At 41.7% G+C, this 101,849-nt stretch overlaps 5 protein-coding genes across 16 annotated transcripts in view; 1 reads left to right on the top strand and 4 right to left on the bottom strand.

The window, feature by feature from the left end:
• Positions 1-1,049: 1,049 nt before the first annotated feature.
• Positions 1,050-6,745, bottom strand: PSMA4 (proteasome 20S subunit alpha 4). 4 transcript variants are annotated; one of them, XM_082769210.1, is made up of 9 exons: positions 6,659-6,745; positions 6,079-6,123; positions 5,940-5,982; positions 4,990-5,152; positions 3,563-3,640; positions 3,255-3,343; positions 2,258-2,388; positions 1,940-2,063; positions 1,050-1,461 (listed from the first exon to the last, which is right to left on the bottom strand). In XM_082769210.1, the coding sequence occupies exons 2-9, from the start codon at positions 6,079-6,081 to the stop codon at positions 1,307-1,309; spliced, it is 786 nt and encodes a 261-aa protein (XP_082625336.1). In that variant the 5' UTR covers positions 6,082-6,123; positions 6,659-6,745; the 3' UTR covers positions 1,050-1,306. The 4 variants fall into 4 exon arrangements, with proteins under 4 accessions (XP_082625336.1, XP_082625335.1, XP_082625334.1 ...); XM_082769209.1 differs by having other exon boundaries at positions 6,626-6,671; XM_082769208.1 differs by lacking the exon at positions 6,659-6,745 and adding an exon at positions 6,380-6,522.
• On the bottom strand, positions 6,660-16,224 carry HYKK (hydroxylysine kinase; the record flags this gene model as incomplete). 4 transcript variants are annotated; one of them, XM_082769203.1, is made up of 6 exons in its annotated part: positions 16,159-16,224; positions 15,945-16,018; positions 11,271-11,623; positions 10,472-10,626; positions 7,787-7,970; positions 6,660-7,123 (listed from the first exon to the last, which is right to left on the bottom strand). In XM_082769203.1, the coding sequence occupies exons 3-6, from the start codon at positions 11,614-11,616 to the stop codon at positions 6,660-6,662; spliced, it is 1,149 nt and encodes a 382-aa protein (XP_082625329.1). In that variant the 5' UTR covers positions 11,617-11,623; positions 15,945-16,018; positions 16,159-16,224. The 4 variants fall into 4 exon arrangements, with proteins under 4 accessions (XP_082625329.1, XP_082625331.1, XP_082625332.1 ...); XM_082769205.1 differs by lacking the exons at positions 15,945-16,018; positions 16,159-16,224 and adding an exon at positions 11,939-12,486; XM_082769206.1 differs by lacking the exons at positions 15,945-16,018; positions 16,159-16,224 and adding an exon at positions 11,981-12,484.
• Positions 16,225-17,865: 1,641 nt separating this feature from the next.
• Positions 17,866-40,378, bottom strand: IREB2 (iron responsive element binding protein 2). 2 transcript variants are annotated; one of them, XM_082769193.1, is made up of 22 exons: positions 40,255-40,377; positions 39,184-39,273; positions 35,823-35,988; positions 34,534-34,671; positions 32,507-32,728; positions 30,860-30,929; positions 29,492-29,675; positions 28,868-29,007; positions 27,975-28,146; positions 26,659-26,759; positions 25,976-26,092; positions 24,674-24,833; positions 23,701-23,836; positions 22,914-22,998; positions 22,181-22,337; positions 21,772-21,896; positions 21,404-21,508; positions 20,989-21,131; positions 19,724-19,871; positions 19,514-19,636; positions 18,645-18,830; positions 17,866-18,002 (listed from the first exon to the last, which is right to left on the bottom strand). In XM_082769193.1, the coding sequence occupies exons 1-22, from the start codon at positions 40,271-40,273 to the stop codon at positions 17,892-17,894; spliced, it is 2,898 nt and encodes a 965-aa protein (XP_082625319.1). In that variant the 5' UTR covers positions 40,274-40,377; the 3' UTR covers positions 17,866-17,891. The 2 variants fall into 2 exon arrangements, with proteins under 2 accessions (XP_082625319.1, XP_082625320.1); XM_082769194.1 differs by lacking the exon at positions 17,866-18,002 and adding an exon at positions 18,363-18,571 and having other exon boundaries at positions 40,255-40,378.
• Positions 40,379-61,401: 21,023 nt separating this feature from the next.
• On the bottom strand, positions 61,402-73,655 carry CRABP1 (cellular retinoic acid binding protein 1). The gene is made up of 4 exons (XM_082769233.1): positions 73,310-73,655; positions 72,998-73,176; positions 70,101-70,214; positions 61,402-61,737 (listed from the first exon to the last, which is right to left on the bottom strand). The coding sequence occupies exons 1-4, from the start codon at positions 73,377-73,379 to the stop codon at positions 61,687-61,689; spliced, it is 414 nt and encodes a 137-aa protein (XP_082625359.1). The 5' UTR covers positions 73,380-73,655; the 3' UTR covers positions 61,402-61,686.
• Positions 73,656-94,390: 20,735 nt separating this feature from the next.
• The window catches only part of SKIC8 (SKI8 subunit of superkiller complex), a 10,287-nt gene continuing 2,828 nt past the window's right edge, over positions 94,391-101,849 (top strand). Inside the window, exons 1-9 of one of the 5 annotated variants that reach the window (XM_082769128.1) lie at positions 94,391-96,185; positions 96,428-96,471; positions 96,579-96,606; positions 97,306-97,411; positions 98,279-98,451; positions 99,549-99,697; positions 99,897-99,990; positions 100,792-100,885; positions 101,563-101,655. In XM_082769128.1, coding sequence (XP_082625254.1) covers positions 96,460-96,471; positions 96,579-96,606; positions 97,306-97,411; positions 98,279-98,451; positions 99,549-99,697; positions 99,897-99,990; positions 100,792-100,885; positions 101,563-101,655 — 749 coding nt within the window. In that variant the 5' untranslated portion in view covers positions 94,391-96,185; positions 96,428-96,459. Of the gene's footprint in view, positions 96,186-96,370; positions 96,472-96,578; positions 96,607-97,305; positions 97,412-98,278; positions 98,452-99,548; positions 99,698-99,896; positions 99,991-100,791; positions 100,886-101,562; positions 101,656-101,849 lie in introns of all 5 variants that reach the window. The other 4 variants (XM_082769132.1, XM_082769129.1, XM_082769131.1 and 1 more) reach the window with 4 other exon arrangements.

The raw sequence follows: 101,849 nt of genomic DNA, 5'->3' as shown, positions 1-101,849 counted from the left end.
TTTTATCAGTGAAAACATCTGGGATAGGTTAAAAATAAGGTATGGATTCACTCACTTGCTTTAAATGGTCATATTAAATCCTATCAACATCGGATATAACGCGCGCATGCACACACACACAATCAATCCGGGTCAGTCACAGAGGCTGAATCAACTAGCACAGCTTGAAAAACAGCAGGTAAGGCCTCTCGATTAAGAATGGGTTAATTGAGTGGGCTTTTCATCTTGCTTTTTACAATTTAAAGGGGTGTAAAACAATTTTAACTAACTTGTTTACATTTTCTCTATAAATTCCCAATCATTTTCAGAACTAGCAGAAATTTTTGTCCCTATTCTGAATGCAAAATAATAATCTCAACAAAAATTATTCTGGTTTTTAATTCATGTACATATATTATGATTTCTCAAGTGGTTAACTGGTTAGTTTTCTAGGCTGTTGTCTGACATAAGGGAACTGAATTCTTTGGGGAAGTATCAGCAACACTAAGCTAAATATAAAACATGTATACTTCTTTTCAGGATAAAATGTAAAATAGTCAACGTGGCCTAAAAATTGCACACTATTATTTAACTATTTGTATTTGGACAAGTTAGCTTATCATTTTCCCATGGCCTTTATAAAGTGTCTTTCTAGTTTGTGTGACTCTAACTAGTGTTACATGATTAATTCCGTAGAAAACACATGCACTCATGAAAGGTTATGCTAAACTGAACACATTTGCTACAGGGCATGTTTAAAATACAACTGCTTGCAAGACCATCAGTTTGACACAGCCTGTTATAGAACAAAATAGGCCAAAATTAAAACTTGGCATGCCAGCACACTTTATTTCAGTATTTGTGAAGTGATCACGAATGATTTTCCAAACTTAGGAGCCCCTTTCACTACTTTAAAAGACCCCCCCACACGCACACACACAAAAGTCTAACAATTCTAACACCATATTTGTTCTTTACCAACTAGCATATACCTTTAATGGTTTAAAGCGATTAACTCCCTCAAGATTGTGCATAACCAGGCATTACTGAGAAATAAAGACACTCATCACTATTCTTCTTAAATTTTATTCCATAATAAAAAATAGAAGATGAAAGAAAGAGTGTTCGAGAATTAAAGCAATTATTGGTCAATATAAGGAGCGGAAAATCAATTATCTGAATGATGATTAAGGACCTGGTTCAGCAAAAGTAATTCTGGTTTCATACAAATTCATGGCGTATTTGTAGGCTGCTACAAAACAGAAATCCAGATTATCTTTTACTGAAGCAGGTCCTGTATTATCTACAGAATATTTGATTTCATATTCTATTTATCCTTCTCTTTTTGTTCTTTTTCCTTCTTTTCACGTTCAGCTTTTGCTTCCTCCTCCTCATGTTGTTTTATCAACTGCTCCACCTCCTTCTGCTTCAGAACCCTTATTACTGTCTTTCCGTTCTCTCTGGTCAGTGTTGCAATTTCAACTGAAACATATGGAACAGACAGCGGCATTACATTTTGTCCTTTTGAAAGAGCAATCATTAGACGGGTTAAGATTTGTTACAACTGGCAGCGAAGCAGAAGGTTCTTGTCCTGCCTCCACCTAATCAACAAAGCCTGGATGGTGAGCCAGGTGGCAGCAGTCTTCTTCTGCAGCAGCACACCCAATACCTCTCCAGTGATTTTTCCACCAGACACGTAGCCACTTCTGCTAATGCACCCATGTGGCCTAGCTACAGTCCCTGAATTGTGGTCTAGGAGCTAACCACAGTGGATCATCCTTAACCAAGTCATAGGTATGCCTCTCAGCAAGGTTAACAAGGATTGCTGCTATATTGTTGAAGATTTTTTACGTGAGCACTAAAAATCCAGTAAGCCACATGTGGAATATAGACATTTACAATTTTTTATTTATTTATTTTTTAAGGAAAGAGCATTATCCCAAATTGGAGAACTGCTTACCTTTCTCTGCAGAGAGTTTGCTAACATCCATGGTCTTGTTTAGAACCTTAATGGCTAACGCAAGCGCAGTCTTTAAGGTCATTTCCCCTTCTTTGTAGTCTTGTTTTAGCATTGACACAGCTGCCTATAAATTCCACAGAAATTAAAATGGTATCATCGGACAATGAACCAAAAAAGGTTTTGATATTATCGGCAAAAAACAAGTAATTGTGTTTGTACAGTTATCCATTTCTGCTCTGTACTCATGACCAACAATTCAATTTAATTAGTACAATGCAACTTATGTACTTTTGGGGAGAGGAAAAGCACAGAACTTACAGCACTATTATTCCCAATGCATGTGGCTTTCCATCCTCCGTAATTTCCACTAGGATCACTTTGATACAGCTGAAATCCATAGTGCTTATCCCAGCCAATGTACAGCAGTGAAACACCAAAAGGACGTTTTCCTGTTGGAAAGAAGGCCATTAGTAACCTAAATTTAGTAACAAGACTGGTCACAATTATTTTCTTTGATTTCCTTTGTCAAACCCTTTCCTATGAACTGGGATTTAACAGACTGTTCCGCACTTCTGCTACTTGAGATAAGCACTACAGCATTATTTCTTTCTAAGTGAAGGGGGGAGGGAATAGCAGAGGTTTATTTCATTTAACCCCAATAAGCAGCTCATCTCCATCTCCACGAATTGGAATTTATCATCTCTGAACTTTAAATCAGAATTCAGCATTTAAAGTACGTAGTTAAAGCATTTAACTTATAAGAGTCAAAAGGCAAATATATTAAAGGTCATTCTTCCACATTACATATACATAAAACACCATTATAGTCAGTTCACATTCTAAGGAACACTCCTTACAGTGCCATTTTCTAACATGTTCCTCAATCCACCAAAATACTTTTTTCTTTCATTATTAATGTTTTACAATATTAATACCCTGCTATATGTAGCAGAAAAAAACATATTTGCTATTCATTACAATGGAGAGACCAAAACTTTTAAAAGGCTACACAGCAAACAATTTTCTGTTGGTCTTTTGGAAGGCATTCACTAAACTCAAGAGCGCTCAAAGCGCTGGGCCTGAACCTCAGCCATCAGTTTCTCTGTGACTAAAAAGTAGCATCTTCAATAGCAAATCAAGTTTGTTACTAATTATGACTGCCTGTTCCCCTCCTAAATTTGGCTACAGTTCTTCTCGCTTTAACTTGTTACAGCAGAATTCAGTAGAACTGTCCAGAGACTCAGACGCTTCAAATTACATAACAGAATCTTTCTTTAGACATTTAAAAGCACTATGGTTCCTCACACTTCCTTACCTCCAAACTGGGTGTAGGCCTGCTTGATATCACACAGCGCGGTTACCAGCTGCTCACAAGGAATGGGCTCCTGATACTGTAACAAATACCTAGTATCAAAGACAAAAGAGTTCTCAAAAATTTTGTTAACACTATCCTGGTACATTTAACATTTAGCAAGCTCCTGCCTTAAAGCCTCTCCAATCTAGCTGTTTTAGTTCAATCAATCTTAATTCTACTGAGCGCGTGTTCATTTTGCTTTAATACATAGACAGAACTGAATCTGGCACCGCAGGCAAGTAAAATCACGTAACTATCAGCAAACCTACCTCTGGGCAATCAGTCGCAGTTCATTTGTCAGAACGTTGGCATCGGAAGTTATTCCTGCAACACTGCAAGCCATATCCCTGCAAGAGAAGCACACGAATGAACTGGATTCCTATCAGTCTCCAAGAAATACTCCTGTCTTCACGCAGTAGCTCAAGCAGATTACCTGCTGTTGGGCTTCTCTGATCAAAACTACACAGCTGCCACGTGCAACAGATTGCTGAGCTCCTGCATTTAGAGTACATGTATGTTGAAAGTATAACAGTTTTGGCAGGAGGAGAAAAGTTTTGGCAGGACAGCAGAAAGCAAGCAGCTCAGCTACTCATACGGTTCTGAGGACTATGCCAGAGACGATTAACCACGTTGACAAGATCCTGAGGATCTTCACAAGAGCCACTAGCTACATGCAAGTACCTATTCTGGGCACCACCTGACACAGACAGCAAACCAGAATACTAAAGGAGCCGTACAGCTTCTGTGACAGCCTTCAGTGGGATTCACCAATCACACATTGCATTCATATAAATGTGAATTAGAGATATTGATGATTTCAAAAGTCACTATTAACTGCTTTAGCTGAAAATTAATCTTCATTTCCAGCAACATATAGTTTGCGTCCTTGACTGTTTCTTAATTAACACCTCTTATCTCATTCTTAATTGTCTTAATTTTTTTTTTGCCAAATCTGATACTGCTGTAGAATTTTCACTACCAGACAATAATCCACATTCTTCTGAAAAGTTCTTAATTTTGCTAAGAAGATGGAAGAGCCAGCCTAGGCAACCAATCCACTACACTTACTATACTGCCACCTCCTCAAAAATCCAATACCTCCTACAATTCCAGCTGCTTCCAAAATAAATCAGAATGGGAAATCAACAGATGAAAACCTGTTTGTGTTTCATATGCACGATACAACAAGGCTGAAGCTCCATGACAGGTTTAACTTTTATAGAGCTAGAAGGTCACAATAGTGACATACATCATCTCTGCTACAGCTGCGGCAGAGAAAGCTAAGGCGCATTTTACCTGATTTGTCTTACTCTCTTTGATTAATACAAGGTGAAAAAAAAGATGTAAAAGAGGATGTTGAGCTGACGCAGCACAGTGATTTGTGGATTACCTATTACCCATCCACCCCTTGCTATTTTGTAACCTGAGAACTCTCAGTTTAAGAGATGTAACAACATTATGGTGTATGGAAAGTAACAAGAAACAGGCTATTCCTCCTAGAAAATTCTCTTTAGAGATAAAAACACAGTGCTCCTTTAAAACAATCAATGAATGCAGTAACGATGAAGTAGTCATACGCAACTGTAGCACTGAACAAAACAAAGACAAACATTTCAAATAAATCCAAGCTCAATGCTAAAATGTCTGAAGAGTTAGCGGTAACATCAGTGAACATCTGGTCATCATTTCAACTTACTCATTAAGTTTGTATATTTTCTCTGAAAAAAAAACTTCATCGAGGAGCTTGTGAATGTTGCGTCTCTCTGCAGCTAGCAGAACGCCGTCGTTTGCTAGAATCCCCAAGCAAGTACCCGCATGTCCGATTGCTTCCATCGCATACTCGACCTGATACAATCGGCCTAGGAAACAATTTAAATTATAACAGCCATAAAATAGCACTGAATGAGACCAAATATGCAAAAAGATGATTTAAATATGCAAGAATATGAGAGGTGCTTGGTGTGCAAATTAGGATTATTTCTTCAGTCTATCACCAGTCACTAGCAGATTAATTTTTTTTGAAATATAGGAAGGAGTCAGAAGAGAGAAAAAACACAAATCTGAAAAGGCAATTTTGGGCAGAGTCAGTGTGGAAAAAAATAATTTACTAAGCAGAAAAAAATAGAGAACTCTCTGAAACAGCAGAACAAGACAAAATGAGTTTTAACTGAAAAAAAAATAAATACTAGATTTTGTATCAATCACTTCTACAAAACATGGAAAAAATGATTTGCAAGTGCTTGCTTCAGCACGTAAAAGAATAATATGGAGATGCGATCACATCAGCAGGATGCTATGCATGTTCTAGGGGCTAGGGGGCAAAGCAGTAACAAAACCCATCCACACTCAAACAAAAGATGAACGGTAAAGATTTATTTGAATTATTTAAAAAAGATGCATCAGTGGTATTTGGTGGAAACGTATGCACATTACTGCTTGAATCAGAACAGGAAAGAATTTAAAGCCTCCACTTTTGACCTTTGGAGTCCATACAGAACCGGGCACTACTCCGGGCGGGTAACTGTGATTCCTGCATCTCGTGTGGGCAGAAACGCGGGGAAGCGGCGCTTATCTGCGTGACACCTGGTTCCGAGCAGCGGGTTAAAACAATTACGGCTCATTGGAAAAAGCGCGGTTAACGAGTACCTTCTGGAGAGAATATGGTAGTTCTGGAGTCGTATCTTCGAGACTGCAAGAAGCAACAAACAGCCCGTCACAGCCCGGCACCGCCCGCCCCACCAGGCCGCGCCGTGGGGACGCGCCGCCGCGCGGGGCCGCCACTCACCATGGTGCCGGCGCGGAGCTGCGGGCGGGCGGGCGGCGAGCGGGCCTGCAAGGAAAACGGCGAGGAGCGGGAGCGTTACCGGGGCAGCGGCACCGGGCCCAACCCCGATCCCAATCCCAATCCCGATCCCAACCCCGATCCCGATCCCTTTCCCTTTCCCGGCCCTCCCCACCCCTCCCGCCCGCAGTGCGGAGTCATCGCCGCCGCCCCCCCCGCCGGAGGACGAAGGCCCCGCGCGCTCCCCCCGCGGCTCAGGGCCGCCCCCCGGGGCCGCCCCCGTCACGGCGCCCCCCGCACTCACTGCGGGCCCACTGCGGGCCGGCCGGGCCCGGGGGGGGGGAGTCGGGGCCCTGCCGGCGGGGAAGGCCCGGGCGCGACGGCCGCTCCCGCACCTTCACCGCAGCGTCGGAAATGGCCGCCGCGCATGCGCGCTGCCACCGCCCGCCCGAGGGCGGGGCCCGCCCTGAGGGGCCGTAACGGCCGCCCCCGCACCGCCTCACGGAGCCCGCCCTCAGCCCGCGGCCCCCTCAGCTCAGCGGCCGCGCACCTGCGGCACGGCGGGGCCGGGGGCGGCCCCCACCTCAGTCGGCGTCCCCCCGGGGCCCGTAGGCGCGGGCGGTGTCAAACCAGAGCTGCTCGACGGCGGCCTGCCCCGCCTCGGCCATCCGCGCCAGGTGCCGCCAGCCGGTGCGCGCCGTGACCAGCAGGTAGTCGCGGTTCTGCGGGTAGGCCAGCGCCGTGTGGGCCGCGATGACGAGGGACTGCGCGAAGCGGCCGCACACCAGGAGGAAGAGGGCGCCCCGCTCCGCCGCCGTCAGCGGCACCACGCGCTCAAAGCCGGCCAGGACGTGGCCCCCGACCCGCAGCGGGTCCGCGCTCTCGATCATGGCGTACATCATGGCTATCGCCACCTCAAACACGTAGTAGCCGTAGCTCATGTCGCTGAAGTCCAGGATGCCGGACACCCTGTACTGAGGAGGCCCCTGGGAGGGAGAGGTGCAGTCCACCAGAATATTGTGGTCATTGAGATCTCCGTGATTGATACCTGAACACAGAAGAAACAAATAATACTAAATAATTATTAATCGGCACGTTTTTTTTCCAGTTTCTCAAAGCAACAGCTGTGAAAAGATGCACAGAGGCTGCAATTAACACTCCGCTACAAAACCAGACGAGTGTCCCCTGCACTGTGTGCTGGCATCAACAGCCTTGCTGCTCCCTAGGAAATACAAAGGGCCTAGAAACTCCACTAACTGGTGGCCAGACAGCAAGGGAGAGGTACAAGGTCTGATTCTGCTCTGGTAACACCTGTTTTATGCTAGAATAGCAGAGTTTTCAAACTATCAAATTGTCAAGTTACCACAATATCATTGTGAGTTGAATTTAGAAAAATATTAAATATTTACTTAGACCTTTATGAAAGGAGGTAGTGTACTCCATATATTCTTAAGCTAATGAAACAGCATGAAAGTCATGACCTTAACTGAAACAACCTCAGCAGATAGGTGAAGAACTGAACCTGACTTTACCAGTACTGCACAGCACGCTCCCCTGGCAAGTTCTGCACTGCAGAATTCAGCACAGTATTTCCACGTGTGCTATGGATAAAGGAGGCTTCTTTTGCCTTTTTTTTTCCTTCTCCATGAACCCTCAGTAAGAAACCTCAGTGTCTCAGTTCAACATAATTTGCTGAGAATAAAATACTCACAGGCTCGAAAACTGCTTAGTTTGGGTATGACTTTCTCTTTAAATTGCTCAATAACTTGTTCCACAACTTCACGATACTGGTTCTGGCCCAGGGCATAAATGTACCGATCTAGAAGAGGGACGTTTGCCAGGTTCCAAATGAACTGGCCTCGGTGCAGACTTTTTACTGATGGATGATGGAATTTCTTTAGAAAAAGCACAAGAGAAAATAGGCCATAATTAAAAACCTGTTCCTGTGATTAAACACCTTGATTCAAAGCCCCTTTTAACAGGTTCCAAGCAAGACTTGCTGAAAAGCACCACACCACTGACCATTTATATCAACCAGCAAAAGAATAATCTGACGGATTATTTCAGACAAGCATCTTAATATCTACACAAAACATTTTTTCTCCCTATTCTTTAGGTACATAAGTTATCTTAAGTCCTTTGTCGCTGAACTCATTTAAAATTGATGCTTTCTGCAATGTTTCTGCAAGTGATACTGACTTTCTAGCAGTTCTGAGGCCTTGCCAAGGCTGGAGCCGCACACGGGCAGAGTTTGGATTGTGCAGCTGAGCTGGCACTGCAAAAAGCTGCCAAAGGATTAGAGACACAAACTGTGCCAGCGTGTCAGAACAGTTACACAGATGCACTCTGTGCACTTAAAGGTGGCAGCTTTTGGGGTTGAGCCTTAGAACCCACTGGCACATGATAAATCCTGAAGACAGGACTTTACAGAGCTGCTGACAGGTTTATTCTTATGAAAATGTCTACAGGATCTGCAGTACACAAAGACCCCAACAAATTGACCCACGTGCAGTAGGCTATGCGCATCTCACTTGACTTGTTTGGAAAGGAAGTTCAGCCAAATTGGCTGTATATGACTTTGCCTTCATGCATCCAGGTACCCTAAATATTTTAAACAAACAGGATCTCTCTCTCTCTCTCTCACTAGAAGTAAAAAAAGGTGGTTTGGAAAGTGACCTTTTGGGAGGAAAAGCTTCTCTCTCACTGCACACCACTCTTATCCTTGAACCCTTTAACGCTCATTAAGGTACCTGCGAACCAGATTCTGCCACTGCACAGGGCACATATAAACACTTCCCATTACAGCTGCTGCCTTCCTCTTAAAAAAGAAATTAATGTTTTGAATTAAGGCTATTACTTACAGATAGCTAAATGATAGTTAAAACTAGAGCTATATGAAAATTTAAGGAGCAATACCAAGCCTAAAACATAAATCACTGCAGAGGGTCCCTAACCCTGTATAAAGCACCTCACTGGTGCTATCTGGTGCCATCTGGTGAGCAACCACTGCAATTTCCCCAGCACAAGTCATACTCCAGCCAACTATGAGATACCAGATGCATGAAAGGTAATAAAAAGGCAGAGATCTCAATCTCATGAGGCCTCATCACTGTGAAGCCATCAACAGCCACTTTTTTTCCACTTAGGAAATGAAAGACGCATCCAGGCAAAAGAAGACACCAACAAGAGAAGGTGGAATTATTATTTTATGCGCAAAACAAAGCATGGGACATTCCTTTGCTATCCAACTGACCAAGCAATTAACTGGACAGAAAAGGCTGTATGTCCTGATCTGCCATGAGAAAATACAGTACCTTAGGTATTACTTTTGGTGTCAATGATACCTGGGAGTTTTGACAGTAACAACTGCAATTTGCTTTCTTTTAAATGACAAAACTTGGTAAATAATAACCCTTATGTTAAGGGCATGAGGAGCATTTCCCTTCAAAATTTGCACTCACATCTACTGCTTCCTACTGGGCAGGAGAAGTCACAGGCATTTTTTGAGACCAGCTGGTCTTTATAAATTATTTTAATCACATTATAAGAGCACGAGCAGAATTTTAAAAGCCAACAGTAAATTATCCTTCCCAATGGAAAAATGCTGCTGTAACTTAGGAATGCGGTTGGTAAAGCTAGCAATTCACATCGCATAATTGTCTGAAGCTGGTAGCCAGAACATGAGAAGGAAAGGTTAATGAAAGGCAATAAATAATTCAAGAGTTCTTTGATGTATCAAACAATCACTGGATGATTTATCAGCTTTATTATTCTGCATAGTTACAGAGTAAAGAAAGAACTTACTATGCATTCAGGTTATTTGACTGGAAGCAGAGAAACTGACAGAAGTGTCCCAAATCTCTCTTCACTAGCACAAGTGGCATTATAGAAAAGGAACCAACTGCTACCACTGCAATAACTGGTCATGGTTCTAATGACCAGGAGAGCAAGTCAAAATGAATTCAAATTAAAAGCTCACCCAGTTGTGAGCACCATTTTTTACAAAAATGCTTCAAAACAAGCTGTACGTGCTTTAGTTCAGGCAGTCTAGGATTCGGTCTTGTTATTTGCCAGACTTGAAATAGCTGACAGGTGAGCTTTGCAAAACAAAACAAAACAAAACAAAAAACTTACATCCCTGTTCAAGGTACAAAAATGCATTGCAAAAGGATCCCTGAGACTCTGTCATAAGCACGGGCTGGTTGTGTTACCTGGGGAAATGCTATAGTAACAGCCAGCTTCCCCAGTTACAGCATGGGGGCCGGCACCTGGAAGTTGAATTCAAGTCTGCATTCACCAACTTCACTTTTACAGTCAGGAAAGTTGACAGCAAACACAAGAAGAAACAGAGGAAAAATCTATTGAAGTTTGTCAAGCCTGAGCAACAAAAACTCACCTCTGTGAGAGCTTTATCCAAACTGGCAGCTAGTTTACCAATCTCATAGAAAATCTGAGGATTTGTAGCAAGTTTTGCAGCAACTTTTGCTACTGGTGTACCCGGCAGGTAAGTCAGCAGCCTGACCATGTACTTTTTGTTGTCAGGCTCGCTACCTAACAAGCAAGCAGAAATACAGTCACTTCAATACATGCTATTGAGCATTAGTTAACACAAGAGGCAAAATGGTTTCTCCCAGTGCAGGAGTCAGGTGTAGCTGAAAAAACAGATTTCATTCAAAGATCTTGTGCCATACCTCAAGCCCACACCTACTGACACTTGCAGCGCTGTTCTTACTCTGATCAAGGTTCTCTGGTGTCTCTCTCTATAGGTTTTTCTATATTATCACTCTGAATTAAACAGGCAGCTCAACCCTGATGTTCTCACCATGATATTCCTGCACCCCAAAGTAAATATTTCATCAGGGAAGTTCTTGTTCAAAAGATAAAGGCGAGATGGATCAGGACCTACAGGCTTGAGAAAGTACCAGACCGCTACTGCAAGCACAGGAACCGCTAGAGGTGGAAGCTGAGCATGGAGTGCCTGGTGAAAACCACCGGCTCTCATGCAACTTGCTCCGGCTCGCTCACGTACGAGCAAGTAATCATCCAAGATTACTCCACATTCGCATCAGTGCAACAGAGCAGAATGCGGGCTGTCACTGATCCAAACCCTCTGCTGTATTGCAACAAGTGCGTCACAAAGCTACCACTGAGTTAAGGGTGATAACAGGGCAGTAAAGGTCCTTGTAATTGCTCACCTCTTGGCTCCAGAGACATGATGTTACCGTCTTTTGTGAGGTAAGGTGTAGCTGAAGGAAAGCCTTCAGCACTGAGAAATATCATGGCCTGTGTCTGTGCTTCAATGAGGTCAGGCTCCTGGCTGTCTTCCGAATTGGTGATTTTAAGGACATATTCATCTGCACCTTCAGCCTCACCTTTGCTTCTTAAGACACGCACATGGAAATTCTGATCATCATAGCTGGGGAGAGGCCTGATCCAGGACACCTTTAATCCAAACACCCTGTCAACCAATTCTGTTGCTTCCTTTTCATCAAATGCTGGTTTGCTCAACGTCTGTGGTTGGCGCTCGCTTTCAGAAGACATCGTGTCTCTAGGAAAAAAAAAAGAGATGCTGGAAGACACAATCTGCATTCTGACATCGGAAGCAGCGGTTACTGTGACAAACTGCGTTCAGATAAGGGAGACGAGTGTGTTAAACAAGGAAAAAAACTAACGCGCTAAGCAAGTCCGCGTTTTTTATATCACAGCTCCTTGCCAACTGCTTTATCTGTTGCCCCCCAGAAGTAAGCCTCCCAAGTGAGCTGCACCCAATCTGTTCTCAGCAAGCAGACAGCACAGAATTGTTAACGATCAGCGCTTTTATCGGCTGCTTTCCAGTCGCAGCCTAACCCGGCGCATCGCTAACCAGGCACGAGTTCCCAAGGCACAGAGTTACTGATTTCCTAACCAGAGAGTTCTCGATTCGCAGCCGCGAAAGGTAAGCAAGACTTTTGCGGATACTTGGCGGCAGAGCAGGCCTGCTCGCTCAGCCCGGCCACCACCAGCTCCAGCGCTCGGGGGCGCGGAGCGCACGGCGGAGTCTCGCCCGCTCCAGCCGCAGCTCTCGGCGCCCGCCCGGCTGCTGGAAGCGCCGAGCCGCAGACTCCGCTCCGCGAAGCGAGCAGACGCCGGGGGGCTCAGCCCGGGGCCCTCTGGCCTGCCCCCGCTCCCCTCCCCGCGGGGCCGCCCGCAGCAGCGCCCCCGCCCCGGGGCAGCGCGGCCCCGCCGAGCACGGAGGCGCCGCCGCCGCCGCGCCTGCGCTGGAGCCGCCGGGCCGGGGCCGCGCCTCAAGGGCTGCGGGTCGGGGGAGGCCCCGCGGGGCCTTGGGGCGGAGGGGCTGCCTCAGGCCGCCCCTCTGCTGAACCCTCAGCCAGGACACAGCTCCCAGGCACGAGGCCGTACGCCGCCCGGCTCCTGGGGTTGCTCTCGAGCAGCGCGGAAAGCTGCAGCTTCCTGTCAGAACCCGCAAACATTGTCCAAACATGTCCCTTCTAGCCCCAGAAACAGGTCCACGTTCGTGTTTAAATCATTTTAGAAGTACACAAGATTTGGAAAAGTCGTGGCTTGACCTATAATCATTTACCTAAAACAAACTTGATGCATCAGCCGACTCTGACCTTTGGACTGCACCAGAACTCAGGCTGGCAACACTTGAGCGGTCTCAGAGAATTTTAAGGCTCTGTTCCTGCTGACAAAGCTCACTTCCCCCACACATACACACCTTCAGTACAGAATCCTCCTCTGAATCCCTCCTGACAAAAACAAAGTTCAACAATCACAGCATTGGGAATCTGAAGTAAAGGCCAATATCCTAATGTTTTTAAGTAGATCAGTTTAAAGAGCTTGTCTCAGTAGTTCAGTGTTATGAATAAGGTTAAATACATTTGAGAATATTTTAATGCACTTAGGAATTCAGATGATAGAAACTTCTTCCAAGTAACAAAGACAAGGTCCTTTCTTTTTTCCTCCCACCCCATTTTAGAGCAGATGTTTCTACTGTTAAACATGAAGATACAACTCAATCCAAATTTAGTAATATTTATAAAAGGCAAGTAAACAGCACTGGGTGCAAGTGGAGTCTATGCTCTACCATCACACACACAAACATCAAACTTTCTAAATATATATAGAACATTGCTTTTACATATACATAAGAAACCTGAGTACACCTATACATATGTGCAATCAGAAAAGGTATCAATTGAAACAACCATTTTTGATTAACAAACAATCCTTTAAGTCTATTACTATTAATGTCCATGAGTGGGGGAGCATAGTCGAGTTGGTAACCCTGGATGAAGTGCTCCCATATATTCCATGACATCATTATTTTTTCTCAGATCATCTAACAGTCTCCATTTGCCATTCCTTTTCTTGATTACAGACACCAGAACAGTATGTCTTGCTTTAAGTTGTTAAGCAATCAGCCTTCGGGCTTTATGTATTCCATTCTTCCCGGATCGAAGGGAAACAGACCCATCTCCTTTTCAGGCCCAATAGGGCCTGGGTCAAAAGGCACATCCAGGTCAGCAGTGGGCGGAACAGCAAAGGCCTGCGATGGTTGTAGCGGCGGGGGGGCGATGGTGTAGCAGAAGTATCGGTGGACGAGCCCGCAGCTCCCTCACCGTCTGGCAAACCACACGTGTCTGACTGTGGTCCCACAGGGCTCTTTAAGGCCTCAGAGACTGCTTGCCAGGTGCCAAGCAATCCCACTGCAACCTTGTCGTTTTTAGTTGCAGAGTCCCACACCCTGACCTCAATTTGGTCCCGTATTTCAGAATCATAAACTGTCTGATTGTTAATAAAGAGAATAAGCTGTAAGGTTAGCAGGACAGTCTTTGTTCCTATGATTCCCCATAATGCACAGCTGCTTTCCAGCAAGGGGCCTCCCCTTTCCTCCCAGCCCCATGAAATCACAAATGAGCTTTTTAAGATTAGAGGTGCTCTAGAAGACTGAAGGCTCTCTCTCAATTTCTGAGACAGAAGGGCAACAGAGGTAACAGGAAAGCATTCTTGCTATGCTTGTGACTAAGGTATGTAATCAGAAGGTCCTCGCTCTCTCTGTAAACAATAACTACAGTGCCTTTTACAGTTAGCCCTGCCTTAGTCTCCAGACAGCAGGGCCAACATTTAAGACTGTTATGCATGCTTCTTGCCTGCCTGGTATTCTGGTGGAAAGCATGCTGCATTCATAAGGCAACCCCCAGGGCTAAAGCTGTACTTCAGCCCTCCTACCATTATCTGTAAGAAAAAAAAAATTAAAAAAAAATTACCATCTGCATTGGATACCAGTTTAATTGCCTCTTCTGAATGCAAGTCTTTGAGGACAGGCTCATGTCAGATAGCCCCAAGTCAACTTTGGAAAAACTTGTCACATACGTGAGGTCTACATGCCATAAATGTAACCTTAGTCAGCAGTCTGCTTTAATACATGGGTTGATCTACATTCTAAATTGAAGTAGATGTTTACCTTAAGAAAAATAAGCAGATTATTCATTAGTCATTTGATTTAATAACCAGAGGGATATCTGGAGCTCAGCTGACAGAGGAAGCCTTCTTCTAAACTGATTAAGCATGCTTTGGAAAACCACGAGACACTCCTGAAGAGAAAACTACACTGATGCATAATGATACCCTTTTCCTTATTCACCCTGCACTTTCAGACTTAGTGTCATTTAAACTTTATTCCACATGATCTATTAAAAATAGATGGTAACTACAAGAACTGTGATACAATTTTCTTTATTAAAAATAATTTACAGCATCAGTAACATTTTATGCACAATTGTCATCAACTGAACTTCTTGTAAGATACAGCTATACAATACTTACTGAACTTAAAACTTATGACTGTTTTGTTGGCTTTAAACAGCAGACAGATTTGCAGTTGCTTAAATATTATCAATATACATAATTTCATGTCCTTAAACTTCAGTGTAAAGTGTATAAACATCAACACTATCCCAAAGTTTTGTCATTTGGAGGGGGGGGAAGGGCACAGAGTAAATGTTTAGAAAAACTGTAATAGATTCTTCTCCAAATCAAACTGGAGACAGAATTCTAGGTTAAATACATCTAACACAGTCACTTCCTCAAAAAGGAGCACTTCCTCCTATGTTTTAAGATGCTATGAAGTCTGATTGAACAATGCTTTTTTGTGTGATCACAGCAATCCTCAGACTGTATTGTATACTGCCACTGCCAGAAGGCAAACTTCACTGTTGCTCACAGGCTCCTAGCACTATGTTCAAAGTCAAATGTCCCTCCTTCACTGCTGAGCTAGTGACCTGGACTTTGTAATGTTCACTGCTGCACATGGGGAGAAGGGACAGGCACGTTGCCATGGATAATCACACAAGGGTTCTTCACTGGCAGTTCACTACCACGCAAGAAGCAGGAGATGGCTACGCAAGCAGCACTGTTCCTCTCAGCACCTGCTACACTTCATACGTACAGATCCTAAGGGTAGGAATCAGTCTGCACAAGAGACTGAGATGCTATCAGCATAAGCCTCAAGGTTAACAGCATCTCTGCTTTGAGCTGTTGTTCATTGATGTTAAGGCATAGGAGTGCAGCAGATTTCAAGTAGTTGCTATGATAAATGAAGCCATCAAGTCTCTTAAAAGAGATGACTACTTTTATTGGTGACAATAACTCATGGATAAGTCACAGCCCTTGAAATTGCACATAACTTCACAATATTGGTTTACCTTAAAATGGCTTGGATCACTATCTCCGTCTGAAGCAATGAGTGTTACTGCACTAGAGAGGGTGGGAGCTGCATCCCACTCAAGCATAAGCAGTTACAGAAAAATTTTTTCAAGAGTTTGGTAGCTGTATTTTCATTTATCATCTGCATGAGGCATCATTACCTGGCAGCTCTAAAGTCTTATTTGCTCCTCAATAATGAACATGCATTTTCTTCAATTAAGAATATATCCTTGAGCTGAAAAAGAAGTATTAGACGCTGTTATACAAGAAATAAGATCTTAACTCTTGATAAAATTAGCCAAAAGCATACCGCAGAACACTCATTCAGCATTCAGTTGAATACAGTATTCAAAAATGCATTGATTTAGTACCCACCAATGGTATGAGTCACTGGAATGTTGGTTGTTTTTTTCATTTCAACTAAAAGAAAAACAGCCAAATTAGTGAAGCATATAGAATTTCAAACCTTAAGGAATTTTGGCTAGTAAAATAAGAAGATGTATCAGAATTATGCCAAAGAAATGGAACATAGCATTTGAACTGTCCAGAAATTATACTGTATTGATATAATTGTCAGGTTTTTTACTTTATATTTTTAGGCATGTCACACCTACACCATTCAAATCCTTAAATAGCATCTTATTCTGCAAGTCAGCTGGCTTAGCGTCTGGTTATAAATTTAAATAAAGCACATGTAGTAAAGCTAATGTACTCCTCTTACAAGTTTTGACATTTAAGACAATGTTTATCAAGAGCAAAAACCTAAAAGCAAAATCTCGACAAGTTATAGGCAAGTTATTGCAGCTTTGCCCTTCAAAAGAAGTTCTCTCTGCATAATAATAAGTGGTACTATGAAGCTGTTCAAGATATAGGAGCACAGAAATAGCTATCTTGAAGCTATCTGTAAAGACTCACTTGCACCGATTAGAAAAATCAATGATTATTGCAGTGATAAAAACAAACACGCTTATGCAGAAACTGTGCATCTTTCGTTAACATTATTAAACACAGTGGATTATTTTTTTAATCACCAATACACTGATAATTACATTTATTGGAGTTGCAGTGGCTAAGAGCCAATTTGTTCGGTATCCAGAGATCTTCAGCTGGGGAATATGATACTTGTTCAGAAGAGCTGCAAACTAACAGCATATTAGAAAGCAGTAAAAGGTTGTATGGCTATCTCAGCTAGTTAACATTTGACAAGTAGAATTTATTAGACATATGCTGTGTTTATAGCAGAGGAATTTAAACAGTCATAATAAACTTTTTTAAAGGTTAAAATTCTAAAGGGAAGTACTTTGGGTAATGATATCAAACATTACAGTAAAAACCTGATGGCATAAAGGACAAACTGCACACCTTAAGGTAGACATGACAAATTGCAGCTTACCAAAAGGCCAGGGTGCTATATTTGATCAGCATGAACAAAATACGTCGTGGGCATTTTCTTAAATGCAGAGATGTTGCCCATGCAAACTTCATATTTCCAGCACACAGTACTTCATGGTGTGAGCAGTTTAAAATCCGTAAGGGATATAATGCCATAAGGTAAATCATGATCTATCATACAGGACACCGTGCGCCTTGTGGACTGCCTTTTGCTCAGCCCATAATTTAAAGAGCAGATAATTCAAAACTGAAGATCTGTTCTAAGATTTCGATGCCAAAAAACGTCTGGCCTTTACCATTTCATACCATCTGCTACCCTTAAACCAACAAACAGCAGTACACAGATTTACAGGTGCAAAAACTAAGTGGAAACAACTGCAGAAAAACTTACATAATAATCTTCAGCACAATCAGTTTCGGATTTCGTGTAGTTTATTTACAAAATGGTCTCATAAAACATCCCCTCCATACTTACAGCTCTCTGCCACAACACACATGTTGATTTTAGCAATGTTTAATAGCACCATTAGAATATTATTTAAAATCAGGAAGGATCTTGTTGCAGTTACAATGATTCACAATCTTTTACATCCATGGACGAAGTAACTTTGAGCACACTAGGACTGTTTGCAGTTCCACAGTACAGATTCCTGGGTTCACACAAGGCATTTTCAGGATTACCAGTTAATGCAAGGTACCCATAGAGTCAGTAGTTACTATAAGAATCTTCGAGCCACAAAGTTTAGACTTCCACCATATTTGTATAAAGTTATCTCCACGTCGTTTTCAAACAAGGCAATCACGCTGAACACTTTTCCAGTGCTTGTCTTCAAAATAAAAACAAAGAGACCACAATCAAGAGTTTTCCTTTCACCTCCCCTTGCTTATTCTTAGTATTCTAACCCCAAGGTTTGTCTAACACAAGCAAATTCAATTTGATTATCTGTCACTGCAGAACAGAGACTTCTGGGAATAGAACAAAGCTTACTCTAGCAGATTCCATCCAGTTGGGGACATGCTATATATTGTTACTACACTACCCATAACAACAAAGAGCCACTTCCTTAAAATGACAGATTATATTTACCATAAAGATCCTTTACACAGGATGGAAAGCTGAATCCTCCTCAAATAGTTTCACTCTTGTCTTTCAAAGAACCTGAATGAGCTAAGACTCAATTCTACCCTAACAAAGTGCCCATAAAGGGGGAAAGCAATGCTAAAAAAATTAAAAATCAAGGATTTCAGGCTACATAAGGAGTGCATAGAAGGAAGGCTTGTTACCTAATATGTTTATATGTACTTCGGTAAACTTCAATAACTAGGTCAAACTTTAGGCCAGAGTATCAGTTTACTTTCAAAGATCAAATACTCTTTCCTGCTCCAATCATCAGGACTGAAAGCACAGAAAGTAATTAATCATGAGCACGTTCAGTAAGAAATTAATTGAAAAAATACTGCAGAAATACCTTAATATCCAAAGTCATTCCAGGCAACAGCTCTGGAGGGAACAATATAGAAAACTGCTCTCTGCCAGTGAGACCCAAAGTATTTGGATTTTCCCCAGGAAGAAACTGAAGTGGAGCTATGCCTATTCCAATCAATTGGCTTTTATGGACCTTCTCGTAGCTTTCAGCCAGGACAGCTTTAACACCCTGCAAAAACACACAAAATTTAGTATTTCAGTACAGTAGTGAGTTAAAGTTAAATACAAAAGCAAGCTTCAAAATAATTTATGTAAAAAATCTTGCAATACAAGGTGAAGAAGAGTGCTTTGTACGAGTCCTGTATGTAGGTAACATCTTTTAGCTTTATAGCTAGCCAAAAGCAAATAAGCTGGAGCAGGCCTATACAGTATGAAACAGTTTTAGAATAAAGTGACGATGCTGTAGTTATCAGGGAGAAAGTCCCACATGCAATGTAGTTGCTTCTATTACTCCAGACTTGTGCAAGAATGACTAACTCCGAATATATTACGAATATTACAAGGAATTAGTCTATAATAGCTAGATGGTAAAATCCCTATAGAAACCAAACAGAGTCCAACACTAGATAAATATTCTACCTCAATGTCTGGAGTCTAGGATGCTAAGTTACATGTTTGTAAGCTACATGTTTATGAAATTCAGATTTACTCCTCTGACCAGTCACTCTTCCACAAAGGATCTTCTACAAAAGTTCTAGCAAAGAAATTACTTACATTTTTACAAACAAAATGTGGCATTATATTTGAGGTTGGAGACAGTTTCTAAACAAATTTATACCCAAAGCTATTTTTTCTTTTAAGGTACCAAAAAAACACCAAAAAACACAGCTGTCAAAAAACAACCAGCAGTACCAGTAGAAAAGGTCCTTTTGCCGCCCAGTCTCTTGAGCTACCTAGTCCATACTTCTTTCCTGCTAAAATAATTACAGGAATGCCTTCTTTCTGGTACAACTCTGCTGCTTCAAACACATCTAGCTGTGGAATAACAAAATGAAATAATTTGAGTGAGTTCTAAATTCGTATCACATTTTTTAAAGTATCTATAAAAACAAATATTTTTACCGTTTGTCCAGATGGAAAATGAATTGTTTTAGGAGCTGGTTTTCCTATGAACTTATTCAGAAGCTTGATATTTGCAAAGGTACCTCTTGTCATCACAGCATCATTACCTCTTCGAGCTCCATAAGAGTTGAATTCACGAGGTGTGAGTCTACAATAAAAACATTTAAAAGGGAATCAGTCATTTCAAAGATTACCTTATTTAGAACGATATTAAGATTTTAAGTATCACAACATCTCAAAAACATTAAGTTATCAGCACAAGAGGTAAAGACCTATTTATCTGACAAATGCAATTGTTTTAATTTTATTATAATTATGATACTATTATAATAATATAATGAACATGCAAATCATTGTTACATGAAAGCTGAAATTTTAAATGCATTTTCTGTAACTTCATTATCAAGTGTTACAAACATTATGGTATTTAAAACAGGAGTTATCTTACAAAAAGCATGGTTACTTATCCTCTCACCTCTAACAGCATGTTTAGCAATAAATATTGCACCAGAATGACAGCTTTACTCTTAAATCAAACCACCATCTTAGGAGCAAACATCCATTCTCTTTTAATACTACTCATTCAGACTGAATACAAGTTAAAAACAGAGTCCACACCACAGGGTACTATTTTGTCATGCTCCACTGATACTAATAATATATCTTCGCAATATAGTACAAAACAATTTCCAAAATACTCAGTGGAGTTGCGACACTGAATAGATATCATTACATGGACTCTTCAGAATTTCAGAAGAGATGAAAGGCACCCAGTACTACCACTGCAAGATGCTGTTTGATGCAGAAATAAGCTAAAGCACCAAATTTACATTTCTAAGACAAGGCTTCACTTTCTCAAATGATACATGCTTCTCGAACTTCTGATCTGTTCTGCACATCTATCCGACTCTTCCTGAGGCTGATAACAGGAGTAGTCTCTAACCTCACATTCACATAAGATCACACTTTGTAAATTAAGAAGTAATTTTTGCTTTGACCTGTATTTGGCAGCAGGTGTTACCTCAACAGTTATAACAAGGAGCTCTTGCAGTAGGTCTCAGTTGTTTGATATAACGCTAGACAGGACCACGAGATAAGTGATTACTTATAAATCCCAGCAGCAATTACTATTTTGCTTAACCATGTACAATCTCCGCTTGATGCAGATAGGTATTTATATTGACAAGCAACAATGATGATCAGTTATTTGACTTGTAAAGCAATCCTCTGATATAATCAGAGCTGTTTAATATGAAAAAACATACCCTTTGTTGGTCAGATACTTCGCAGCAGCACTACTCCTTGCAATGCTTCCAGCAGGGGATATGTGATCTGTAGTTACAGAATCTCCCAAATACAACAAGACATGGGCATTTTCAATTGCTTGTGGTGAAACTGGTTCTTTGGCCTAAAAGAGAAGGGGGAAATGTGATGAGGGGGAACTGAACAAGATGGATAACTCCCATTTTAATTCTAAGAGCCTTTTAGAAATAACAGGCATCTGCAACATATGAAGAGAAAGCACAGGCTCCCCTCATTCCAAACATACAAACAATATTTAGAAGACAAGTATTAGCGATGATCAAATTTGATACTTACACATCAAAGCTTTACTGGAACAGCTATTCCCTTACTTAAATCTAATGCATATAGTCTGGTGGGTAGATCCAATGTACTTACAAGTTTATCGAAAAAGGAAGGACATCTGATATAAGTAGATTTCAAATCCCAGGGAAATAAAGCTGACTCAGGCGCTTCCAGTGAATTCCATCGTTTGTTTCCCTTCTATATAAAAGTAACCAAAATGAACAGGAATTTGTCTACAGTCTTTTTGCATTCTGAAAGCAAAGACCTTTCGGTGATTTATTTTTTTTTTTAAGTTATGTGAAATAATATCAATAAGGTAACTTGTAGTATATAGGTAACCATATCAGTCAAATCCTCCTTTAGCATAATAGAAATAACTGACAATCCAATCACATTCAACTGGAATATAAAACTATAATGAAATGCCCTCTAAGTTATTTAGAACAAAAGACCATTCTTACCTCCATTTTTTCTTTCAGTTCCTTAAACATGGATGATATCACACACTCTTCCTCCACTGTGTGTAGCTCTTTTCGGGTGGGCCAAATATCTCGTAGGTAGATACTTTTGCCATTAAAGCCAGTGCCTGGGGACGGTTTTAAACAGAAAAGCAATTTTGAAGCAAAATACTTAGATTATTAATACACATTATATTCATATATGTACATACACTCAGCTCTTCAGAGACGAAGAATTTAAAAATCTTAGGAATTTAAGAAACAGTTAAGTGGATGTTTTGTTTTAGCTGCTAGCAACATCAAATGTAACTGTGCATTCTCTTCAAATATCCTGTTGTATTATGCTGAAATGCACAGGAGGAAACTTCTTCTAGATATGCATTAGAAATATGAGACATATGGAAATACTTACCCAAAGGCTCAGTCTCGAAGTCTATTCTAACAGTGCCTGCAATAGCATAAGCAACTACTAGCGGTGGAGAAGCAAGGTAGTTGGCACGGACACAGTCGCAGAGCCGTCCTTCAAAGTTCTTTGTTCCAGACAGCACTCCACAGGCAATTATATCACCCTGAAAGTCAGATCCAGATGTAACTTTTTCAGGACTTCATAGTACTACAACAGCTTGTGTTATTTTTTTTGATGACTAAGATGTGCTTTTAGCATTCCACTTCAAAAAAATATCCTAATTCTTCAACACAAAGGCACTTTGTTCTCCAGTGCTACCCCTTCTCTTCCTCCTACCATCAAAAGGATTCTTCTCAACTCTCATGTGTCCTCCAGTCATTTCAGTGAACTCCTGTCTAATTTGTTACCTCTTCCTTCTATTTCACAGGAGAAAAGTGCTGCAGCTATTTGGACACCGCTGGTTCAAATCAATCCAGGACATAACTCCTAAAACTCCTTTCACATTACATTCTTCCTAAGGTTAGCTCCTATGTATTTATCTTACAGTTTGTATCTGTATGCTATGAAGACCACGTTACATTTATTTTACACACCAATCAATGGTCTCCCTCTGAAATGCAGAGGCTTGAGAATATTACTAAGTCCAAACCAAGAACAAAGTTTTCTTTACAGATTCCTGTATTTCTTAGTCATTCAACACTGTAACAAGTTCTGTATTCAACAAGCCTTGGACCTCTACCTGTTTTATTGCATTCCTGATGGCTTCTGGAAGGGGAGCAGTGTTTCCAACACAGGTTGAACACCCATAACCGACAACCTCAAACCTACAATAAAAAAAAAAAAATCAAGAAGTACATTAAATCATTAAGAGCAGTTTGTTAGCAAAAAGCATTTTTTTTATTAGTCGTCCGTAAGAGGATTTTTCTTCCCCTTTATTAATTAGGCATTTTAGGAATTTAATGGCAGACATTGCATCTCATTGACGCAAGAAAATTTTTGTAACCAATCAAGGTTAATCAAATAAAATACCTCAAAAGGTTTCAGTTCCTTAAATACTGGCAAAGCAAAGGCAGTTATGTTCCTCTTAGCACACAGCTGGGCACTATTAGAGAAATATGAACCTAATCTAACTATTATTTCTACCAAGTAACCAAAAGCATGCTAAACACCCCACGAAAGTATGAAAAGGCCAATTCAGGCTGAATATTAACAGACTGCCCTGAAGAATATACATCCAGCTTCCACTTTCAAAATACACGAACTAGTACATCCCGAGAAAGATACTCACACATATGTAGATTGTTACTGAAAGTCAGAGCTCAGCTACAGTAAAACTTTACACAATTCTAAGGTGGGAATAAAATTGAGTGAAACAACCCTAAATAAACACATAGCTAAAATGACAGACTAGCAAGCTTAAGACTTAGCCATCCCAAAGTGACTAGCAAGCATGGTTATCAACCTGTACAAGAACCCATGTGAACTATTTCTCTGAAATTACAAATGGAACAGGAATCAAAACATACCCAAGCTTACTGAGGTATGGTAATACTCCACTTGAACTGAGGTAATGCGTAACCATTCCACTGCCTGGTGATAAACTTGTTCTTATGTAGGGCTTTACCACTAGGCCAGCTTCAACAGCTTTTTTGGCCAGAAGTCCTACAAGACAAAAAAAAAAAAAAAAAACAAAAAAAACCAGACAGTTTATGTTTTGCATACCCCTTAAAATAACATTTACACAATGCTAGCTTATTTAAACCAAGCATAAAAAAGGCCATGGGGACCTCTCATTTATTAAAGTAACTACTTGTCTGAATAAAGTTACTTTATTTGTAACAATATCATTCAGGTTTTAGCTCTCATTCCTGCTCTGTAGATGTCCATTTTCTCTTCTATAACAAAAATATTTCTCATGTTCTAGATGGCCATCAGTACAGCACTCTTCTACTGATAAAGGTCACACAGCTTCAAAGTGAAACTTGCCTTAGCCACAAGGGATCTTAAAGGAAACAAAGCAAGGTCTGAGAAGATGTAACCGTTCCAGGAAAATTACATGCATCTTATAAAGACATAACACATAGTACCTAACTGTTAAGGCACAGAGCAATTGTTCAGCAAACTGGATTTACCTTCCAGACTCTGCTGCTAAGCATGCAGTTCAAGCTATTACTATCTATGACAAAGCCCACCTTCTGCACCAACTTGTGTCAAAATGGGCATCTGCCTGAAGGTAGCACTAAACCTGGTTACCTGTTGAAATGCTACCAAATAGAAATATTTTTGAATTACTATTATTACAACTACTTTATGACAAATTTTGAGATCATACTACTGAAGAAAATCTCGCATTATCTAACCTCTTGAACGTAGAATTTTAAGGCTAGAAGTGTACCATTTGAAACCTTCAAGTCATTACAGAAAACCTACGAAAATGAAGGTAAAGGCTATGTAAACATGGGCACAACATTAAGATCAGGTTGCTACCAGACAACATACCTGCAGCAAGCATGACAGATGGATTGCAATTATTGGTACAGCTGATTACTGCAGCAATGACAATGCAGCCGTGAGATAGCTTGTATTCATTTCCTTCATACTGAACAGGTACAATGTCATTCTGTTTCTCAACTGCAATCTGAAACCCTTTAACACCAGTCTAGATAACAAAAATATGTTAGCAAATATTATATATTAATTATGACATTACAGCCTGACCAAGTGAACACCCATTTCAGACTAATAATCAGCTGTCCCATTAGGAACCCTTACGCAGATTTTGGATCAGTTCACACACCTCACTTGCCATACATATAACAGTCTTATCCTTTCTTTGTAGATACATTAACTTTTCAACAATTGTGAACAAATGCCAGTCAAAGGATGGTTGATGCCACATATTTCTTGCTACACACAAAAGAACAGTTCCTTAAGTTTCTTAGGGAGTATATTAAGAATATATCTCATTTGATATAATGCTTGTTTCTGAATTAGATGCCTACTTAAGACTAATTTGAAAAGGATAACTAAATGCAAACTAGCTTCTCCTGCTCTGCAGCACCGTCATCCATAATCTGTTCTGATTTCTCTCCCCACCACAACTGATGATTCCATTTTATATACCTCATTACAAGCCAGAAATGCTAAAGCCAAAGAATTTTGATGGAACTTTTAAGTGGAAATGTTTCTGATCAAATTTCGTTGCTAGCCCTTAACTTGAATGAGCAATATTAAAAGTGACCATGCATTTCTGTATTATCTACATTCTTAGATGCTTATGCTTACTGCAAACCAAAAATACCAATTTAAGAGTGAAATAACTTCCTCTGACGTCAAATTACGCTGCAAGCAAAAAGTTCCATGCTAAGTTAAGGTGGATGAAACAGAATTTTAAAACCTAGACCACTAGGTAGCTTCAAATCTTCTAAGTCCTTCTGCATCTCCTTTAACACAAGATGGACTTCTTCCTCTTGTAATTCTGTTTAGGAAATTAAGTAAAATGCAGCTCTTTAAAAAAAACAGAAATTAAAACATTTCCCCGGCTTACACTATTCATTACTAAAGTTTCCCTCTGTATGGTATAAATCATGAAAATAAGGATTTTTGAATATTATGTTCGTGATGAACATGCCTACAATTTACCAGCTTCTACCCTGGGGATGTTTGTCAAGCAAGAAAATAATATCTTTAGATTATCTGTTCACATAGTAATAACTAGGGCTCAGTAGGTGTGCAAGTAGTAAACAACATTTACTTGTGTGGATTATAGTACCTTTCGAAGAGTACATCTGTCGTACAAACCTTTTCATTTAAGCAGGCTTGGAAGTCACTTTTCATGTTATTAACAGCCACTCTATCTTGGGATCTCTTGGGGCCACTGACATACGGAATTATAGAACTTAAACTAATTTGCACTATCTGAAAAAGAAAGAAAAGAAGCATGCATTAATCAATCCCAGCTCCACATTATTTAATACACTCCTTTGAGACACCCAGGACATGTTTTGTTTAAAATACCAGTGTTCTGAGACATTAAAACTCTAGCCTTCCATTTTCAAGATGGTTCACTGTACAAGGCTATCAATCACAAAATCATAGAAATCACAAAATCATAGCCCAGGTTAGAAGGAACCTCTGAGATCATCTGGTCCAACCTTTTGGGGGTAAAAACATGTTGTCTAGCCAAACCTTAAAAGGTTCTTCTTCAAACTGCTTTAAACATTATCCCCTAACTTTCTACCATCCCTGACTTGCACAGTTACTTGGGTGTGACAGGAATTAAAATACATACCTCTTCATTGGAATGAACATCATTTCCCCATTCTCCTACCCCCACCCAAATTTTGCAAACATGCCCTGTTTAGAATTGTGAGTTAAATGCAACTTCATTAAACCAATACAAGTTACAGCAGGAGATACATAAATCAGCCGCTGTTACTTGTTAGAGAAACAAACGAATAGACAACAAGTCATTTCAAGCGTACCTGGGAATACTCAGGTTCTCTGGAAGAACTCTCATCATTTCTAAATAACTTCACAGCTTTAAGATATGCTTCCATGACTTCAAGCTTGGCCTTGTCAAAACCTTAGTAAATACAAACATGAGAAAGTCAAATAAATAAAAACAAAACACAGCTCTCAGAAATTGAGACTGTTTCAATCTAAAATTATCCCTGAACATCCAAAGTAGTCCTTTTTCCAAGGCACGCCACTTCTGTATCACACCAGCTAGGAGCTATCAAGAATGACATACGAATTAAAACACATTTTGTTTGTTCTTTGTTTTCAAATTAATTTAACTTTCCCTCTTAGATCAAGGAACAAAATAAGCTGTCTTGACACTAGCAATTGTAGCTCTACACTTACAGATTTTTCCCTTAAGTTCATTAATTTCTTCCCCTACTGAGACTTTAGACAGATCACGTGTTTAGTCAATAATATTCCATATTACTGACGATGACTAGAAAATCTGTTTTGTTTGATCTATGCTGACCAGACAAAGCATATTTGGTATTAAAGATGTTCTAACTAGTACTTAAAAACAACAGACTTCAGTTTCAGAGAGGCTTACTAATGTCAATAAGCTTTTGCTGCTTGTTACCCTGTGGCTTTCTGCATTTGCTCTAGGTTGATAAGGAATGGGCATCCTTCTACCTTAGCTTCAAATGTCACTGAAATAATGCTTTTCAGAGGAAAAAAATCACTGTGAAAGTCAGAAACATGTTGTGGGTTTTTTGCTGTTTCACTTCTTAAGAAGTATTTTAGATGTTGATTTCGTAAGGATTCTACAGGTGGTGAGGGGATTAATTCCATATACAGATGTCCCTTCCAACCCAAGCCATTTTATGTTCCATATATTCTTGAAAATATAAATGAGAATTTTCTTATACTTTAAAGTTTACACATGCTTTCAAAAACAAGGATTCTGGAAGTCAAAAGCATAGTTCAGCAAAAAGAACACAATGTTAATAAATTAGGTATCAGATAAATGAACCAGACTGGATGCATACCTCAAGGACAAGTCAGTTTTCCGTGCCCCAGTGTTCTATGTGCAAAAGTTACAGCCTCACTTAAATATGGGGAATACATGGAGACAAAATAAGCCATAAGATTCTACAGGATAGAAATTTTATCCTAGTATATCCCACAACACGGATCGTAATTGTATGGCAGGATTTTGTATGTTAAATCCAAGACAAAGAGTGGTCTTCTGCAGGGTTCTAAGTATGGAGCTTCCTGCAAGTGCATTAACACATCTGAAACTATTACTATGAACCAGTACCTGAAATTTCGTCTTTACCTGTATGCTTTAAGTGCTTCAATGTCACATTATCAACAGGGAAAAAGCTCAGAATAGCACCATATTCAGGACACATATTTGCTATTGTGGTTCGGTCTGCTACAGACAGCTGGGAAACACCACTCCCAAAGAACTCAACAAATTTTCCGGCAACATCAGCTTGCCTAAGATGCTGTTTAAAAGAACACACAACAACATTTGTTATCTCAAGAGATAATGTAAGCAATACTTCTTGCAACAGTATGCAATTAGCAAGTCATGATTGCCTGAAATAAAACAAAGTCCCACATATGCAAAAAAAAAAAAACAAACAAACAACCTCCAAACCCCATTAAGATACTAAGTTCTCTAGACTGGAACTTGACATGATTACACACACCTCCATTTGCAGCAGATTTCTTCATATTTCTTAGTCAAGAACATACAGATGCTTCTCAAAGCACTATGCCAGAATATATTTTCAAAGCAATCAAAGTTCTTAAATGCTTTGACACTAGCTTTTCATTTACTAAATCTGGATAGTCTGCGCCACCCTGGCAAAACCCTGGCTTCAGAAAATACATTCTTCAGTCATACCAGATTATAACTATAGATTGGCCTTGTGTCTAGTAGGATTTTAGAAGAAAAAATGTATCCAGAAGAAGTTTGAGCTAGGGAAGAAGCCTACATGCTGTAAATAGAAGAAAAAAGGGAATTAAGGCTTCTCTGTGTTCCTCTGCACAGACTTTTTTTTTTTTAAGGACTTAGAAATAAGCCACTACAGAGAAAAAACACTGGAATGTTTAAAGGTATACCACAAATACTCCTCCCAGCATTTTATTTTCTTCTCAACCTCTCCCATGGTGGAACTCACAACACATTTTACTTGCTTTGAGAAGGCATTGAACTCTTACCTTTGTAATGCTTAGAACAATATCTATGGATGTAGCAAGTGGGCTGGCTGTGCCTGTCAGTTCGCACCCAACCACCTCTGGCAGAGTTAGAGTAACTGGCATCCCCAGCATCACTGCTTCTGTTTCAATCCCCCCAACACCTGTAAGGTGAATATTATGTTGATTTTCATCAGTTTAAGTAACAGACTAAATATTTTTAAGTTCTAAAAATCTAATAAAGCTCTTCCTGTTAAGCCTAAAGGCTACAGCAAGAAATGCAGATATTTTCCAATAAATATTTGTACATGGAAGACATTGAGCAAGACTACTGCTGAAGTTCCTGGACTTCACAACCTAATACAAAACCCTCTGCATCTAAATTTATTTCCCATGAGGAAGGAAACCTTTCTCTAGATTTTTTTTACTGCATGTCCAAGAAGCACTTCAGTATCAACAGTTTTTTTTTGCTATTTTCTTTTTAAATTACATCAAGTTATTGATGAGATTAGCTGAGATTACTATTAAACAAGAAACATTTTGAAGAACAATTCAAGACAATTTGTCATGCTTGAGACAGAAATATTCAGTAGGAAACCGTTTAGTATGACTTTCAAAGTGCTATCAAGTTACTCTTCGCATACTTACCCCAGCCCAAGATACCCAAGCCATTTACCATGGTCGTATGAGAATCTGTGCCAACCACACTATCTGGATACAGGAAATCTTTAACTTCAAAAACAACTCTTGACAGATATTCCAAGTTAACTTGGTGCGCCATTCCAGTCTCCGGTGGAATTATGGAAATATTCTTGAAAACCTTTGAACTCCACTGTGATTTTTACAAAATGAGAAAGATTTTTTTTTTCCAAAGGCTTATTAAATTCTCACTAGAACTAAACAACTAAAATGACAAAGCTAACAGATAAACAGCAAGTACTGTTATATTACATAAATGGCTCAGTTGTCAATGAGTTACATGAGCCCCCTGAATTCTACATATCCTTAACGATTAGCAATTGAATCGATTAATTCAATTCCTATTAAAGGCTGCATCAATAATTCATACTTGCCTTCCCAAAACAGGGCTTTGGGCAAAAGTCTTGACTTCCAGTTGATGCAACTAATTTTCAAGCACAACTAAGACTAATATTTGGACAACAGAACCTGACCATTAATATTTAGCAGATTGCAGTTCAGGATTTACATCTGTGTATAATACTGAACAGGCAATTTAGAGAAGTGTCTTGCTACACTTAAACTCAGCATGCTAGATATAAAAGAAACTGCCACAGAGACTTGTAACAAAATTCAGCTTGGCAGTTTCCCCTTTTCAATAACATTCAAGCTAATTTGCAGCTTTTCTGAAAAATATCCTAGTTTCCTTATATGAAAAGATTTTTGGATCACTGCATTGAATTCATAAACAACATTAGTGGATGAGGATCAAATACCAATCCTGCAGATCCGTGACTAAAAAGATGCTGATGCCACAGAAGACTTGTATTAAACACAATGCCTACTAGCACGGCTGCCTAGCTGGAGAGTAGCAATGCCTCAATACCAGCTTCTGTTCAACACTTTAACTGCAATAAGATTTTCAACAGGATAAAGCAAACTTTTATTCAAAAGCTCATTGAGATCTACAGCACAGAGCTCATTAAAACACATTAAAAGATTAATGCTTCATAAATATCTACTTTGTCCATTACCTTCACATTTGCGAGACCAATCAAATAGTGAACTTTTTCAAATCAGAATTAGAAATATTTTCTCCCCTTTAAGTGACACCTATGTTTAGAACCTCTGCAGTCTAACAATTTTAAATTTCAAGCCATAAACCTATTATTAGCTAATTTTCTGTTCACATATTAAATTCAGATTTAATTAGCATCTGATATTTCCAAATTACTACATTTCTTTTATCATCTAAACCTGACCACCAGCAGAGAACAGAGCAAGATCTCAAAACAACCAAAACACACACCACGCAAACCTTGAAGTTCACAGACATACCTTAAAAAATTGAAGTCTCTCTCTATTTCTGCCAAATTCCATCTCTTGATTCTTCAATACTGTCTCAGGCCTAGGAAGACAGTAAGTTTACAAGCACTACCATAATTTCAAAGTACAAAAGAACAAGTTATTTCTGCTTGTTTGACAAAAGACTCGTTTAAGCCTGCAGCAAAATTTGAAGTGGTTTATTAAAACAAAGGTAATTCCTTCCTTACAGCAAAGTGTCTGTAAACAGTCAAAAATAACTGATTTAATCTGTGCCGAGAACAGATATAGTTTTAGGTGTAGTTTGCCTCAAGCATTTAATCTCAAAAAATAAGATCTATTCCCAGCACATACTACAGTATTAGGAATCTTTTTCCTCTAATTAATGTTCTGCTGAGTTGCACACATCAAATTTCAACTATTGTAAAGAATCAAGGTGTTCACTAGTTCATGTGGAAAACACCCTCCATGTTCAGTACTAGCCCTTTAGCAACTGGGTAGAACGTTAAGACATTGTAACTATCCTCCATATATTTTTCCTCTATGGCACTACTTTTTGTTCATGATTACTCATTAGTACAGTCTCTTAACATGAACTATCTTTTGTAAGTTATATTAAGATACTGCTATCCATTATGGAATAACCCACAACTTAAGAGCAATAACCTCTGCTTTGAGAAGGTGGACAAAGAAGGAATACACTTGTTTTACAGCAGGAAGGAAAAAAAAATTCTCAGTTCTCCAGAGGCTGATTTTACATCATGACGCTTCCTCCTTTCTTCTTTGCAGCGTCAGAAGGTCAGCAGGTATATTGTTTTGCAAAGCCCTTAGGGACAGTCATCATTCAACCTTCAGCTTAACAAATGCTACTGCTGGTTTCCTGCCAGAGACATCAATATTGCTGAAAACATCACTAATTCTGTGTTACTGCACCTGCACTGAGCAGGAACATTTGCATATCTATAAAATAACAAAGACAATCAGCTTTTAAATTCTACACCTGTCAGGCACAAGGTGACAGACATCTGAATAGTCTATCAGAGAAAAGAGGTGGCAGCTGAAAGAAGGATGATTACATGTAATTGTCATAGATGGAACAGTACACAATGATCTGTTAATATTGAAAATCTGGAAAAGACAAACAGATGAGGTTCCTCTGTGCCATTACACAAAGGCAGGATGTATGCTGACTTTCAACTCAGTGACAGAAAGACTGCGAGACTACAGAGAGAGAAGTAATGTGTAGGCTGAGAGCCAAAAACTCCTGCAAAGCTCCCATAGGGAAATGAAAATTTACTTTGAGCCATGAAACAATGTTTCATTGACATTTACTTTCTAACTTACACAGGATTGCTCCTGTGCTTTATTGTCCTTGTACGGAAAGGAGGTAAGTCTCAAAATGTCATTTAAAATGACAGTCATGAGTCACACAAATGGCCATCTGCACTGTTTACTGAAATCCTTCTAAAAAATTTAGTCTAAATTAGTCTAATTAGTCTAACTGAAACCTGCTACATCAGACCTTCTAGATGCTGGAACCAGTCTACAGAATGTGTGACTAGAAGTACAGAAGTATGTTTAGAAAGACGTGTCTCTCTAAACTGTCCCTGGCAGTACCTAACACAGAAAGATGCAAGTAATTAAAATAGTAAGTTTTCATACTCAGGCACCGGCTGAAGGTGAAAAGGACAGAGGATTGGCGTGTTTTCAATCTGCGCAGGGAACTGTCCTGAGCTGCGACTTGAATCTCCAGCACTACATGGCCCCTTGCAGCCAGTCTGACCCCTGCAAGGTAACTTCCGAGGCTGTACTTTAAGTGGAGAAAGCTTTGCCGTCGGCTTCTGTGACTCACCACCTCCAGGATTTGGAGTATTCTGTATTGCACTGTAATATAAAATAGAAGAGTCATTTAAACACGAGGTTTGTTTTGTTCCTAACCACTTAAGCTCACTTAGTTATTACCCCACTATACTAGTTAAGTGAACTGCAATGAATTTCCTGAAAGATTAACACCAGACAAGTAACTCCATCAATTCGTTCATCAAAGATCATGTTTAAAAAAAGAACATGTTGCAAAGGCTAAACTTAGGGCATTACACTTGGAATGGGTGGGCAGCGCCTCATGCAAGCAGTGGACTGGCACGTTTCTTATTCTACAGTAGTACTATACATGTTTCATACAATCCATTAAGGAAGATGACAAAGCTTTTTCAAGTAAATAAATGTAACTTACTATTTAATTAAGCTTTTTGATACAAATTCTCAAAAGCTCAGATACATTTTATGCTCTAATCAACTCTGTCAGAAGACAAAAGTCGTGCTTTTTTTTAAAATGAAGTCCATATGGCACACTACCCACTATTTATTGGATACTCAGTTTCCCCATGAGAGTCAAGAAACCAGCTGTGAAAGATGGATGACTTCTTACATATTATTATTTACGAAACCATTGATTTGTAAAGCCACTGCTTTCTGCAGCTTTAACACAGAAAGATAGGTAGTTATCTAACTGCAGAATACTGCATGGCCTTAGAGGATACCTTGTCTAAATCCCAACTTAGTCCATGAGCCTCTGATCAGCAGGAGATACAAGCTGTAAAAAGCAGCACAAACCAACCTGCAGGGAAGGGTTTCTTATCTTAGGCCAGCAGCTGCTGAGTTCCTGCAAGCTTTCCAGAAGTGAAACTACAGAAACCTGATTTATCATTACAAAGCAGCACACTGAGACCTCTTGTCAGTACTTGGTCTTGCTGATAATTTCAGGCTAGCCCAAATGTAATTGAGTTCACTTTCTCTTCAGACACAAGGAGGCAGACCACAGGACTGACACTGCATATGCAACATGCTTTCCACTCTCCTAAGACATTAACCAAATTAACCATACCCAGTTTGTGAATTCTAATAATTCAGGGGAAAAGGCCTGGAGCAAAGAACAAACAATTCACGGTTCTGCACACCTTTGGGAAGGCTCCATGATGAAGGGGGATTAGGGCTGGAGGGTACTAGAAGGGAACTTCAGCACACACTGAATCAGGTTTTCCTTTTCTGCAGCATTATGTTTCTACCACAAGGCAACCCCAGGCTGTTTTCATCACATCAGTGTGTGTGTCAGAAGAAAACCAGGCTGACGGTTTTCTAGTCCTAATACTTTTCCAGACTCCAAGTACACTCTTTCCCTAAATCTATACAACCGTTTTTCATCTGTAGCAAAATCAAGACCTACATGAAGTCACAGTCATAACTTACGAGCTGAAATTACAGTCCTTCAATATATCCGACTGCAAAGCCGTTCCTCCAGAGCTGCGACAAGGGACTTACAATTATGTTAACCTACCAAAAGGTTTTACCAGTAAGAACAGTGCAAAGCAAAAATGACAAACACTCTACCTCATTTTTGAGGCATTATCTTCTGGAAAACATGACAGACCTAGCTTACTTCAGCAATCTCCTGCCCAGAATTTATATTCTGTCAGCTCCATCTATAACCCCTCAGAACCATTCTCTTTCTTCTTCTAAAGTATTATTTTTGCTACTTTTATCTGGTCCTCTTTCAGCTACCATCAAGTCTACTTTCAGGGATCCAGACACAACAAGTGATTTAATGGGATGGGACAATACAAAGACCAGAGTAAACCCACAACTCAGCATCAGATAGAAGCGTGTATTTCCTCAAAAAAATACGGTGTTACCATTTGCTGAAATCAATCTGCAGAGAATGGTCAACAGTGAGATCAGTTGGGCAGGCAGGATTGACTTTCACAGGATCTCCTCCAGCATTTCTCACTGCTTCCCTCATGGCAGCAAAATCCACCATTGCTGGAATTCCACTTAGAGAAGAAAAAACAAAGTAGTACAGTAACATCAGACATTAATGCTCTAAAATATAGAAACTTCTTTCTAAGTCTATATCTACCTATTTGAGTTCTGTTTCAGACAATATAACCCTGTTTTTCTATTCTCTAAGTTTTAAAGAAGTCCAAATATTTTTATAATTTAATGGAGTTGGTACTAATTCACAACAAACAGCATGCTTTAAGTTAACATACCAGAAAGTATAAGAACACCTTAAAGAAAATAATTATATTTGCTCTTTTGTCCTGCTAAGCTTCTGAAATGTGATGTACATAATTTTCAGATGCTTATTACTTTATAAAATCTTGTATTGCAAACAATGCTCACGCTATACATTTTAATATGTTAGCATGTATTAATGTTCTTACAAAACCTGTCATTTCTGAAGCTCGGCATTTTATTGAAGCTGATACCCTGGTTACTACATAGGTAAGAGTAGCTGAAGTACAGAACTGAAGGGAGAACACAGTACTAGATCAGTCTTCTTAATTTTGCTTGCTAAACAAAATTAATAAAATTATTATTTTTTATTTATTTATTTTTTTTATTTCCTCACTTCTTCATAAACACTTAGATAATGATTCACCAAGACATCCTGCACTTAATATTTGCAAGTTGCTGAAGGACTGTCCTTTCAGCTTGGCCATACTCAAATCACATAAAGTTAATATATTAAGAGACTTATTAAATATCTATTTTTCATGCTTTGAACTGGGTTACATATTCTTGTGGAGCAAGCAATAGTTATCTCCAGTTGTCTCAAGCACAAACTATGTATTTCAATGAACTGCCAGCCATCTGGCTACAGTCAAAATGCTGTCACTTCCATCTGTGTTTTGGCACTTATCCTGTAAAGTGTTCCTTGTAGGCCAACAGCTTCGTCCTCACCAACCTGTGCTAAAACCAGGGTAGCATACGAACGACTCCTATTCTTCCATCACATGCAATTACGTTATATCTGCTGAACAGCAGCAGCAGCGTATGAGCTATTTAGAAAGAGCTATTTCAGTATCAAAAGGCTAACTGCTACTTCTATTTTCAAGCTGAAGTACACCTACAACTCAGTGAGCTTACACAGATATTTCACAGTATTTCATGCACACATGTAAGCACACACTCCACTTACGTAAAATCTTGAAGAACAACTCTGGCAGGACAGAAGGGCACTTCAACATTATTCTGTTTTGTCTTCCAGTCTAAAATGTTCATAGCATCTGTTTCTTTCACTAAGAAGCCATCACAATTACGGATACTGGATTCAAACAACACTCGTATAGAATAAGGCAGAACATCTAGGGTAGGCAAAGTGACTTAGTTAGTGCAACAGCCTTAAGCTTCTGTGTTTTGCTAAGTTACAGTTTCACATTTCTAAAGAGGTCCAGTTTGCTAGGGATTAGAAGAATGAGAGCTATGGGAACCCAATTGTCCAGTTGCTTTTGGGTTTGATCTTCGTTGTAAGATGTGGAAAGGCGAACTGCAGAGTGTGTACGTTGCAGAAGAGGAATTACCATACAGAATTTGAACAGAAGATACCAATGTCTTGACTGCACTGTGTTAAGTCACTGACACTTAAGAGGTATGCTATGCCAGCAGGAGATGCATGCAAGGCATCTAGAGCTGGGATTACCAAACAGAATGGGTGACAGGCAACAGCAATGAGAATATGCCAAAAATATTTCCAACCTGTAAATTTCATCATTACTTGAGACATCAAGCCAAAAGCAACTAATGTCACATCATTTTCTTTGTCTTTGATAAACAGTGATATAAAGAACAGAAACCATCCTCACACGTGCCATAAAAATATTTCATAAAACATTACAGCTAACATTTCACTATTCAGTTACTTTGTTTATGATCTGGATTAAGGTATTGAAAGAAACAGCTTTCTAGCATGGTGAAGTCCAGGGAACTGGAAATGGAAATGAAAAAAGCAGAAGTAGAAAAAAAGCATGTGTCACTATTCCCCACAAACAACAAAAAAGATGAATTCACATTTTCCTCCAGATACCATATTTCTCAGTATAATTCAAGGAAACAAATGACTTGGTAACAGTGAGAAATATTAAATAGTTGGAAGAAGAGGGTTAAACAGTTAAGTTCAAGTTTTAGTCAAGAGAGTTAAGATTTGGTGGTCTCAACCTAACTTGCGGACAAACTTCTGGACTATCAGTACAGGATTTGCTGACTGTTCTCATCATGCATCTACTGTTGTCTAATTAGACAAGTCAATCAAAATAATATAGAAGTGTCACCAAACCTACTCTGAAGCAGCTGTAATGCCACCACTTCACTTAAAAGCCAAATAACCAGAACCAAACTCTTTTGCTTTTGCCTGGATTGCAAACAATAAACAAGGCGCCCTTGCAGCAGTAAGAGCTAACTGCATGTTGGGCCAGGTAGCAGCCATGGAGGGATTACTTCTCCCCACCAGACAGCAGTAAGGTCCTATCTGCAAAGCCGTGTGCAGCTTTGGGCCTCTGCTTTGTTGAGATCTGCCACATCCCCAAGCATAGCCAGAGAAGAGCCTCCTAGGGCTGTTATGGAGCTGCAGCTCCTGTCACACAGGAGCAGGTAAGAGACCTGGTTTGCTCACTCTGAGAGGAGAAAGCAAAGCAAACCAACTGTTGTCTTCTACAGCCTAACAGGAACTGCAGAGGAGGAGAAGTCTCTGAGATGTGCCCACTGAAAGCACAAAAAAGTCAGAAGGTGCAGGAATGGATACTGTGATAGGATACAGTGAAGATGATGTGACAGGGAGGGTGGCAAAGCACAGGGTCAAGAGAGGCAGTGGAATCTCCATCCTCACACATTGGTGGAGCTCAAGTGAGAAAGGCTCTCCCAGTTAGCACTAGTGCCAGCAGGGATATGGGCCTAGATCTCCAATGTCCCTCCTGTCCTACATCATCCTGAGGTCTTCATAGCAACCATTTTACCCGTAACTCATTCATGTTTTCAACACTAGAAAAATCGGATTTTTCTTACAAATTGACAAATAATTCAATTAACATTTACATTAGAAATCTGATTAACTTATTGTCAGATTATAGTCAGAAGCCCCAAGGCAGAGAACAAACAAGCAATAGCCAAAATGAATGTTCTAGCAATAAATGCAATGAACAATTCCAGATAATGGATTCCTTATTAGTTGTTGTCCCACACTGCACTTAAATGCTTTCAATATGCAATTAATGTGAAGCCTCCACCTCCTGCACATCAGCCTCCATTGGAAGAGAAAGGCCTTCTTATCCTATTCTGTTTACATTACTTCTCTACATTTCTCCAACTACTTTCAGTACTGCTCCAAGCTTTACTCACTCATCCAGACAGAAAGCAGTATCTTCTGTTTAAATTCTCACTCCAGCCACAAGGACGCTCAGAAAAACTAGAGCAGAACTGACTGGCTTTGTTGCTACCACACTACTGCTGCTTCTCAGACAAAGCCATGAACAGAAGCATTCTACCTCCTTCTCACGTGCTTATCTGAAAGATTAACTGCAGCATTACATTAGTCGGAATTTGCAAGAGCACAAAGCTGTTGCACAAAATTTGCAGCAGCCATTGTTGCCCTGGAAAAAGCTCCCATCTATTCCCTTTTAAGGACAGGCAAGTAATTACTGCTGTCAAATACAGGTTTAAAATGAAATATCCACTGGTAATTTTTTAGTTAAGGAACACAGATTTAAAAAAAAAAAAGTAAAAGTGAAAAAAAATCCCAAATAACTCTAATAATATATTATTTGTTTAAGTATTTTATGAGTTTAACATGAAAGCTTAAGAAAATAACGAAAGTAAGCTTTGATTATCTGCAAGATTAAAACCTATTCCAGCTGACAGTGATCTATAGCTCTCCCCATCTGCAGTTCTAACCGTCCCCCCATCACACACACAAATGCTTTCTATTTTTTAGGAGGCAACCAGACAGACGCCCAATAAAAACCTTTTTTGGCACATATCACTTAGTGACACATAGCATACTAATGACATGCTGAGACTAAGCATTTGTTTGTACACCACCAGAACTCATCCTTCGGCAGCAACTGCAGTAAAAGCTACATTCCAGTAAACACAGTTATCCACTATCTGAAGATACTGTTAAGCTGAAATTAGCACACCAACAAACAGGACAAAGGTGTAATTAAAAAAAAAGGTTTTTGGAAGCACTACACTCCAGTTCTCAAGTTACTTCAGTACTTTTTAACAAAAGATAAATTATTTGGATCTGTAGTATTAGAGTAAGACTCTGGTGATACCTGCTGCACTTTCTCCCTCGATGAAAAAAAGCTGCATGAAATATTATCCCCCCTGCCCTAAGCTATTAATCAGCTTCACAAGGCAGTAATAGAGTATAAAATTATAAGCATTCAACTATACCTATTAAGAGCCCACATATTCACGATTGCATCTCCTAACGTTTTACAGCAGTAAGTGGTGCATGTTTATTACTGGTACTGTTCTAATTGCCAACTGTTAAAAGTCATCATTACCATACTTGGAGCCTCCAAGCTTCGAGACATTGTAGAACCTCTTTTGTGGATAGTTTGTTAATGCTTCAATTACGGGCTGGTAAGGGCTTCCTGAAAAAAAAAAAAAAAAAAAAAAAAGTTGCAGATACGAAAGAATGGAAGGTGTGATAACTGACAGAAGGCCAGATTTTTATTTCTAGTTTTTCCAAAACAATTGTTCCTCTTGGACTGTAAGTAAATCATGAATGGAAAAGCTTCCGAGTGGATTAAGACATCTAATGATGGAGATGTGACTAACAGGAATTTTAATATTACTAGGTACGTACAGGTCATGCAAGTCATCAGCATAGTCAGAAGCCTACATGCACGTCTGACCTTTATTGTCTCAGTTTACCATCTACAGGACAGAACAAACGCACCTTACCAGCCTAGATAAGAGCCAGATACACTACAAAGCATAAATCATTAAGCGCTTGGCTAATGACAGGCGAGCAAGAGCCCGAAATAAACCTCCTGGCAGACGTTAAGTGAGGAGAAAAACGCCTCCTGGAGAAGGCCGGGGGCTCACAGAGGGGCTGGGGCTCGTTCAACCGGCAGTGAGCCGAAGGGCCCGCAGCGCTGCCGCTCCTCCGAGCCCCTTGGGCTGCGAACAGCGAGAGCGGGAGGAGCCGCAACGCGGGGCAGGGGAGAGAGGCTGCGGCCGGGCCGGGGCCGGGCTGCTCCGGGGGGCACCGGCACCCAGCACCCAGCGCCGGCCCCGCCGCCGCCGCCCCTTTGTCTCGGCAGAGGCCGGGCACCAAACGGGCCCCGCCGCCAGGCCCCGGCCCCGCGAGCAGCACCGCGGGGCCCAAGATGGTGGCGGCGGGCAACGGGAGGTGGGGGGGAGAAGGGGGGGGGTGCGGGGCCCGGCGCTGCCGCCCCCGGCCCGCCGCAGGCCTGAGGCAGCGCTGCCGCAGCCCGGCCTGACACAGGGAGCCAGGGGGAGGCCCGGCCGAGGAGCCGAGCAGCCGCGCAGCCCCGCGCTCGGGCCCGTGCCGCCGGTGCGGAGGGCGGAGGCGAGGCCGGCCCCGGCCGTGTGGGCGCCGCACTGACCTGTCCTGGCAGGGTCCATCGCCGGCGACCATATTAGCGCGGCGGGGGGAGCGCGGCGCCGGGGGGGGAGCGGGCCCGGGCGGGGCCGCGCAGCTCTCGCGAGACTACGCCGCGCCCCGCCCCGCCCCGCCGCGCCCCGCCCCGCCCGGCCGCCTGCCGCTCGCGAGAGTCGCCGCCGCGCAGCAGGGAAACGGGCGCGGGGTCTCGCGAGACGTCGCGAAGAGGGCGGAAGTGGGCAAGCGAAGGGAAAGGGGAGGGCGGGCAGCGAGCTCTCGCGGGACCCGTGGGGCCGGTGACGGAGGCGGAGGGGCGGGGCGGGGCGGGGCGGGGCGGGGCTGCCCGGCGGGGGGCGGGGCTCGGCCTCACCTCACCCTCGGTCTGCCTGGCGGCCGGCGGTAACGGTTAACGGCCGAGGGCTAACGGTTAACGGCTAACGGCCGCAGGGAGAAAGGGAGAAAGGCAGCAGCAATGTGAATATCCCCAAAATATTTTTGGAACTGTGCATTTGACCAGTACTCGTGAAATCAAGCCAAAACGACTGATCACAGAATCACAGAATTTCTAGGTTGGAAGAGACCTCAAGATCATCGAGTCCAACCTCTGACCTAACGCTAACAGTCCCCACTAAACCATATCCCTAAGCTCTACATCTAAACGTCTTTTAAAGACCTCCAGGGATGAAATTGATGTACAGTGCCAGCTCTGGCAAGTCATTTTCAGACAGCCGCTGTCTCGTTGTTTTCATCCCCGTTCTTTAATGAACAGGGATGTGACAAACCCTCCTGGCGGGTGCCATCCCATCGACCCACCTCACAAAGCGCAGGCGCTCCCGCAGCCCGCCTGGGAAGGCAGGCGCAAGGTGCAGCCGCGCCGCCCGCTGATGTTAGCCTTGCTGTGGAGGTTTTCTTCCTGCCATACCCCGTGATTTCTTCTTTCCTTGCGTTCAGATTGCAATCTTCCTCCATAGCTGGGGGCTGGAATATTTTTGTCTTGACCTTCAGCGCAACGGTGCTGGTGCCTGAGGTGGCAGCACAGTGAGCCCCATGGCCCAGTGCTGGTTTCTCCCGGCCGCAAGGCCCGGGCAGTGCTGGGGGCACGAAGCCCCCCGCAGGCTGTCACCGGGTTCAGGCCCCCAGGAAGGCTGCCGAGGAGAGTCTGTGACTTGGCCGCTGTCTGACTGCAAACTACCTTTTGTCTGCATCCCTTTTTACCTCAGCTGACACTGACATCCTGAGCTGTAACAGAATGGCTTGAGGCACTGATTGCAAAAGTTTTATTCAAAGTCATCTGAGCAACCGTGATTCTGGCATCCTTTTGTCTGTCCCGGGTCGCAGTGCTGTCAGCATTATCGCTGAGGGAGGGGGCAGGCTCTGATCAGCAGGAGGGAAGACGGCGGAGGATCTGGCTGAGATGTCTGCCCAGGGGAGCTCCGCCAATTCTGCTACATAAAGCGAGTTCATGATGCCAAAAGCTGTCTGGTTCTTCAGACAGATTGTTTATGTGCGGCATCTTGTTTACAGCTTTTGCCCTTGTAGGATCAGTGCAGTCATTTTTCATTAAAAGCTCAAACAGGGAGGGCTGCAGCCTTGTTCCTTGGCACACGGCAGCTGGCCACCCTCTGCTCCCCGGCGCAGGCGGCTGTGACACGTGCTGGCCACGCACTGGCTCGTGGGAATGGGGACGTGGGCAGGAGCCTCGGGGGGCAGTGCTGGGAGGGACACGAGGGGCAGATGAAGCGTTGGCAGACAAATGATGGCAGCTTTGTCTCTTGACAAATTCAGATAAGATGCATCTCCAGGGATGCTCTGCGCCATCGCTGACCCACTTGTTTTCCTTTCTGAGGGAAACCTCTAGTCTCACAGGGCTGAGTCTACAGGGTGCCAGTGGCAAAATGACTTCTGGTTTTCTTCCACTGTTGACTGAAGTCTGACTTTGCTCTGTTTCTTGTTCATGTGCTAAATCCTTTATTATCAAATGCTTAGTTTTTAAGTTCCGTTCTCAGATGAAAGGAATATCAAATCCATTAAATCAGATGGATTTTTGGACAGCAAATCCCATATATATTTTGATTTAACACAATGTTTGGCCACTTGGTCATGGTCTTAATTTGTACTAAATTTTTTTCTTTCTCTGCTTAGTAGCAGTTGGGTTACCCCACTGTTCTGCATTCTGTGTGATTCTTTGAGAATTAGGGTGTCCTTTAAGGTGTTATGTGACCGTCTAAAAAGAAAGGTGTTTTTGCAGTTTCCAAAATGTTTTCTCCATTTCCCAGCTGGAGTCTAACATCCCAAATAAGTCAAATTCAAGGAAGGACTTGCCCAGAAGAAAAATGGGGATAGATACTGCTGGTTTAGAGTTAATTGGAGCTGACAGAAGCAGGCTAAATGTAAATGTCTTAGTGAAGAAGAGAATCCAAATAGAAGGAAGCACTTTGTGCTACTTTTGCAAAAGGCAGCCAGTGCACACAGAGAATGTCAGCGCTCTCCTTCATTGTATTTCAACCTTCAAATGGATAAAGTAGTTTTGTTGCAGGAAAAGCTGAGCTAAACAATGCTTTCAGTTCTGTGTCCCAGAGTAGTATAAGAAAGAAGAGAGATCATGCTAAGAAAGAGAAAACCCAGTGTAATGCAAGACACTTTTCTGGTTGTGCCTTTCTCCCCTTTCTATAAAGCTAGATGAAAGGCAATAGTAGGAGCAGCCATGCAGCAGCCACACCATTCCCATACGTTCCACTCGAGAAGCAGATCAGTCCAGCAGTTTGAAGTAGAGGCCTCTGAATCAAATCTCTTTTAATCCTGGCTACATACAGGCTTCATGTGACTGCAGTATTTAGTGCTTGAATGCAGTGAACCTTACACAGTTCTCCCGTCTAAAGCAGTAAGGGATATTTAGGGGAAGAGCATAATGTTTAATTTCCATATCTAGCTGTAGTAGATTGAAAACCAGAACAACTGACGTTTATTTTCCATATGCAAGAATGTAGGAGTTTAAAAATGAAAACCTGAGAAACTTGTGTAGGAAATTGAGGTCAGACCAATCAATCAGGAATCTAAAATGCACAAGTAAATCTACAGAGATGGGTAGAACATAGAGTAATCTATGCACAGACTGTGTTGAAGTTGTAGCTTGGGGCAGCTAATTAATAGGATCATAAAGCTCTTTTGACATTAGCATATTTTTAGTAAAAAAAAAATAAAGAAAAGGTTTATACAATTTTTATTGGACAGCCTGTAAGAAAAAAAAATAATTATAATTATAATTATAATTATAATTATAATTATATATATACACGGCATGGGAACATGCCATATATATATATATAAAATTCCAGCAAAGTTGCAGGAATTAGGTTAGCTGTAAACGAACAAAGAATGTAGCTTCCTGACATGTAGGCAGGTTGAATGTTTCAGCAAGAACCCGACCGAATATTTTGTTTTGATACCACATGATTTGAGATACATCTTAGCTTTTGTAATTTGTTTGTATTGCAGTATCTTCAGTGCTGCCATGTAGTTTTCAAGAGTATGAATTTAAGCTTTACTTTCAATTGCATTTTGTTTAATAATCCCTACACAAAATCCCCAGTATTAAAACGAGTAAATAAATAAATTCCAGAGGAAAAAGCATTTACTGCTAACACTAACTGTGTGGCAACGAATCTGTGTTGCATGAGCCAGCTTCACAAAGGACACTGAAAATCGAGTTCCTCACCCATGTTTAGGCTCCACTGAGAAATAACACTCCTTTGATTTCTCATCCCCTGGGATATTAATTATCTCAGACTGGTGTTTATTACTTGATTCACTGATAGCAATTCCATTTGCCTCAGTAAATTCTCCTCTGAAATCATGGCACTCAGGAAGTCAAAAAGTTTGTTTTAATCTCTTGCAGGAGCTGCCATTTACACAGATGTACACAATGCTAAAACCCCTCTAAAAGTCCCTCCCAAACATTCAGCAGACTCTCAGTAAATCAGATGATAATGCTGTCTTATAAATATCTGCAGATAGCACATGAATTGTTCTCAAGTTCAGGCTGAGTATAAGAGTGGTTTAAGTATTCTGGAAGCTGCTTTTCAAAACTTAATTCTGGGGCTCAGTATATTTCATGGTCTAAATGGTGTCTGGGAAAATAGCCTTGCTGTGAAGAGCTTATTAGCACCAAAGGGGAAATTCAGCAAGGTAAACATGCTTACTTCCAAATAAATCATGTAATAAAAGAATAAGATGATGAACTTTTATTATTCCATCAGCAGACGTCTATTTTCAGGTTACAGTACTGTTGGTCCTGCTGTATTGTTGGGAGTTTGAAAATCTCTTTTTCTAGTTGCTCATTAGAGTCTAAACATGCAAAGTCTTTTCCCAGAGATGTCAGGAAGAAGAAGGGGTATTCTGTGCTGCTGGCAGATTAACTGGATTCTGAGTTGTGAGCACAAGGTCTTCATTTCAGGAAGTACAAGCAACTGGGGAACCTCAAGCTACACTGTCCAGTGCTTGTGGCAGTCTGTGAAATATCAGGCTTAACAGCCATAGAGATGACATCTGTTTTGGTTCAGGCTGTGGTTATTACTGACATGCTTGTTTTAAATGGATGGCATCTGTTGCCTTCTCCTAAATGCTGCTGGAAACTGTGGGGGGAGGCACAGTTCGGCTTTCTTACCTCAGGAGCTTCACAAGCCTGGACATTGCTGGCAGAGCTTTCACCCCAAAACCTTGGGGCACAAGTATTTCCCCCCCCCCCCAGGAAGGTAGGGCTCACCTGCCATCTGCTCCCTTGTATGCTGGAGAGCCAAATAGCTTGCTCTCCTCACTCACTGCAGGAGGGCTCTTAGTTTCACAAGTACCACCATGTGCATTCTCACAGCTGGAGGGAAAAAAGTGGGCACTGCTGCCGGGCACATCTGGGCCACAGAGAGCCACAGCTCCATGCCTTCAGAGAGGGACACCAGCAGGAAAGACATTTCATACACCCACAACAGAGAAAATTGGTTTATTTAGTGAGACAGTTGGCAGGAATGGTTGCAAAGTTGTGCCCTGCAGCACCAAGCACTGCAATTCCCTAGTGCACAAGGGGAGTATGGACAGAATTAAAGATCTTTTTAACTACTGATTGTTATTAAACACTTCTAATATGAAGACAGTTTATGCCCACCTGACAATCCTCAGTCATTCACCAAAACCTCCACAGCAGGACAAGCCACTATCTGCATTTTGTCTTCTGATTAGTGGGACCTGGCTCATTCAGAGCAAGTGAATGAGGCTTTTAGCAAGATAAAATCCAATTCATAAAGCTAGCGACCAATCAAAACCATACCCATGTTTAGCAGAGACCAAGTATTAGTTTGAGATAAGAACACCATATCATCCGTGTTAGAAAATGGTCCTCGAGTCATGTTTAGGTAAGAGTCCCAGAGACCTGTGCATTTAGGAGAACCCAAGAGGTATTCAGGGGTGGAAGTCAGCTGGGGGACTACAGTCTTCCTGTCTAAATGCTATCAAACATGTTTGCTGGAGGCAGGAAACCCAAAGCTTTTCCAGGAGAGACCTGCAATCTACAATCTATGACCTAAAACAAGAGCGTGACTGAGCCAAGCGGTCTCACTCCCAGGCCCTGGCTGAGGTCAGTTTTGCTGCCAGCTTCCATTGCAGCTCACGCCACAAACAAGGTTGTGCTTCCTTCTCGGGATGCAGGCAGTCTCCTCTCTAACGCCTCTTCAGCTGCTAGAATTAAAGCTTCCCTTCACGGCTATTGTGGCCTCCAGGAGGCTGGATCGAGTGGCTCCTGCAGATGGCATCTGCATCCTAGAGATGGAGTGAAATCCAGGCTAGAGCACAGCAAGAGTCTCACTTGATGCAGCGCATCGCAGAGCAATCAAAGAAGCTTAGACAAACTCCGAACCCTCCTTCTGTCACTGCTTCCCACTTGCATCCTCCGTCTGCAGCTCTGTAGCAGAAGAGGAGCTGCTCCAGCCCTGCTGTCCTGGCCTCTTTGGCACAGGGCCTCTCATGTATTCCCTTTTAAATGTACACGCTCTACTGCCCACTTCCAGGTGCGGTCAGAGGCCTGAGTCTTCAGCCCCTCTTCTTTGCTGCGTTGCTACTAAAGTTTTCTGCAGAGGCAGAATCGATTGTTTGTCAGTGGTGGCTGTGCAGTCCTCACCACCCCACCTCCAGAGCAGCCCACACAAAGCAGTGCCTGCCCTGCTGCCTCTGCTGATCAGCCCCGAGGCAGGTGAGGAGTCGCTGGCTACAAGCCCAATGTCCAGGGGAGAGGAGTGCAAGAGGAGGCTGACATCTCCCATCCTCATGGCGTCGCTTGGGCAATTTCATTCTGTTCACTGGTAACCCCATGCCCTGCTCCCTGCTCATCAGTTTTGTGCTGAAGGTTGTTGCTGGGAAGTGCGGGGAGGACGCTGGGATGAAGACGCTGGGATGAAGGCTGCTAGGCTTGAACCAAACCCGGGGCAAGGAGGAGGAGGGGGAGGAGGAGGAAGAGCAAGCGGAGCGGATGGCGCATCCTCCAGAAGAGGGACAGTGACAGCAGGATGTGGCGCTTGCTGGAAGCATTCTCATAACCAGTTGGGGAACAGCTGTGCTGATTTTAATCCAACTGGACTGAAGTGCCTCCAGAAGAGCCATAAAGTCCTTTGATACCTACCGCCTATGCAATAAAATGTTAATCTCAGCTGAAAGCCTTTGTTCTCTTGGTAGTGGTATTTTTCTGTTTAGAGGTAATGGAGTGCTGCCTCCAACCAGAGGCCCCGCTGTAAAATGGATGTGCGTGTGGGACAGAGGCTGCTCCTGCTGCAACAGCCTTAGCATCTGAGAGGTGACAGACGGCAGGGGAAGCCCCGAGTACCAGCGGCCGCCAGTAGCAGTGGCACAGCACAGACCTGCTGCTGCCGCAGCACTGCCCAGTGTGTTGCAGACTCCCTGGCACGGGTAGTTCCCTGAGGAGGGACGGTGCTGTGCCTCTGGGGAGTTTTGCAGATGTGTAGTTAGAAAGTCTAAGTGAGCGACCAGGGAAAGTTCAAAAGGAGCAGGCTGAGGTTTCAAGGGCAGGTGTGAGGTAGATTCTCAATAACACATGAGAGGAGAGGCCATGAAGGGCTAGAGGATCATTTCTAAGCCATCCTTGCGAGGTCAGTAGTTGATGTCTCTCCGGGAGGTCACAGACTCCCATGATATATCTATGGTCTCCTTGGATAACGGATCTAACCTACTTAATACAGGCTTCTAGCTGTGTTTGCAGCCTGTAAGTGCCACTGCTCCAGTGGTGTGTGCCCCGTACACTTACAGCCTTGCTCTCAGCAGAGCTCAGTGACCACCTGCATTTGTTGTACGTAGAACAGGCCTACCCAGACTCAGATAGTGCCCCCATAAGCATCCAAGAAACCTGTGATGAATTTGACAGAAATGAACCGGCCTTTCTGTTTTCCTATCTGTTGTGTCCCATCCTTCAATCTTCTCAGTCCCCTCTCTAGAACTGCTAGCTCAGAATATATTCTTTCTATTCCTTTGCAGGGAATTTGTGTCCCAAGGATCCTTCAAAAGCAGAGGAAGTGGGACAACTGGACACTTTCCTGCCCTGCCACATATCAGATGCATAGATGTGAAGTGATACTCATATTCTATTCTGTTTCAGAAGAGTTTAGACTAATTTCTCTCAGATTTTTTCTTCATTTCTTAGGCCTTAGGAGAAATCTCCATGCCATCAAAAAGCTCTTACCATCAGCAGGCACCTTCCATACCATCAGATTGAAGCTCACAGCATCATCTAAAATAGCAATTTAGAACCAGTTTTCTTGCAATACTGTTGAGTGCCCAAATTACTGGGATGTTTTCTATAAGTGTTTGCTTTTACAGTTAAAACCCTGCGCTAACGCTACTGAATTTTCCTGGCTAAAGTTCCATCACTGACAAGAAAGGTTTGGCCCCTATTTGATGTTCCTTGGCAAAAAGAATTGTATTTCTGAAAATGTTGTGACTATCTTCCACCTAATACAGTTTGCTGAGATATCTCATTTGGGAGAGGGCACTGGAGACGCTCCTCATACTGCCTGCAAGAGAAGGCCGGGAGGCCATAGTGTACTTCCATTATTCAGCACCTCCTGTTTGTGTGTTGATGATCTCAGCAATGATCTGCCACCTCAGACTTTTGTACACATTACTTTCAGATTCTAAATAACTCTTTACCTTTCTAGCTGTTGTATATTTCAGCCTCCTAGTGCATCAATAGGCTCCATTATCACAGAATCACAGAATCACAGAATCTCTAGGTTGGAAGAGACCTCAAGATCATGGAGTCCAACCTCTGACCTAACACTAACAAGTCCTCCACTAAACCATATCACTGAGCTCTACATCTAAAAGTCTTTTAAAGACCTCCAGGGATGGTGACTCCACCACTTCCCTGGGCAGCCTGTTCCAATGCCTCACAACCCTTTCGGTAAAGAAGTTCTTCCTAACATCCAACCTGAACCTCCCCTGGCGCAACTTTAGCCCATTTCCCCTCGTCCTGTCACCAGGCACGTGGGAGAACAGGCCAACCCCCACCTCGCTACAGCCTCCTTTAAGGTATCTGTAGAGAGCGATAAGGTCGCCCCTGAGCCTCCTTTTCTCCAGGCTGAACAAGCCCAGCTCCCTCAGCTGCTCCTCGTAGGACTTGTTCTCCAGGCCCCTCACCAGCTTTGTCGCCCTTCTCTGCACCCGCTCAAGCACCTCCATGTCCTTCTTGTAGCGAGGGGCCCAAAATTGAACACAGTACTTGAGGTGCGGCCTCACCAGAGCCGAGTACAGGGGGACGATCACCTCCCTAGCCCTGCTGGCCACACTGCTTTTTATACAAGCCAGGATGCCGTTGGCCTTCTTGGCCACCTGAGCACACTGCTGGCTCATATTCAGCCGACTATCCACCATCACTCCCAGGTCCTTCTCTGCCTGGCAGCTCTCCAACCACTCCTCTCCCAGCCTGTAGCTCTGCTTGGGGTTGTTGTGCCCCAGGTGCAGGACCCGGCACTTGGCCTTGTTGAACTTCATGCAGTTGACCTCAGCCCATCGGTGCAGCCTATCCAGATCCTCCTGCAGAGCCTTCCTACCCTCAAGCAGATCGACACACGCACCTAACTTGGTGTCATCTGTGAACTTACTGAGGGTGCACTCAATGCCCTAAATTATGCTGTTATCTTTGTTGCTCTCAGAATCTAAGGCTGAGGTGAATTTTAGGCATAGCTTGTTTCCATTACTCTCTTTATTGGCATTTTCAAGCAACCATTTGTCTTCAATATTTGCAGCTGCATCCTGAAGGATTTTGAAAAGGTACATGCAATATTTTCCTCTCATGGGAGCTTCTTTTTTATGCAGGGTTTTCCCCCTCCTCCTGCCTATTTGAAAAAAAAAAAAAAAAAAAAGTTTCCACTCCACTGCTGACTTGACAACATGAAAAGCATCTCACAGATGGGCTGACTCTCAAAGAGGCAAGAATCTTAAAACCCAGCAGATCCTAGTCTAAACCCCACCGTTTCCCGGCTGCATTATGAATCAGTACCCTGATGTAGTTTCTTTCCCACTGCAGTTTTCAGCATACTCCATCTTTTTCATTTCCTCTGTAGCTCTACTTACAGATGGCAAACTAATCACTGTCTGAGCAATGCACCTCAAAATATTTGTTTATGCTGAATGAGTCTAGCTGGATTTTCTGTTCACAACATCTGCTGGTCATGTTAATCCGTACCAAGGTTTTGTTCATGGTACTGAGCTCAAAGCACAAATCTATTATTCAGGGTAAAGAAGTAAAACTGTAGGAAAAACACAGTACGAGCTAGCTGTGACCTAGATTGTGAACAAGTGCTTTCTGATGGTGTTTCAGAGGAAACTAATCTCACACTCAAACTGAATTATGAACAGCTTTATCTGTGCCTGAAAAAAATTTATTTCTGCCTCCATCCTTGAGCAGCAAATCCCTAACGACCTGTTCTTACACACAAGCTCACCTACAAAGGCACAGACTGCAGAGAAGCAGCCTTACAGGGCTTTTCTTTCTCCAAAAGCAAAACTGCTGCTGGCTATAGGCACCAGAGGTTTATCCATATTTTTCAGAGGTTTTCAGAATTTTAACATGCAAAATAGCTAAGGTAAAATTAAAGCCTTAATTAGCAACTGCAAGAGAATGACAGAAGACTGATAAGGACACCGCAGCAATCACCACAAACCCCGGTTACACTGTGCTAACCAAATTTCCTGTCCCATTGTGTGGAGTAACATCCAGTCAATAATACCCCATGTGGACAACAAGATATCAGTATTAGCATTGGAGTGAGATGTCCTCACTGCCTCTTGAGCTCTGGGATCAATAATTACAGGGGGGAAAGAAAAATGCAAGTAGGAAGGCCAGCTGCTCAAAGGATCCTTTTATGTTGGCATAATGTACTGGTGGCTTGCTGCCTGAAAACAGCGACATCGGTACGGCCCTTGGAGAGTGGTGTGTCTGTATCAGCACCGCCAAATCTGCACGCTACGTAGATCATATATGAAACAACTTTTGCCTTCCTCATTCATTTCTCCAAACAATGCTGCCCGTTGCCTTCCTGTTAAAGGTGCTTGTGCATCTGCTCTTGCAAACCACAAACCTGTCCTTAGTGTTTTCCCCCAGACATCGTCCTGTTTGTGCATTATTAAAGCCTTGCTTTTACAAGGGGACAGTCTGATTTAAGCCTCGCTGGCCACTATCACATTCATGCAAGCACTCACTTTGTAAGAGGGACTAGTCCAGAGAAAGTGCTGGCTATATGGACTAGAAATACACCCCACCCTCCTCCCAGGTATGGAAGGATTTGAACTTGCAACCCTCTGATGTTTCCTGTCATTGACTAGGAGCATCCTCCACACCACAGAAATGAGGAACACAACTCTCCTTCCAGTGCTCTCCCAGGACACCTCTGGGTCTAGTCCTGCACACATACACTTGTTTACTCAAGTGGAGTGCCCACTGAAGCTAAGATACAGATGCAAAGAGGAACGAAATCTGCTGTGGTAATTCCTGGCACTGAGGGCCAGGGCTGATGGGCTTCCTTCCAGGGACATCTGGTCATTAACCCTCATGGTATAAGGGCTTTTAGGCCCATTCATTCCAGACAATGGGCTGTATGGTAAGAAATGCTAACTTCATGCAGCAGAGGCTTAATCACACCTTTTGGGACTTTAAAAGCTGGTCGCTATTGATTGAGGCAAGGGTGGTGAAGCGAGGTCACAGCTGCCTTCATCTTTCATACGGGGTCCATGGAGACCACGCGAAGTAGCGTGCAGAGCTCCCTATTGATTCAGGTGGCTTGGCAATTAACAAGCCCTGTTTTCATCTTTCAGCCATGTATCCTTCACCAGATGAAGCCTAGTGGGCTCAGCCAGCTATCGTGGCTGAGCAAAGCAAGTTGGAGGCGCTCTGCTGTGACACCAGATTAACGCTGAGCAGGGCTTCATTTCACAGAAGTGCAGGTTGTCCTGAGACCCACCCTGCAGACTGGACAGATGGGGCAGTGCTGTCATGCCTCTTCCACCAGGCCCATGTTGTGCCAAAAACCCAGCAAAGTGGAAATGGTGTGGCTCTGGAGGAAAGCCTTGCTGTGCAGAGTGCTCAGAGGGGAGGCCCTGAAATGAGGCTGTGTGAATGGCTTCTTTTCTGCGCTGCCCTAATCCTGCTCCTGTCCCGCCAGCTCTCCACTAAAATACGAGCTGGCAACCCACACGTAGATCAGTGGAACTCCGTAGGGACAAGGAGTGTGCCCTCGGGCACCTATACAGACGCTGAAGTTTGGGAGATCCTCAAACTGCCTTTGTAGAGCACCTGGCACAGCACAGTCCAGGGCAACGGAAGGGCTTAGTCCTCCTGTGCCCTCTGCCCATGGTGAGTAACAATGGCAAAGGCACAGACACAGCCCACAGTCAGCTCCGGGGCGTAAAGCACCCGGTAATTTCCCAGCAGGGAAATGGGTGCGTCTCGCAGTACACCACTTTGTTGCTCAAATAAAATAAAAGGCCATTGCATTTTCATAGCCACAGTTTTATAAAAGAGTAGTCAAAGCACACAGTTTATCATGCACACAAATGATCAGGCAGCTAAATGATGCGTTCAAAGTACAAAGATTTCCAGAAACAATAGCGGACTTTACCACATGTTATGGAGAACACAGCATCTCTCATGCAGGCCTCATGCAGGCTGAATGCCTTCTGGCTATTCTTGCAACACTAAGAATGCAAAGACAGTAGTTATTATACTAATGTAAGACAAATGCTGCCCTTAAAGTCACGTATACAAAGGGCACTGTTGCTATTTTTATAGTCAGAAATGCAGTTGGTACTTTACAGACGAACCTTAAAAGAAATTCCCTATGCCCATGCCAGTAGTTTTCCTCAAACCTTGCCCCACGATCTCCCGGTGCAGAAGTGTGCACACATGGCCCACACGTGCTGAGCAGCCTCTGAGCACGTAACACCCTTTGCTTTCAAGTGAGCAGCATCCAGCATCCTGACAGCAGGTCTGAGGCCTTAACTAGGGGAGGGAACGGGCTGGGCAAGGCACCTGGAACTCGAAGGAGACTGTTGCATCTATTTCCAAAGGATAAACATGTGTCCCACACAAACACCTTCCATTTTAGCAGCTCGTGGCTGCAGTCCCTGACCACCCACCTTCCTGTCATTTCCTGCATTCCCGTGCCTTACCCCTGGACATAGTGGGAAAGGCACATCCTGACTTTCGCAAGCAGGGGCAGAGGAGGAACAAGAGCTGCTTCCTTGCCCAAAGGCAACTTGTTTTGGTCTGCTGATTTGCACTGGCTCCACACACAGCGTTCCCTACCCTGCTGTTCCACGGTGCCTCACGTTGGTGTGACATACGTCTCCTCACATTGTGTTTCTGCGGATATCCCTCTAAAGCCAGCTAACTCCTTCCATCTTCTGCAGAGACTCATTGGGCTCCAGTGGGAACATAAGCCACATCTACAGAGTGAAAAGGTTATTTTAAAAAGCACCTCTACTATATGTGTGGGTAACTATGCTCATAAACTGCTTGCCAGGCCTTAATGCACTTCTGTAGGAAGCTGCTGCCCAGACCTCAGTGCCTCACAGTGACTGCACGCCTCCCGCACCGGGTAAACAGGAGGGAGACTCGCACCGTTCCCAGCCAGCGGACACCAGGATGTTTGTACGTTTGCATCATTTATTTGGGGCTGATCTCATCTATTTATGACCCATTTATGTGCACTGTTCTCTTCACCAGAGGCACATTAGCAGGCTGCCATCAGATTCTTCTGCTCCATCCGCCGCAACGAGCGGCTGCCCCCAACTGTCTCCATGGGCCATTGCCCACTGCTGCCTCCAGCCACCCAGCTGTGGCTGCTGCTCTCTGAGAGGAGCTCTGTCACTCTGCCACTGTTGAATCAGCTCCAAAAATTTATTTAAATCCTGTCTGCTTATGGAGACAAATCTTTTACATTTAACCCAGTATCGTCTTCTTCAAGGTATAAGCTTATTCTTCTCACCCAGCAATTTTCTTACCTACTTGCTTTGTGTTATTCTATGATAAAATCTGGCTAAGGGGCGCCCTAATTATTGCAGCATCCAAATGATAGGCTTCAGGCAAAACGACAATTACTTATTCCAAGTAAATTAACATATTCTGAATACATTCAAGCTTAATTTAACAGACCATTATACTTACTACACAAATTTATCACATGCAAATGTTTAAACTTGGTAGAGAGCAACATACTCTTTCATAAGGTATTGGGGTCAAAAGTAAATGCAACCACAATTTGCCTTAACAAGAGCAAACGCCAAACAATTTAGGGACCTAAACAGCAATTTGTTCAACTGCATCAAATTTTAAAAGCATACAAAGAAGCTCTTCCCAGGCTTTTAATTACGACAGAGAATTCAATCTCTCCCTTAAATTCTGTTCCTCAGCCAAAAACAAGAAGAAAAAAAAATGATGGAGAAAGTTATAAACTCCCTCTCTCCTCCTCCCTACCTTGGAACAGATTCAGGGCTTTATTCTGAGGTCTGTCTACGCCTCCAAATACTACACTTTAGATTTTTATCACTTTTATCTATTGACATAACACACAGAATGCTCTCTGGGGTGAGAGGAGAAAGAGCTGTTTGAGTTTTGTACAGGAAATCTTGTGTGCCATGGCATCGATCGACGTGCTCAAATCACAGAGCTCTGGGAGCAACAAGGTAATGATCCGTACCACGGCGCTGCCTACGGGAGCATATCGCATTCCCTTCTGTCACTGCAGCTGTGTCAGCTGCACATCTCCTTCTGCATTTTAGCCTGTCTTTTGAAACAACTTTTAAACAAATTTGGTCACTTTTTAACAAACTGGAAGAAAGGCAAAAAGGTACTGCATTCAGCTTTAGCTATGACTGCCAGAGCTGTGTGAAAACCAGTTCCTCTGGCATGACGGCTGTTTCACAGACACGCAGGCACACACTACACCTTTCTCACCTACTTTTTCCCTTCCTTGAAAATGTAATTTTGTGTTCATCCTGCTTCTGACTCTGGCTACAGGGTGAGGGGAAATATTGCACTATGTTCCCCACCCCATGTCCCAAAGTATCGTCCTAGGTATTTTTTCCAGCAGGATGAACTGAGGGCAGTAAAGCAGTGAATTAATTCACCCTTCTGTTACTTAGACACTAGCAAAGAAGAAAGCTGTGTCCCCAGAATGATCTTTTCACAGCATTCTGACCATTCTCATAGCTGCCCTATGGCTTCATGACCCATTTTAAAGATTCTGCTGCTGCAATAAAGCCAAGGACAGTAACACTGCTGTATAAACCGAGCTAATGGTCACATTACAGGCCTTTAGTGTTCTTCATGCTCATCACAAAGTATTGATATCAAGATCATTAAGGGAATTAGGAAATAAATCACACTTGAGAGAACACGATGCCAGCCATGTCCAGATGATTCCAATTTCCTTCACTAAAATACTTTTGATTAAAACGCATTACTGGTGACGTGTCTAAAAAGGAACTTGGACTTCAGGGTCTGTAATAACTGCAATATGTTCTCAGTCTCCAGCCTTGCCACAGACTGCATAAGCTCAGTGTTAAAAACTGCTGCAAAAAGAGTTATTAGGTGCTTGTTTCAGACACAGACTTCTCACTGCAGTCATTGCTGATGTCCTGGCACACCCTGTGCAGGATCGTCTGCAAATTAAAATCATTATTTAGATGTTCCAGACACACTGTGCACCAGAGTCACACAGTGTCAATTTTGCATAAATTTCCACATATGGAACATTTTAAAAATCTCCCAGCTGCAGCAGGAGAAATTGAAAGGAACAGTTTCAGCAATCAGTAACCTCCTAATAGCACCAGAATCTCAGCTTTTACATGGACAATGAATTATTGCTCAAAAGGTCTCCCTGACTCACGCTGATAACACTGCTTTCTATCAAGAGTGCTTTAAATTACTCATCTTTCTCCAGAGACACTAAGATAAACTCTTACCCCATAGGTGTATGTTCTAGGTTTGTGTCACAGGGCAGAACAGAAGCCACACACAAAAGGATACCAAAGCTTATATTTTACTCACATTAGGTAAAAGCTGTAAGTCATTGGTCATCAAAACTATTGCAGATTTCAGTGATGCTGTTTGTCTCAGCCCAGCCTGAGATGCCCAAAATTCTCAGTGCTTTTAAAAAGGTGGTTTCAGTGGAAAACCCCTTTGACTTTTTGATGGGTCCTGCATTTTTCTGTGTAGGTGGGACGCAAAAGTGAGGAAATTGAGAGAATGGGACACAAGCATGCAGATTTCCAAGGCCTGGTTTAGAGGCAGGCTAGCTGTATGTCTCCCAGCCTGCTGAAGTGATATGCAGGCTCATCAGGGTGTCAGGGAAGGGCCTTAGGCAGTGGACACACAGGGAGAGAGAATCTTTGCTCTTACCCACTGCAGCTATTCCTCTCTGCAGTTTCCATGGGATCGCTCAATTTCCAGATGCACCTTTACCTCCCAGCACTGGCAGCTACTTAGACATGAAAGCTTTAGCCCTTCGAAAACTTTGTGAATTCATCAGACGTATGATGAAATCTTGTGAAGATTAACACTGAGATACGTATCTACAGAGCTTTTAAGAAATTTGTAATTCAGTCAGTCACCAAGACTCTCACCTCCTTTCCCCCTGAGCAAGTGAGCTGTCTCCCAGCGAGCAGCTGGTTTGTGCAGGAGGTTGCAGTATCTAGTACTAGATTGAAGCATTGCCTGCCACAGAAACCATCTCAAGCCTTGCCATCTTCCTCTCCAGTCACAGTGTGATCATACAGCAAATTCTAACAGTGAATTGTACTCAAGCTCATAAAACCAAGGGGCTGCCAGATTCCTCTTTGTTTTGAGAACATGGAGAAACAACTGAGAGCCTGCCACAGATTACATTGGTGGAGCATCCCCGGCAGGCCTCAGATGGAAGCAGGATGACAGACAGAGGACGAGTTTTCAGTTTCAGAACTTTCAGAACTTGGATTTATCAGAGTGCAGCAAGAGTCAGGGAAGAGTGAATTAAAAATTCAAGAATCCTGGTGGGGCTTTTTTGCCTCTGATCCAAACTGGCTTCATGATCTGGGAGGTAACATGGGGAATGTTGAAATGAAGGGACTAGCAGAAAGGACTATGACATCTGTTCCCACCTATGCCTTCACTATTAAAACCAGCATTTTTTCACCACTCTCCTCAGCCAGCCAGCCATCTGTATTATCAAAGAGAAAACTCTACGTTGTTCCACTTCTGACAGGACAATATCCAGACAGCCCATATTTTAACAGGACTCAGAGACTCCGGATTCTGCAGCCCTGTGGTGTTTGGAGTTTCCTGCCAGCAGGAACAGATCCCTTTGCACTACGAGTGCAATAAGTGATCCCTTGAGCTAACGCAGCACTAGCTCTTCAGGGCATGCAGCATGCAGGGGGACAGCTCTGTTCTCATACAATAGCAGCTGCTGGGACAGATATGTGCAAACTGAACAATTCAAAGCAGTATCACATTTCTGGCTAAGACTTTTTTTCCCTATGCTGGGTTTCCCACAGTGGATTATTTTGAATTCAACTTCATTGCCTGATCTGTTTACTGGTTAGGATGTTTATTTTTCATGGAGAAAAGAAAAACAATACATGTTTTATGAGAGCGGCATGAGAACAAAGTATGGAAAACCAAAGGAAAATCCTAAAATGAACTCTTCTTGCCTAGGGAAGAGAACATGGCTGCTCTATCCTAGTATTCCACTCATGTGGAGAAGCTTTGTTTTTGTGAAATGTTACACATGCTCCAAGTTGCTGCAGATAGCTGTATAGCCCCTTCTTTGTCTTACCGTGGCAGGCAGTTGCCATCAGTCGTGCAGTGCACAGCACGGCCCCAAGCCCGCAGACACATTGGCTGGGAGTCAGCTGCCTAATCACAGCCACCTACGTTGTAATGCTCTCACGTTTTGTCCCCAGTCTGCTCCTGCCTCTCCAAAAAAAGGCACAGATTTCATGCACAGGCTGTGTTATACGCTAGCCTGGTGCAGATCTTGTGGATACACAGGTTATCTAAAACAGCTACAGGCACCTATGTTTAGGCGATGGAATACTCCCTTGGCCCCTTAAAGCAGCAGGACTGCTGAGGCAACTGAAGTCAGGGCATTTCTATTTTAGTGTCTTCCAGGGAGGAAGTCTTCCCACCTTCTTAGTTAACTGTAACCTGCTGGCTTTGTGTGGAGAGATACTCTTAACCATAAATAACAAGATGGAATAAAATGACGGAGAAGAGTTCCTGAGCACACTCACTTGTACGGTTCACAACAACAAAGCCCTAAGGGCATTTGGCCATCACGACTGGCCACCAGCAGACCTCAGAAGTTGAGCTCCTTGGGCAGAGAGACATGCGAGACAGCAGACATGCCGTGAGTGGTTTCTGTACAGCAACTGAGCAGCCACCAGCTGGACAGAGGTGAGCTGTTTGTCACCACGACATGCTTGTAACCACCGGCTGCTTCCAGGCCAAGGGCCAACACGCTATCTAGAACACAGCAGCACGAAGGGAAGGAAGTTTCTGCATCTCTGGAGGAGCACAGCTTGCTTGCTGATACACACAGCTGTGAGCAGACCCTACTGCTTGCTCACATGCTTGATTCAACACCTAGAGATGTAGACAGTCTGTTTGATCTGGATGTGGAAAACAGTATCCATAAATGCTGTGGACCCTTTTCAGGTAGCCAAGTGATATCAAGTAGGCAACAAACCCTCTGTGTAAATCCTTAGGTGCTCCATTGTCCTGGCATCTTCGTCTATAGAAGTCCCTCACTCCCATGTGCACAGAATGGCCACCTGAAGCTTTGAGGATCCTACTCTGCTAAGCAACTGTTTAACACTCGGACACTGTGACACCAAGCTTTTGTGGATGCTGGCTACAGCCACCCCACTCTGCTTCCATCACCTCATCTGGAGAGAAGTGAATTCTTTTTTTTTTTTTCCCAAAAAGTGTATAAAACTGTCTCTGTTGGCCACCCTGGCATTGCTCAACTCCCATGTTTCCCAAGGGGCCTAATCTCAGCAAAGAAAGAAAGGGCAGGAGATGACTGCAAGGCTTTTGGCCAGCAAAATCATTCCAAATCCTTGTGTGCCTAGATTGGAAGAGCTTTAAAATCCAGGAGGACTCACAAAATGCAATTTGGCCTTTGCAAAGTTTCAAGAATGAGCCATAAAACTAACTCTGGACCAATTCTGTTCATACAAATTTACCCACGCACCAGTAACTCTAATGTAACTCCATGAAAGGTAATCAAGTGGTGAAGGTTCCACACTGAAATTACTAAAGAAAGGAACTTCTTTCTTGCCAGACTGTAAACAGAGCTTGGGGGAACAGTTTAAATCCTGGAAGAGGAAAGTTCCCAGTTACGCTGAGCAGCTCATATCTCAAGAGTCTGTTTTTAATCATAACCTCTACAACCCAGTTTCACAGCTCGTGCTTTACTGCATGGACAGCAGTTGCCAACTGGATGGAAATGTAAGTTGGTATTTTCCAATTGGTGGTAAAGCTTTCTGAAGGATATTTGCTGGAGCGGCACAACAGCTTAGCATGATCCTTCCTCGAAATGAGACATAGACATCACTGCTTCCATTAAGTGCACTCACAGGCTCTAGACAGTGTGAGTGAGGTTCATACCAATACTTTGCTGAGTCCTCACAGAGTGTACACGAGGGCTACTTTAGATACAGGCAGAAAAGGTAGTTGCCAATTTTCTGGAAAGGCAAAAGGGTCCTGAACCTACTAGCCTTGACTCTGGTACTTGCTCCCTCTTGCTTGTACCAGCCTCCACCATCCACCTTCTCACCCACCCCAGGAGTTGGAAGCAAAGCACCCACCCTACAGTGCTGGCAGGCTCCTGCTGATGCAGAGATATGGCATGAGCCAGCACGCTCTACAACACAGAGCTCTTTTCTTCTCAGCCTTGATGTGGCAATACACAGTTTTGTCCACATCACTGAGACACTTTGAGCTAGTTCTGCTTGGCACTTTTTGTGGAGTCCCTTTGGTATAGCTGATTGCACAAGCAGGTCCAGATACTCCATAAATGGAATTTATGTGGGGAAAAATTACAATTTGTATCTTAAAATAAGATAAAAAATAAAGATAGATCACTGTTTCCCCCCCTTATGGTTTCATTCTCATCAGTGGGCAGCATGACCTAAATCCAAACCAAAGTGAACTCATTGCAGTTGATGCTTCAGTGCAAGCTGACACGCAGTATATTTAATTGGTACCAACTGAACCAAGATTGTGAAAATGGGGCTTGGCTTAAGGTTAGAGTGTGGAAGGAAAAGATCCCTCTCTTCAACTGCAATATGTGAATCTGAATAATCTTGAACTTAAATCATCTTGAATGCTGATCCTGGATGAAGAAGGTGTGACCTGTCAGAGAGCAGAGGAGACGGAAAACATCCTGTTTCTCTCCTGTTGTGCTGCTGTAGCTCACTGTGTGACACATAGGACAGGTGGCTATTTTCTCCACAGCAGTTTAAGAATCACGTCAAGGGGATTCTTTTGCAGAGCTACAAAGAGACAAAGTAATTTTTTGCCACAGATGTCCAAAGATGATGAAGAGTTGGACCTATTTTACTGCTATGAATACTGAGTACAGCCCAGTGAACAGGACATACACTCTGCTAACTCTGAACCTCTTCAAAATCTGCTATGATTGGGTAATGCAAAGCTGATAAATGATTTTGCAAAGCTAAAAATTGGTCAGATAAGATTGGAGACTGCACAGAACGAAGTAGTGTTCCTAGCATGTATGTCTAGATATCTCACACACTGAAGAACAAGAAAGTTCTTGGTTCATCATAGGAATGCCTGTTCGGAGTGAATCTAGCATTTGATAGTGCTGTGGCTGGAACTTTGCACCAGAATAAGTACATTAAATTCGGTGTTTCATTACTGAGCTATGGCTCTGCTTTGTGAATTTACTCAGTTGTTCAACAAAAGAAATACTGAATTGACAAAATTGAGAGCTGTAATACTGAGAATGGGAGTGAAGCCATCAGAAGTTTTCCCCATCATAGGTGAGAAGGTAGGAGAAAAGCAGCTTTGCCCAGCATTATCTTTTTTGTGACCAAAATAAGTAAAGTCTACCAGATTCTTCTGGCTCTCCAGATTCTTCTAACCATGTCTGAGATGCTTGGGTGTGATGACAGTAAGTATTAGTCATCATCACAATGTTATTTGTCCTGTAGATACAGCTGGGTTTTGTATTTGGTTAATGAGTGTTTCCACCCAGAAAGCGAACCAATGATGATTCAAAAATAAAAATGGTTGCTCTACTCGGTCATTCTTTACAGATGCAGCTGGAAAGAGGGCAATGAGCTCTCCTTGTCTGGTTCCACTGAATCACAGCCCCAGCAATCACAGGAATTGTTCCTCAGTGACTCTCCAAAGGAGACAGGTCAGAAAAAAGAAGAGGCAGAGATCCCAGTTTGAGAAAGCAGCTTGCAGCTCTGCAAAAGGCCTTACAAAAGTCTAGCCAGCAGCAGTGAAACTCCACACTGACTTCAACAGAGGTTAAAAAGTGTTTCAATCCTAATCAAAGCACTTCTGGGTTTTCTATTAAAAACACCCCGAAACAGCTCTGAGTTATGCCCAATAAGTTTAATAATAGATGAAACCATAGCAAATGACAACTACAGAATACAAAGCAGACACAAAAAAAATGATGGCATAAAAATGAGGAGTAGTAGTGTCTGTGATGAAAAATAAAGTGAAATACACTTAACAGGATATGGATTCATATATAACACACACGGTCACATACAACACCGCATTAGTAACAGCACACATGGATACTCATTACACTGGGGCTTTTCACAGTTCTCCACTTCATCCCAGATGACAAGTAAATGGATTTTTTTACTCTCTTACATAAATTCTCGTGCACACAACATCATCAGCACCGAAGGTCTGGAAAAGAAATAGAAATCAATCAGAAGAGACAGAATCAGCAAACGCTTAACACCATTTTTAATGTTACTTTTACTATAGTAGCTAGTCCTACAGCAGAAATGCAATTTCCTATGCCTTTTGACAGACGAGAGCAAAGAAAGGAGTCATTTTAGAAGAGGAATGCACTGTAGGTGACCTTCTTTCCCAGGCACCATGAATTTTGTCAGAATGATAAATGACCCAGAAATTCCCTTTTTCTATAGTTCCATGGCATGCATTTATAAATAAACATGAGAAAAGAAAGACAATTTGGAATGTAGTGCTGTTATATTTAGACACATTTGCAACACTTTGAACTGGAAATGGTGGGGGTGGAATTCAGATCAGAAGGCATGTTCAAAACACCTTCTCTAGTATTTGCAGGTATAAATCAGAGTAGTTCAAATGAAGTCAGTAGAGCAATGTTGAAGAGTTGGTGAATATGTATGTATGATCTGTGAACATAATGCTGCAAGATGTTGACACAACAAACCAAGATATTGAAACCTTTGCTCCCAAGCTGTAATGTGGACAGTGTCAATCACAGCCTTCTTTCAGGATATGTCAACCTTAACCAGTGAATTAGTTAACTACAGAAAGAGTCTGAAATGAGGTCACATAATGGAAAAAATGTAGTGGAGATCAAACTCATTTCATGTTAGGAAAAAATTATGATATCTCGTAAATATTTGATCACTACACATCTGAGAGTCACTGACTTAATACAATGTCCCATTACCATCCCATTTCTCATGCCAGATTCAGTATCTCAGGGTGCCTTGATTTTCCAGGTACCTAGAGTTGGTCTTATATCATGTTATACTGACTGAGATAGGGTTTCACATGTATCTGAAACCTGAGTTGTTTTTGGTGTTGTTGGTTCATTTTTGTTTGCTTGCTTGCTTGCTTTCAAATCACCTCCTAGTCCTGTAAGTAAAAGGCAATTCAATAACAGCAATATTGCAGTAGAGGTTATCAGGGCCTTTAGGCATGAGAGAGATTGTGGCAGCGGCCTGAGAAAGCTACCTAAACCCAAAGTGTTTGTATGTGATTTCAAGTCTGGCAGGCTAAAATTGAAGTAAACAATTAAACATAAAGGAAATATGTGTGCAAGAATGAGGAAATACTGACTACATGCACAGTAGATGTCCAGCTACACTGACATGGACAGTTTCAAGCTCACTACTAATGAGCTGTGAGGTGGGGTGCTTGGCTGTAATAACTGCCAAGGTCTCACTGAAAATATAATTAAGACCTACCCCGGTGTGTTAGGAAAATTCAGCTGGACTTTATTTGTTTTAACGCTTCCTACGCTTGCTTTGGCCAACACCACTTTGAAGGGATTTGGCTTTAAAACCACCTCTGGCATGTGTTTTGTTCACTTTACTGAAGAAAAAGACCTGTTAAAATTTTGGATGGTAAGATTTTTAACTTAAACATGAAAATATTTGAAAAGGAATATTCAAGGATGCGGCTAGTTTCCTACTGCCCGCAGCACCAGCTGCAAACACCCCCACTATGGTTTCCTTCAGCATTTCCAAAATTATACACAAATGTGAAATTGCTTCAGCAGGAGCTCTGCCAGAGAAAGGAAGTCAGAATCAAGACCATGTAGGGCTTGAGATTGTCTGTATAAACTAGAAGGTCACTGACAGTGATAGTCTTTCTGTGGTACATTCAAATTCTGCTAAGCACACTGAAGTTTTGGTCCCTGCTGCTCTTACTTCCATGCTGAAGCACATAAAGAAATAGCTGTGATTGTTGTTGTTATGTACATGGTTTAAATGTGGACTTAGGTAAAAGGTGTTTCCCTACCTTACTGTAACTTACTAGTAGTGTTGATCAAACTCCACTACACGTTGCTAAACGAAGCAAGGAGGAACACGTTCAAACGTGCTGCATTCCTTTTCTTGTGGTTAATCGCAGAAGCATCTACTGTACAGCTGGGCCCAAGCTCAGGGGAAGATCCAAATCAAAAGGCTGTTACTCTTATATCCTTCACACTTAAATCTTTGTATTCAGGGGTAGGATGGAGCAGCCTAATATCTAGGGTTCTAATTCTAGACTGGCAAAAAGTGCTAGTACCTGTCAGAACAAGCAGACTTTAGGGGTTCCCATGACTCAGGGAGTAGAACTTTTTAATAAAGAGAGAGAAAAATCCTGGCTACTTGGTGGTGAAGTTGCAACTCAAAAGAGTGCAACACTACCAAGCTGAATTCAAATCTAACAAGAAGATGCAGGATTTTCAAACACCACACTCCCACCAGCTTGCAAAGGACCCACTCATTTACAAATTGCTACAAGATCAGACTTCTATCTGAATCTAAAATAGGGTTTTTAATGTGCAATGACTGCCAATTACAGAAGAGTTTTCTTCATTTAGCTTGATATAATCTGTGGCTAAGAGTCCAAATGCACACTGCAAAGAAAGCCCTGCACAAGGGGATAATCCAACAAACTGCCGTCTCTCAGTTCCCTCAAGATCTGATGACAACTGATATCATTACAGATAAAATGAGAATTACAGAGCAGTAGTATATAATTGTATGAGTAAATTGCTTTTATAAGGCCTTCTTTATAAACATTTGCTAAGGAGCCTTTGTGATAAGTGGAACAGTATAATCAGGAAAACTGTCACTGAAACAATCACTGGCTAAGATCACTTCTGCCACCATATGCAAAAATCATGTTATCTGTTCATGACTGACCAACTTGCAGAGCCAACTCTCAAAAGGAAGACATAAGACATCAGCAAATAAATGGAAAAGAAAAGATACTACTTAAATGAGTAGTATCTTTCCATCCTCAGAAAAGGCTTTGCATGGATCCATGTGCGGACTTCCATATGTACACGTGCATACTATAAAGCAGACATTACTTTACACCGTCCCACGCTGACTTCCATATGAGGCGAGCCTCCTTTTGTTAACTGGTTGAATTTAACATCACTTAAATACACTGATCTAATGGGTAGCATCCCTGCCCATGGTAGGGGAGTGGGAACTACATGATCTTTAAGGTCCCTTCCAATCCAAACCATGCTATGATTCTATGATCACTCTTCAAGAACTATAGAAAAGTTAAATGCTTAGGTAGTTTACGATTGTTCTGTACAAGGTTTAGGAACGTCACAAATCTCAGCATTTGGCTGCAAAATATCTTTCCCAATCCTCATTGACTTTTCTTACCTGCTATGTTTAATTTTAGAAGCCAGCAATATAATTTAAAAAATGTTCACTCACTCATCTAAGTTCCACAGTTCACCAGTTTTAATCAACTATGCCATGATTTTTCTGGGAAGGGAAAGGAGGATATAAACCATGCCTGAACCCCTCTGCCCCCTTAATGTTCTGATCTTTGACCCTTGCTATAATTGATTCTGAGAACCCCTGTGTGATACATCAACTGTGCAAAATGTGGTCTGAGGCTGTTTTTAAAGCCTTCAGTAACCATCCACTTTAAAATATTTGTTTTATAGATTAAACTTCTACAGAGGCATGAGCAGCTATGAAAGTAGCAAGGCAGATAAAGTCAGAATATATAGATGTTTCTCATTTGAATAGCAAACTTTCGGAAGCAGTATCCTTTAACTTTGTAAGAGCAGACCTTTTGTTCTTCTGACTTACCCAAGTGATTGATAGCTCATTAATTTCCTTGACAAAAACACACAGCAAGAGCAAAAACTCTACAGACTATAAAAGCAAAGTTAAGTGATGAAAAAGCATGTTACAACAGCCTAAATACCAGGTCTTAATTTTTAGACAAGTAAATGAAAAACGTACTTTTGTATTAGATTCCAATTTTGATTGCCCAAGCTCTAATCCAAGTGGCTTCAGAGTGGAATTGTAGACAAGGATATGCTGACTCAAGAATACAGTCAAGACAAGCAGATGTGGACTTTGATGGGGATCTATCCTTTCCACCCTCCTTTGTTTACATATTCCATGTAATCTTTTTCATCTAGATTATTCAGCCCTTCTGAAAATCAGAAATGCTGAAATCTCAGCAAGAGCATCCCACAAGATTATAATTAACAGCACTGATTAAAGTAGATGCAATGATCTAGCACATTTGCAGCACCTTTTTTTTTATAAAGCAGAGCTCGATCCTGAATCCCTCACTTAGCTGAAAGGTCTGTTTTCTAATGGGACTTCAGACATACATCTGCCATACTGTGAGCCAAATATTATTTATGCTACTAGAAAGAGGAATCTCACTCTCCATGCTGCAAGGAACTAAGAACTAAAGGCAAACATAACTAGCACCTGAAGGTAAAGAAAACCTTCCCTAACTAAATAGCTTGTTCCCAGCATCTGTGTACCAGAGGAACAGAGGTGCCATGAAAGAACATCATATTGCTCCAAGGGTGTATCTTTGAAGAACACAAGGAAATTCTTCTGCCAGGATGCAAAAAAGATTGATAATTATATAGTAATAAAGTTTTTATTTTAGCTCTGTGGTAGTCATGACAATTCAACACTGATTTTTTTTTTTTTTAAATATGGATTAAAAAATGCATTTTATTTAACATGCTGTGTTGGAAAGAAAAATATATCCTTCCACTAGGGAAATGTCATAATTTAATGGACCCCCTAAGCAACGTGGCACATTAGATCAAAAATTATGTGGCAAACCTCCAAGGTTTATATAGACACTATTAGCAGAGTAAAACTCATTCCTCACCCCCTGCCTGTTGCCCCAAGCCTATTTCCCATTAATGCCTCAGTCTAACACAGTTTAGATTCCTTCTTGCAACTTTTTGCACATGGTATATGAGTTTTATTGATTTCCTCTACAAATGCATGTAATAGCTAGGAAGGAGACAGGACTTCTTGAAAGATTTATTTGGCTGGAGAAGCAAGAGCGGAGTGTGAGAAGTATCAGCCTTACGGAGTTCCTGAACTGCTACATCACAGGGTCTGCTCCATAAAGGACATTTTCCCAGCTGCAGACATCTAGAAGTTCATAGGAATGTGGTTTCCTTCTGCTTAGGGAGCTTTGGGAGCTTTGCCAGAATAGAAATGTGGAAATTTTACCAAAGTATCTCAGGAAAAGTGAAGGACCAGAAAGTATTTCTTAGGTAAGTAAGAAGGTTTGAAAAGTGTGAAGATGGGAACCATTAAACGTTTGAACTGATATGGGCAGCAAAACTGCACGAGAGTGAATTTCAGGTCCTAAAGAACCCTCAACAAGCTGGGATGATGGAAGGAGAAAAGGGGGGAAGACAAAGACAGGACATCTTCTCACCATGATCTTAGATTGGAAGAAGTAAGACATAAAAGAGGGGTTGCAGACTCAGACACAAGACAGATTTCCAAGCAAGACATAAAATAATAAAATAAAATTCCAAGCTGAACGTTTCTTCACTGGAGTGATGAAAAATCCAAACACAGCTGAGACACAAGAGATCAAAAGGGATTCCCCAGTCTTTCCACTAAGAGCTCCTATTCCTACTTTGCTCCCTGTCATGGTCAAGGGATGCACCTCAGCCAAACCCTTTGGGTAGTTTACATTTTAAAGCCCAAAGAACAGACTGCAAGGAATATTCTGGGGTTCTACGATTAGAAGCTACAGACAATAAATATAGCATCCTTTAATCCTTTCTGTCTTCCACTAAAGAGAAGGTCTGCCAAAAGGATTAATTTTGTCCATCTTAAGTTCTCCAAATGGACCCTCACACTTACCACCATTACTCTCAGAAAAACCTCATTACCGAGCTCCAGGGTGACAGAAGATTTTGAACATGTTGACCCGCGCATTTAAAAGACTTGGACATTCAATCTCATCAAATGTCTCATCAAGGAGCTTGAAACTTTGTCTTGAGGACCTAGCAATGCCCTAATATTTAATAAAATAAAATAGGCCATTATGCTTCAGAAAAGAAAAATGGAATCACAGAATCATATTAAATAGTGAAAAACAGGAAGAATGATCTCAATCACTTGGAAACATACACTATGTTTTTATAATGGCCACAGTAAAATCCTATTTAGCAACCAATGAACATGGTCTTAACTTGCAGAAAAGGGGAAGATGATTGGTCTGGGGAATCAGAAACTAGGAAAATCACTTGGGATCATGATCAGCTAAGCAAGAGTTTCCAGAAAAAAAAAAAAAAGAAAAAAAAAAGAAAAAAAAAAAGTATTTACATATAAATCAGAAGAATTTCAGCTAAGAGTGGGGAGATGGGGTCACTACTGCATCAGATGCTAGTGTGGTTGCTGGCAAAGTGGCATGTGCAGTTCTACTCTTCACAGTTTAGAAAGTGAATTGATAAATTGTAGGGGCTGGAAGAATGATTCAAAGAAAGTTTGTTTTACATTGAAGGGATCAAGGTCTTCTAGTGATTTAGCCTAACAAAAATAAGGTTTTTCTAGGAGGTGGCTTCATTGGTGATAATAAGAAAATTATTTGCAATAATGAACATTAGGAATAATATTTAGCTTCTAATGAACATGGTATGTAACAGCAGGAAGTTGAATCTAGACATGTACAGATTAGAAGTAATGTGTATATTTTAGTGGCAAGGCAATTAACCAGTAAAACAACTTATCAGAAGTTATGTTTGTGTTCCTATAACTTGAAATATTTTAATAAGAAGGAGGTTTTTCTAATTTATATCCTAATTTGAAAAACAATTCATTCAGAAAAGCTCAACAGGCTCTATTATGCAAGAAAAAAGGCTGGAGGCTTTATAATCTTTGAATTGCTCTTGTTTCTTAACCAACGTCATTCCCCTTCGCCATCTGGATAAGTTCATGTTGCTGATTGCAGGAGGCAGTAGTATTATAACTGGCTTTCCTGTTTTGCTTGGGAACAATTCACTTAGTTTAACAGCTACCTCACTAGTTTGTTGTTTAAGTAATAAACTACAAAAATTAATTGTCAGAAGGCTGAAAAAATGATAGCTGAGAATACATTTTGTTCATTCCACTATATATGAAGATGAAGCAGAGATCAAAGTACTTTGTCTCCTAAACTTTTTGGATAATATAAAGAATTTCAGTGGTTGAGTGGGAGAAAAAAAAAAATAATAATAAAAAATAAAAATTAAAAAAAAGATCCAGAATTACAGTAGTAATTCAAAGGAAACCAGTCTGATTTCATTAACAGCATACACCTCCTCCTAAGGGGTGGGTGAACAGTTCCAAGATGTCTGGAATAACATTAACACCTTAAAAGCTTTTTATTTATACTTGGTTAGGTTTGGGTCTTGTTTTTGTTTTAGATACAATCTTTAAAACAGAGCTCCAACTGCTTTAGAGAAGCATTTGTGAGTTTTTTTTTTTGGTTTGTTTTTTGTTTTTTAAAGTGCAGGGGTTTCATTAGTTGGATAGTTCAAAATAAAAACTTCCTGCTTTGATGTCTTACGTGTCACTCCAGCAGCTTGCCTTCCGTGACCAAACTGATGAGGCACAGGAGTTCAACCTACTGATTTACCCAGAATTAACTTGTAAGAACACATGCAATAAAATGATTCTGAACTCTAGCTGAACTGTGCTACTTGCAACCCAGAGAAACTGTTGTCTATATCCAGTTCTGGATACTGTTGCATTAAAGTCAATTGATGACTGAGGAAATACTCAGTAAAGAGAACTCAGCTCTAACAGAAATAAGTGCAATACAAATAAAGAAACTGCATATGATTTATGGCACAAATTGAGAGGCAGTTGCAGAGGTGCTGCTCAGAATGCTCAAAGTAACCCTGCTGCCACATGTAAAGTTACACAGGAGAGGGGGGATGTTGGCTGACAGCAAACATGCAAATGGGTGGATTTCTGACAAGCTCATGAGGGCAATTTTGAACTGCATTCAGAGATGATCAAGGAATTGGGGAGGGTGGCAAAGAAAGGGAGTAACTGTGTGTTCTTCATAAACAAAATGAGATTAGAGCATACTAACAACATGCCACATCGCTCCTATACACCATGTGACTGTGTTTAAGAAGCAACACATTAAACGCATGCCTTCTGGAGAAGAAGGTTCTTCAGAAATGAGGTCAAACGCTTTGATCTCACTTTCACCAGAGAAAATCTGCAATAAATCAAGCAAATTCTTTGGCATTATTGTGGAGCAGAAGTGGCCCACTTGTGATTATTTTACCAGTAAAAGTATGATGAAAGCTATAACAATAAAATGCAAGTGAGAACCTGCATATATTTTCATTCATTCTTTAAAAAATCAAAAAGAAAGGAAAGATTGATGTGTGAACTATACTACAGAGAATTTTGAAAACAGCAGTTTTCCAGACAGATTTGGGTAAGGAAAAATACTACATCATGCTACACAGTAATGAAAGCTGTTAATATGGTGCATGCATTGGGTGGGTTCAAGGTTCTTACCAAAATCAGCTCATCATTAGCTAATTCTCGAGTCCAATATGTTTTAGGACCATCTCCCTCAATAAGAGTTTGTTTGCAATAGATCTTGTTTTCATTCTCCCAAGTGGCCAAACTCTGCGGGTAAGAAAACCATTAGGAATAACATTAATTATATTCTCTAGCAGCATGAGGCAGAGAGACAGCAATGAGCAGTAGTGAGAATAATTGCTGCAGTAAAGGAGCAACACATAGATAAAGGCAAAGGGAAAAAGGCATCAGTGGAAAGTGGTGAAATCAAAATTAAGGTGTAAGTGGGCTTCCTGGAAGTAAGTATATATTAATAGCAAAGTAATTGTAGATGTATCTTTTCAGTGTAGATCAGCATTTGTTTCTAAATTAAAAGCCATTTTCATAAAATGCCTAATGGTGAAAAATATTTTAAAAATGTGATGTAGTGTTCACATTCCCAAACACATGTTTGATGTGACATGTTATTTATCACTACTGCGTCCCCTTAGTGTAAAAGCATCAAGAATTGTATGTATCATTTTATGGTCATAAATAATGCAGTATCTGCCTCTTATAACCTTTCATGCTATATGGCACTCTGCCAAGTTAACAGTATGTTAAGCACATATTGTGCTAACAAACCAGAATAAATCACAATTAAATTAAAGAAACTTTGTTAGGATTCTATTGTTTGCAATATTTCTTTTTTAAGGCTGTGGGTCTGGAGATTGAAACACCCTCAGGCATTTTTCAAAGCATTTGAATAATGACTATGAAACTACAGAAAAATAATTTAAGAAAACATAGGATTTTGTTTAGCTTTCACAAATAGGCAAGCCCTGACTTTCTGTTGCTTTTCATTCTAGCATTGAACTATTATTCTATGGTGCAATGGAACAGCTGTGCAGAAGGATGCCCTATAATGAATGTGCAAGTAATTGCTTTACAACTAGCACATGGGAGACATTCATTAGTCTGTGATTATATACAAATACTGTGTGCACACATATGTATGCATAAATCCAAGTTAACACATCCCAGACTTTGCAAGGGGAAATTAATTAAATAAATAAAACCCCTTTCCTTTGATTTAGAATTAGCTGTTCACTTTATAAATACTTTTTTCAAAACAGTACTTTTTTTTTAGGCCGACAAGCCATCTCAAGCAGCAGTTATAGAAGCTATGCCTTTCAGTGCAACTGCGTAGGACTCTTCTTTGTCTGTCTGAACAATGGATTAAGTTAGTTGGCAGAACAAAACCCTCCACTCCATAAAGTATATCACAATCTATCACCAGTTCACAATTTTGCCAGGTATTGCAAATTATATTCTGAAGTATTATTTTATTATCTCTCAGTTTCTGCACTGTGGCCACATCTTGATTATATATACACAACCGTACAACTCATTCCTGAGACTGGACTGTAAACAATTTCACAACACATGGAAAAAATTTACTACTTCAGAAAACACATCTCTTTCAGATTTTTCCAACTTTCAAAGCTTACAGCCGTAATTATTGTTTTTCCATCTGCAGCAATAAATCCTTCTCCAGAAAGCGGGTCACATTTATTGTGTGCACATTATGCACTAAGACACTAAAATACTACTTTTGCTGAACAAGATAAACTACCAAAGCCAGAAACATTTCCTGAACAAACTGTTAAATATACGATAACTCATCCTAGAGATGAAGTGGATGTTCTAAATCTTCACCATCTCCCAAGATCTGCCTCCCTTTTTCGTAAGTTTAAAGTCATAGCAATTGCACTGAAGATAGCAAATTTATGCTGAATTTTTAATTGTTCAAATGGTCTCAGAAGCTGGCCCAAGAATCAACAGAGATTACAGCTTGGCAAGAAGATTATTTCAATATCACAAGATATTTTAAAACCCATACTCTTTATCTGGGACTACATTCTGGTACTCTTTACAAATTCTTCTCTCTCAGGCAATCTTATAAATATCAGTGAGAGCAAAGCAATTGGGCAAAGGATTACAAACGCATGTCTTTGTTAACTTTTTTCAAAGACAGCTATGATTTTCTCCAGTACTCCTGATCCCATGTATCTACACCAGCAAGAAGCCGGTGTCAGATGCTGCTGACTGACAGCACCACTATTATATCCCCTCCACAGCCACAAAAGTGGTTACAAAGGGCAGAGGAGCAGGGGCTCACACACTCAGAATCAAACCCAAAACACTCCAGTGAACGCCCTCTGATGCACTTCTGCACAAGGAGATGGTGTAATTATGTCTGTTATAACTCTGGCTGAAAGTCTGTCTTACACTGTTAAAGATTTATCTGATCAGCAAACTGAAGACATGCACTCGAGAGATGATTCCAGCCCAAAACTACCAATAGTCTGTGGTCCTGCTTGTGAAGATGTCCGATTGATTTTAGTACAAAAGTTATGTCAGGCTTGTGCACTAAATCCTGACTCTTGAGGTCTCTCTCATTCCACCATTCCCTGTGTTCCCATCACGGAGGGAGACACAGGAGATCTTTCACCGCAGCTGAGGTGGCCAAGGCAGAGGGAGGCAAAGAGAACTGTACAAAACCCTGCCAGCCAAGGAACTGAGCTGTGCCTTCAGGACCTGCAACGCTCTGTTGCCTTCAGATTTCAGTTTTACCCTGTCCTGCATGAGGGAGAATGCTGGAAGAGGGAAAAAGTGTGCTGCGACCACCATGAACCCCCCCAGAGTGTTTCCCAGGATGAAGTGGTTGGACGGCAGCGATGGCACCGTTTGGAGATGCTGGCACCAGGAGTGTTTGTCCTATCTAAGAAGAGATTGGTAACGCTGTTGGATGGGCACAGCATCCCTCATGGCTAGGGCAGCAGTTGTGTGTCTGTAAGTGTGCACACAGACACCCCACACACGCACACACACGCGCGCTCTCCTCCTACCCTGCACTTTCGGCCATCCACCGTCTCCTCCTCGAAGCTCTCTCCGATTTTGAAGTTGATCTCGGTGGTGCGGACGGTGGTGGAAGTTTTAATGTAGAACTGGTCCCCGTCCTGGCGGATCTCCACGTGGGGCTTGGAGGCGGCGGCCACCGCCACCTTCCTGAGCATGGCGTTGACACCTGGGCGGAGAGGAGAGGAAGCAGAGCCTGAATTCAGCCTCCAGCTCGCCCAGCACCGGGCACCGGAGCGCGGCTGCCCCTCACCCCCTTCCCCCGGGGCCGGGGCCCCATCCCGTCCCGTCCCCCGGCTCACCCAGCGCCTTGAGGAGCTCGTCGAAATTCTCGCTGCTCCTCATCTTCCAAGTGCCGGCGAAGTTGGGCATGGCTGGGCGGGCGCTGCGGACGGCGGCGGGGTCGCGGCGCTGCTGCTCGGACTGCGGCTCGGGCACCTTGTGAGCGGGGCGGGCCGCGGCGGCGGCAGCACAACGGGGCACACGCCCCCGGCCCCCGGCCCGGCCCCCGCCAGGGGCAGCCCCCCCGGCCGGCCCGGCCCCGCAGCCCCCGGCCAGCGCCACCCCCTGCCCTGCCGGGGGGCTCCCCGGGAAGGGGGGGGGGATCGATCGGCCCGCGGCTGGGGGCGCCGGAGGGGGGCCGGGGTGGGGCTGCCCGGCTGGAAGGCGCCCCCGGGTCGTTACCGAGGCCCCTGGGGAAGCCCCCCGAGGTGTGTTCCCCGCCTGCTGCAGCCCCCAGCGGTGTGCTACGGGGGGAGCGCCTCGCCCGGTGTCAGCAGCACCTCCAGTGCCTGGCCTCGAGTGTCCCGGTGTCAGGTCCGGGATGCTGGACTGCAGCTGATTTACCCACCCGGCTGGTTGAAGGGGAGCAGGGTTTGGCGGGTTAAGGCAGTTTTGCTGCTGCTGTTGTGCATAAGGAAATGCTCCAGACGCTCAGAGGTCTGTGATTCCCCACTCAGACCAGAGCCAGATGTATTGTAATTATAGGAAAAGCTCTGCTGAGCCGGCTTCACGGTACGTCCACAACCGTCCTCCACTTGTTAGCCTCACTCTGTAAAATGGACGAGTTGGTTGCTTGAGGTATGTATAAAATGTGTTCACTCCTGGACAATGTACAGATCTAGGAGTTTCTTCAGCCAGAGGTTAGGCAGCATTCTCCTCTTCCTCTGCTTGTCACCCCAGGAGGAGTTGTACTCGAGCAAAGAGCCATGAGGCAGAACCATAGGGCAGAACAAAACCTCTCTCCATTGACAGTCCCTCTTTTTCTACCAATTCTTTTCTCCTGTCTTTTTAGCATACCCTGGAGACCTGGCATGGTTCTTTATCTGAAATATTCTGTTGGAAAATGTGTTGTGTTTGTGTTTTTTTTTCAAGAAACAAAAATTTTAGTGGGGAGTATCTGTTTTCAATAACATGTTTTCTCTAGGAAAAAAAATGCAAAGCATTTTTCAGCTTTTAGCAAATGACAAGAGAATGAATCCCCATCTGAAATGTTTTAAGGTTCTCAGTCACCTCATTAAAAAGAAAAAAAAGAAGAAGAAAAAAAAAAGGCAAAAAGCACAAATAAAGCACAAAACCCACCACCACCAAACCAAACACCTGGGGAAGAAAACACCAAACAGACACACAGATCACACACAGATCACAGCCCTCGTGCAGGTAGGCTCGAATCTTAGGAACAAAAAGCCACGAGCCCAGGGAGCCTGCACCAAGTCTGTGTTCTGCCATGACGCAGAGGACCCTGCTCAGTCTCTCAGTTTCAGCTTCCCAGCTGCACCACTGGATTCTCACTGCCACGGGCCAGGCTTGCTCCCAGAAGCACACAGAACATGTACACACGGACCCAGGGGGAGCAGTACGTCCTCTGCAGGACAACAGCTTCACGGTAATAAACGTGCAGCATAAACTGGAAGGGACCCTCTGTCTCTACCGGAGAAAACAAATTGGCCCAGAAGATGTTAAGACGGGGACATGTTGGTCTTCAAAGGACCACCTAAGATCCACTGCTGTTCTTTCGTTTGCTGCACCACTGCCAGAACCAGAAGCGTTGCAGTGGGTGGAATATACCCTTCTCAGTAGCTGGAATCACACTCTGTGAGAGTGTTCCTAAGACGGAGAACTGGGTTTTTTTGGCTTGGACTGTGGCCATTGACATATTTCATGCTGACCAGGAGAGAGCCCTCAGAATACCCTTCATCTAGAGAGCGCAGCAAGCTGAAGGAACAAGTGCCTACGGGTGATAAAGGCTCTCTTCTGCAAGGGCAGTGCATGGAGCTATGCAACCCAAATACACAGACATCGAACTACATTTTCATTCAGACAATAATCTTTTCTACAGGCAGTGAGGTACCAATCCACCTATACAGTACTGTTTCTAAAACAAACCCCCTGATATGCTCTTGGGTGTTGAATTGGCTTTGTCTGGCCGTGTGTACACTTTCACACCTCATTTATACACAGAGCAAGTTTCCCTCAAGCGGTGCAGACTGGGCTCACCGGCTCTTTAGAATTAGACCTCAAAGTTCAACCCGCTAGGAACTGTCCCTGAGACTGGTCCCTGCCAGTGCTGCAAGCACAGGGCTGGAGACAGGCACATGTGTTTCCAGAGCACATGCCTTCCTTCTCACCCAAAGTGCTTCATATGTATACAGAAGTTGAATTGATCACCTACAGCCATTTCCCCCTTGCCCTGTGAGCTACATTCTTCCATGTAGCCTTCCTGTAGGTGTCTTCTCTTTCCTTTTAAATCATTTATGTTTTCCCTTTCTATCTCAAAAATATGCCCTCCCGTTCCTCTGATTTCACCAATTCATTTAACCGTCAGCAGCAGCTGAACTGCAATCTCATAAAGAACCTAACTTCACTTCAACAAAAGTTTAAAAGCAAAGCAACTCTTATGTTCCAGGCCCTTAAGACAGGTAAAATTCAGTGAGAAAAATGTTTTGTTTTGTTTTGTTTTTCTTTTTCCTTTCCTGTCTTATGCAAATATTGGGATTGTGACCCCCCTTTTTTTGTGGTGTAGAAGTCCTCCCTTAGACTGATAAGGCAACAGAATGAGATATAACTTAAATTGCAATAAATTTCACTTCTTACATACCAGTTACACCAATTAACTGAAGATATAACAATAAGGATATAAAAGTCAGTGAGAGCTGAGTTTCTGTTACAAGCTGTGATCATATCAGTTAGCTCAATGCTGTTAACCTTAAAGGCATGCTGGACTTCTTGGGAAAAAAAAAAAGGAAGAAAAAGATAAGGAAGAAAATATGGCAAGAAGCTTGAAGAAAGGCAAGAGAAAGGAAAAGAAAACAGATGTGGGATGTAAGAGCCATAAAGAATCTAGCACCATTATAATAAATAAATAAAGAAATGAATGAATGAATAAATAAATAAATAAGAGGGGACAATGAGAATCAGGATCAGCTTACTTCATGTCTTGGATCACTCAAATGAAGGAGAGAAATAATATCACTGTGGCAGATATGACTCAAATCTCCACTGTCATAAGGTGAGGGTAGTTCCGCTGAGATCAGAAAGCTACTGATTTACCTTAGCTGAGAATATTCTCATTGGACTTTACCCCTCATCAAAGATCCTTATCCTAGCACAGCAGCAATAGGAGATGTTTATCAGGTCATGCTGAAATAACCCAGACTAAAAGGCAGTTTTACTTTTCTTTCAGTCTCCTTCTGTATTTAATTTCCTCATTCATATATGGGAAACAGTTTGATTTCCAAAACAACCCCTTCAGCAGTTTTTTCCCCTTGGCGTTTATTTTATTTACCTGAATCCCCTAAGGCTGATCTTTCCCCACAGATGGACCTAATTAATCTTTCCAGCAGTGCCCCTAAGACAAAAGAAAGTAATATATGTACAGATGGGACCAGGGTACTCCATCATCCAGCCAAATAAGTGACCAGTAATGTGACCAAAACTATCCCCTTGAGGTTAGTGACTGACCACTGTGAAGTCACACAAGGCTCAGGGTAAACAATAAATTTTATTTACTAAGGTGGTACCTCCAAAAAAAGAATGGTTTAAAGGAGAATATAATGAATTATTTCTGACATGAATAAATTATACAACTGGAAGGCAAATTGCCGTCATAAATTTATCTGCCAAATTAATTTACCACGAGCCTCCAGCATGACAATAGGTGAAATGTAATACAGATGTATGCAGAATAAAAAGCATTTCTACAGTGTTGCATTGTCTACCGCACTCTCATTAACAGTTGAAAGAATACCCACTGTTCCCAGGCTAAAGTGCTGGAGGGATTTCCAGTCCCAAGTTATCCTTTGGGGTTTTGAGACCTAACTCATAGGAACGCAAATGAATACTCATATTGTTAAAGATGGGCAGTAAAGTGTCTGCCACTCTTATGTGCATTAAGAAAAATAAATATCACCTTAATTCCTTCCCTATGATATTCCCTTTCAAGAGGCACTAATTGATCTGTGTCATCTCCCGCATTCAGGCTTCAAGCTGGCCACCTGCTCTTTCAATCTTTTTTATGAACTGCTACGAGAATACAATGAAATTGAGAATATTTCCTTAACCAACGTATAATTTGTTGCTCTTACTCTGAATACAGAGTTTGATTGTCTCTTCACTTGCACATTAATTCTGCAGACCACTGAGCAATTTGATTTGGATCCAGCAATGCGCAGTAGCAACAACAGCAACACAATAAGTACAAACTGTGGTTTAGAGGTGCTCACAGGCATGTTTTCTCGGGGTAGTACCACCGATATCAGTGGGGAGGAAGATCAAGATCGTTCAGTCTCAGACTAATATTCTATCTGTAATAGTTTAAATCTCTGCTTTGGAAACCCATTTACAAATGGCCAAATCCTTATGCAGAAGGGTCATACCGAATAACAAACATCTAATACAGATTTTCAGTAGTTGGACCTTTTAACTGACATGCACAGAATTTGAGCACTGACTGAGAGTGTTCAGAGCATAAGTGACATTACCTTCTGTCTAAATGGTCCAGCTATCAACAGCCGACTTCAGCACAAGACTTCAGTTCTTGTTTCCCAAAAGTCAGACTCTGCATGTGGCTTGACTGCTGCAAAGGAGATGTAAGTCCCCAAACTCCTTTGCTTCAGATAAAGCAACGTGGCAGAAGGGAACAGTTTTGAAGGGACATTAACAATCTGCCAAGTTTAAAATAGTCTTGTATGAACAGGAAAAAAATCTATTCACATGACTAAAAAGAGCTTTCATGTTTTGTTGGGTGAAATAATGTGCTTCAGGAAGGGGAAAAAAAAAAAAAAAAAAAATTAAGAGTTTCGGAACCCATGACTCACAAGAATGGCCTGGCAGTGAAAGTCCTCCTCTGTGAAGAGCCTTATGCATGATTAAATGGATTTTATGTGGATCTGTGAATCAAGGATGGCTTTCTGAATGACAGACTAGGAAATAAGACTCTAGCCTTCTCTTCTCTTTCTCCAGCATATTCTTTGTTGAAGAGAGCTAAACAGAATAGTCTATTCAGACTGTTTCAACTGATTTGGGGACTGGTTCTGTCCAGACAAGTACCTTCACCCCAGATAAGATGATGAAGAGCTCTTAAAGCACTGGAGTTGCTTGTACTTGCTCACAGGCGACCTAGGCTAGGGAAGCAGAGGACCTGAGGCAGAGGCTGCTGAAGCCCAAATCTGCCTCCTGGGCTCCCAAGGTCAGATCACACTAGTCTGCATCACTCTCTAAGAAAAGCAAACCTTTGCCAAGCTTGCTTGCTCTAAGCTTCTGTAGGCATGCTCAACAGTGAGGAACAAAGTTACTGTTCCCCTATCAGAGGCTTTTAAATTAATACCTCATATGATGTTTTAAATAGAATCCTCTGAATGTGCACTTAAGTCAGGCAACAGATAGAAATGCTGATAAAGCTACTCTCAAAACCCAACCTTTCCTTTGAGCTATGCTTGGTAGTTTTCCTGTGTGCCCATGACAAATAACTGAGGGGTGTTGAAAAGTGAGAGCAGTGCTCTGCATGTTATGCAGCCTTGATTTGATATTTCACATTTGACATTGTTGAAATGTGGTTGTTAAATTGGGAACACTCCCCACAATCACTAATGCAGAAAAGTTGTTTCTTTCTCATGAAAGGGTTATCATTAAATTAGAAATCAGTGATTTTCACAGAGGCTTTCAGGAGCTCTGCAATTCTTTTTTTGTGTGAACAAAAGGCATTAATAAAGCTGTCAATATAAAAGCAATCAACCTGTGTCAGCTCCTCTCTGAAGATGACCCAGGTCTATTAAGATTTACTTACTCAGGCAGATGGACCAAGCTGATGCATGGATTACCTTAGATATTGGAGACTCTTAAAGGATCTTTGTCCCCAGGGATAGAGGACCATGTTATTTTTTCCACATGTCCAGAAGAAGAATGACTGAATTCAAAGGAGTATATTCTCGTTTATGTCTGAACTGAACTCCCAACAGGGCCATGTCCTGAAGCTATAGGGGCCATACCATTTGCACAATCCTAGGTTTTACTCTTGTGCCCTGACCTTTGTGTGTATGTTAAATTCAAAAGCTTTCCACTACATCTGGCAGACAAAAAGATGAAGAAAATTCATTTTCCCTTTCGTGGCAAAATGCAGTATTTAGCATTCCATGTAAATTAGAACCAGGAAATAGGAATCTCATCTGTTAATTCAATTTAGAATTCCAAATGTGCTTTCAAAGGTTTTTCATCAGCCTATCTCAAAGCAATAATAAGTCTAAGGGCTTGGAGTTACTTCTTCCCAGCACAAGTAACTGTAATGCTACTAGTTCCAGTGAAGTTATGTCAATTTCTGTAGTCAGAAGATGAGGTCCAGAAATATGTAAGCTGTCAGTGTTCAAACTCCTATCCATCCTTCTCCGTTCTTTGTTTTGTCCTGCCAAACTTTGCTCAGAAAATGACCTTGAATACAACTGCTCCTTCCACTGTTAACCCTCTGACCCTCTAAACTAATATCCTTTGCTCTTTCTAATTCAGAAGGTTTCTGGGGCTTATTAACTAAACAGGCCAAGTGACCGTTCCCAACTGAAATCAGCATCTCTGACAAGGAGGTCATTGTTTTCCAGGCTTCCTCCCTAGTACTAGATCTGCAGATTTCAGAGTGAAAAGGAATAATGCAGACATTCTTTGTCTACAAATTATCTGGAAAGCATCAAGATAACTCAAGCCACTTCCACACCATTAAAGATTTGAGGGGTCATCTCTAGGGACCTAGGTGATTACGGCCACAGTTTTCAAATTTATATTCTGAAACTTGTATCAAACTATATGAGAAGGTATCTATAATTTTTATAAAAGAACCTCAGTCTTCTGAATTAATAATAATTTAAGCTCCCACTGGTGTCAGTAAAAAGAGAGAGAGCTCAGCACCTCTATGAGGAGCAATGTTTTTATTTACATGCCTCACTACGCATTTAGATAACTAGCAGAAAGCAATCAAATTTGGACAGTATGAACAAAATTCTCAAAAGAAGATGCTGCATTCAGACTTCTAAATTTACAGTTTTAGAATCCACATGATTTTCAACAGTACTTCTGAATGAAGTACCTGGTTTTGACAACTCTTTCCCTTTGTTTAGGTAAGACATAGTAAGTTTGATGTTCTGAGTAGTTGTACAGGCTGAGGCATCTTTGTATAATATACCTTGGGAAAGCAGAAATTCTGGCCAAGATACAGGTGCATACTACTAGGCCCTTAGGAACAGCAGACATATTTTGACATTCATGTAACCTTTTAGCACAAATAAGTCACTTTCAATGGAATTTGTCTCATGTTTCTTGAGAGTCCTGTCCTCAAAACAGTCCATTCAAAATCTAAGAAGTGTTCTGTTCTGTATGTCTCAAAATATCTTTGTACTCCTCTTATTTTAAAGATAGTGGGAGTAAATTTTCTGAAGCTCTCAGTAGGCTATAGCTGCTCCCATGAGCACCACCTAGTGCAGAGCACACTCCATGTCATCGCACCCACATGTAGCCCTTCCATCTGAATCACAGCTGCATTCAGTCTTGAGCAGTTTCCTATGGGCATCTTCCATCACTAATGTTAAAAGGAAAAACATGGGAGAAAGACGAGATATTATGTCAAGTAATATGAAGGTATCAACCCCCAAAGCAGGGGTTACTACTAGTTGCAGAGATACTGCAACTAAATTTCAGGAGAGTGTTTTCATAAAAGCTGACACAAACAATAGAAGGATTATAGGCGCAGCATTAAAGGGGAATCGTTAAACTTGTTTGATAGAACATTGTTTGTTCTATCATATAAAGTGTTTGTGTCTGGGCAGATAAAGTTTAAAAAAGGAGAACAACTGGCTTTATATGAACATTTTAAAATCAACACTAAGTCTACATCAAAAAGAAAAATTCAATAGTTCCACATAGACAGCTGGACCTACATCATAAAAGGGTTGGTGGACTCATACAACATTCATCTTTTTCAATGATGTATTGTTTCTTAATACTGCATTCAAAAGGCCTTCCAAAGATTAAAGTCACTGTTACGCCAGGTGCTATAGATCTAATTTTGTCTACTTTTCTTCACTCATAAATAATTGTGAATGATATTTTCTTGGCAAAAACAAATCAATGTATATATCTGGGACCCAGATTGTTGAATCTCTGTGAAAAGGAAGTCTACAAGCCTAAGCAGAATTTCTGAAAAGAAACGGAGCCCATATGTCAGAGACATAACTTCTGATTAGCACAGCTGGAAACGAGGAAATTGTAGTATATTGATTAATTCTGATTTTCCTTAATGAGCTATAATAGAAAGCCACTAGGGTGAATGCACCTTTCTTTCTCTAACAAGAGAGGTTCTGCACATAATATCACTGACTTTGAATGGACACTGTCTAATGTGTGTGTTTTTTAGTTTCTGATTTGGTTTAAATTCATTGCTGCCAGAGTAGTGTTAATGAAAAGAAAAAACATAAACTGATTGCCATAGAGACAGAGAGGCTACCTTCCTGAACAGAGCTGTCCCACTGCCAGAAGCAAGATGGCTAGGAGGGCTGTCTTTGATCTAAATCAACAGGGAAAAGCTGGTAGATATCAAGGCAACCAGACTGTATTCAGGACCTTGTTGTGCTTTGCAAATCCGAACTCACTGTCTAGTTAGAATAAAGTTACTGTGGTTAAAAAATTCCTTTTCAAAGACTCAGTGGCCAGTCTCCTGACGCAGAAGGTTTAACTGTGCTATCAATGACCTCACAGCAGGAAAGGTCCCGGAATAAATAGAACAAAGGATTTGATACACTAAGGACTTCAGTAGACTTTGGCATAGGTGTGGCATAGGTGACCCAGTGCTAAGGCAATCGGTCTGTGGGATGCCGAACCCCACTGCTTCCAGGCACCAGATGTGGGAGCTGCACCTGCAAGTGAGAAACTGTGAGGTAGGAGTACTGAGAGATGGAGGGAACTGGAACTGGATAGGAGGAAGCATTTTGGTTCAGTGACAGGGAGTGGTGTCCTCCTGGTGAGGGGCACGAGACCAGGCTGTGGCACAGGCTGCAGCTATTTTTATGCACTCTTATGTGTGTGAGAGGTTTGCTGATTTTCTCAAGTGGCAACAGCAAACTTCTCTGCAATACAATACCTTGCTGCTTATCATTTTGAGATATCGCAGTTCCAGAAACAACATTTGCCTTTAGGAAATGGACTAAGCACAACTTAATAAGGAAACATTTTCATTGACTCATTACAACAATTGTGGACACAAAAAACAAGATTCACCATGCCTTTTAGAGTAAACAGTATATAAGCTCCTTCTGCCTTGGTGCTGTTAAATCAGACCTTCATTCTGCTGATTTGTTTCTTGCTTAAGTAACATGCTGCCTGCAGCTGTGATTAGACAGAATATACTTTCGCAATAATCTCTAATGCACTTCCCATGTTTTTAGTCTAATGAGTGTGACGGAGCAGTTTGCTGCTGGCTAGAGGTTTCAAATGCTGTTTTATCTGACAGTTCTGAAGGGCTTGGTTGTACCATACGCACATGCAGTATGCAGCATGACAGTGACTATATATAGTACACCACACCACTAACCTCTTTTGGTTGGGAGAAACCTCATAAATATATGTAATGTATTACTGGCTTCAGCCATTATCTCACACATCTGAAATGACTCACAGTCAATTCAGCTGGCACACATTTCAGATGGAGTCCCAAGCCTGGAAATAGCTAGGCAAAGAAATAGGTGAAGTATCTGATGAGTCATATTGTACCAAGGGAACAAGTCAGTACAGCCAGCTCTCAGATGGCGTTTCTTCCTCAGGTCCCTGTGACACTAATTACACCCAACAAAGAGTAGGTGGGCACCATGCTAAATATGAAACAGAATCACAATGGTGAAGAAAAGCAAGCCAGGAGCAGAAAGGGTAAGTGATGCACTGAAAAGACAAATAGACAACAGACTACTTGTGTGGGACTCATACTGAGGCAGCTACGCTCCTTGAAGCAAGAATCAGAAGTCCTCTGCACCTTGCAGAATCTGTAACGTGATTCTTGGCACAGACAAGCTCTTACCAGTACACCCATGAGTAAGCTGGAAAAAAGGTCTGCATCATGGTCTTGTGATTGTAAAGGTGTATCAAAAGTGAAAGGTGAATAATATGTAAGGCCAGCTAGGGCTCATATAGCCCTAATTAAATGCATGACAGTCCTGAATATTTTAGCCAGAAGACTTTTACTGCTGCTTGTCAAAGCCCAGTAGCAGCACATCAACACCCTGATTTCAGCTCAGATTAAAACCTATCATTTCCTGGCCCTGGGCACGAACAGAAATATGAGGGAGGTGGTCATCTATTCATGATACCACTGCTTGTTTTGGAGAGACTCCGCTCAATTGACTCTTTACGATCTCTAGACACCATGTGGTGTTGTAGCAGATGAGGACATTAGGATAGCACTGTGTACATATGCAGAAAAATGATGGGCGTATTAGAAAAAATTTACTTAGCAAAGCTATCAGATGTACAAGCCAACATATTGGAAGAGGTTTTAAGCTCTTGGCAGTTCTCCCAGTCTAATTGTTTCACTCGTGGGACAAAAATTGATATCTGGAATTTTATCAGAAGAAAGTAAAGCAAAATCACTTCCCCTAGCTTGCAACATAAAGAGAGTAGTACTGTAGGAATCTAAAGTTTTAATATCTGAAATAGTCTGAATATTATGTTCACATAAAACAGACATAATTTAAAGGAAAAAGAAGCAAAATGATATCTGTCTGTGATTTTCTTACAAATTCCCATAAATGAAAAGAACTGGAAAAAAAAATACATTCTTCTGATATTCTTTTCAACTTGTTCGTTTTGTGAATTGCAGCATCCAGTATGTTCTGATGTTTTCTTCAAATTCTCTTCAGAGCCAGCTCTGCTCTACCAAGTTAGTTACAGTTTGGAGAGGAGAGGGAAATCTTGGAAATCCTAACCTGGGCCACAGTATTTTGTCATTCCACGTTTCTTTTTATATCTTTACCAAAGCTACAGTGTAAAGAAAACCATTTTAAAAAAGTAAGAGAAGGAGCACATTGACAGAATAAACCTCTGGGCTGGGCAAGAATAGAAAATAAAGAAGAGACTACTGAGGAACTTCACAACTCCAGAGGAACCCCAGTGGTAAAGCACTGCAGGGGCAATGTGTCAGAAACATAAATTCCCACTGCAAATGCTAATATGCTCTGCTGCTTTAGGATATCATTATTTCTCTACTACTTCGATCAGTTCTGGGAAGATTATCTCCTACTAGAATGGCTGACACTGTAAGAACTATGCCTGTCAAAAATCACTGTATTTTTTGTATACAGCACCTCTTTCATCGTTTTTCCCTAAAAACAGAACTGTGCAATCCTCCAGCTAGAATGATAATACTGTATCTATGAGACTGATTTCGCTGCTAAGCAAGCTTTTATAAAAGGCAGAGCTTTACCTGGAACATTAGGAACATTGCACAATTTGACATAATTTCCATGCAATGCATGTCACATTCATAAACCAATATTTTTTTTCACCAACTTAGAGTGGTACTTTTAATTAATAAAGTATTAGTGTAATTGAAAAAAGGGGTAAATACAATGAAAACCAGATAATTACTTATCTGTGCTAATTTTGGAGTTGAAGATGCCTTTTTACTTCATGAATTCTACATATGCCATTGGTTTTCACCCTTCCCCATCTTCAAAATAAACTTTAATCATCTCCAGGTTCTTAGTTATTATCTACTCCAAATTTATCAGTCCGAACTCTCCAATAAAGCATTATACACACAGAAACAGAGCTTTACCCACTGTACAAACTAAAGAACAACCAAACAAGGAAATGCCATTCTTCATCATGCATGGTCTCATGACAAGGAATTTCAGCTGCTGTCCTAGGAAAGCCTAAAACTCAGACTTGAAAGGAGGCGTTTTGCTCAGCGAAGCTGTTAAATCCAATCATCTCTCAATGATTGCATGATTCTCTGTGGCCACAAGAGCTACTTCTGATCTTTTAATGATATTTAATTAAGTCTCTACCAATGCTCATTTCTAAACAGTTTCATCATTACCAAGAACAACTACTATTAACTGCAAAGAAGGCAGCCCTGGGCACAGATGAAAGATTAATAGATGAGCTTATGGGTTCAGCAGTGCAGCTTTAAATCTATCCATAACTGCCTCTGAAAGCTTTCTAAACTAGCTAATGGTGCAATATTGTGGTTCTCATTGAATGTGAGTTTATGTCATTATGCTAATTACTCATAATTTCTTACCCCAGTTATTACAAGATAGAAGCTGATGGATGTTGAGCATTTATTTACTTTGTTTGTAATGCGTGTAAACACGATGATACATCTGTTCTTGTTACATTATTATTTCAGAAGATACTGATTTTGAAATCAATCCAGTGATTTCATCTGGAGATTATTTATTATACAATAATAATTCAGACCAGATTTTCTTTCTCCTACTCAGAATGGGTTGTATGCAATCTCTGGATGCCCACTGAGAGCAGCTAGACCACTCCAGTTCTATATTCCTGGGCTTTTGACATCAGGGCTTCCAATTATAACAATTTTGCAAGGAAACTTGCACCTCAACCACAAGTATTGCATCTATTGCATTAATTTATCTGAGTGCGTATGCTTGTAGTGGAATGCACCCCACTGATATTAACATGCTCATCATCTTAACCCTCAGATAAATGTGTCTGATCAGAATTCAGTGTGTGCTGTATGTTTCAAAACACGAATTGGAGATTTTGTTTCATCAGAAGTAGGGACAACAGCCACTCCAAAATGGAACAGGCATGGTGTCAAAAAAATTGCTGTCTTGACTGGACTGTGTTAGGGACTGTGTTTGCAGAGCCATCCAGCAAACCCTAGCATTTCTCATCACCTTTTTTAGTCAGTCACCTCAAAGAGGAAGAGGGGACAAAGGAGACTCTGGAAAGAGGGGTGATCATGATCCTCAGCCACTATATTGCAGCTGCACCAGGTCATGGAGTGCACAATGCAGCCATGTAACGGGTAGCTGAGAGCTCTGCTCCTGTGGACTTCCCTTGATCTTTCCTTCCAACCCCCCTCTCAAAATGCACACGATGAAGTTTTGGTTCCCTGGGGCCCAGCATCTGCACATTCTGCCCAGCCTCAGCACAGCGGTCTCTGGGACTTGCACCAGCTAGACTTCACCACAGAGAAGAAGGTAAAAGGAAGTGGCAGTGGCCTGGGGCTCTTTGTTTTCCTCTTGCACATGGAGCAGTCTGAGAAGGTTCAGATCTGCTTTACCAATTGAAACAGTCCAATTAGGTTTCCAGCAGTCTGCCGAAACGTTGGTCACTGAAGCACGTGGAATGACCTGAGACTGTGTTTTCCAAGAGATTTAATTCCTTCAAGGGCAGAGCCTCTCTTCACCGCCTCACACCTCCCTCTTGGAAACATCAGAACATTTGGGGAGCTGTCACATTGCATTTTGTCACCACAGCCTAATACAGGAAGACTGGAAAGTGACCCACTTCGTGTTTAAGAAAAAAGAAAAAAAAAAAAAAAAAAAAAAAAAAAGAAGCAACAATAAAAAGAATCTGTGCAGACAGCAGTGCAAAGATGGCAAAGCAAAGGAGATTGCCTTGACTCAGCAAGATGAGATTTTCTTTAAGGAGCTAGACAATGTGAAATCCTCACAGACAGACTCACTCTGCACAACAAGTGGATTTTGTCCACTTGCTCTTGGAGGAAATCCAGCTCTCAAATTCAAGATATTGTTCACTGAAGACAATCAAAAAAACTTCTGTTGCATTCAGTCTTTCTAAGGCAACACTGCCCACTGAAACCCATGACTTACAGTCTGCATCACTTCAAATCAGTGCTTCATCAGCAGTTGCTATGACGTATTTCTACTAACACATCTGATAATCCCAGGAACTTCCCATCCCTGGAAAAGAAACTGTTCTTGCTGTGATTTGCACAGGAGGAGAGGTGAATGCACATGGAACAACTGGCCATGGCTGACAATGCCACTCACGGGGTCAGAATGAAGGTGTCTAGATTCTAGCTTTCCAGGATTTAAAGGTTCAAAGAAAGTCAGTCTGCAGCTCACATTAATAAGCCATTTTTAGCTTTTGTGCATTATCCTCCCAGCAAAGGCTTTCTCCTGGACATTACTCAGTTCCTCAGAAGCTGCAACCTGGCACAAGAGGCGGTATATGGAAACGAGAGATGACTGGTCCTTGGTTCTTACACTGGAAATCTGTCATTTGTTTTTTCTTCACATTGTAAATTATTCCAATTCTAAACATGTGCTGGAAAAGCTGCTTTTCAAAATCTAAAACTGCTGCAGAGGATCGTGTGCCAATATTTAGACCACCCAGCTGTGAACCTGAGTTTCTCATTCTCTTTTCTGCTGCTCGATAGAGCACCTTTTATATGGGAAAGTGACACTTCAGAGGGCCCCCAGACCCTTATGCATTTTGTCAAAATGCATGGAGACTCTTCTGGGAGGAACCCCAATTCAGGGACTGAAGAATATAGCCTTGGTAAAATATCAGTATAAAATACCTCCTTAAAATTGATTCTGCAGGATCTGGGCAACAACCTTCACAGAACAGATGGGAAAGGACTTTTACTACCTTTAACTCCTGTTATTAAGGCTCAGAACCAGCAAAATACTTAAACATCATGCTTCAAAATACTTTTACTTCAATGCTAACATGCTTGGCATATGCTTAAATGCTCTGCTGGATCAACACCTTGTATGTACTGGTTCCAGCCATGCAAAAGAGAAAAACAAAACCCTCTGCTTTTTGTGCATTCGCATAAAATTCCTGTTTATAGTTGTAGTCCAGGCAGGACCACTGCTGTCCCTTCTCTTATTCTATACTGAGCTACCGGGTCGAAACCATGGTTCTCTGCTGTCTAAGACTGTGCTGCTGCAGGCAGGAACTGGACCTGTATTTGCCTGTTTGCACCAGACTGGTGAATGCTGCACTGCTCAACACTCTACACATTTTTACCACCACTGTTCTTAGGGGGAAAATTTCCACAATACATCTTTTACCATGAAACTACTGGTTACAGAGTTGCACCAATCTCATATTCTATTACTTGTTTCTTTCCAGTCGTACCAAGTGAGGGCACTCAAATTTGACCTATCCCAGTCATTCCTCTGGTGGCTGTTGCACTTTAAACTGTAAGCTGCTAATCACTGCCAGCAACAACACATGAACTATGAGTAGTAAACGAGAGCTGCTGACTGCACTGCACTAAACTTGAGGGTGTATAGCAAGGGCCTAAAAGATCTCTCTTCATACCTGACCCCACATGTTTCGGGGTCAGTGGGTAAATGTTTCCCTGCAGGGTCAGTTCTGGCTGAGGTGTCATTACAGAAATGTTGTGCGTGACCTCCCTCCAGAAGGAAGCATGAAGAGCTTCAGCTAGCTCGGTCACAAATCCAGGCACAGCTCAGTACAGCTGCATAAGCTGGTGGCTCCCTCTTGCAGATAAAGACAGAAGGCTCAGACTCCTGAGCAGCGCACTCTTCACTAACACTTGTCAAACCTCATGCAGCGAGCACGTTTAGGGGCTCCTCATGCTTAGCACTGCCAAGTCCTCTCTTGAGATAGCAGGTTCAATGGGACCAGCACACCACAAGGGGAATTGCAGTTAGTATTTTCAACAGACCCATCCCTGCAAGAAAGCCTTTCCTCAGCTGTTTCCCTCCACAGTTCTGGAAACTTGCAAGTCCGGCTTGGGAGGAGCACTTGCATTTTAGATGGCATTTTGAAACGACCAAACTTCAAGAATCTCTTACTAGGAGCTCAGGGCTCTGGCTACCACCTCGTAAATTAACTCAAATGTTGCAGTTCTTGATGAACAGGATTTCCTGTTGGGGAAAACTCATAGTACTGAAGCTGACTTGGGATCAGTGTCCAAACTCCAGTACGATGTTCTGTGCTGTTGGCAATGATCCTCCAGTCACAGAGACTGATCTGATGATCACTGAAATAAAAAGGAGTTTTTCCTCTGTTATTTCTTTTGCTCTGTGTCTGTCCTAAAAAGCTTGGGACCTAGATGATGTTCATCTCACAGACAAAATCTCTGATTTTGTGTGGTGGTTTTACTGTGCTGGGCAGCTAAACCCCACAACCGCTCTCTCACTCCCCCTCCTTTAGATGAGGAGGGGGAGAAGTAAAGCAAAGAACAACTCACGGGTTGAGATAAGGATAATTTAATTAAAGGGAAATAATTATAATAATTAAATAAAGACTACCATGAACTAAACAATTTAACTAAGGGGAAATAAAAGGGAAAAGGGAAAAAAGGGAGGAAAACAAACAAACAAAATAAATTAAAGCTATATGGAAGTGCAGAGGAAAGAAATTACTCCCTACTTCCCACAAATGAGCGATGATTGACCACGTCCTTGAAGCAAGGCCTCAACGCACGCAGCCGGTGTTCGAGAGGAGGACCGACGTCTTCTCAACGAGAGCCCACCCCTCCCCTCTTCTTCCTGTTTCCACCTTTTATTGCTGAGTGTGACACCACATGGTATGGAATATCCCTTTGATTGGTTTAGGTCAGCTGCCCTGGTGATGTTTCTCTCCTCACTTTTTTGCCCACCCCCTAGGAGAGTTAGAGAAAGGCCCAATGCTGTGCCACTGCTGCTCAGCAGTAGACACAACACTGGTGTGATAACACTGCTGTTCCAGCTACAAGTACAGAGTACGGCACTGTACGGGCTGCTGCCGGGAAAGTTAGCATTCCAGCCAGACCCAGTACATTTTGTCATGCCAAACTTCTGCTTATCTTGCTAACACATCCCTAAAGAGAGGTGGCCCACAACAAGCAATCATCTCATTAGAAATCTGGATTTTTTTTTGTTATATGACACTCTCATTGATGGTATAGTGTCAAAAGTCATCATGATGAGAACTCACAATAGCAGGGGAAAGCGTACAGCACGTGATCTGGACCTTGTAAGATCTCTGAGACAAGAAAACATTCTTTTGCTGTGCCAGAATAGTATGTGGAATCACCGCTGTAAAATGGGCTTCTGCGGCCTGGAAATGACTCAAAGGTTTGCCAAATTTATAGAGTTTGGTTCAAGCATCTCATCTGAAAGTAGCTGAATGTAATGTTTGATGATGTGCCATGCTTAGTCCTCCTCCCACTGACTTCCACAGGAGCCAGAGCATGCAGAGCACTGGCATTTATCCTCCAGCGTGGCTCCTCTGTGTAAGATTAATACTGTCAATTTGATTCACAAGGGCTTGTGAGCCAGACTAGCAAACCAAAAAAGAATAAGCCCCCCTCTTAAGGAGACAAGGACACGAAAGAGGTTGCCCAGCAAAGTCATCAAAGCAAACAGCATGAATGGGACAGTGTTGATGAAGACAGAAGTGGCATTGAAGGCTGCAGTAACAAAGTGGGGCAGTGACATGAAGATAAGTGGTAAAGTAATTGGCTGGTTGAGCCAAGTGTGAGTCCATGTAGCCTGCCTGCCAGCAAACCATGCAAACGGATACTAGGCATTGAAGATCCGAGTGTCCATGTATGTAAATATATTCTAGGGTAGTGACACAAAAATCCATAGGAACAAACTCTAAGTACAACTTCTGAAAATGTTCTTAAAGTCTCTTAGCTAATTATTACAAACCTGCTTTCCATTTACTGCCAGTGAATAAAGGGTACTAATTTGAGTTTTCTTACTAATTGTTCACAACAGCCAGAGTTGCACCCTCCGCATTTGATCCTGTAAGTGTTTTTCATATCACAAAGACCCTTAAAATTACAAAGATGCCACAGTGCCAGTTTAGTTTTTGACTCTCCACTCCAACAAAAAGTAGGCTTACAGCCAATTCAAGCAGCTAACTGGATTGTCACTTTAGAAAGAGAATCCATAAGAAGTATAAAATTAATAACATTTTACAATGAAGCAAATAACACATGCAGAGACTGGAACCACTGTGCCTTCTCTCCCTCTTTAGTGAACTGTAAACAGCTTAGTCAGGCAGAGAATGTCCCACAGCCAGTGGAAAAAACTTCTTCTCTCCCTCCCATCCTCCAGTTCAGCAACCCATTCAAACACTTGTCTGCAGGGATCGGGGGAAAAAAAAAAAAAAAAAAAAAAAAAAAAAAAAAAGATGCTTCCCTTGTCTCCTTTGCCACCACCCATCCTAACTTCCCATGACCCAGATGCAAACAGAACTAGCATCCTGGGTACAAAAAGGTGCACAGGAGCACAGGATCCCTGATGCCTTCATACTCTTCCTCATGAGAACAGTACCTTACAGGTGGTGACTGCAGACGTTCGTTTACACTTGAGAATTAACTGGCTGCTTGGGTGCTGTTTGGCATAGGAAAGCCTACCAATACACGTGTAAGAGCATTTTCTGCTGCAGCTTCAGGAATGAATACCAAACTAAAAAGTACACAATTGGGTGTAAAATAGCAGCTTAGCTAACATGATCGTTATTTACTTGCTCAGAACTAAACAGTCTATTAGTGACAACCAAAGACATTTTCCTAGAGACATTTTCCTTTGCTTTCAGTGCTTAAGGTCAGTGATTAGGTTCTCATGAGCTGCCATGTATATCTGAAGTGACAATAGCAATTTATACATAAATTTGGGTGAAACACGTGAGATACATCATAATGGAGAGAAAAGTTTTACTACGAGTTTTGATGTACTAGTTGAAACTTTGTGCTTTCTAAAAGCAAGTCCCAACCATATGCATGACATTTTAAAGTGCCTTATTCCAATCCTGACAAATGAGCACCAGATGTTTCTTTTATTATACTTGCATTTCATATACTCATTCAACATTTCAGGCTCATGTGAAGATCTAAGAAACTCTCTCTGACCCACCTCTCCCCCCATAAGAAAGAGAGCTACAAGAAAGAACAAAATCAAGAATAAAATATAGTAATTCAGATTAAATACAGCAAATACTTGAAGGAAGAACTGAAGTCTTTTCACGAGGAGAAAGAAAAGACAGGGTGAGAATAATGTCTGGGTTCAGTTATCACCAAGCACAGACCAATTGTTAGAAAGTCTCTCACAACGAACAACACTTTTTTTTTTTTTTACTATTATTATTCCTTTCAAAACAGTTGTGCTCTGAAAGGTTCCTCTCAGCCTATAAATGCTATAACCTAGAGATTAAAAGGCCTGTAATTACATCTGAGCATTCTGGCTTCTCTGCAGGCAATGGTGGGGATGAGGTTGCTTCCATGGAGGAGGGAGTCTGTTTCTTTAGGATTTATTGGTTTAATTAACTGCTTTATATGCCTCTTTTCTTCCCAGAATAAACTGTTCATTCACTCCAGTCTCACTGCCCACCTCGCCCATTTGAAATCCAGGCCAAGCTGTCCTCTCACCAGTACCCTACAAAGGTGCCTTGGGGTGGAACTGCAGGGTGCCAGTCAGAGAGATTTGTTCCTGCAAGTGCTAAGTATTATTTTCATTCCTGTTTGGCTCAGTCTCTGGCAGCTTTGATTTTCTTTTCCATTTTTGTCTGTCTCAAAAACTTTTCACTGCTTGTTGACTGAATACATAGAAAGGCTTGCTTTCTTGCTAGAGAAGCAATTCAGTATTTAAATGCAATCTTAAAGCAATGTCAATGTGTAGGGATCACTTCTAAAGTGGAACTGTAGACTGTATTAGGGTCTGATTCTCTGTGGCTCTTGCTTTTGTCTCAACTACCCTGACAGTAACATGCTACAAAGCTGGTGTGTGGATTATACATGCTTATACATTGCTTTTCAAGAAAAACATCGAAGTTCTATGTGTAACTGTCTTCCTAGAGCTTGTGAAGGGAACAAATACCTGAAACGAATGAGCAAACAGTACAAATATCATTCCAATTCGCTCCCAGGAACAGTCTCTTAGCAGTTTCCAAGGGGCACATCAGGTAATGTAAACAGAGGAATCTTTCCCCTTGCCACAACTGTTCAGAGTCCCTAAAGGGTAAAGGACTCAGAATGATTAATGTGTCATTGTGTACGCCAACCCCTTGCTACTACAAGGAGGTGGAGATTATCTTGATGCTGCTGCCCCACAACGGGCAGATGGTATAACTCTGCACGCTGACACCAAGCTCTTTGTTTCTGCAGTGCCTGCAGGTACTACAGTTTCTGCGAGTGATCCTACCAGAACCCTAACATGGAAAATCAAACCTGAAATTGATAGATCAGCCCTGAAAGGGACCTGTCATCCAATCCAGCCCTCTGCAGGTAGTTATGTTACATAGTCCCATTCCAAAGGGACCGTGTTGCTCCATCTTGATGATCACGAGAATACATATTCATGTCATCTCTGTACACATGCCCACTTCAGCACACACCACCCATAACTGCAAATACCATTGCCACTTTCCTCAAACCCACTAGTTAAGGAATTATTTAGCATGGATGAGAGAGAAGAGCTGGCATGTCTGACAACATCTGAATACTGCAGTGTTCATCTAACTGCAGAACTGAAGTTCTAAATTAACTACCTAGCCTTTCTGCTTTATGGAGGTTCAGGTGTCTTTAAGACCTTCATAAATCAAGGCTCACTTGGCATTGGCTTTTGAGAAAGGCCAAGCAAGTGTTGAATTGTGAATGCTGATCCTGAATTATGATTGCAATAGCTAGCCACAAGGGCACTCAACCTATTATTTCTGAAACTAGCTGTTCGGCTCTCAGTTTGTCCTCTGCAACTGTGCTTTTGTCCGGGAACTGCCTTTTGCAATTTTTGTATGGCATCCCAAGGGAAAAAAAAATATCTTAACCTAAATCACTTGTACTTGTTCACAATACCAAGGTGACCGTACTGTGTTTTTAAATACATCAGGTTTTCCTTTGTAACACTGTTTAAGAAAAATGCATTTAAACACATGTACACTCATAAAGTATTATTCTGATTAGGGTTAAAATATCCACATGGATACAGAGCATGCTAGTGCTCCAGAACAAGGGCAAACATACAGAAACACACTCTTAGTAACCATTCCAAGAAGGCAGTTTATCTAGAAATCAAACATGTGGCACACTGCTTCAGATTATCCTCTTGATGCACCAAAGCAGCATCTAATCAGCTTTAACTCTTAGCAAATACAGATTTGTGTCATAAGTGTTGTAGGAAATAACCCACAGTCTCACTCTGCACTTGCAGGAGAACAATAACAACCATTTCCCGTGAAGGTCTAATGGCGTGTGTACAAGGTTAATACTGGTACATAGGAGAACTCTGCGTGATGTGAAAATTCTGGAGGGATTAGAAACACTTTGACTCTCAAAGATTACATGACAGTACCACAGAATTGCAGAACCCAGCCATGGACATTTGGACATAGGGTGAAAGTGGGATATTTTAAGCACAAATTTAAATGGAAAAATTCTTAGGAGAATCCTGGTAGGATGCATAAATACACTAATTTATCTGACTACTGAAACAATGCTTTCCAGTGTATCATTAGTAACTGAAATTCAGTGTATTAAAGCAGCTTGCCTTAAAAGCCTCTCAAAGCTCAATCTAAATAATAAGAGAACTAAGGATTCTGTAGTTACTTGTAAGAGTTTTACCCAGATTTTCATTCTTGACTGCAGAACTGTGTTAAGACACATTCAGAATTCCTGTTTTGGTTGTTACTTTGCTTACTCTGACAAGCTCTATTGATCTCGGTGAGCTTTGTGTACACATAAAGACTGATTAAAAACTGTGAAAGGCCACTGATCCTTTGTCTTTAGCTTAAAGCCTCAGGGAAGCTGCTTTGTTCTCCTGAACTTTAATTCTGATTATTTTTTTTCCCCCAGATCTAACTTAAGCAGAGGCAGTAAATGCAACATGAAAAAAGTCAGCTTCCAAGAAAAGTCTTATATTTTTTGTCACTCTCTGTCACCAGCCTCCTCTCCCTCCCGTGAAATTAAAGCCGACTTCGGCACTCTGGCTGGGGAAGTGCTGCTCAACATTTACAGCAACTCCAGGATCCTTGGGAGACGGCTGTTTGTGAAGTGACCCAATACCTACCATAAGAAGTAAATTTGGAGCTCAGTCTTCCCTGACGGCTTGGCATTGCTCCTCCACACCCTTGACAAAAGCCAGCCAGTCTCACTTTTCAGTCAGCAGCTTCCAGCCCTGCTGCTGCCCGAGTCCCTCACGTTTCCCACAGCTGCCCTCACGACACAAAAGTGCATTATAGTTTTTTATAGGTCACCCAAAAAACGCTGACTGCTTTAGGACAGCTACAAGCACAGTGGCTGATGCCTCAGCCCGCTGGGGTCGCTGCCTGCGTGTGACCAGCGGGAGAACCGGGGGCGGCCGGGCGGCGAGCAGCCTGCTGCCCATCAGCGGCCGTGCCCGGGAAGATGGCAGCGTCCCGGCCGCGCCGACAGGCAGCCAGGGAGGGACAGGCGCTCCCCGGGGACCTGCAGCGGCCGGAGGGGACGTGTGAAGGCGGCGGGGCCAGCCCGCGGCGCCCTCAGCCCCGCGTTACCTCAGCGGCGCTGCTCAGCTGAGGCGCGGGGAGCGGAGCCTCCATCGCCACACGGCGGCGGCAGAGAGCGCGGCGCCGCCACCGCCCCTCTCTATCGTCGCGGCGCCGAGAAGGCCTCATCACTGCGCGACGGCGGCGACAGGTATCCCGGTGGCCCGGCTCGGCCCCTCCCGGTACCTCACGGCTCGGACCGGTACCTCACGGCCCCTCACGGTACCTCAGGGCGCGTCCCGGTGCCTCGCGGCCCGTCGCGGCTCGGCCCGGTAGCTCAGGGCGTGCTGTGGCCGTGAAGGAGGAGTGGTGGCGGCAGTGGGGGTCCCGTGGGGAGGCGGGGGTGCCCCAAGGGCAGCGCTTTCTTGATGCCTGACGCCTGTGCCCACCGCGTTTTCTCCTTGCAGAGCGGTGTTTCTGAGCCTGAGTCTTATTGTTGAGCCTAATGGGTTTTCTCCTTCCAGAGCATTCCTGTTAAGATTGCTTCCATAAAGACATGACCACGCAGGTAAATGAGAGCTTAATTTTAAATTAAGTAATTGTTGGTTTGATATATGTACTATATATATATTTTTAGGCTGCTTATGCATAATACTAATTATTTTTTCTTTCTAGTACGGTATTCTCTTCAAGCAAGAGCAAGGTGAGAAGACACCAATATTTATTAAATAATACTGGCTTCCTTGGGCAATGTAAAGCAGATATGTGTCTGAGATCATCTGGGTTATGTTTATATGACATGTAAATCTGAATAGCTTAAACATATCTGTGCAGTTTTTCAACAGTGACCTTGGTAAACATAGACCTTGTGTGCTTTGAAACAATAACAGCAGTGATAAGGCTCCCAGAGCACTGATAGACCTGAAGTGCAAGGGGGTCTGCTGCTAACATTAAACAGGCAATTTTAGCGTTACCAAAGCCTACGTGACTTTTTTTGGTGACTGGACTCTCATATACTTCAGTCCCAGAAGTCTGTAGGTACTGTGACTAGAGTAGCATGTTCTTGCTGCAGCAGATGCAATAGACTTATGATAAAAAAACTCCATGGTTTTTGCCTGATAAACCAGCTGCATATGCTTTAAAACTTCCTTTCGTAAAAATGTCAAAATACAGCTACAATGTAGACCTTTGTCAGAGCAATCTTAAAATTGTAAAAGAACACAAAAAAGGGCAGTTTCCTGGTTTAAATTTAACTCTGTGTCATGTCAAGACATTAATTGGGCTATCTGCTCTGAATATTACATAGGTGTCCAGCCTATAACGGGAAGTAAAAATTGGTTGTTATCTTCCATCAAAAGAAACCACCTTAACTTTTAGTTTCTATGTTTATATTCTCTTTTAGCTCATGATGATGACATCTGGTCAGTTGCCTGGGGAAAGAACAAAAAGGATGGTTCTGAAATTGTGATCTCTGGTTCTTTGGATGATCTAGTGAAGGTCTGGAAGTGGTAAGTGAACTGCTCCATACTGAATGGTTAAAACCAGTTTTAACCCTGGGAAGTAGTCAGCGTGGAGTTAAAGCAACCTTAAATTTCCACAACAGGTAGCATGACACAGCTCTTGAGCAAGCTTATCTTCATTGGTACATGCTTTTTACAGGAGTGGTAGCATTCCAATGTGCTTTAAATTGGGAAGAACACAAACCCTTCTGAAAATATACATTGAATTTTATATGTCTTCTGTGAGAGAATGGTAGAACTTGATGCATTTTGAAACCAAAGAATTAGAAATGAAGCTTTTTATGAGACAATGCATTGAGGGCATGTATACTGTGAAAGGAATAATGAGAACAAAGTAAAAGAGAAAATGTTACCTTCCTTTCTTATCAAAAAAAAAATAAAAGAAATATATCTTCATAATCCTCATACAAGTGACACTGAAGTGTACTTTTGCAATGTTTTCCTCTCTCTTAGCCAGAGCAATATTAAGTCTGTGCTTCACTTTAGTTACTTCAGTAGCTTTGTGTGATATTCTAAAAATGTTAGTCATTGTTTCATGTTGTGCTGGCAGGTTGGGTCTGCTGTGCAAGTAGTCATGTACTGCTGTGTGATGGAGATTTCTGTGGGACTCCTTACAAACTGAAAATGAAGTACATGCTTTTCAGAAATACGATAAATGATTTGTTTCTTTCCTTTGAGTACAGTGAGCAATTTGTGCATAGCTGTCCTCACTTTCCATGGGTACTTCTGTTTTCCTATGGTTGACCAGAATTGAGAAGTGTGGGTTAATTTGTTTATTTGTTTTATCCAAGGTTGGATTTCAGTTAAGTACCTCCAGCTATTCATAACTGGCCTTTTCTTTCCCTTTAACAAAAGGAATGGTGAAAAATTGAACCTACAGTGGACGTTAGAGGGTCACCAACTAGGTGTGGTATCTGTGGATATCAGCCACACAGGTTCCATTGCAGCATCCAGCTCCCTAGATGCCCATATTCGCCTTTGGGATTTGGAAACTGGCAAACAGATCAAGTCAATAGATGCTGGACCTGGTAAGATATCAGTGTTAATCTGTGTGTAAGAAATTTCCTAAACCTAGGTGGTAACTACTGTACATTATATAATTAGGGTATATGAGATGACTGGGACTTTTAAAATCTTTCTTGATTTGCAGAATCTTAAAATCTGAGTGATTTTTATCAGCTCAATATAAAGTAATATCAGATGGTTTTACATTTTTACACTATTTACACTTTTTTAGATATGTTTTTTTGTTAGATAAAGCAGAATGGAAACCAGCTTGCTCTTACACATATGTTAATATAAAGGTGTTTTAAAAAATGATCCAAACACTTACTCAGACTGGTTTACAAAGGAAGTCTGAGTCTTGATTTCTAGTTATATCTGAATTGAATTTAAGCCATATATGTGATGCTTATTTATGCAGTACATCCAAGCCTAAGGGAACAAGTCAAAGTAGGGTAAAGCTGAAGTCTAGACTGATGTTGCATTCTCTGAGTTGGAATGCAGGGCCTAAGATTTTATTGTTACTTCACTGATCCATTGGCAGTCCCGTAATTAAAAACAATCTTGGAGTGTTTTAGGTAATTAATCATAAGAATATAGAAAAATCTGTGAATTACATTGTGCCAGATAAATATAGTATGTTACTCTGAAAGGTTTTTTAATTCACTTGTAACACATGTTGACCCACGTTACATTCATATATCTGCATGATTCTTCTCCATCTTCTGTGCATTGCTAACTGCTAGTTGTTGCTTTCTTACACTGGTTCAATACCTGTCAGCATGAGGAGAAAAGAACGAATTTATACTTCACATATGCAGCCTTAAATGCTAAATTTGTTGTTGCAGTAGGGGCTACTAAACTTGAGATCTTAGTAGAAAATGTCATCTTTCACTAAACTTAAATAAATATCTCATGCTTTACTCCATTAAAAGGAAGTTCACAGTAATGAGCTTGTATGCTCCTGGAGTATTTAGTAGAGTTTGGAGTATTAAGAGTAGCCAGGGATAAACGTCTAAACATATGCGTTCTGAACTGACATTGGGTAAGGACTAACAACAGTATTCAGCTAACTGAATGTTGTTTTTTTGTTTGTTTTTGTTGTTGTTATTTTTTAATATAGTTGATGCTTGGTCTCTGGCTTTTTCACCTGATTCCCAGTACCTTGCAACAGGAAGTCATGTGGGAAAAGTAAATATTTTTGGTGCTGAAACTGGAAAAAAAGAATATTCTCTGGATACCAGAGGAAAGTTCATCCTTAGCATTGCATATGTAAGAACAATAACTGATCATCTCTTATATTTAATATGTGGTAATATGTTATAAGCCTTTTTTTTTTCTTTCATCACTTTATTTCTACATGATATTGTCGACCGTGCTTTGTGACAAGCCGCTAAGAGCATCGGGAGGGGAGGTACATAGCATAAATTCATACAGTTGTTAAATGCATACTTGCTGTGTTTTATTACAGAGTCCAGATGGGAAATACTTAGCCAGTGGAGCGATAGATGGCATTATCAATATTTTTGATATTGCAACTGGAAAACTTTTGCACACGCTAGAAGGTAATGGTTTGCCTATTTGCAGTACCTAAGTTCTGGTTTCATTCAGGAAAACTGAAAGATATAATGTAAGTCAGAGTTGGATACAATAGCCACAGCATAAATGAATTTGTGGTTTTTGTCCATTAGATTTTATTTATTCATTTACTTAATTTGCAAAATAAGAGGCAAACTGTAAACTCAGGCTTGTAGCATAAATCCCATCCCTATCTTAAAATATCAAGTCAGTAATGCTTAACTCATTTCTTAAATTGCAGTTGCTTCTTGTATTGTAGTGCACTACAAGTGAGACTAAGCCGAATCTATGCTGCTATACATGATTTTTCTTTTGAATATGGTATCAGATTTATAGCAAAGTATTCTTGTTTCAGAAAACAACTGAACATACTATGTTGTAAAAGATACGCATTTTTAAGGTGTGAGCTTTTACTGTTCATGCAGATTCTGCCCAGTGCAAAATATAGAACCCAACAACTTCAAACATTATTAAATCATGTTAGAAAACATGACGCTTGTCATATTAGAAAGCATTGTGAGATCAGAAAACTATGTTTTCCTACATCACTTCTAATTAAGATCCTCAGCTGAAAGGAGTACTTTTGTGTTGCCTTGGACATGCTTTAACATTCAAAGCTCAGAATATTGCCAGTTTCCATTGTATGTTGTGTGAAGAAGCCAGCAGAGGCATAGAGAGGTTGCTTTCTTTTAACAGGGAATGCTGTTCTGATGTAACTCTCACTACTATTACTGTCATTAGTAAGCAGTAGAGATAAATTCTGAGCCATGCAAAACTTTGAATTTCAGGTCATGCGATGCCTATTCGTTCACTGACATTTTCTCCAGATTCTCAGTTACTTGTAACTGCTTCAGATGACGGCTACATCAAAATCTACGATGTGTGAGTTTTCATTTTGCAAGATATGCTAACAGTAAAGTAACTGTTCCAAAAAGCTGAGGATGTAAAAAATGTAAAATTCCCTTCCGCTTTTGGACAATTCTTTATTGAATAAGTAACCTTAGCTTAAATAATAAAACATTAAATCTTCTAGTTTTTAAGAAGTACATAGGTAGATGATAGTCTAAGTTTGAAATCAGTTTTCCTCATATTTGCCCCCGTAAGCAACAGGCTAATTGTTTTGTATATCTGTCCTGTGTGTTTGTGTTTACACATCAGAAACATCTGTACCTACCTGAAGTGACATCGTTTACTTTTTTTTCTCTTGCATTGTGACAAAAATTGGAGGAGTTTCCTGGGAAGGAAAAGGCACTGATTCAGTCATCTTCACTCCTCTATACCTGCATTACTGTGCATTCTTTGTAGAAGTTTTCCAGGCCAAACTGTTTTGTCCACCTATCCATCTTTGTAGTGACCTCTTTTTAAGTTTGGAAATGGAAAACCAGAACCTATTGCAACACAAGACAGCTTGGTTGAAAAAATGTCCTCCTTCCGTGATCCTTCCATTGAACTATTCGTGACTGCGCTGATTACAGTATATTCTAGTTGCTTTCTCCCTGGAATTCACAAACCAAATGTTGATCTTACAATTCTGTGTTCTAAATTTGTTCTTTCTACAGACAGCATGCAAACTTGGCTGGCACATTAAGTGGTCATGGATCCTGGGTATTAAATGTAGCATTTTGTCCTGATGATACCCATTTTGTTTCCAGGTAATGAGGATTTTAAACTCTTATGCTTATTTAAAAAAAAAAAAAAAGTTTTATATTTATAAGTGGAGATTAATCAGAAAGTAGATGTGTTCAAATTGCAGTGAAATCTGTAATGGAATAGCAAACATAACAATAAAAGACTCAAGCTGATTTGTAATGTAATAGCAGTTGTAATCAATACTATTTCATAGTAT

This window comes from Aythya marila, assembly GCF_965140915.1.
Source record: "Aythya marila genome assembly, chromosome: 11".
Taxonomy (NCBI): domain Eukaryota; kingdom Metazoa; phylum Chordata; class Aves; order Anseriformes; family Anatidae; genus Aythya; species Aythya marila.
The sequence above is the reverse complement of the archived record's forward strand: the minus strand, read 5'-3'. Positions and strand labels throughout refer to the sequence as shown.

Excerpts from the sequence above, each read along its gene's own strand:
- CRABP1 (XM_082769233.1), bottom strand. The coding sequence starts at position 73,379 with ATGCCCAACTTCGCCGGCACTTGGAAGATGAGGAGCAGCGAGAATTTC. Across the intron at positions 73,177-73,309 it reads CGAGCTCCTCAAGGCGCTGG|GTGTCAACGCCATGCTCAGG; the intron begins GTGAGCCGGGGG and ends CTCTCCGCCCAG. Across the intron at positions 70,215-72,997 it reads TGGATGGCCGAAAGTGCAGG|AGTTTGGCCACTTGGGAGAA; the intron begins GTAGGAGGAGAG and ends TCTTACCCGCAG.
- PSMA4 (XM_082769207.1), bottom strand. The coding sequence starts at position 5,829 with ATGCAGGAATCACAGTTACCCGCCCGGAGTAGTGCCCGGTTCTGTATG. Across the intron at positions 3,344-3,562 it reads CTGCGACTGATTGCCCAGAG|GTATTTGTTACAGTATCAGG; the intron begins GTAGGTTTGCTG and ends CTTTGATACTAG. Across the intron at positions 2,064-2,257 it reads GCATTGGGAATAATAGTGCT|GCAGCTGTGTCAATGCTAAA; the intron begins GTAAGTTCTGTG and ends TGGAATTTATAG.
- IREB2 (XM_082769193.1), bottom strand. Across the intron at positions 22,999-23,700 it reads CCATACCTCAGTAAGCTTGG|GTTTGAGGTTGTCGGTTATG; the intron begins GTATGTTTTGAT and ends TTTTTATTGTAG. Across the intron at positions 21,897-22,180 it reads CTTCGAGACTGAGCCTTTGG|GCACTGGCTTTAATGGCAAA; the intron begins GTAAGTATTTCC and ends AACCGTCCCCAG.